This window comes from Pituophis catenifer, unplaced genomic scaffold, assembly GCF_029215685.1.
Source record: "Pituophis catenifer annectens isolate HBS135680 unplaced genomic scaffold, rPitCat1.0.hap2 SCAF_3, whole genome shotgun sequence".
Taxonomy (NCBI): Eukaryota; Metazoa; Chordata; class Lepidosauria; order Squamata; family Colubridae; genus Pituophis; species Pituophis catenifer.
Genome location: NW_027256883.1, coordinates 170,587,489 through 170,706,671, shown reverse-complemented (window position 1 = coordinate 170,706,671; position 119,183 = coordinate 170,587,489). Strand labels below are relative to the sequence as shown.

Genomic DNA, 119,183 nt, shown 5'->3' with positions numbered 1-119,183 from the left:
CACCTTCCGCGCCAACCTAAAGACATGGCTCTTTCAGCAAATCCCCTGATCTAATGTGCATTTTAATTTGGGGGATTTGGGATTTTTAAATCGGATTTTAACATTTTAATTCTATTTATTGTTGGGTTGTTTTTATTCTGTGAGCCGCCCTGAGTCCCTCGGGAGAAGGGCGGCATATAAATATGACAATAAATAAATAAAATAAATAAATTCATTCCTAGGCCTCAATAAATGCACCATATGATAATCAGAAGCATATATTCGTTTGCTGGTAATCCTATCTCAACCTTTCCCAATCTGATGCCCTCTAATTATGGCATCATGATAACATCCAATTGAGTGGGAAATCTAGTTAATGTAATTCTAACCCTTCTGGGAAGGCATCAAGTTCCATTCACTTCAAAACTTAACTTCTACAGGTGAAGCAATGGCTGGATTCATTGTTTAGCCAAAGGTATAATATAATTTGTTTATCTTGTTCATGATATTAGTAGAATCTAGCCAATTGTTCTTTAGTCAGGAAATATGATCATAAAAGCCCAGTCCAACACAATACCACTGAAAAAGAAAAACAAGGAATCCAAGAAGAAACCAGCATGGCTGCACAAAGATCTCTCTGACAAATTGAAAGACAAAAAGGACAAGTACAAAAAATGAAAAGAGTGACACACAACTAAGGCAGAATATCAGCAGATAGCCAGAATCTGCAAAGATGAAGTTACGAAAACAAAGGCTCAGAATGAACAAAGACTTGCAAGAAAAGTCAAAGATAACAAAAAAAGTTTCTTCCAACTTATAAATAACAAGAAAAAAATAAAGAAAACAGTCAGTCCACTAAAGAGAGAAGACGGCAAAGAAGTAACAGGCAGCAGAGAGAAAGCAGAGAAATATTGATTAAGTAAACCATAGCATAATGAGATATTTGAATCCAATCAATCAAAATTGCTTTGGATAGATCCCTGCACTGCACTGAACTGAACTGCACACAGTACATAACTGAACTTTGGAATTCTCTAATCTAAGATATAGTGATGGTCCCATCAACTTAAATGCCTTTTAAAAGAAAACAAGACCAATTAATAAAGGCATTAATGACAACCAATAATGAAGGCTGTATCTACCCTCCAGAATAATATGACCTGTATCTCTAAATATTAATGGCAAAGGAACATTATTGGAAAACTGCTATTACTTTTAAATCATGCTTGTGAGCTTCCTGCTGCTATTTCATTCTAGAGACAGGCTTTAGACTAAATGGATTGTTCTTTTTTTGTATCAAAATATATCATGTGTGCAAGTAGTTTTTCTCACTGCAAATTAATTTAGTAGAAGAGATATCAGGATTCCTGGGGAAAAAATGTCACTGACAAGTGTAAATTCTATAACCACCAAATATTTTCTATATTCTACAATTCTGAAATAGCAATTTCCATATAAAAATTGGGTTATGGAATTGAAAAAAGGAATGGAAAACTGAAGAATGGAATTTTCTGGGGATTGGCTTCTTTATGTCCATGTTATATTTGATATTAAATGCAGCTTGGAGAAATTCTTTAGCTTTTGTAATAGTAATCATGAAGAGTCTGCAATCTTAATCAAGGAAAGGGGAAATTTCTATTGTGTGCCCAATGAAAATAGTTTCCTCTCCAATGCTATTAGCACCAGAAAAAAAATTCATTCCCACTGAAAATAATAAAGCATTGTTCTTTTATTTGATATTACCGGTATATCCAAAGGAGTGATTTTTGTATATGTTCAAGACAAAAAAACAACAACCTTGCTTTCCCCACATTCCACGGTTTCAATTGTGTCCTCCAAAAATGTGGGCTTTTTTTTTTTAAAAAAAGCAAGAAATTGACAACTTCCTAATGACATTTACTATCTTTACTTTAGCTTCCAATGCTTAGTTCATTAAAGATGGGGAAAGCAATTAATTATCATCCTTTTTTACCCTTAGAGAAACGTTGGAGTCCATTATAACTGCAGGACTGTTTTTTCTTCTTTTAAAAGCTCAGCTTGCAAAGAATAATTATAATCATATGCCTCATGAAGAACAGGATCTTCTCAAAACTGACTTTAAATAGGGAAAACAAAGCTGTTTGTATGGAATTCTGAAATTGTATGGACTGTGATGAAATTATATTGTCTTTTACTCCACAAAATAAAATAAAGGATGCACTTACATCAGCATTTTTTGACAGCTGAAAAAACAAAAGTCTTCAATCACAACCTTACTGCAGAAAGGGAATACTATGGAATACAATGAAAGAAAAAGATATGAGACTATAATTTACTACTTATTCACTTGGTAAAGTAACATTTATAGAAAGAAAAATATATATGTAGCTGCAGCAGCATGACTAAGCCTGTGAGGTAAGAAACTGGAAGTCTCAAACTTCCTCTTCCAGATGCCTTCAGGGTCTATTCATTTTAGTTTTAACCTCCTATCTTGGTGCAATGGCTTTAAAGTTCTTGCGGCCACTGTACATCTCCAGGGAATAGTTTATATGGGATCTAAAGCATATGATACAGAAGGGGCTTTTGCAACCTGTATCATTTCTCTGGGAAATTCAAAAGGGGCAAAATAGAAAGAAATTAAATAAATTCTATAGTTGGCCCCATGGCACTGAGATACATAGCTAGGGGGGGGAAATCCTCCACTTCAGGAGCTAGACCAAACTCACAAGAACTAAATAGAATCCATGTAGCAACCATAATATTGCAATTACAATTTTTTTAAAATAGCAACAGTACAGTAGAAAAATATTCCTGGCAGATGCAATGCTATTTGAAAAACAAGAATATGTCACTATACCTAGGAGAAAAACATTGTCAAAACTCATTTTTATCAGTAAGAACTTGGCAGAGTTCCAATAGTTAGGAACTAATTTTCCACAGAATTTTTAAATCCTATCACAATAAATGATTGGCTGTGTATTCCAAATTTCCTTACTATTCTTCTTAAATAATTATGCTGACTTCATAATCACCATCCTTCCAACTCGTCCCAGGCAGAATCCCAGCCAGGGCTTTTTCCAAGTCTACAGCCCTGATAAGAAGCTTGCTTATAACCAGATGACCATTTCTCTACTTGAAAAAAGCAAACATGCAACACTGAACTCTTATTTTTCCATCCGTGAAAATGCTATAGAATAGATTCTTCACTATTCCTAATGCTTCAGCAGAACTTTTAACGCCTGAAAGCTATACAATAAGAGGGACTGAACTCCACTCTGCAGATTCTCTACAATAACCCTTTTGGTAATAGGGGGAAAAATAGCTGGGATGTAGGTGAGAGTGGAACTGTTCACAGGATGCTGGAATACAAATAATATGTAGCTAAATATGAATGCCCGGGTTCAACCTATATGCCAAGGTGCATGGAGTGCTGTTATCTTTCCACCAGAGTGGTACCTATTTACCTACTTACACTTGCATGCTTTCAAACTGCTAGGTTGGCAGGAGCTGGGGCCAGAACAGGAACTCATCCCGTTATGCGGTACTTGGGTCTCGAATTGCCAACTTTCTGGTCAACAGCCCAGCATCTTAACTGCAAGGTCACTGTGTCCCTTTTCTGTTTTTGTAAATGGCCAGCCAAATGCACACAATGTGTACTGAAAATATGCACTGCTGGGGAGTTTCCTTTTGGGATTGAGGGAAAAAGAGAGGGGTTTTTTGCTACTTTCAAAGCTAGGCAGTGGCTTGAGTAGAGTACCAACTGAATGCATTTTTCTCAAATTCCTACTGGTCACCTAGAGGGGGCAGCATAGCTAAACTCATTGTATTCTGCTGTTCTGGAGTGAGCAGTTGGAGGAATTTAGGGATAGAAGCAATGCTGTGAGGAAATACTATACAATGCTACAATCAAGACAAATAAGAGTGGGGTAGACATAATTGCAAGCATTTACACTAGGTGGAGCCAGAGCAATCTTCAAAGGTGAAAGCTGCACATCACAACAGAAAACTTATCTCCAAAAGAATCCCATTTCACAGAAATGTGAATGAAGACTAAAAGGCAAATTGTACAGGAAGCAGAACATGGTGGATCGAATGTCCACACACAAAACTTCAAAATATCTTCATTTGTGCTGCAATAATAAGTATTTTATTGATTGTAATTAAATTCTACTCCCAGGCTTTTTAAATATCTTTAAAATGCAGCAGTTTGGCATTCTAATAAAATAGCAAAATAGGTGTTTTGATGGACCATCAGATATAAAATAGTATACACAATTACTGGGAATATAACATCTTTTGTATCCATCCACACTTTCTGCTTCCTCTCCCATTTACCACTTTTTCCTTTTTTATTCTTAAGGTTACAATTCTAGCATACAAATATAGGATAAGGATAAGGTCCATTGAAATAGGCAGAATTACAGTGCTGATAAATGAACCTACACAAGCTTTCTCTACATACCGGTATCTTTTACGTCTCACAAAAATATACACTCTGCATACCACACTCTCTAACTCTAATCCAGTTACTCTTTGTACCTTCTCTATAGCAATTGTGGATGAGGGAAGAAAACAAACAGAACCTAAAAAGCATTAAAAAAATATAAAAGAAACATAAAGCAAAGGGAAAAAGAAAAGAAAATGATGGGAAAATAAAGAAAGAAGACGTAGTAAATGGAAGTAAAATGAAACTAATACCAATAGCTTTTCATTTATCTTCAAAACCAAAAGGTGGCAGAAAATTTTAAAGTTACAAAATAACATACTGTCTATTCTCTCTAATTTACCCTCAGATTATTATCTTCAGGCCTCCTCTCTTTTCCAGTGGCTCCGTAAACACATCACAGATTCTCTGGTTTTCAAGGAAGAATTGAGCAAGCAATGTGATTCACTAGGGACACCTTTAAAGAATATCCCAGCAAGACAATAACAGCTGCATTCAATCAATTTAGGGAACCAATTACAGTACAACTAAAGTAAAAAGCAGAATGTCTTTTTAGTTGAGTAAATTGGCCTTACTTTACAATAGCTACAATACAGTAACTGTATTATTGGGAGAAGGAGCCTTGACTTAAACTGTTTATATTTTTATGGTAGATTTAAGCCTTGTCTGTTGATATTGATGCTACAGGGTTGCTACGCACCTGGAAATTCATATTAGACAATGGGGAAAGTCACTCTTTCCTTTATCAACTATAAAACTAGGTTTATGTCCTATTTTCTCTTCCATCTTGTTTCCAGGTTTGGGGGGGGGAATCAAAATGGTGACCCAATTGGGGTCAAAGCCATTGCATATGGAGGGTGTTAGCAACTTTGCCTCCTTCTGCCTCCATTTTGTTACCTACATGGATTAAAAAAAGGAAATGAATTGATGCTCTAGCTTCTTGTCTCCATATTCATAGCTGGAAAGGGGATTCATTTCACTTTAAACACCATTCCAGGTTCACAAAACAAAAGCTAGCTGAGTTAAAATAAAACCTAACAATCCGAATATTTTGATTTTAATTGGGGACTCAATTCTGAATTGAGCCTTTTGGAGATCTGCACCTCAAAATTACATGAGATTTCTCCCCAAACCATACAATTATTTGTTTGTTTATTAAATTTGTGTGCAAACCATCTTGTGTGGAGGTGACTTGGGTAACTTCCCTTATCTTCAGATCCCTTTTACTTCAAATTCTGTCATCCCTCCCAGTTTCCATATGCAGAGATGGAAACTTATAATAGTTTCAGACTGAAACTGATCCAGCCACTCTGCATAATATTATGTTTTATTGCATTCCTTCCTTCTCCCCCACTCCCAACCACAAGAATATAGAAGATCAGAATAGTAGCACACTTTTATGATGTCTAAAAATCCAATTAAGCCAACATGTTTTTTTCAATATTTATTTGAATTGTTAGGCAGAAAATAATGATAACAAAGATGATGGGAATACCAACCAAGTACTATCTATATATAGAATAACTAGAAGAGCCCCTCATTTATCAATTGTCTGGAAGAGAAGGAACAGAGTCCTGACAAGTTTGAGTGGCTGCAGATATCTGAATTCCCCAGTTCTGGAGATCTTCCATCTTTAATCTTCAATGAGCATATAATTCCCATTCAACATTGGCATGCAATTAGGGATCTTCTAAGACTCACAGCTTATGGCTATCTGTTGAATGAACTCAGATAATTTTGATTGTTCAGTAAATCATGATTAAACAAACCATAGTTCATAGCTGAACTCAAGGTGGGAGTCACAAAAACATTTTAAAGTTTGTCAGGCTTGCTTAGGCAAAGCAAACAGAAGCAGAAACTGACATAAACTGTCTACCTCAACCAGGAAGCAAAGCCCTGGTTGAGGTAGACAGATACAGTACTGAAACCCATTGGTCTATCTTTTATAAGTTATAGCATTTCTTATTTATTTGTTACCTTGAAATTTTTATGAAGCGGTTCCACAAATTCAGCTCTCATTTTGGGGCATCATGTGCTGCAAATTTGAGAATCCTGGCTAAAGGAGTTTTGAAAAGAAAAACATTTTTTCTTCTTTTCAGGGAAAATAGCATTCCATTTTTTTGTCATAGTATCTATTTACATACTATATCTGCATGAAAGTTATTCTATTTTCTTTTTGAACCACTAGTATTTCATATACTGTGATTCACATAATATTTTCAACACATCACAACTGAAATTTCCTTGCGTTTTTCTGAATACTAACAATGCTACGCTTGCAACTTTCCAATTCCTAGGAAATATAAAACAGAGTGAAATTCACTAAATAACATTCTCTACAATTTTACACTATCTGATAAACATATTGTGGCCTTGGTTCCTTCTGATGCCTTTAGTGCTGTCTGCTTTTTATTGGACTCTTAAATTTCTTTTACTCAAATTTCTTTTCTTTATTGTAAACCCCTCTATAACCATGGGATGAAGAGCAGTATATAAATTTCATAGTGTTAATGTTAAAATTATGCATATACTTGTTCTGGGAGTATAATGCTTCCTTAGAAGAGACACTTTTTTCATCTCATTTAATCCTATCAGAAGAGATTAATACATCTGGCTGATCTGCTCACTAATTGCTACATTTCAACAAGTTATATATTAGGTGCATCTTATTCAAATGTGTCCTTACATTTAAAAAAAATCCATAGTTTTGTTGGCTGTAAAAATAACTGTAAAAAGACTACAACTGTTCTGAAAAACATGAGTAGAATTAACATTTTAAAAAAATATGGTGGACAAATACATCAAAAACTTGCCAAGATGCCAAGTATGAGACACCATTGAAAAATATTTTTTTATGTTCTCATCAGTAGTGTTTTTATTAAAAAAAAAACATAACCCAGGGTCAACAAAACCCAACAGAAATGTTTAAAAATCAAAGTTACAAGTATGCATTGGTGTGGACCTAATGATTTGTGATAATTTAATAAATAAATATTCTCATACGGAGACCATTTAAATGGAAGTGGGGATGAAGAAATCTTAAATGGGATGGGAGCTGAAGAATTATAGAACAGTGATGGAGTGGGTATTATCTGGTGTTCTGTTCATCTTAGACAGTAGAAAAAAATATAGTTTATACATTTTAACTTATTTTGTTCTATTTCTATCCCTAGTTTTCAACCAATAAAACCCAGAACAGCTGGAGAATGGGATTATTATAAAATGTCTGCAGAAATTTCATTATCTTTCAAGACGTAATAAACAAGGTACCACAGAGACAACACAAAAATGTACCAACTCACATCTTGGGCAAATATAAACACCAAGTAAAATAATTAATGTACAGTTATACCATTTTTGCAAAAGTGTCTACAGTAATTACCGACCCATCTGAGTCCTGTACCTCAGGGCTAACCCCCTACCCGCAGCACTGACATACCCAGGTATTCCATTTTGTATATGCCACATCTTCACTGGTTTCACTCTGACTCACTTCTAGTAGTCTAATGTTATCTTCAGCTGTTCAATATTTAAAACATGTTCTCCCTCTTTTCGACACAATTTTTGCTGGGGATACTTTTTAACACACTTAATGAACCATATGATTAATAATGTGGTATGGGCTGGGGATCAGTTCAATTCCTATTGGCCAATTTACACTGCTAGAGGCATACCCCCCCATACCACCATACCAGTGGTGGGATTCAGCCAGTTCGCACCATTTCAGGAGAACTGGTTGTTAACTTTCTGAGCAGTTTGGCAAACTGGTTGTTGGAAGAAATAATTAGGGCAGAGAACCGGTTGTTAAATTACTTGAATCCTACCACTGCCCCTATTCCTCTAGATGCTAAGCATTACCCTTTGTGGTCATTTTCAAGTGAGTTGGAGAAGATATCAGATTCCTCAGAGGGACCTTCCATGTAATGTCTGAGAGACACTTTCATCTGACTTCATTATTGTGTACAGATTCAGTGCTCTTTTGAAAGAGAATTAGATCTGTGTCGACAGGATTAGCGATCTTTTAACAGAGTGTAATCCTATGTTTCACTAAAGGTCGATTTAAACTGTGAAAAAGAGACAGATGCTGTCCATTGCATATTGCTGTCTTGTCCTTATTTTCTGCGGGTTTCCAGCAGTGCCATTTTGACCATTCTACAGGTTATTTCTGAGTTCTGTCACCAATAACCTTCCCTTGTATCACTAGCTGAGAATGGAAGTTGCTTGTTTATTCATTGTTCCTCGTCTTGCTTCACCTGATACCATCTTATCCGTTACAGATCACAGGCACCAGAAGGCCTGAGGTAATGTGGAAGATAAAGAAAGCCATGATAGTCCTCAAAAGCTTTCTTCTACATCAAGCAACCTGTCACTCAGGCAATTTGAAATATGGCTAAACTTTTCATCCTAGGCATCTTCTACACTTGCCCAACCCTAATCTACCATAAATTAAGAAGAGTGATTAGCAATGATTCTCCACCTCATCTGTGGAAATGATGCTCAGCGGAAGGGGAAAAGTAGTTAGGGGAATCCAGCAATCATTTTCCTTAACCTATCCTGCAATAAAAATTTTAATGTTGGCATCACTAATTAGCTCTTTCCTGAGACAGGATAAGGTTCAGGGCAGCACAATTTATGCTGGCATAGTTTTCTGCTGATTCAGGAATAATATCATAATGCAGCCATCTGGTTCTGCCCTGAAACAGTCATTTATGGCTCATTAAAATCTAAAAGAAAAGCAACAGGAATGCTCTTTTAACTTATAAAAGGTTTTATGCCTGGTTACTTGAAGAGGAATTTTATTGTTACAAATGAGTCAACAAACTTGCAACAGGACTCGATATGTAACCTATAACTTTTATATTCAAACCAGTTTACTGAATAGGTTAACAAACAGTACTTAGTCTGGTTTTAAAATAATTCACTGTTAATGATAAGGAACTGTCTGGGAAATTCTTTTGGGAACATCTTAAACTCCAGAGTAATAAATAATCCATACAGATATCACTATCACACAATCATTAATGTAAACCATTGTTAGGAGAAGTTATATTGTATATTATGTGGGAATAAGATTATAGTTTATAATTTGAGTATATTTTGCAGTTCTACAGATAAATTATACCAAGTTCATTAAATCATACTTCACAATAAAGAAAAATAATCATACCTACACTTGGTCACTTCCACTGACTCATTTATATTCATTATCCTATTATAACAATATCTATTGTTAAGATCAACATCTTTTGATAGTCACTGATGTCTAACAAACTGAGGATGAAATTGCATAATTTTGGCAAATAGCTGTCTAAATTTTCATTAAATTTCATTCATTAAATTGGTGTTACTTTATTAAATTTTACATAGTAACTTGTATTTACTCTTTACACACAGTAAATAACAGTCAAGGAATTACTAGATAAAATTTAGAACTAGCAATACAACTCTATAACAGTGTCTGTTTAAAATATAGGTCCCAATGGGCTCACTGGGGTTTATTTTCAGGTATAGAACTACAGCCTAAAGATATAATAGGTAAAAATGAGGTGTGAAATATCAACTTAAAATGTCATTGAATATGATCAAATCAGATTCCCAAACCACTGTACATATTCTATATACTATAGAATATATTTTATTTATATTATGTTGCAAAGGTGACAAACTGAATGAAGTCTGTTATTTAACAATGAACATATCTGATCACAAGAAAACTCAGCACTGGGAACTTGTCATGCAAGCTGGATAGTACAATGATTGCCTTGACTGGTGCACCTTTAAAAATAAGTATATGCGAATGTAGCACCTGTCACATTTTTGCACTTGTCAATAATTTATACACCTCCTGGTTGGGGGTTCCGGCTGTAGTCCAGCCAAATACATTTTTAAAAAGCATTTTAAAAATACCTTTAAATCAGGAGGTTTGCTCCGGGTAACAGGATGGGGAGCTGGGTTTGGATTGGAGACACACAAATCCACCGGAGCAGCAGCTGAGTCCCCAAGCTTGGCATCCATGGCTGGCAGAAGGAGAGCATCTTCTGTCCCAGCAGAGTCTCCGTCTAACTGCTGCAGCTCATCTGACTTGCACCTCTTCATTCTGGGTGAGACGTCAGCCTCTGGTTCTTGCTTTTCCAAAGCATTGCAGATAGGAAACAGGAAGGAAGGGAAACCGGGGTGGGTGGGGGTGAGGTGGGGGAGCGAAGGACCAAGTCAAATCATCCGAGAAAGCTGAAGTTCATTTTCACCTGTGATCCGGAGGGAGGTAAGCAGATTACAGGGAGGAGCTGTGAAGAAAAACATGTCCATCCAACTCAATGCGCTGAGGATGGCAGGAGAGGACCCGCTCCCACCACCCAACTTTGACTGCCTGAGTTAAAAACTGCAACTGGGAAAGAGCTGGCTGGCTGGGATTTGACTGGGAGGATGACGCGCGAGTAAACAGTATGCATTTGCTAGCGCTCCCCTCCCTTCTTTCACAGGCTACTCACTGCTTAGGGAAACGAAAGAGCGATCTTGATCTGAGCTTCCTGCACGGGTGGCAATTCTCTCCCGCCGAGGGCATCTCTTCCTCTTTTCTTTTGACGCGACGGCCAGTCGCTGCTTGCTTACTTCCCCCACGCATGCAAAAAAAGAGAACCCACTTTCCGCCGTTCCTGCGAGGCTGAAGAGCAAATCCCTCAGCCTAACCCACCCATTTAGCTAGCCGGCTGGCTAGCCTGATTGATAGCCGGGCCTAGCCAATCCGAGTCGTAGCTCGATCTGGAGAGCGGGAGGAGGGTATAAGCCTCGAGCGCTTTCCAGGTTTGGTTGGCCGGTTGGCTCTCGTCCTCCCCCGCCCGCCGTCCGCCCCTTCTCGCTATCAGGAGCTGTCAATAGGGGAATGGTGCTGCACTGGGCTGCGGCTTTGCAGTGCGGGCGGGAGTTCGCTTCGCAGCGTTGCGGGGACGGGAGGAGGACATTGGCGTGGTCTCCTCGCGTGAACCCCTCCATTGGGTCCCGCTTAGCCTGTTTTGGGGGACGCGGCTGATATCAGTCATGCCAACTCTTTTCTATTGCCATGGGAACTCCTCCCACCAGCAAGCCACTCACCAAGGGCTGGTTTTGCTTTGAATTTATTCGCAGCTTCACCAGAGGGATAGGTTTCAGCTGTAAACATTTGGTTGCTTTTCGGTTAGAATTCTGGCTGTGCATTTTCAGGTGTGCATGTCAGCGTCGACAGGACGTACAGAATTCGTACTTCTATTAGTACACTTCGTTACCAGTTCCATTGAAAGGAGGGGAGAGGTGTTCGATGATCCTGCATATGCAGGCAGCAAAAAGAATCCACCACAGCACCCATCAGCCCCAGCCTGCAAATGCTCCTGTGCAAACTTATTTCAAATTTGTTCTTATTCAATTTATTCAATCGTATTTATTAATCTATGTGCCAACATTTCACCACATGGCATTAATGTATTTGAAGCCTATGATGTGTCATATACCATTTTGTTTTCTTCCCCTTATCTTACATATAACTCACAACTGATATTGCTGTGTGTTATATAAAATTAGAATTACCATATGGCTTTTAAATTTTCCTTGACCTAGAAGATTTGTCTGCTGTTTTTCCCACATGCAGGTTAGTATCATATTTATGGTGGAGAATCCCCATGGCACCCCAGGCCCAACACACCCCATTTTAGTCTCAATCAGTCCCACAATAAATATTGGCTTTATTTCTAGTTGTTTTTAGAAGACCTTCTCAGCATGGGTTCACCAAATGGGTTGGTCTACAATTCATTCCTCAAGCATCAGGATACAATAAATGGGCAGGTTAGCTGGACACTAATGCCTTAGACCAAAATACTTCAATGATGCCAGTGGTTCAAGAAGATTAGATCATTGAGTTCTACCCTACCTTACCTAGGGTAGTTTTATCTTAAGATCCATTATAGTAAAAATGACATACACTGTACTAGATTCATTGAAGCTTATTAAGACTTTGAAGAGGAGGAGGAGGGAGACAAAGGAAGTTATTAGTCCAGCTATTAAATTGAAAGAAATTTTTTTAGCCAACCCAGGGATCTTCAAAATTTTCACTGAAGGATATTTTTAAAAATTAAATTACTAATCCTGGATGATTCAGTGCATATGATTTCCCTTTGAAATTATCCATGATATGTAAAGGAGGCCAACAATAAAAAACCACTGTCAATTGCTACTAAAAGCTACATAACTTGTGTCTGTAGCAATCTATAATTAACTACTGTCAACTGCTATTAAAAGTTATTTGATTTATCTCCATAACAATCTCCTCAAATCATATTTCCCTTTTGGTCAGCTGTTTGTCAGCTCTGAGTCATCTGACTTACTGTAGTGTGGTAATATTTTTTGTGGGTGCATTTATATTTCCAATAGTTTTGATACTGTATTTATGTAATATATTGCCTGAATAGAGGCTTTTGCTACTTCAACAATGAAGTCTTTGAACATCAATTTTGTTCCAATTTCTAACTCCTACAGAAAAAGATGACCCACATTTTATAGATTGCTTTGAGTCTTGTTTAAAATATTCACTTTGAGCTTTGTGGTCCAAGCAGAACTTGAACAACATACAACACATAGTAACTTCAAGACTAAATACTCAGTCGTATGACTTCAACACATAAGAACAGTATTGTATTTTTGCCCTGTCTTTTCCTATGTCCTATCAAATGAGTCACTCTGACTGCAGTTCCAAAATAAAATAATCCAGAAAAGTAACAGTAGTCTTTTTTGAGTGTATATATACACCTTGCAATTAGGCTTTACTCTTGGTGACTACATGGACTAATCTATAGTAAGCAGTTTTCTTGGTCATATTTTCAGCAATAGTTCTTCCTAGGGCTGAGAGGTAATGGCTGGCACAAAGTCTGAACCACAACAATGCCCCTCTAAGCAGGGGGATGGGATTTTTATCAAGTGATAGTAATTCTTGCCCTGTTGCAATCTAGTGATCCATCTTGGTGTTTAACTGGCACAATGAATTATTCAAGTCATACATCTTCTGCGACAGATCAAAATAGCTATTTTGACCAAATATAATGTACTGTCATTTTAATCACAACAGAACTATCTATGTACTTAAAATTTGGATTGGGAGGACCATTTATTATGAGATTCATTTGACAGAAAACATAGCAGAATGAACTTCCCCACATGTACATTTCCTATGATTAATTGGTCCCACAAAAGCTGCAAAAACTAATTAACCTATGTATAACAATCCATGTAATATAACTTCATCAGGTGACATGGTATTTCATAGGAATATGATGAAATAGCCTGTTTCAGATAATGAAAAGGACAGATAATGGTAGGAATGAATGTCTGAACAAGACTTTGTATAATGTAACTCTGAAATCTTTACTCTTAGATGAATCCCAATGACTTTAATTAGATTACTTCCAAGAACGTACATTTAGAATTGTAGTCTTATCCAACAATTCTATGTTGAGATCCCTTTGGGATCCAATAGAGTTTACTCCACAGAAGTAGGGGATGGATTACTATCTTAAAGTATTTGACCAAGTAAGAGGTTGTGCAACCATTGTATTGAACTAACATTAGTTTTTAAATGGTAGCCAAATTTTAGCTTTCAAGTTTCTAAGATTCACACATATTCGCCTTGCTTTTTTTCACCTCATACTTTCTATTAGAAGAGCTATTTAAAGTTCTAAAAACTGACCACAAATCTCTCAACACAAAATATGTTCATTCTTTAACTGTAGTTCAATTTCAATTGAACTGTTGCAAAATATTTTAACTTAATAAATGGCAGTTAACTTTTAAAAACTAGAATGCAAAATAGTTAAGATAGAAATGTTTTTCTTGTATAATACAGACAAGAAAACTTACCTGAATATTTTAAAAATAATTATTTTAAATGCATCCTAAAAATCATGATGTTTTTCAAGCAACTTAAATATTCTGAACAGTCAGCTCAGATCAACTTTACAGAGCCAATTATGAACAACCCATAATTGAAAGGTAAGATTGTCTGGTTTCATTGACACTATTTTCAAGCAAAAGTCTCAGTCCTATGAAGATGTTCAGAATATAGTTCTGTGACCATAAGATCAGTTTCAGTCCTTTCAAATAAACTGATTACCTCATAGAGATAAATGTTTCAACAGACTATGGATGACTAGTTTTTTTCCCAAAGGAAAAAGTTAAATAGAACATGAAATATGGATATATAAAATTCCTTTATCTTATTAAAACTTTGCCCATTTCTGATTTATGAAATTTTGTTAGCAAGAGGTTGAATTCTTCCTCTATTTTTTAAAGACATGGCTGTGGTACAGTTTTCAAAGATATTCATTAGACAGCATGAGGGCCAAAATCAGAATGTGCCTGGTGCATAATTCACTAAGTCAGCAGGATATGCATAAGCTTCACAAAGATAATTTCCTATGGAAGTCCTTACAGGGGGTTATTCATTAGTACAAATGTCTCAGTTGGAGCCCTTTTTGCGACATATGAAAATGATCTTGGTAGCTTCTCTCAATGTATATTAAGATATATTGGGAGTGCAAATTCTAAAATTTCCATCCTGGTAGACCAAGCACACCTAGAATCAACAGTTGGATAAGGTATCAACAGACAGCTTAATACATGTTTAAGAACTGCCTATAGGAATGGGAGACCTGAGGAAATTGTACAAACAGAAGGTTCCCACAAAGTAAGATACCACGGACTGAGTTTCCATGAAAACTAATGACCTTGCTCTTACTGTGGCATATTCCTCACCAGAGATCACCACCTGCATGGGTTTTCCCACAGGAAAATGTCACTATCCTCTACATCAGGCCTATTTTAGGTACTCTGTGTAGCTCTACCACTTCTCCTGGTTTTCTGGAGTCAGTCCCCATACTTGTATTTGATTGCCCACTTTCTATTAAAACATCAGTAGCAGTAATATGAAGAGGTTATCAACTGAATAATTTCCAATATAATCTTCCAAAGAACTTTAAATGTCATAGCTATCTGCAGAAGAGCTTATGAATAATGCTATATTAATTATCACATATTTCCGATCACTTTACTGGGGTCTGCCATCAAGAAGAAAGGTAAAAAATAAATACTTTAAATAAATAAATAGTCTCACATATCATAACACTGATCAAGGGAAACTAAGGATTACATTAAAATATTATAGATAATTTAGAATACTAAAGTAAACAAGGTGAGCCTTCAAAATATTTATAGTCTGAAGCTTATTGTTAAAAGAAAGAAACCATTATCTGCTTTGGAATAGTTGTAACAAAGTTGGAGAGTTACCATCGATTTGAAACATTATGTATGATTTAAAAGCATTTTGTCTTTGAAGATGTATACATTTTTTCTTTAGACCCATTATCAACTTGTTCAAATCTGTTTTGGAGGTTTTTGAAATATAAAAACCTGCAAATCCTATTTCAGCAGAGCCAAAATAGGATGGATATATGATTGAATAGCATAAATCATATTTTTAAACTGTCTCCAATTATTGACCTTGTCCAGCCTGTTTGATCAATTATGTGGAAGGAATTGCATGAGTGTGAATGAAATAAAATGTTCCCCAAGGACCATTAAAAGCCCTTTGTTCCTGCACTTCTGTTCCCAGATTCTTTACCACTCAATCAAATTTTTCTTATTTCCTGCATTTCTCTTACTCCAAACTATGAGTGCTGCCCAAGCTGGGGAGGGGCAGGGGAGAAGAGGGTGCAAGGTGTGTGTAAGTACAGAAAGGCTGGGGAAAGAAGGTGTGTGGGCAGAAAATGAGGGAAGAAGGGTGTGATGCTAGCAAGCAAAGAAAGACCAGGGGTGGAATTTTCCTATCCCACTGCTTCTAGGTAGTTGTGGGATTACCATATCTTGTGAGTATCAGACGGGAGAATGCTGATGTAGAACTGTTTTATTTATGTTGAGAAATCTTAAAGGATTTCTGGTTGGAAGATAAGATAATTGATTAAGGTCTAGGCTGTGATGGAAGAGATGACCAAAAGACTAGATTTACCAGTTCCCAAGACAACCAATTATCTTGGCCTAGCAAACACTGATTTTTTTTAGTATCTTGAATTTTAAAATCTTTATGCAGAGAATTACTGTAGTTTAAGCGAGTAAAAGAAAACTCACAGATTCTAGCAAGATCAGGGCTGTCTGTTTTATGGTACCTCATCTACGATTAGGCAAACACCTACCTCAGGAACAGTTTATCCCTGGGGAGTGCAGGGCAGTGGTCAATTCTACAGTCCATAAAGAAACACAAAGCCTAAAACAGTCCAGTGAATTCCATGAGGGTGTAGTCAGGGATTATTGTCCCTGAATGACAACCCTGAAATAATTCTGAGATAACCATTGAAACTTTGTAATGTAAACAAACCTTCAGAGATTAAGAAGAAACCTGAATGGATCCTGACTGCAAACTGGGTGTATTGCACCATGAGTTATCATATTGTTTAAAAAGAATGTAAGATTCCATATGGGTTCTAGCCTTCCTCAATGCAAAGGAAGACTAAAGCAAAAAAAAAAAAAAAAAAAAAAAAAAGGGGGGGGGGGAGAGAGAAAAAAAGGACTTCTCACCCACCACCTTTGCTTATACAGTGACATTTTGGAATGATCTAGTAAGCAAATGTAAGAGCCTTAATGGGTATAGAATTTATGCCTTGATTTAATGCAAGTTGTTAGGCGATATATTTATACAGTCCATTTTAATTCCATTTATATCTCTGCTGATTCCACAAAACATTTTAACCCAGGATTTAGAACAGAAGTATTCAAGCATTCAAAAATTCAGTGTTAAGGCCCAGCAATAATATTTATATTGATTATAAGGGAACCTAATGTTGGCGAATACAGCAGAATGGGATATGATGCTTATACAGTTAACAAAATTCTGTGGAACAACTTATACAAAACATTATGTTATTATCTCAATTACTAGAGTTTTTTACATGACCACTATGAACCACTATTGGGTTCAATAGTCAGAATCTTTACACATGTAATAAGAGGATAAGAAGACAGTAACCTAATTTCTTAAGAATAAACACTTTTCATAACTTATTGATACATGTTTAAAACAATTTGTCTGACAACTGTGAATAAGAGACAATGGTGAGAATGAATACAATCCTGTGTACATTCATTTAAAATTTATTAAGCACTGTGCTCAATTATGAGATTTGGCTCTGGTTTTGTGTGCATTGATAGCAACATTCAAGCCAATCAGTTAAGCAGATATGACTATTTTAATATTGGGAGAAATTAAATGTTATGTCCTAATAGCATTTTCTTTAGTAAAAAAGAAAACAGAATGATCCACAAAAATGGAATATTATGGTACAAGAATTTTTGCACAAATAATCCTTTCAGCTCAGCTGAGTTCATAGTGGCCAAGGGGTATTGAAGGTCATTCAAAATGAAGTAGGAATAAAGGATTCCTTTTTTATTTTATGGGAATTATCCAGAGTTACATCTGCCAGCAGGAGGATGGGTAATGAATTCAGGCAAATAATTTTGTTGTTATAATTAAGTTATTCTGTATGTATGTCCATCGAAATCAGAACTCAACCTTTTGGATCCTAAAAATATCACGTGATAGTAACATTGCATTGGCAGCAACTACTCAAAATATTACTTGCATAACTGCTTAAAAAAAAGAGTACTACTTTAGGAGATAATCTAGGCTTAGACAGCTTTGAGGAGACAATGTAATTCAAATGTAAGAAAAGTAATATATCTTATTACTATTTATTTGATTTTTAACTTGCCTTTATTATTGTTTACTACAACTTTGTTGTGCAACCACTATTCCGCTTCTCCTAATATTAATTTTCTATTAAAAGGTAGCTTGAATGATCTGTTAGTTTTCTTCAGTCACTTCACTTACTCTCCTAAACTGTCATTTCTATATTTAGACAAATGAATGCAAAAAGAACCTAAGTTTTTTCTTAACCTGCCTCTCACCTGATCTTATTCCTTAAAGGCTTACTAAACTTTAGACCAGTGTTTCTCAACTTTGGTAGCTTGAAGATGGGTGGACTTCAACTCCCAGAATCCCCCAGCCAGCAGCACTGGCTGGGGGATTCTGGGGGTTGAAGTCCACCCATCTTCAAGCTTCCAAGGTTGAGAAACACTGCTTTAGAAGAATGATCTTCCAAAGTTTTATAGAAGGATATGTTCAGCAAAATAGTGTGACTTGCTAGGGTTTACTTATTTGATTTCTGTATGATGATATATGGGCTTTAATTACTCATTTAATTAAATAATGCCTTCATAAGGTATACTATATATTCCTAGTCTTTGCAATTGGAGAAAAGTTTAAATCATGTTGAAATTTGACCCATCAATCATTTCATTTAACTACACTAAAATCCCTTCCCAGCTTGATTCTTGTGACTACCTGAACACATATATGTTGTATTATTGGCAACAATACAGATTACCGTACCATTGCTTCATCCTTAGTTCGACCCAGAGAATGAACCCTTTTCTATTTTCCAAGGAAAGAAAGTTTGAAATAATATTCACAAAAGCGAGTCAACTTCATAACCTCCTACCGATCATACTCTTACACTTAAAATTTTTATATTATTTTAAAGTTCCCATTCACTGCTTTCCCCCTCCATTTCCCCTATTTATACTTAAGTCTATAGCCTCTCGTAACCAGCTACCGAATTTCAGCAAGTGAGCCCTGGAAGAGAACGGAAAATATTTCAGTGTTTAGCTTGAAAACTACAAGACCCAGGATACAGTTCGGGAAAAGCGCCTGTTTTCAGAGGCCCCTTATAAAGGAACTCCTACAATATGGAAGTTCTCCCAAATATGACTACATCCCCCATAGTTCAAGGCGACCAAAATATCCGTATGGGGTCCGCCCCTGGCCACCTCCCTCTCTCCGGCAGAGCGCCCGGATAAAGGTTCCGTTCCGTGCGCAGTGCGACTTGATGCGTCGCTGCTGACAGGGGAGCAGGAGGTTAAGGCTGGGGAAAAGGCGGCAGCGACAGCCTGGCATCGTCCGACTCCCCACCGTGGTGGGAAGAGGACTCTGGAGTTGAAGCCCCGGCGGAGGAAATGTCGGAGGGATGGGGAGGCCCCACCGTCCGCGGCTCCGGCGGAGGGGTTGGATTAAACCGCGAGCTGTGCCGCACGTTCGGCCACTACAACCGGCACTTAACGCGATTGCAGCACAACTTGCGCGAAACGAAGAAGTTCTTCCGCGACATCAAATACTTCCAAGGGCCCGCTGTTTTCCCCGTTGCTAATGCTGGGCCTGTCGGGGAGGAGCCGCCTGAACAACACCCCGCCCCTTTGGCCGTTGATAGCGCCCCTGCTGGTGGGGGTGCCTTCCTGCAGACCGGTAAGTGTGAGGGGCGTAACAGAGACGACGGCGTGGAGAAGAAAAAGCAGGTGGGAGACGTGAAAGGCAGCCGCGGAGTGGATGGAAACTGACGAGGGTTTTCGGAGGTGCCTTGAAAGCACGTCGGACAACTCCGTGCTTAATGAAAGCCTGTCTACCTCTGAGCGGAGGGTCTGCTGTGGATGCACAAATGACAGCTGTGTTAGGGCAGAGGTCTTCAAACTTGGCAGTTTTAAGACTTGTGGACTTCAACTCCCAGAATTCTCCAGCCAGCTTTGCTGGCTGGAGAATTCTGGGAGTTGAAGTCCACAAGTCTTAAAGCTGCCAAGTTTGAAGACCTCTAGTTTAGGGCATCTGACCCAACAGGAGAGCTTCTGGTGTTGGTCCATGGCTAGTTGTTACTGTGGGCAGTGTGATTCTCAACAGACCAGATTTTTTTTTTAAAAAAAAGAAAAAGCTCTATATTTTTTTAAAAAATTGTGTTTTAGCTTGGAGATTTCACCTGGTTCCTGATTCTTTGGTTGCAAGTCCTTCCTTTATATCTTGGATTAATAAAGGAGAATATTTTGTAGGTCCGGGTTGAAATGAGGGGTCCTTGGTGTTCTCCGAAGCTGGCTCGTTTTTCTTGCAGACGTTTCATTACCCAAACTAGGTAATTTCATCGGTGCTGGATTGTAGATCAGTTTTCAATAATGTCTTCAATCGAACTTCGTGTAAACCATCTTTCTCTACTCCAGCGAAACAAAAGTCTGGGAACTTAAACTTGGAGAATGTGCGGCAATGGCCAAATTAACGACATTTATTCATTAACAGACCTGCCCTAAACCAGAGATCTTCACGGAAAGAATGGCTTCCTTATTTATTACATATTATGCAGCAAAGCAAATTTTAAGCATTTAAAGTTTGGTTTATTAGGGAAAAAAGAATTAACCAAATCAGAAATACATGAACATTTTAAATGTTTGCAAAAAGGATGGAAGATGCCATCATCTTTTTGAAGCAAATGTACTAATGATCTATATAGGCAGGAAACTTGGATACTATACTCCTCTCTTAAATGGAGATTAAAAGATAACTATAAATATCAGGATAGAACAGGGTGTAGGGTGAAGCTATTTGTTTTTCACTTCCTTTTTCCCTCCTTTGATTCCCCCAAAATATGTGAATCTGGCTTCTTCTGGATGCTTTGGTAAACAGAGCATCCATTTGTTAATATTGGAAAGAGTAGAATTTCTTGAAGTTATTAATGAAGTAATAAATATTTTTGAAGAAATGTGTGAATAAGTGGATATATCCAAAGCCTAGGTGCACTCTGTAGGACTTAATAGAATAATGTTTCTTTGTATAAATTGGAACAAGATTCTGAAGAAATGTGTAAGTTGAGTATAAATTGACCTGTATCTTTGAAAAATTTGATGAATTTATGGTTAGTAAGTAAGTAGTCAAAATATGTGTCTTCTGATAATAAAAATATCTATCTATCTATCTATCTATCTATCTATCTATCTATCAATCAAATTTTTATACCGATTAGTTTCCACCCATTGCTTCTTGTTTTATCCTCAGGTGCTTTGAAGAATAGTTTGACTCCCTCTTCTTTGTGGCAACCCCTGAGATATTGGAACACTGCTATCATGTCTCCCCTAGTCCTTCTCTTCATTAAACTAGACATACCCAGTTCCTGCAACTGTTCTTTATATGTTTTAGCCTCCAGTCCTTCATATGTTTAGCCACCATTGGAGGGTGGGGGTTGTCCTTTAGTAAGCAGCACAGATTTGATATTGATATGTAGTTGAATTTTGAGTAGCTTACTCCCTTCGTTGCATGCTATGAAATCCTCAATGGTAATAATGGATATATTGATAAATTCGCTTGTCACATGCAAAAGGAAGAAACGTGTGCAATACCCATGGTTTGATTGAGAGCTGCTTCATATAGTACAATCTTTGGCATGAATACAGAGTAAAAGTTGTTTATGATGTTAATAAATCATCTACATATTTTGAAATTAAGTCGTAAGAAAATCATAATTGCATTAAAGCAACTTTTCTAGATAGTTGGAAGTTCTGATAATATTTTCTCATCTGGTATAAAACGATTTCACCTTCAAATTGGTTTAGTCTAATTATTACTAATTATTCTTGTTTATACATCAATAATTCTTTTCCTGCAGGAAAGGTATTGCAGGATTGATAGCTCTTCAATTCAGTTATTTTGTACTCTTTAACCTGCTAGAATGTAAGTGAAAAAGAAAAGCAATTATATCTGCAAACATATTGATTGCACTGTGAAGTATTTTCTGCATACCTTAATAGCCTTCTCCATGAGGCAACGGATATGTGATAGGAAGTTAAAATATTCATGAAGGATATTAATTAATTGCAGTGAACCACCTGCCTAGAGACCTATTTAGAGACTTAGAGCCAGTGCTCTCTCTCCCTTTATAAATCTATTCAAAGCAAAGATGGTTGCCCAGTACTATGCAGGCAAATTTAATCACTGGATTGCTTTTTGCTGCTTTGCTGTCTGTACACACTACAACCATTTCAACCAATACCTGTGAACCCTTTGTCTCCTGAGTTATATGATACTGGCATAGTAAACTGCTTCAACAGTAAGAATTCTGATTAGAATTGGATAGTCAAATATTTATCCAGTATGCAGGTAATCCTTGCTTACTGACCACTTATTCAGTGATAAATTGAAGCTGCAGAGGTGCTGAATAATATGTAATATGCACTTACTGTGGTCCTGTAATATGGATGTTTGTACGTATGTGTATGTGTATGTGTGTGTATACATAACACACACATAACATACCTCTAGCAGTTCGAAAGCATGTAAATGCAAGTAGATAAATAGCTATCACTTTGGTGGGATGGTAACAACATTCCATGTGCCTCAGCGTATAGTCATGCTGGCCATATGACCACAGAAATATCCTCAGACAATGCTGGCACCTTGTGCGAAAAAATGAAGATGAGCACCATCCCCTAGAGCCGTGATGGCGAACCTATGGCACGGGTGCCACAGGTGGCACGCGGAGCCGTATCTGTGGGCACGCGAGCGTTGCCCTAGCTTAGCTCCAGAACGCATGCACGCACCAGCCACCTGATTTTCAGCCCTTCCGGGCCCACCGGAAGTCAGGAAACGGGCTGTTTCTGGCCTCTGGAGGGCCTCCGGGGGGGTGTTGGAAGGCAGTTTTCACCCTCCCCAGGCTCCTAGAAAGCCTCTGGAGCCTGGGGAGGGCAAAAAATGAGTCTTCCGGGCCCACCGTGCCATTGCATGCCAAAAACAGGGGGAGCACAGGGGGCTACACGCGCATGTGCTGGGCGCATTGAATTATGGGTGTGGGCACGCACGTATGCAAACCCCCCGCACTCCCCCCACTTTTGGCACACGACGGCAAAAAGGTTAGCCATCACTGCCCTAGAGCCTGATACGACTGAACAGGGGAAATATGTTTGTCCTGTCCTGTCCTGTCCTGTCCTGTCCTGTCCTGTCCTGTCCTGTCCTGTCCTGTCCTGTCCTGTCCTGTCCTGTCCTGTCCTGTCCTTCCATCCATCCATCCATCCATCCATCCATCCATCCATCCATCCATCCATCTATCTATCTATCTATCTATCTATCTATCTATCTATCTATCTATCTATCACCTTTATTTTACAAATAACTCCAGGTGGGGAATATATCCAACACACCTTCCTCCTCCTATTTTCTCTACAACAACAACAAACCTGTGAGTTGAGTTAGGCCGAGAGAGTGACAGGCCCAAGCTCACCAACTGGCTTTCATGGCTAAGGCAGGACTTGAACTCGCGGTCACTAGCTTTCTAGCCTAGTGCCTTAACCATAGACCAAGCTGGCTCCTACGGTACTTACAGCTTGAGGTTCTAGCTGTCACAGTGCCTCCACAGTCACATGATCATGATTAGGGGTTTTGGTACTTATGACAGTTGCGGTTACATTATCACTATTTATGATCTTCCCTGCTGGCTTCTCACAAGGAAAACCAATGGGGAAGCCAGCAGGGAAGGTTGCAAGTCTCTGGGACATCAGTTCCCCTCTGCATTCCTGAGCTCATGCCCCAGTGGGTCATCCTGCCTATAGCCTTCTTGTGCTCATATTCTATGGCGTCATCCTTGCGTTGGCTTTCTTGCATTCACACACAGCCTTCACTAGGCTTCCTAAGCCTTCCCTCAGCCTCCCCCAACACATACAGCCTGCGCCAGCCCCCTCCCCTAAGGTTTCCCCCAATTCTCCATGGTACATCCCCATGTTCTTTTCCTGAGACTCCCACCACTTTCTGCTTAATGACTCACATATCTCGGAGTTACAAGGGCACTAGGACTGCTGGGAGTATCACTTAGCAACAACAATTCCAAATTCAAGTTCTGTCATAACTGAAGGACAACCTGTAGTTGTATTAGGAAAGGAACAGTCATGTTAATCTTAAAAACAATCTGATTACAATGGATTTTAATAAATAAAAACAAATCATTGCATAGCTCTTTTTCAAAAACTTTTAGCATGAGGGTTTTTTTTTAAAAAAAATGACCTGATTTCTGAAACAAAAATTTCAAAAAACAATAAAAATGTTTTTTTAAAGTAACCTACTAATTTGATCTTCATTGATTAATTCACTTCCAGTTGTATAATCATGATTTCCAAATTTCTGGGCCTAAGGACAATAACACTTGGTATTATGTCCCACATTAGTTAAAAATAAGAAATTCTTCTTTCTGCAGTTATATTTTTGGCTTCAGAAAATATTTGAAATGCTACTTTATTACCAAAACAATAGAAGTGAGCAAAACTTGGTCACTTGGCCAATAAACAATCTTAGATTGGTGGAAAAAAATTAAGTCAAGAAAATGTGCACTACCTGTGGTTTTAGAGATGAACTGCCTAGGGAAAAAACGCTCACAAACCTGTTCAGCATACAGTGGGCTTATAGTTATATTTCAACATACCTTCCATCTTCAAGTTGAATGTTGGCTTTCAGGTTTTGCAGAAAAGAGCTTTCTCCTTTTATTATGGGTGTTACAGCAATCCCATTTTAATTTCAGCACAGCACTTTCTGCTTTTATGTGCTTTCTATTGCATTGATCTATGTACAAAATACTATTGCATTTTAGTATTTATATTTGATAAACAGAATATAGAAAGAGTTCTGTTTTCTATATAATTAGATATTTACATAACTGAAAGTACTATGCTTCAATGACAAATGTGAATATTAATGTGCCTGTTTTTCTCATTGTTAGTGGAACTAAGCATAGTAGTAGCTGCAGTACTGCACTCTAACCACTGCACCACCGAGGCTCATTAATACATAGAATTGCACTTAATATTTCTATGTTGAAGACATATGGCAAACCTTTTAAGCTGTGTCTAATTTGGTCTAATGCTTTTAATGTTAAAGACCCTCTTCGCTTCAGCTTGACCCCTGTTAACTACAGGGAGCTGTAGTTCTTTTGGCAGCCATAAAGAAGTAGCTTGCTATGGCCTTCCTCAGCCTAATCAGTAGTCCTGGAATTTCCTAATTAATTCCTGTCCAACTGTTAAAAAAGTCTGCCTTTGCTTAGATTTTGGGGTTAAGGATAATTTTATTTGGGAAACGGTGGGAAATTTTATGAAGGAGGAAATAAACTTCACAATTATGGTTTGAATATAGGAGTGTTCAAAGAATGGGACCCCTCTCTGAAAAGCTGGCAATATGGTCAAGCAAAATAACTTCTGTTTTATCTTATTTACATTTTATATCCTGTGTAAAATTATGTATCATTGATAGGATTTGTATTTCTGAATTTATTATTAGCCTATGTATTATGATAATGTGGTGGAACATAAAACATTTTGGGGGAAAGAAATTATTGAACACATAACTCCTTACTTTTTCATATTAACTGTCTTTAGATAGAGTGGCTTGAAGGTTTATTGTTTTGCAAAATCCACCCAGGCTATAATTTAATAGGACATGGAGGCAGCCAGCCTGGGCACAACGGAGTGGATGGACCAGCAGCCTTGGAAATAACAACTTCTGGGAATAGAAGGGGAGTGGGGGGACAGTATCATGGATGGAGCCTTCTTGCTGCTGCCTCTCATCAACTAAAAATATTAAGATAAATTCAATTTTAGTATTGTATTAAAACTTGAAGAGACCCATGCTTATTCAATTTCCTGCCATTATGTAAATTAAAAGCACAAGATTCTGGATTGCTGCTTTTTATCCTCCTCACTGCCTGAAATGTGTATTTGCTGGTATTGGGAAGGAAGAAGAGACTGAATAGGTGGGAGCTCCTAAACCATATCCAGTCCTCTTAGGGCTATAATACATTTGTCAAAATGGACAGTGATCCATGAATGCTTACACTGTAATCAAGAAAAAACCTTGGAATGTCACAAGAATGTCTTGTTCTTACTTTAGAATTGATGTGCCTAGGATACTTTATGGACATCATCCTCCAGATATATTGGGAATGTAAGGTACAGGGGCTGCGCTTGCTGGTTAATTCTGGGAATTGCATTCTCAATAGATATAGAAGGCACTTGGATGGGAAGGTTAATCTTGGGGAAATCTGTGCTGAGAACCTTGCAGGATAAAAATCCTAATAAGATTTATATGCTTTTTTTTTTAGGACAGCTAAGTTCAATTGCCTTTCCCCGACATGAGGAGGAATACCTCCAGCTGACAGTAAGCTGTCACCCATGCTTATTAATCTTTGGTCAAAACTGTAATGCCAAATGCCAATTACTCAACATGCTCTTGGGAAGGAGACTGCTACCTACCACCAAAATTAGCAGCGAGGAGCATTGTAAGAGGCGTCGAATTCATTTCACACATGGAAGACAGACACGGATCAGTTTAGCTCTACCAGGACAGTATGAATTGGTGCATAATTTGGCAGCTCATCAAAGTAGTTGGGAAACAATACCTGAGGAGGACTTAGAAATCCATGATGACGATGAGGATCTGGCACATCAGATTGCAGAGTTGGAGGTTACACTGAATCATACTTTATTACAGGTACCATATGAGAACAAATATCTTTGTACACACCATTTCGTGTTTAAACAGGTTTATATAAGAAAGTAGTTTTGCTATGAATTTTTCATTAATGTTACATTTTTTTATTTTGAACATAGATGAAGAAATTCTACAGCTAGAACAAACAACAACTTTAAAAATATAAGAGTTTGAGTTCATCGCTAAGTTTAATTTCAACATTTGTCTCTGAATTTAAGACTACTGTTTCTATAGAGCGTGAAATATGGTGGATGCAATTTGAAGTAAAGAAACTCTGGTTGGAAAGGAAACGTTGAAATCTTCCCCTGATTGGCATACTTGGCCAACCCTTGGCTTATCCCCAATTAAGATTATGAATTTACATTTATAAAATATAAATGTTCTTTTCCATATCCTTTATTGTACTTAAATACTGTATCCCTTAATTGAATATTAGTGCATTGTAGATAATATTAAGTAAAGTTTCTTTTGATTTGGGCTGCCTATCTTTTACATGAGAATCGCGTTATATTCCTACTAGCCTTAGAAAGTTTGCCTGCAAGTCTATTTTTTTTTACTATATCTTCACATGGGAATGTTGATAATATGGAATGAATTGGAATGTGAGGGAGAGAACCATTGCTTTTGATGTCATTCACTTCATATACCAGTCTAGTTTTATTTATGTAACTTAACTTATGGAAGACAACTCAAAGGTGTTCTGTGACCTTCTTGAATCAATGAAAAATATACCTTTGTTAGATTCAGGATATATAATTAGGACAAATTCAGTATTTGCATCATAAGGAATAGTAAATTGAGATTTTTTTTTTAATTCAACCTCCTCCCTCCAAAGGACCCCCCAAATTGTTAGATTTCCCATTTATGGAATTTTAAATAAAAGAAATTAATTGAAATATCAATTAAATTAAATAGGTGGAAATAACTAGTGCCAAGTTTGTCATTTTTACACAGAATTCTATCAGAGAAAAGTCAAGGAACAGAAGATGTAGTATTGTAAAATACAGATTTATTTAACCAGGTTTTAAAATGTTTGGCTTGAATAAAATTGTTTTGGTTTCCAACTGTTAGAGATACTGTTAATCTAATTCAAAGAGTTGAAGACAGTTCTTACTAGGTGCTTTTTATGCCTTATGTAGCTCTGACTAAATCATTATTTTTCATTCAAACATTGTAAAAAAATATGTTGCTAGGCTTTTCTTTTTTTAAATAGATTCTTAAAGATATTAATTCTTTGTATGCAAATTGAGATCAGATGCAAGAAGATTCTGAATTACATTGTTCTTAACCCCTGTTAAGAATTGAGCATTTATATAATCATACATTGTCAGTTGAGAGGATGGGAAAAAAATTGTGGAGAAATAGATTGAGACTGCTTAACTGACTGATACAAAGTTCCAGCCTTTTCTTCCAACTGCATTAGACTTTAATTCCCACAAGGCTATAAATTTTAGAAGTTGTACTTCACATTTTTAGGGCAAAATGCCCTTAAAGAAGAAAAATAGAACAGTAGAAAATATGTTTACTATGCTGTAACTTGGAAAAAAATGAGGGTTGATTTCAAATTGGATTTTAATCAATTAAATTATTAATTAAATTCAGATAAAAATTAAATACATAGTGCTACTTATATTATTCAAATCTTTAAAAAAACATTCTTCTGTAATTAAGGAGGTTTTTTTGCAAAATTCATAAATTTCTAAGCAGTAACACTGAATATTTTAACTCATTTCACAGTATGTAAGAATATAGTTTGATTCTACCTTACTTTCCAATAAAGTGTTCAAATTTATTGCAAATTTGTTTTCCTTTATCTGTGCCAAAAAAATTGTACATTGCTTTTTATTAAAACTTTTCACTGTCTGTAGCTAGTGTTGCAATTTCTACTTTGCTGCTACGTTTATTCAAACTATTAAGTTAAAGTTTTGTTTATTTTATATGGAAATCTTTCTCTCAGGCAGGTGTGATATATTATTGTAGGTTTATAGGAAATACTGTTTTGTGGTCTGGCTGTTTCTCTTTCTTCAAATTGTTTCATATGTAGTTTTCTGATCTTCCTTCCTGATTGAAGATTTAAATTATAGTTTTTGCAGCATGTTATCTAAAGTTCTGTCTACATTTTGGGGAGAATATGTCCTGGTGCAACAGGAAGCAGTTTTCTATTCATGTAACAGGCCTTTTTTTTTTTACAGTTCTCAGTCCCAGTAACAGCACCTGAATTTATCATGTTTATCATACTATTTCAATAAACTTCAACTCCATATTCATTAAAAAAATTCCATAATTCAAAACTATCCACCTTAGGTAGTCCTCGACGTACAGCCATTTGTTTAGCGACCATATGAATTTACAGCAGGACTAATTTATGACTGGTTTTTATACCTACTACCGTTGTAGCATCCCAATGATCACGTGACCAAAATTCAGACACTTGGCAACTGGCATGTATTTATGACAGTTGCACTGTCCTGGGGTCATTTGATCACAATTTGTAACCTTCCCAGCTGGCTTCCAACAAGCAAAGTCAATTGGGGAAGCCAGATTCACGTAATAACTGCATGATTCACGTAACAACTGCAACAATTTGCTTAACAAATGTGGCAAAAAAGGTAAAATGGGGCAAAACTCACTCTGCCTTGCTTAGCAACAGAAGTGTTGGGCTCAGTTATGGTTGTAGATAGAGGACTCTGTATGCTTGCTTGCTTTTTCTTATCCTAAATTTCTTAGTGACATGCTCACTTCCAGCTTACCCATGCCTGCCTGTCATAAAGCTGTACTGTACTTCCCAAGTTTTGTTTTATAATCCTTTGTACTCTCTCTTTATAGCTATCTCACTATATTTACCCCTTTTAGAATAAGTAATGATAGGGTTACTAGCCATATGCAGCATTACCTAATAAAGTGATAACAGTACTGGTCAGTTCTGGCACATTTTGGGAAAAAGGTGCAGTGTGGGAGAACATCAGTGGATTCTCTCAGGATGGAATGGATAAAATATAAGTTTCTCTCTTCCTGTTTTTTTTTTTTTTATTTTATTATTATTATTATTATTATTATTATTATTATTATTATTATTATTATTATTTATATGCTGCCTTTCTCCGGAGACTCGGGGCTTACAATGCATTTAAAAAAAACCATTATAAAAACATTTAAAAATTAAAACATTAAAAAATTAAAACTGTGTTTCCCCAAAAATAAGGGCTTGGCCTTATTATCGGGGGGGGTCTTATTATTTTGGGGCTGCAGGAGGCAGCGAGCGGGGGTGTTGTGACCTAGGTTTACTGAGTCATTACAGTACACAATTAGTCCCAAAAAAAACTATTTTATTGTTACAGCTGAGAATTACTTTCATTCCCAGTTGAGTCCCAATTAATTGCAAAAAACGTCCTTCAGAAGAAGTCCTTCGGGATAATCACCAACCTTTATCTTCTATGACACCCTGCCAAAGGCCTTACTTGGCAAAGCCCTACGGAGTTCAGAAACAAACAAGAGATGCCGACTGGAAACAGAGTTAGCAACATTGCTTTCCTGCAAAAGGCCCAAGTCCCTTTGTTTCTCTTTTAAGCCTTATGGGAGGGGCCAATCATTTGGCCTTACTCCTGAGTCGTCCCTTTTGCTTTAGCTGCTCTTGTCTTCTGGCAGCTCTGTGCATGCGTACACTAGGAACAGGCTCCTCCAGTTCCTCTGCATCTCTGCTGTCCGACTCAGGGAGCTATGGAGCCCGCGCATCACTCCCAGATGGCCCTGGCCCCATCTCTGCCTCCAATGCAGAGCCCTCATTCGGGCCTTCCCCACACTCCAGGACTGGCCCATGTTCCTTCCCAGCCTCCTCACTGTCCAACTCTACTGCCAGCTCCGCAGGCTGCTGGCGGACCACAACAGTGGGACTGAATGTCCCGTCGCTGCTGTCACCTCCCCTCCCTGTTCTTCGCACCGGCCGAGCAGCCAAACACATCCCACCCCACCCCAATGGCAACAGCAGCCTGGCTGCTTCCCTTCCCTGCCGTCTCTTTATTGAGAGGGGTGGTGGGGCGGGGGAGAAGCGAGACATGTCTCGCATGGAGCGAGACATGGCTCCCCTTGCCGACTCTTTCCCCTCCTTTTTGCGAGTTCCAGAAGTTTGATTGAACTCGTGAGATTTTCTTTTACAGCGTGTTTCCCTGGACCCAACGACGAGCAGAGTGACGGAGCTTGAAAGATAAGACCTGTATCCCACTTCTCGCCCGTCCCACTTGCCACCCCCAAATTGCATCCCTAAAGGGGGTGGGTGGCTAAGCAAAGGGCAGGAGCCCTGTCATGCCTGGCGAGGGGGGGAGAAGAGACGTCAAGGGGAGCCATGTCTCGCTCCATGCGTCTTGCTTCTCCCCCGCCCCACCACCCCTCTCGATAAAGACGGCAGGGAAGAGAAGCAACCAGGCTGCTGTTACCATTGGGGTGGGTCGTGTTGGGCAGCTTGGCTAGCATGAAGAACAGGGAGGGGAGGGCATGTCTCTGCCTCCCCCCCCCTGTCTGGCCCCACCTCCTCAACTCATTTTGGTTGTGCGGCAAGCAACCAGAGGAAATGGCAGGACTGGCTGTGCATGCGTGTAAGTAGTTTTTTTTTAAATTTAATTTATATGCCACCCTTGTCCGGAGACTCAGGGCGGCTTACAATGCGTTAAGCAATAGCCTTCATACTTTTGTATATTTTTATACAAAGTCAGCTTATTGCCCCACAATCCGGGTCCTCATTTTACCTACCTTAGAAAAGATGGAAGGCTGAGTCAACCTTGAGCCTGGTGAGATTTGAATTTGCAGTAATTGCAGGCAGCTGATGTTAATAACTGTTAATAACAGTGCTTTAGTCTGCTGCGCCATCAAGCTCACTAGTTGGTGGGGGAGCTTATTTTGCGGGGGTGGTTTATTGCATGCGCTGAAAAGCCCGATTGAGCTTATTATCCGGACATGTCTTATTTTCGAGGAAACACGGTACAAATACTGCTGATTCTTATTTGTAGGTAATTGTATTCAGGTTGCTTTTTATCTTATTATATATATTTTTAAAAAGACAGCATACCAAAAAGCAAAACTGGCTATTTAAAAAAAAAGATGTGAACAGGATTTCAGCTAATGATTAAAATGTATTAATTATGTTAACCATGTTCCCTCTTTTAAAAGAAAAATACTATTTTAAGATGTACTTGCTATAAATTTCCTTTATTTATAATTCTAATATCTATTTAATTTAATTAGGATAATTCTTTTCTACCAAATTATTTTATTCAGTTGCAGCAATGAGTGGATCTCCTGAAGTTGTTAAGTCATCACTTAACTTTTTTTTTCAAAGTTAATTTGGTTGACAATGGTTTAAGCTCTGTAAATTTACTTTCCAGATATTAAATCCAATTGCAGAAATAAGTTCCACTGTGGTTTATACTTAGCAGTTCTGTTATCCTGTGTGAGAAGAGGCAAATGCTAAAAGAAAACCACTGATAAGAGCTAGCAAGAATACTCACTTTAGCTTCTGTTCATCAAATAAGATTAGTTTTCATATTGAGATGTCTAACTCTTTACACTTCGTTGACTTTGTTTATTGTGATCAATGTGAATCATCTCTCATGGCAAATGTTGATTTGTACATCTTTATCTTAACTTTCACTTTTGCCTAGCAACACCAGTTTCTGTATTCTATGCTCTGAAATCCCATGACAGTCAGGCAAACGGCAATTAACAGTTTATTTTGAGAGTTGCAGGAAAAGAATTTTGGAAAACCTAGTGATGTATTGAAGTGGCTAAAATTTGCTACATTTAATTGTTTAGTAATAGCTTTATATGTTATCATGCATGTTATGCTCAATTTTGGCTTGTTCAGAGTGGGAACAGTTGAACAGTTTGAAAAAATTTGTGTCACAGACAGCATGAAAATTTGTTTGATATTTGTTCAAAGAAAACACCTTCTTTCTTGAATTTACTTTGATCTTTTTTATATTATTAATTCTAGGCTTATATAATGTTTTAAGAGTAATATGACTCTGAAACAACCAAAATGATACTATTGATGCTTGAAATTCTCTTAAACCTAGCTCTTCATTTTTCATAACACATTTGCATTGGGGGAGGGTGGAATTGTGATTTAATGTAATATAGTATTTGGCATGGTTCTGATTCTGCTGAAAATGTGATTAAAATGTGCAACAAATTATTTTTGTGAAAAAATTAAGCAAATTATATCAGTTCAGAGAATGTTTGCCAGAATCTATTACAATTCTGCTATTCATATTTGCAAACGTACAGTATATCAAAGGAACATCAAGCAATGAGCTGAATTAAACTGGCATGTCAGAATAGATTTCAAAACATGCAGAGGCCATAAATATAGAGATATAGTGCTTCTGAAGTTTTACATGAATGCTATATAGATTTTTAAAAACAAAAGTTCTTACAGCCAGTGTAATTTAACACACACATATAAAGTTATTACAGGCCAACCTAAGTCAGTTTAGTAACTAGTGCAGTTACTGGTGATGTAGCAGTTATAAGGTTTTATGAAGAACACGGATAATCTGGCAGAAAGACTAAGCAATTTATCTATAAAACACCTACAAAATAATAATAGCCTTAATTATGGTTCTGTTTTCTTGTTGTGAAAAACAAGTAATACAAGTAATGTATCATGTTTTCTAAAGTGTATCATTTATTTAAGCTAACCACTTCACTGAAAACTAAATAAATTTATCTGCTTTGCACTGAAGAGTTGCACTGGATTATCTACAATTTTTAGAAGCCATCTCTTATGTCATACTGTTAGAACATGTTCTGTATCTAAATGAGGAAGGATTAGTATCATTAATACAAGTTTTTTAATATATATATTCTGAGTTAAAGGAAAAACTGAGGAACCATCTTCGCTTATACAAAATTGGGACTTTCATTGTACTTAGAGTGTTATTATGTTTAATTTTCTCAGATTCTCCTTGAAAGCAGGAAAGATACAAGTCTTGCTATGGATGTGGAAGGGAGGGAGTGCTGGATGCAAAGCTCAAATCAACCCTGAATGTTAAATTTTTAATGCTTTGCTATCTTCAGGAAATGGATATTGTGATAGCTCCATGTCGGGGATTCCAGTCAGCTGAAGACACTTTGGGAGAATACATCAACAGCGTTCTTCCAGTCATCACTTTTGCCATCAGTGAGGCTGAACTTTCAACACTGGACATGAATGAGTTGCAAGAGATTAAAGAGAAGTTCGCTTTACCCATCTTCTTTTTCAAAGTATTAAATTTGGGATCTGAATTAATATCTCCCCAAAATGCAGAAACTGAAAAGTCATCTCTTTTTCGGCAACTGCTAGATTTAGATTATCTTAGTAGCAACCATTGTAGTTGTGGAGCTCCTAGCACTGATGCCAAAGCCCAAAGCATGCTGGTAGAACAGTCTAATAAGATTCGTCTGCTTAGCACTTTCTCCAAACAAGTGCTACAACAGCGCTTGGTAGATGCTGCCACCATTTTGAACATTGTACACTACCGTTGCTTAGACATTTTCATCAACCAAGCCTTTGACATGCAACGAGACCTGCAAATCACTCCAAAGCGTTTAGAGTATACGCGGAAGAAAGAGAATGAGCTGTATGAATCTCTGATGAGTATAGCCAACCGCAAACAAGAAGAAATGAAAGATATGATAATTGAAACTCTCAATAACATGAAAGAAGAGCTGCTGGAAGATGCTGCTAATATGGAATTCAAAGGTAAAGCAAGTCATACCATAAAAAATAATGACCCGCAAAGAGAATTCTATTTTGCATTTTATATTGATTCTGGAAACCACCTATTTAGAGATTCCCATGTTGGCCCACGTAAAAATGTTCATATATTTTGCTTTTAAATGCTTACCTATCAAGTGAATATGCCATCAGGATTGAAACACAATTGGTGGAAATTGGGTCAATATGAGTAATTTATTAATGTAATTTTCTCCAGCTGGATACTCTCCAGGTAGCCCCTTTCTGGGAGCTGAACCCTACATGTCTGAAGTGTGATACATTGGGGAATGACTAGCTTGATGGCTGTCTGTGACTGAAAGAGATACAGCTTTCCAGTTAAGATAACAGTTTTCTGTAAAAGTATTTTATGAAATTTTGTACATTTCTCTACTGAATGTTATACAGACTTCATAATGGTCCTTCTTCCTGCATGTGTGTGTGCAAGTAATACCCTCCTAGGACAATAAATTAAATTAAAGGATAATTAGGACCAGTCTTGATCTATATAAATCTCACAAACTTTGGCTCTTTCCCGGACAGTAGAGACATGTTATATCCTTTTCAGAATATATTTCTGAAAAACATTATAAAATAGGAATTGATGTGTCTCAACCAAGAAACTGATTTTGAAATTTCTTCAAACCACAAGTCTCAAGGAACCACAGAATAACATTCTTTAGACATGGCAAAAAAAAAATCATAATTCCATCATCAGAAAATATAGGTTGAAAATAAAAGTTGGATTCAGGGGAAAATAGAATAATAGTGGTCATTAAGAACATCAATAGTTATCTAAAGTTTGCCTAAAAATATCCAGATGACACATCAGATTCTTTTAGAGAGGGCAGCAGAAGGAATGCCCTCAGGATTTGATGACATGCCAACTTTGAAGGAAGAATGAATTCTGCTTTGTATCAGAATTAAACCAGAGAATATCAGCCCAGCTGTCTGTCAGCTGAGGTTGTCGGTTATGTAACAAAAACAGTAATAAACATACAAGCAGATTTATGAGAGAATGGATAAACAATAAATTCAGAGTTTTGAAATGGCCAAATCAAAGTTTAGTCTAAACACCAAGGAAATGTTGTGTTAGGACCTGAAATGACTAGTTGATTTAATATTTATTTATCGGATAAATTTATATAGCTGCTCGTCTCACATAAAGGTAAAAATACAAAAATGACACTACAAAATAACCCAAACCATAACAAATGTAATAAAAAAAACCAATAAAACTTATTAAAAACAGAATCTGCAAGGGAGTGCACTCAGTTTGCACTTTGCAGGTTCCATACCAACATTACAGGATGCCCAGGCCAGGTGGCAAAGCTACATATTTTCATGCCCTTCTGGAAGGCCAGCAAGATCAAGACCGATCTGTTTTTGGGGAAATGGTCCAAAGATGCTTTTCTTTGGTTCGTTACATGACATTCCTTTGTGGATGAGACCTGTAATATGTCTTTCTTTACCAAACCTGATGGGATGAGTAGATATGAATCAGGAGATAGAGTCCCTCAAATAACCTGGCCCCATGCTAAGTTTTTCTAGTTCATACTAGAAAAGCCTTAATTGTTAACTAAGCTGAAGCAGTTTACAAAGGAGGAATGGGTCAGAATTCATATACCGATATATGAGAGACTTTTCACTTATATAAAGCATTTAGTTGCAGTTATTGCAATAAGGGGCATTATCTAAGGGGCACATCACGTTTGTTGATGTTATGAAATAATGACAATATTTCATTGTGGTCAGACTCCTTTTCTATATTGGTAAGATCGACAGGAAGCTCTAATAACATTGAGTAGCAAAATATGCAAGAACTGAGAAGATCCAAAAGATGGTGGGCAGTTTTTCCCCAGGAATTACATTCTGTTCATTTGTCAAATCTGCTATTTGGGATGGAGTAACAACTAAAGAACCAGATATATGTTTATCTGTGCTTCTTAAACTCCATTACAAGGTTCTTTTACATAAATATAATTTTAACTATATGAAAATCAACATGCTATAGAGAGAAGTAATATTTTCATGCAGTGATTGAAATAATCTATGCAGAATACAATTGCTTAGGAGTAAAACTGCAAATTAAATGTGGTCTGTCTTCTTTAGTTTTGAAAAACTCAAAGATAAAACTGTCTTTGCTTTCAGGAGAACAGCAGTAAAAAATTAACCGACTTTTAAAAATAGAAAATGTATATGTATAGCAGTATGGTTACATGTTAACTTCTGAAAATTTAATTATAAAAGTTAACTTATAAAAACAATTTGCAGAATGATTCTAACGTATTTAATGTTTAATTCAGAACAAAGCACTTTTTGATAGATGCACTTAGGGCTGCAGTCTGAAGTGATTTATCACTTTTGAAGGGGCTCTCCTATGATTACATGTTTTTATTTATTGAAAAAGCAAATTTCATGTGTAAAGTTGGAATCATTAGTAGTTGATCGTAAAATTCATTGATGCATTTGTTTTAACTCCAATCTCCTTCTAATGATTATCAGTATATACATAAATACCGCCAGCCAGCGTTATTCAAATAGTATTCAGCAGCAAATATACTAAAATTTGAATTCATTGGCATATTGTGAAAAATTGAATATGTTTAGATGTGATAAACCTCAGTGAATAATAAATTAGTCAGTTTTGTAAGTAACAAACAACTTTTAAAGAGTTAAGAGCTATGAACCATTTGGGGAAAGGGTGTGTTCATTCTTCCTGAATGACTGTTAAATCATAAAAGTATATCATTGCAATGATATACTGCATAACATCATACAAATGATGAATACCACCACAAATAAGTGTGTGAGTGTGTGTTTTAAATTTATCATCTTCTTAATTTTGAATATTATTGAGGGATATCTGGATGGAAATCTTGTTTCTTGTTTGTTGCATTCAAAGTTCATGAAATCAGGGTTGCTAAATTGAAATTTCACTATCTAGTATTGGAATAATCTGAAACGGTCCAATTAATCTGAACAGTTTAGAGTGCAGATTTGAAAATTTCTACTCCATAAGAAAGCTTAATAGGGCTTAATTTTAGGTGAGTTTGATTTTACAGTATCTAAACTAGTCCTACCATCATTAAGAGAGTTAAATAAATCCTTAACTCTCCTACTAACTTCAAGGGACAAAATGCTTAATTTGTGGGATGGGGGTTAGATAGAAGAATATGTTACTAAAACCCAATTTAGCTAGCATTTATATTTAATTGCACTCAAGCACAAAATCTAACTTTACATTTATTTTGAGTAGTTGCTTATACTTCTTTTAATATTTTTTCCCTCTATCTCTTCTAGATATAATTATTCCTGAGAATGGGGAGCCTATAAGTTCTAAAGACATTAAGTGCTGTATTAAGCAAATCCAGGAATTGATAATCTCAAGGTTAAACCAAGCAGTAGCTAATAAACTGATAAGTTCTGTGGACTACTTGCGAGAGAGTTTTGTAGGGACTCTGGAAAGATGTCTGAAGAGTCTGGAAAAATCTCAGCAGGATGTTTCAGTACATATTACAAGCAATTATTTAAAACAGGTAAAGTAATACAAAACACTGAGATCATTTTACAGAACTGTTTCTAAGAACGTTGCTGATTGAGAGGCAGTGTGATGCAAAAACAATTTGATTTGGATTGGGGAAACTTGGGTTGAACTTAACAACCCTTTGGGTATGACTGGGTCAACCACTATCCCAATATCTGCCTCACAAGTTTGTTGGGAGAGTAAAAGTGCATGTGTTGAAAAAAGAAAGCCTCTTTGATCACCTAGAGAAAAGGTGGAATATAAATTTAGTAAACAAAGAGTGTGTACACACAAAGAAAATTAGAGTTTTTCTCCTAATAACCACCTATTAATTGGGAGACTTTGTCCTGTGTTTGCTGAGAAAATGCTATTGGAACATTATGCTGTTGAAAATGAATAAATTGGCGAAAGATGGCAAGGGGATGAGTTGTTCCTTCAAGGGAAAAAGAAACTATTGTGGAACTGCCTTGATTGTTCATGTGTGGCACCTGTTTCCCATAGAAACCCCCAGGTTCCTTGTACCTGGGGGTTTGTAATACAATAAGGACTCTTGGTAATAGGATCCTCACTCTGCAGATAACCTCCATAGATAAGAGATTTCTCAGTACAGATATTTGGCCTCAGCATCTGGAATGGAATGACAGTGATTGAGCAGGAATGAAGTCCTACGTGTGTTTACTTGGGAGTATCAACCATTGAAATAAACAAAACTTAATGTAGAGTAAGCATGCAGAGGTTTCTTTATGCTTTAAGCCCAGCACAAAGGCTGTATTGATTTATTATCTCTTTGTAAAAAAATGAGGGGAAAACTCCATATTCTAAGTATTTTTCCTCAATTTTCACCCCATTGTATGTGAAATAAACTGAGTGATAAAAGTCATTCTATCAGCATATATTATGCTTATGTAAGTATGCATAGACTTAGATAATAGTAAGTCTATGCATACTTACCTGGGGATATGAGCCACTAGACTTAATGGAATCTAACGCAGAATAAGTATGCATAGATGATGCTTATCAAATACAGATTTCTTCAAACTTTCTCTGTGTGAATGTTTGTGTATGAGAGAATTATGCATGTGTGTGTAGATTGTGACCAATTAATTTTACATATGGGTGTATCATATTTTATGAACAATTAGTTAATATTGATTAAAATCAATCATTGATTTTTTTAAGTGCGACCTCTTGCCATCGTATTTGTATGCATCCTATGTTTCCAGCATAATAGTTGGATGAGCAGTTCATCTGCAGAATTGATTTCAATTGGAGTAAGCAATTCTAATTGACATATTAAGGAAGTTGGGCAATGTACAAGATTGTGTATATATATATTGTTTTGATCTATATGTCCTCTAGGAAATGGGTTGCCTTAAATTCAGGCTGTTCTGACCCTTGGTAAATTGGGAACGGACTGAATTCATACACAGACTAAAACAGTTTGCTTTTTGGCACAGAGTTGATTTATTGGAATTTATTTATGAAGCTCTTTCCAAGCTATTCAGTTCTTTAAATATAGTGGACAGTTCTTTCAATTTGCAGATATATAATTAATCTATTTTCTGTTTGCAGATATTGAATGCAGCCTATCACGTAGAAGTTACTTTTCACTCTGGTTCAACAGTATCACGGATGCTGTGGGAACAGATCAAGCAGGTATTAAATATTTTAATAGCATTGATTCATTGTAATGAAATTTATCTTCAGTACATTGTCTTCTATTAATTCATATCACCATCTGCATAGTTGGAAAATAGCTACTTCTATTATGCATTAAGATTCAGAGGCATTTTATGTTGGAATAAAAGATAATTGATTTTAAAAATGCAGGGAATATGGCAAGTGTGTTGGATATAACAACAACAATAATATTTATCTAGTCTCATCCATTATCCTAATTTATTTGTGCTTGCCAGATCCAAGTTAATGTTGGCTAAGATGAAAGCAGCACTTTAATACTTGAGTTCCAACAATAAGATACATGTATTTTTTCTTCTTTAGATAATACAACGGATCTCTTGGGTGAGCCCACCTGCTATCACCAGGGAGTGGAAAAGGAAGATAGCTCAGGATGCCATTGAGAGTCTTAGCGCATCCAGATTGGCAAAGAGCATCTGCAGCCAGTTCCGAACAAGGCTAAATAGCTCTCATGAAGCTTTTGCTGCTTCTTTGCGACAGGTCAGTTTGATGTAAAAGGAGCTGCAAAGAACATAAATTAGCAAATTGAATCTCAAATTTTCAAAAAACATGAAAGATAGCTATTGCTCATCTCTTTACTCTTTGGCAATGTAAAGAACATTTGGATACCATTTTATCTCCCATGGTCCTTTTAACAATTGGAGATACAGCTATAAAAACACAACTGTGCTAATTCCATTGAACTGGAGGACTGCATTGTGTTACAGCTATTCTAACCATTAAAATGTGTGAAATGGAAGTGATGATAGCATAGTGATCATTTGCCAACTCTTAAAAATTACTGGGGAATAAACATTGTTGCATTTGATATCATGGATTGTATCTAGAGCTACATTAAAAGAGTAGATAAACTAGCTACAACTGTTAGACATGGGCAGAAGCTGGAAATCAAACCAAAAACAGCAGAAGATGCTGCTGCTTATCTGCTGCTCAAGGGATAATTATAGATAGTCCTCGAGTTACAAACATTCTTTCAGTGACTGAAGTTACAGTGGCATTGAGTAAAAGGATTTTTGACTGGTCTTATTTGATTTTTTAATATGGAAGGAAGTAGAATATTGTATGAGTAATCTATCTGGATATTATCCAAAGGATGGCACAGATGTACTTATATTTGATCAATTTTGTATTAGCTAGAGGCTGGCCATTCAGGTAGGCTTGAAAAAACAGAAGATCTTTGGCTGAAGGTGAGGAAAGACCATGCCCCTCGCCTTGCCCGTCTGTCGCTGGAAAGCAGGTCCTTGCAAGATGTTTTGTTACATGGTGAGCATTGCCACATCTTTTCTTATTTATCAATGGCTTGGCTTCATTTTCTCCTGCAATATTTTCAATTTTATAAGTAGAGAGTGCTTTAGTTATATTATGTACGCACAGTGACTGGAATGATTGGAAAAGTTAGAGGTCACCATAATTTAGAAGGCTAATGTTTTAATTCTAACTCTAGATAGTAATAGCAATAGCACTTCAACTTATATACTGCTTCACAGTGCTTTACAGCCTGTAAGCGGTTAACAGAGTCAGCATATTGCTCCCAACAATCTGGGTCCGCATTTTATTTACATCGTAAAGATGGAAGGCTGAGTCAACCTTGAGCCGGTCAGAATCGAGCTGATGAATTGCAGTCAGCCTGCAGTCAGCAGAAGTAGCCTGCAGTACTGCATTCTAATCACTGCGCCACCATGACTCATGATAATAGCATTCATGCAATTAGTAATCATACGTTTTAAATAAACCACATCCCAAATTGTCATCTAAGTTGAGCCCATGGCTTGAATAGTTGCTTTAATCTATGTTTGCCAGTGGTAGCTATTTGTGTTGAGCAACTAAGTCCCTTAATAAAGGGACTCAAGTTACAACTGTAATGGAGCCTGTCCATCATGGTTGTAACTCGTGATGGTTATAAAATAGGTCAGTCATATGAAAGACCGAATTTTACTATCTTTTGGGCAGTCATTAAGTGAAGCAATGATTCACTATGGTCATGGGTTTGCCAAAAACTAGAAGGAAAATACGGTTGTAAAATATGGTTACATGATTGTAGGACATTGCAAATAGCCATAAATGCAGCCTGGTTGATGAGTGCCTGAAGTGTGATTATGAGACTGCATTGGACCCTGAACAGAATTTTGAATCCAGGTTATACGTACTCCCCAGGTAGGTCCATCAGTAGTTCAAATGGTGGCTAAGCGACCATTCATAAGTTGAGGACAGGATACAGCATTCAGATGAGCTATACAATTGGAGTTAAAGACAGTGTCAAAACTTCAGCATAATTCAGTAGACATAGTACGAAGCAACATTAACAGAACACAATTCTTTAATGTTTGAAAGATTGAAGAAAAATAAATCAATTGTATGATTAGGTGAAAGTTGCTGGTAGAATAAGTTATGTAGCTGTAGCTTATTCTTATGACAACAATTCCACCCAAATCAAGCGATCAGAAAATAAGGTTTTAAATGTTTTACATTTTTAATAATCCTATAAATTAAAATTGATTGATTTGAAATTAAAATTAGGAATTTACTTTTAAATACAAACTTCATTTAATTTACATTAAGAAACATAGGTAGAACAAGCAGCAAATAAAATGCTTACTTTTGAATATAGAGTGCTTATTAATGAAACTTTACTCTTAGGTTTCTTTCTACAGGATTGGGGAGATTGTGTTTTTTCTGCAGTCTACTGTTTCATCTGAAAATAAATCCTGGAAGGGTACTGGCAGAAATCAGAAACATCACTTAATCTCTCTTCCTTTAGTAGGCTGCATTGTGCAACCAAAAGATCCCTTTAGTTTGTAAAAGAATAACTCTAGACTTAATACTAGTACTTTACTGTCCTAAGACCTGAAAATAATAGTGAAAGCAAAGTAGAAAAAGAGCTGAAATATTGTACATATATCTTGATATAGTTTTACTAAGTTTCAGAGCAGCTACAGAAAATGTAATAAATCTAAAAACACAGCCTTGACTTAATAAAACAGGAGATACATTTAAAATTCAAAGCAAATAATATTGTAGCTGCCAGGAAGCAAATATCGTTTACATTACATTAATATAATATTTGACTAAATCTGATTCAGTATGGTATTATCAATTGTATACATTATACAATGAAGAAGTACATTGTATTAATGAATTTATACAATTAATTAGTAGCATAGTGTAGTATTAAAGTTAATAGAGTTAATAAAATTTGAAAAATACATACTATCAGAAAGAACTATAGAAAATACTTTACTCTGATAAAGTTAATATTTGTTTCAGGCAAACCAAAACTAGGCCGTGAATTGGGCCGAGGGCAATATGGAGTGGTGTACCTATGTAATGCCTGGGGGGGACACTTCCCATGTGCACTCAAATCTGTCGTTCCACCAGATGAGAAGCATTGGAATGATCTTGCACTGGAATTTCACTATATGAGGTGGGTACAATTACATTTTGTTGTTAATGAACAGGAAGTCTGCCAAACTACAGGTAGTCCTTGAGATACGAAAGGTGACTTAATGGCTATTTGAAGTTATGACAGACCCCCTACATGCAACCTAGTTTCGAAGTTATGGCCACTGCAATGCCCTGGACTAATTCGCCCTTACCATTGATCGCAGGTATACTCCAGCAACCCCCTGCCTCTCCTCCCCATCCCAACTGTACAGACGGTGTGCATTAAGGCAGCAAAACAGAGCAGTTTATCCATTGGCTGCATAGCATGATTCTGGAAGTGGCAGTGGTACCAGAATGCTCCAGAGGTTTCCAAAAAGCAGGACACATTAGTGAAGGTCATTTTGTCCCTCCACTGCATGATTCAGGAGGTGGCCACCATATTTCCAGTAGCCGAATTACACTTTGGTAGCGGTAAATATTGTTGCTGCTTCCAGAATCATGTCACAATGCCACATGGCTGCACAATGAAGCAATCCATTCCAGTCTCTGAAAGGCCTTGGAGCTCTTCAAAAGGTAAGTGATGAGGAAAGTGTTTGTCCTGGAAGGGTAGGAATTAGGCCTAAGGCCTGTGGGGTCCCAATGGGTGTGAAATGGAGCACGAGGTGCCTCAGGAGGATGGGGGAGACTTTGGGAGGCCTGGGGTAAGTGGACCTTGGCATGCACTAGGCCTACAAAAGCCTCCCTCACCCACCCTATGCTCCATGTAATGATCTGGTTGTTCATTTAATGGTCACATCAAGAAGAGCAGGGAGTGAGGGTCATTAGCTGAGCCCATTTCATTTAACGTCTGTCATGACATGTGACTGTAATGAACAAGCCTCATTATGGTCTCATCTCGAGGACTATTTATATCAAATCAATAGAACTTGGCAAAAAGAGGCATCACATCTTCTAGCAGATTTGCTGTAGTTTGCATATTTTCATAGTTAGAATATTTATCTGTAATCTTTTCATCTTAACACTTTTTAAAAACAGTATTTTAAACTAAGTGCATATTTCTGGAAGTATAGGTTAAAGAAAAATAATCTTGAAATGTTCTAGGTTAGAAAAGCTGCTTTTCCTTCTTTTGATGGTAATTGTCTTTTCTTAAGAAACCGAATAGGCAGAATGACCACTTGGGTCTTATTTTGACACACCATCTAGGTCACTGCCAAAGCATGAGCGGTTGGTAGACCTTCATGGATCCGTGATAGATTACAGTTATGGAGGAGGTTCCAGCATTGCTGTTTTACTGATAATGGAACAGCTACACAGAGACCTCTATACTGGATTAAAGGTAAGGAGAAACTGTTTTAAAACAGGAAAACCTGTTTTAAAGAAAATGAAATGCCTATGTGACTAGCGGCCCTGTGTGGTAGCTCTTTGTAACCCTTTCCACTCAAAAGTGTGATTCTGATGGTATGATTTGGTTTAATTTAGATTAGATTACATCACATTAGGCTAGCATCTCCATGTTTTCTGTTTATGTCCAGCCAATAAGGAAATGGACATTTAATAATGCTATTTAGGTCTCATGTGAGGAATGAAAAAGCAGTATTTTTATTTGCTAGTTCCTATATTTTTCCACCCCATTTTGCTAAATAGATATTATTATTATATTGAGAAATGGAACAGAGAGGAAAAAAATGCCCTTTTTTCTTTCTTATCTCTGGAATCTTCTGCTAAGTGCAAGGAGGAGACCTTAATTTTCCCCACACTATTGTCTTAGGGATTCCAAAAGAACAATGAACTCTAACTTATTCAGTTGCCATGCTCAATATTCAATTGCTTCAGATGTTGTTGAGAATGCTGAGTTCTTTGAAAGCCCTTTGAAACTTTTTCCTTCCTCCTTTTATTACAAATATAGACTTCCGTGTGTGTGTCTCTCTGTGTGTGTATTCCAGTTAGCATTCTCATATTCAGCCTAGCAGAATGAAATAGAATTGAACAAGCAGAACTGTGCGTGACCTTTTCAATTATTCTTCTGAGAGGAACCATTTCTCCTAAGGAACTTTTTCCTGAGAAAACCTCTTGACATATACAAGACTCCCTTCTTAATAGTTGGAACTACTAATCACATTAAAAGATTGATAAAATAAAGTTTTCTTTTCACTTAGGCTGGCTTGACACTGGAGACAAGATTACAGATTGCACTGGATGTAGTTGAAGGGATCCGTTTTCTTCATAGCCAGGGGCTTGTTCATAGAGACATCAAACTTAAAAATGTACTGGTAAGGGATAACTTTGTGGCTGTAATTTTATATCCTTTGCTGAAGTGAAATTAAACATCAATAGGTAAAATAAGGGCTTTATTTAAGTCATTCTCTAAAAAGATGCCTCTGCTTTTACAAATACACAAATAGAAATAATTGTGATTGTAAAATGGAGGAAGGTCATCTTGTTCTGTTGAAGCAAAAACGTAAGTTTTCTATATATAGAAAATTAAAGAACAAGAGGTAATTTCCTAACACTGTTGACCCTCATGTTAAACAGAAAATCTCTGATTTTCAAGTGATTAAAACAATACAATAGTTATTAATTGAATATAATATGAAAATGGTTAATGGTTAAAATCTGGTGGAAGAAATTAACTTTTACAGATTTTATAAAAGCTGAGAGAGTGAGAGCTAAATATAATTTCTAAGGGAATGCATTTTATAATGGGAATACCCTCTACTCTTTTCAGATAAAAGAGCCCCGTGATGGTGGACCTTTCCCATAGATCTTAGACAAAGTCATAACTGGAGATATAACTTATAGATAGATAGATAGATAGATAGATAGATAGATAGATAGATAGATAGATAGATAGACTAATTTTTTAAAAGGTTAATACCAACATTTTGTGACCAATTTATTATTTATTTATTATTAATTCAATTTATATGCCGCCTTTCTCCGGAGACTCAGGGCGGCTGGTTGGTATAAGCAGTTGGTAACCTTTTCAGATTTGTGATATCTGTATTTTGCATTGGCTAACTGCAATTATAGTTTGTAATATAATCATTAAGAGAAACTATGTTGTTGCAATAACCAATATGTGATATAACTAAGTAATGAATAAACTATCACTATATCCAGTTTCTCCAGGAAGAGTAACAGCCCATAATCCCTTTCATGCAAAATAAAAACAATTGTATCAAATTTACCTGATGTTTTTATTTATTAGTTTGTTATTTATATTCTCCCTTTTCTCCCAAGGAAAACCCACAGGGGTCCTTCCTTCTCCCCCCACCCCCAAATAATAACACTCTTTGGTAGATTGAGTACGGAGACTGTGACTAGGCTAACGTCACCCAGTAAATTTCCATGGTTCAGTGTAGATTTAAATGTTGGTATTCATGGATCTCCAATATCTAAATCAATTTATCTTTTTGGTTGTACTAGTAGTAAAACTGAATGCATTTGAAATAATATTTGTTTTGTTTCATAAGGAAGTTCTATCTAGTCAATGGTTAAGATTATAACTGTATATCACCTTGTGTTGAAATTTTTTTGAAGAACTTAATGAGGTACGAGACTCTATGTAGTTAATAAAAGCAGAAGCTCCAGTATCAAATCTGATCTGATCTAGAGTAATAATAGGAACAACAAGGATGGCTACTTTTTTAAAATATCCTAGCTAATTATTTCTAGGACTATGTATCTGGTGCCGCTGGACAAAGTATAAGACTTTATTAACTTTGTTCAGCAAAGACACTTTTGAAAATAGGAATTGTTTGTAGAAGGTACTGCTTGATAAAGAGATTTGATAGCAGGACATTTTTGATAATCATTGTATTGTGTGTTGTACAGTCATTGTATATTACATTTTATATTCTTTATAGCTTGATAAAAATAATAGAGCTAAAATCACTGACCTGGGATTTTGTAAACCTGAAGCAATGATGTCTGGAAGTATTGTTGGGACACCTATACATATGGCTCCTGAACTCTTCACAGGTGAATTTATCTTGAAAATCTTACTGTTAGTGATGAAGTCAAATCTTAGTAAAATAAGTCTGTGTCCAAGAAAACCAGAAAAAGTACTGTTTCTTTCGGGAAAGTTTATGTGTTTATGATAAGGAGAAGTCAAACACATTGAACTTTCTGTTACATAGATCTCAGTCTTGCAAAACTTTAAAAAAGGAATTAATTTCAAGAACGACAAAATTTCATAATTTGGGGCCACTAGAGAGATTCTCTCCTTTGGTCTCTAAAACTACCAAACAAATGAAATAATTGAAAGAACTTGGGGTAATCCTTGGTACAAATATGAAACAGTTTAATGTTAGCAGTGTATCAGAATGTGAAAATATAATCCCTGAATAGTATTGTTAATCTAATTTTCATTGTGTTCCGACTAGCTGCTTGTGAATACTGTGGGTATAAGGAGATGGGGGAAGGGAAAGTTAAAAGCCCTTAACCCAAATGCAGTTCTCCCAGGGAAAACACTGACTCAGTTAACCATTGGCATTGAAGTAGGTAACTATCTCATTTCACTTTCTTAGGAAACTTTCTTAGGAAACTACACTGCTTAGTCAGACACCATTTAAAAGGCTAAGGAATGCAGAATGCTAGGAAAGCAAAGTAACTCCTTAGAAATAAACTGTTCACAAAATACTTCTCTTTGTACTTTCAGGCTACCACCCACCTCCATCTTTGTAGTCTTCTCCCATTATCTTATAGTTATACTTTAATAGTCTTCTTCACTTTACTGGGCACATGATTGGTTATATTCAGTGAAATACCTGATCCAATCCCATATAAATTCTAATTTGCAAAAGTTTATAAATATGGTCTATAGCTCCATCTCTCTTTAGGCTTGTCTTTGCTTCCAGCACTGTAAATAAATCAATCTGCACTTCAATGTAACATTTCCTGGTTCTGGTTCAACTGAACCTTTTTGAGGGAAATGTTTCCTCCTTTATAGCCAGAATATTATAAGCTTTATATCTCTGAATATGGTATGTAGATTCTCAGTATACAAATCCATGAAATCACATGATCAGTGAAGTCAGTGCTTCACGCTCTAAAAAAGAACATTTCTGATTGGCTGATTATTACTTGATCCAAGAGAGCGATATAAAAATACTTAAATGTGTGTGTGGCCCAAGTTGTCACATTTGTGGTACAATGGTTTGTGCCAGCCTCCATTCTTTTTGCTGCTCTTGCCCTACTAGAGTATCTAGTGGAGGATGGATACATGTAAGTAGATTTCAACCAATATTTCTTGTTCATATTTCACAGGGAAATATGATAACTCTGTGGATGTGTATGCATTTGGCATCCTATTCTGGTACATCTGTTCAGGACATGTGAAATTACCAGAGGCTTTCGAGAGATGTGCAAGCAAGGATCATCTTTGGAACAATGTACGAAGAGGTAAGCATAGTTGCAACACAAATAGATTATATCAAATTATGAAATGATGATGAATACATAGAAATTCCTAAAGTGGAGGTCTGCTGGCCAGATTCAGCCCTCATATTTCCGAATGTGAGTGAAGTCCAAACCAGAAAAAGATTAGTGGGTAAATATTTTTAAGTATTGGATCTCTTTCCTTACATCAAATTATGCTAAAGTTATCTTAATGGAAGCCTATTTTAACAAACCCAAAGGGAACAGAAGGCTCCATAGCAGTATGATGGCAACTTTCAATATGTCATATAATATTGTATACTTCATTTTAGTGTCTTGATGTTTATAGGAACAAACCATGTAGATTGTTTTATCATTCTTCTAGAAATTTGTACCAACTACAATTTGTAAAAAGTTTAAAACAATGCTGCAGTAATAGAATGTTCTTGCATTTCTTGGTAATGCTGCCTGTTGGTCTTTCAACCTTCCATCAGGACCCTAAATCTGGGAATGATTCAGACAAGCCACATAAATTTCTCTTTAGAAAATGAGGGAAATGTCATTCAAACCTCATTGTATCTTACTGACATCCAATTCCTCGGGAACTTTGAATCTGAAGCATTCTGAAGTGTTGGGAAATGTCAACCAGGCAGGGAGGAGGAATCAAGCAGGGAATTTAGCCTTGAGTTGAGATCTAGGACTAACCTCCGCCCCTCCGCCCCCCCCAAGCTCCAGGGAATATCATTTATTTGTTCCCAAGGGAAACAAGCAGTCTGGAGAAATTCCTGTGTTACAGGCAGAATACAATAAAACAGTTAGCTTGAACCCTACACATTTGGATCTGGTTGCTTGTACCTGACATTAAATACGGTTTAAATTGCCATTCCTAAACACTATCCTGTGTATCTGTACAATGGCCAGAGAGATTTGCTTCTGTTGCATGTTCAGGATGGGAGCTGTGTCATGTTTCTGAAGACAGAGATATAGATAGGGATACATGTGCTAAATATGAATATATTTAGTATAAAATATTTAATATTGAATATAAAATATATTAAAAATGAATCACAGTAATATTTACTCATGTAAATGGTCCACTAATATGTACAATATAACACTGAAAAAGGCTACTTAATCAGAGCATCAGCAGCTGTATGTATAAATCTATGTATAAATTTCTATGCACTAGGAAAATTCTGTTTCCTTTTGCATTCTGTCTATACAAATTGTTACTGTAATTTTAAGTAGACTACTTGTGTAAGTCTTTATTCATACATATTTGAGAATATTCATAATATTTCTTTATGTTTTTCTCTTTCTCCCAATTTTTATGGTTAGTTACTTGTCAAACAAATCTGGGATGCTAATAGAGGATTAAAAACATCAAAATACAAGTAAGAATCAATAAAAACTGACACCACTGGGGTAAATAGATGACATGAGTAGCACACAAATCTAATAAATAAATATAAAAACACCTCACATAGCATACACTAAATTGGGCATGTAAAATACTGCCTCAATGCCTGGGAAAAAAAAAATTAAAGCCTGATAGGATCAGGGCCACCTGAATCTTGGCAGCAGGGAAATGTTATTCACAAGACAGTCAAACATTGTGCCATGCAGGGCTTTATAGATAACCACCAACAATTTGGATTGTACCCAGAAATGCAAGTCAAAGGTAGCAGTGTTACACAGGCCAACTAAACTGTATCCGTAACAACTTGTATTGCTGCAGTTTCGGCTAACTGAAGCTTCCTAGAGGTCTTCAAGGGCAATCCCATGTAGAGCACTTTGTCATAGGCAAGGTGAGAGGTGACTGAGAAATTAGTGACTGAGAGTAAGGCCTCCTAATCCGGAAATAGGCAGAGTTGGTACATAAGATGAATTTGCACAAAGGCCCTACTAACCATGGCTGCCACTTGCTCTCTGCACAGGAGCCACAAGAGTAGAGGAGTTTGACATTCTGCAATAGTTTTCTGAGGAAGTGCAACCCAGTCTAGGATTAACAGAAGCTCTCTAGAACACAGTAGCTCCCAAATCCACAGCCACTCAGTTTTGTTAGCGTTGAACAAACTTCAGTCTTTTATTCCCCATCCAGATTTCATAAATTCTAAATAATGCATTATCTCAAAGCCTTTTATTATAAAACTTTGGATGAAATTTATTTCCAGAAATAACAACAAAACTGTTGCAATTTTTTACCATTATAATGAAAATTGATATAGATCAAAGGATTAATTTTGCACCTTCATTACATTACCACATTCTTTATTCTCTTTTAGGTGTTCGCCCTGAACGTCTTCCCATTTTTGATGAAGAATGTTGGCAGTTGATGGAAGCCTGTTGGGATGGGGACTCTTCTCAGCGCCCTCTCTTGGGCATAGTCCAACCTATGTTGCAGGGAATAATGGATAGACTTTGCAAATTGTACTCTGAGCAGTTAAACAAAGGACTTGATGATTCTACTTGACATAGTGAATTTGTTCAGTTATGTAAGAACCTGGGTCCCCACTTTGCCACTGACAACTCAGTGGCTCTCTGGAACAAACCAGCCAAAAATTGAGGGTTCAGGTGAGATAATTGAAATTCCACCTTTATATAGTAGCCAGAGACTTCTGTTTTCCATACACACTACTAATGTAGCTTGACAGTGCTTCCTTCTTTCTTAAAAATAAATTAGGAGACTGGGACCTTAGATCCCAGTCTGCAAGGGGTTTTACTTATCTGTTCAGGTCAGGTCAAGGCAGAAAGCACTGTTAAGCTCGGAAGTCTGGCGGTCAACACAACTGCATCTTAAGCTACAGTTCCTGCTAACTAGATGCATGTACATCAGCCTTTCTGAATGTCACACATATGAATGTGGATGATTGGAAGAAATAAGATGGTGTCCCTTCCAAAGGGAGGGCAATCTTCTAATTTTTGCAGTTCAGAGAGCTGTGAACTAATTTGAACTTTTGATAATATCTGGTATTGTTTGCACAATGGGATCAAAGCTCATAATGGGAAAGTCTCACTGCAAGAATATCCCAAAGTATAAGCTCACTGTCATTTATGAACCAAATTGTTTGGGGAAATTGACAAATAGGTGACAATGGCCTGATTTTATTATTAACCTTTACTTTACAAACTTTAAGACAATACTTCACCCAAAGGTTGTTGATATATTGAAATAAAAAGACAAGTAACAACTATTGTCAGTACCCAATGGACAACCAAATGTTTTTAATCATGGCAGATTTTGCTTTTCTTTTTTCCCTTTGAATCTAAAGAAAGGCAATGACTGTTTTAAACTCTTAATGTTGACTGGCTATTTTAAAAGATTTTGTCAGCTTTGTATTTTTAAGTCATTCCTTTGAAGACTATTTAAGAGAAACCTGTCGCTTTTCTATGGCTGTATCTGACCATCATTTTCTTTTTTGGGTTTTATCATTTAATATTTCCCATGTAATTTACATGCTCCAACACAAACATTCCTTTTCATTTGTTTATACACAATTTATTTTCATAGCACAATAATATTTTAAGAACGTGTAGGCTGAAATGCAGTTTGTCTGGCACAGATATCGAATGGGACCAACTACCAGTGTTCCTTCAGCTGTTTGGAGAATGAGAAATATCATTTTCCTTCCTCTGTATACCAGGAGACATATGCTGGTCCCAGTGACATAGGACAACCTGTGTGCTGTGCAAACCTAATCATCATTTTTTCTAGGAGGCACCTTCTCTCGTACAAAGCCTCTTAACCCTATTTATGTAAATCACTAAAAACAAAAGTAGCCCCACTGTTACTCAGTACCAAAATAAACCTTTGCATGTGTGCAATAAAATCAGATATCATGCTTTTAAAATGACTGCTTCTTACTTAGTTGCATGTATTGTTCTGTAGCAGTCTGAAGTTGTTTTGGCACTTCTATCCAAAAATTGTAGCATTTGACAAATTTACCAAAATAGGCAGCCATAGCTGTGAACTTTACACAAAAGCACCTTTTCTTGAATAAGAAGTTCTAATATTGCCACAGATGTATTTTTGGACGATCATTCCAGTCACTTGACAGTATTACTTATTTTATATCTTTTGTTTGTGCTATAGTGGCTAGTGACCTTGTTTAGAATTAGGAGCATCTCGGTCAGTATTTTTGGAAGTATAAAAATAGTTTATGTAATATAAAATGAAGCTGTTTTTGAACACATTGTGTATAGCTTTTACCAATCAGTTACTTTTTCACTGTTTATCTTGTGCCTTTAAAAAAATAATAGCCGTCAAACCATGCTCTTGGGGCTGTCTTCCCCATTGGCATAAAATTGGCTGTATCACTTCTCAGTATAAAACATGCATGCACTTTTCTGCTGGGAATTTATTTTTATTTGTGCTGTTATCATCCCCACAAACAGATGTCATATCTGCAAAAACCAGATGAATGTTTTTTTTCCTAAAGATGCTACTAGTAAAATACATTAGGTTTGAATTTAAAAGATACATTCCATTTTTTATTAGAAAGTTTGTGAGTTTTCCTAGTGTTATTACTACTACTGTAGCATGAGAAATGCAGCATATATTGTAAACACTAAATATTTTCAAAGATGAAAGTATAGGAGCAAAATGTGGTATTATCCATAATATTGTGATGGATGATACCAGCTGTCAAACCAAGAGTCAAAGAGATTTGACAAAAGTATAGCATCAGATCTCTCTAAAATCTTCCAGTTATGATTGCCTATAACTACTCTTCCTGCTTCCATTAAAACTTGGTTAATTTTATCCCAATTATTCCATACTCAAATGATACTTTATTTATTGAACTGTACTACGCAAGGTTTACATGTTACTACCGACTGAATGGCTAAAGCAGGTGCTCCAGAAGATTAGCTTGCTATGTATGCAGATCAAAGGAAATCCAGCTAGTTTACAAAACAGATATAACTGCAGAAATTACAGCTGGCAGGATCAAATTATTTACATTGGTGCTAGTAATTGATGTTTCATAGGTGAAACTATCTGAAGTTGTTTCATTGTTTGGATAGTCCGTTTTGATTTGGGAACTGGCCATATAAGTTCTGGACAAACACTACATAGGAGTTACATGAGTTACATTTTAGCTTATAAAGCAAGGCTTGAATTCAGGGTAAGACTGCATTGTTGTAGTGCTGAAGTCCTAGCCTTAGCTTGCTGGTGCTTTGCTACTACCAGTCACATTGCTATTTAAGTGGATTGTGGCAACTGACATTTTTTTTTGTATCACCTCAAACTTTTATTGCTTATGGCTTGATTGTGCAATGCACCATCTAGCTTTTCTAATTAAAAAACAAGCTCTACCATTTAACAGTTTTTATAAGCACTTCCTTTTTGTTAGTTCTTTTTTCTGTTCCTTCCCCTACTGTTACCAGGATTTGGAAAGTCAGGAGAGATACTTGAATCATCATTTTCTTCTTCATATTTCCAGAGTGATAGACTTAAACGAGGAACATCAGCACTGCTTCTTTATTTAATGTGTTTTTAGGTTGAGCTTTCATTTTTAGAGATGTATATAATGCTTTGTCTCTATCCACTATCTTTTAGTCAGAAGATATCCTTTAAAAATTTTTATTATTCGTTTATTTTTCTCCAGAGAGAGAATAAGAGCATATTTGCATATGAAACTCCCTCAGGGGCTTAAACAGCACTGCATTTCTTTAACATTTTCATTTAGGTCTGTTACATTGATGGTCAACTGTCACACTTGATCAGGAGCAGATGAAACATGAGAGATTTGTATAGTTCCAATGTAATGCCTGTAGATTTTGTACTACTTTTTATTTTATTTTTTAAAAAAACTGATGTATTATAGTGTTAAAGGCAAGATAACAAACTTACCAATTATATAGGAAAAGTGCAATAACATGGAAATTCAAGATTTAAGGACAAGTATTTTCCTTGTATTGTGTAATACTAATTACTTTTCCACTGCTATCCTCCTCCATAACATGTATTTTAAAATAACGTGAGAATTGGTTAAGACTTCATTTAATGCGATAATGAAGCTGTGTTTTAATAGGTGATAGAATGCACTGAAGTGCTGTTACATAATAAAGAATTCATTAACATTTTATGTTACTGGTATGGTTTATTCTTTCAATAATTGTTATAGTTTTATCTGTGACATCACCAGCTGTGGTGAGGAGAGAGACAAATTGCAGTAACACTGATGACTAAATTGACATTTTATTTACTTAAGCTTTGTTGCTTCCATTAATAGCATTTTTTCACTTGACTGCTGGTATTGACATATTTTGTTTCTATGCTTATAACTGTAAGAAAGTAGCTACCCTAAATCAATCAATCAATCAATCCTACTTTAAATTCTTTCCATTTTTTTATTGTAAGCTTCTTTACATGATGTCTTCCAGGAAGACAGAGTGAAGTCAACTTAGCAAAGATAAGAGCCTTCATGAGGATTTACCTTGTAGTACTAGGGGGCTAAAGTGCAATTATTTCTTCATCCTTATTGCACCTGCAGATTGGAGAACAAGATCCTGCCTGAGATACCTACAGGCAGCTGTGAGGAATATTTTCAGCAAGAGTTCAAAGCCTAGGTCCCTGCAATGTGAGGTGTCTGAGCTGCCTCTTTTCTTTTTTAACATCTATATGAAACCTTGGGTGAGGTCATTTGCCAGCAGGGGGTATGGTATCATCAATATGGTGATAATACTCACTTATATCTCATCCCTGGTTGGGCAAGTGATGCTATTGAGGTCCTGACTCTGTGTCTGGAGGCTGTGTGGGTCTGGATAGGAAGGACCTTCTTCGGATTTGACTCGGGCAAAATTGAGTGGCTTAGGGTTTCTGGTCCCAGGGTCTGGTAACATGCCACCTTTGATTCTGGACTGGATGACACTTTCTTGGATGGACAGGTTATGCAATCTGGGGATCCTTCTACATCACAACTCCTGCCCAATGAACAGATGACAGCCATTGATAGGAAAATTATTGTGTTCCAGTTACATCTTTGCCTAGATTGGGAGGCCTTGTTCATGGTCACTGATTGCCTTAGTTGCTCCCCATTTGGATTATTGCAACATGGTCTACATGGAGCAGCCCTTGAAGGCAATCCAGAAACTATAACAAGCCCCAAATGCAGCGGCAGCAGCAGCACACAGTTTTGGGCACTCCTAGGTTCATCTATTATACCCCTGTTGCATGAGCTGCACTAGCTCCCAGTTTCTTTCTGAATGCAATTCAAGGTGCTGGTTATCTATTAAAACTGTTGTGTCTGTTTGATACTCTGTAACCTTCAATTGGGTGAAATGGTGCATCATAGAGCAACAATTTTTGAATTGACATACTTCAAGTGGGCTAATTTACAGAATGTGTCCAAAATCTGTCCAATCTATTTCTGCTTCCTTCTGTCAGTTCCCTGTGCAGTTGGATGGCAGCAAGGCCCAACAGATGAGTGGTCATTAATTGCTTTGGAACCAAGATGCAAAATTGAAATCTCTTAACAGTGATGGCAGTCAAGTGAGAGAAGAATGACTAAATGATTTGGATGCCTGCTGGCAAAGTAGAGATGACTGGGGCAGGTGGGTGGGTGGTGGTTGACAGGTGAGCCCTTTTCCTTGGGGACACATTGGAATGGGAAGTGGGTGTCCAGCTTTTCCTTGGTTTGTTCCTCCTCCCTCCAGTAAAATGGCAGGCAGTTCCCTGGAAGACTAAGCAGAGGAGGATGAGGCTGCTTCACTGCTGCTCTCCTGAGAATTATGAGAAGAGAAAGAGTACAAGCCTATATGTGGAATGAGGAATATATGGAATCATATATGGAATGAAGAAAGACAAAGGAGCAACTTGGATGGCTGACCAAAGGGTGGCAACAACACATCAGCTCTCTTCTTCCCTGGAGGCAGGGGCCCTTGGAGAGACACCGTAATGGGAAGTGGGGGTGCAGTGGTCTATTCTTTGTTGTCCCCCCCCCCCGCCAGCAAGGTGGCAGGAAGTTCTATAGGCCAGAGGAAGAGGAGGAGTAGGAGGCTTCACTATATGCCACCCATCTCACTATCCAGGGAGATTCTGGGTGTCTTACAAAGGCATAAAAACATAAATATAAAAGCATTAAAATTAATGACAAAGGTTTAATATCAATAACATAGTGAGGCAATATGGGGTGGACTTTTGTTAATAGATTGGATAACCATTTGACTAGGATGGTCTAATGTCTCCTGTTGGACTAATGTCTGAGGTCCCTTCCAGCCTTAGGATCAGGGGTGAAATCCAGCAGGTTCTGACAGGTTCTGGAGAACCAGTAGTGGAAATTTTGAGTAGTTCGGAGAACCGGCAAATATCACCTCTGGCTGGTCCCAGAGTGGGATGGAATAGAGATTTTCCAATATCCTTCCCCCGGGAGTGGGGAGGGAATGGGAATTTTGCAGTGTCCTTCCCCTGGAGGTGGGTGGAAATGGAGGTTTTGCAGTATCCTTCCCCTGTCACTCTCACCACTCCCCGCCCACATAACGGGTAGTAAAAAAATTTGAATTTCACCACTGCTTAGGATTCTATGTTCCAGGACTCTCCTGAGGAATGTGAGGGGAAATGGCATAAGCCTAAGATCCGATGAAACACTTCCCTTAGACTACCTTAAGCATATGGTCCAATTTTTTAAAAAGCTAACTTTTTTGCGAGACTTGAATGAATTTGCAAATATTAAGAAAAATACAAACTTGGCTGGGAAAGGGGATCATATAACCCATAAAGTTTCCACTTGTGGAATGTTATCTAAGATCAAGGGTTTCTATTGTCTTATGCTCATATGTAATGTCTTCTATTGTTTGATTTGTTGCTTTCTGCTGCATCACATATATCAAATGTATGTATTACTTCAAAATATAATTATTCAAAAATGTGAAATTAAATAAATAAATTCTGTATGCTTTTTTGCTTTGATTGAATTACTTGTGATGTGTGCTGTTGATAAGGGCAGAAAAATCATTTTACAACATTAGTCTCTCAAATTTAGGGATTGGGATTTTATCAGTTCTACACCAAACTCAAATTGCCTGAGTTTCTAGGCAGCAGGTCCTCCTGGATTTGTACTTTGTTTGGTCATAGGTGAAAATCATAACGAAAGGGATCTTTGACCAGCTTTGGCTAGTACACAATTATGGCATTACCTAGGCTAAGAGGACATGGCTATAATGACTCATATCTTGTCCCAAATCAGACTATTGCGTTTTTATTCCCCACACATTCATACTTGACCCCATCTAACCTTGGTCTACCACACAACGTATATATCCCATTCACACCAAATTCGACTTACTATTTTACTACAGCATAACATGCAATTATCAACAATCATAAGCTTCCACAACAATGCCTATTCAGTGTTGTTCTTTCACAACGGTATTTCTTTGCATTTATCAAATTTATCAAATCCCATCTCAGAATTAATATTTTAAATATTAAATTAATATTAAATATTAATATTTAAGCCAAATATTAGGTCCATAAATAAATACTGGCTGCCACTGCTTAGTAAGGCCTTGTTCAATGAAACTTGCTTATAGCGCTTTTCATTCATAAACCAGAGGTCTTCAAGCTTGGCAGCTTTAAGACTTGTGGACTTCAACTCCCAGAATTCTCCAGCATAGCATAGCTGTCTGGAGAATTCTGGGAGTTGAAGTCCATAAGTCTTAAAAGCTGCCAAGTTTGAAGACCTCTGCATTAAACAATAGACCAGGTTTTCAGCATTGTCTGTAGCAGTGTCGCATGTAGCATTCCTTGCTAAGTCTACATTATTGGCCCGTTTGGGCAGTAAACCACAAGAGTGGCACAACCCCACGTTTAACCAAAGCATACTCAGCATTGTTCTGCACAAACTAAGATTTCTACGGTAATATTGTATAGAGATTTACTTGCAAACCGACCTTCCCTCCGGCTCTTGCGAACCTGCACAACCGGAACTCCTCTCACCTCGCTTTGTTTCAACCCGGTTTATATTATTGGAATTTTTTTTTTTTTGCGGACGCCGGTCTGTCCACGGCGCTGCCTGTTTTCCCCGGTCATCCCAAATGGTTTCTTGCCACGTTGGTCTCCGTTTTTAGGAACATTTTGGATATGAAAACGACGACCAATTATTTTGTGCGACGCAGCGAGGGATCCAAGCCGTTAGGAAACAGAAAACGTTTTCATCAGGCAGAGTTAGGGCGGCCACCCCTTCGGGTGGGGGCCTTTGGGGCTTTGCGTCCGAAGCGGGATCGGACGGAAGAAGAGTGTGAGCAAGATGAACCTGGAGCTGCTCGGTGCGTGGGGAGGTGGGGGGGGGGGGGAGGGAAGGCGCTTCGATCGCTGCTTTTTCCTTAGGGCTGCGGGTGCGTGGACGGGGCAAGCGGGGGACGATGAGAAGACGGGCCCGTGGGATAAACCGTTTGTGGGTGGTCAAGCAAAGCGGTGTTGGAAGTGGCTCGGGGGGTGGAAGGGCCGCTGGGTTGCTTCTTGGACTGGAACGCGGGAAGTTTCGGGGTTTTCGGGGGAGGGGGGCGTGCATTTTCCCTCGTCCCGTTTGCAAAAGCTGCCCAGCGATGCGAAAACGGCGGGAGGCTGCCTCCCCGTCGCTCCAAAGGGGGAAAAAAAAAACCATTTGTTTTGATTGAAATGCAAGAGAGTCCAGGCAGATTTATGCCGCCGGCGCCTACATCGGACCCCGACCGACCCGGTTTTCATTGGTTGTGAATTTTGGGATTGTTGTGGATGGGCCGGGCGATTTCATCTTTTCCCCTTTTGCTGCTTACACACCCACCCAGAAAAATCCATTATGGGTAGGAGGACACCCACCCTTGAATATAATGTCAGATTACTTCATTGAAGTAATGAATGAATTACTATGAATGTAAAGGGGGCGTGCAGAAGCGCACCGTCGTGCCTACCGTCCCTGTCCTACCGTCCCCGTTTACTTGTACTCATTCCTAGTTCATGTCCGTGTTTATACGTATACCTGTTAACTGGTACATGTTCGACAAATTAAATAAATAAATAAACTTTCGAAGTATTGTGTGCATGAGTTAAGAAATGATTTGAATAGTATAAATTTTGGTCACCACGATGTAAAAAAGATGTTGAGACTCTAGAAAGAGTGCAGAAAAGAGCAACAAAGATGATTAGGGGACTGGAGGCTAAAACATATGAAGAACAGTTGCAGGAACTTGGTATGTCTAGTTTAATGAAGAGAAGGACTAGGGGAGACATGATAGCAGTGTTCCAATATCTTAGGGGTTGCCACAAAGAAGAGGGAGTCAAGCTATTCTCCAAAGCACCTGAGGGTAGGACAAGAAGCAATGGGTGGAAACTAATCAAGGAGAGAAGCAACTTAGAACTAAGGAGAAATTTCCTGACAGTTAGAACAATTAATCAGTGGAACAACTTGCCTCCAGAAGTTGTGAATGCTCCAACACTGGAAGTTTTTAAGATTGGACAGCCCTTTGTCTGAAATAGTATAAGATAGTGGTGACTAATCTTTTCTGGAACGAGTGCCCAAAGCGCACGCACGAACCCCCCAAATGCAATGCACACGCACTCTCCCCCCCTGCAAGCACCCTGCGCATGCCCAGCAAAGACCCAAAGACCAGGTCTTCGGGTCTTTGGCCGGCGGGAGGCACACATGCATGTATGGTGGAGCTGAGCTGGGGCGATGGTTCGCGTGCCCACATCGAGGGTGCTGTGTGCCACCTCTGGCAGGCGTGCCATAGGTTCTCCATCACTGGTATAAGGTTTCGTGCCTAAGCAGGGGGTTGGACTAAAAGACCTCCGAGGTCCCTTCCAACTCTGTTATTCTATTCTATTCTATTCTATTCTATTCTATTCTAAAGTATGTGATAAAGGAATATCTGGTAAAAGCCTCGGCTTCCTAACATTTTGAAACAGACAGTACATCTTTTTCTAGACTAGTTAAAGCAGTCCTACTGTACATGCCCATTTCAACTGAGATGAAGTTACAGCTAACGGATTTGGACGATAAATTAGAATTAATGGACTTTACTGGATAATTATTTCCAAAATGGTCTGTCAAAAAAAAATATTTGTATGTTTCTAGATTTTTTAAAAAAAATATATTATTAATTGCTCCCCCTTAAGGCATAACAACATCTCTACTGCAATGCTCTCTACATGGGGCTCCCCTTGAGGGGCACCCGGAGGCTCCAGCTGGTCCAGAACGCAGCAGCGCGGGTAGTGATGGGAGCAGCATGGCGCTCCCATGTAACACCACTCCTGCGCGAGCTGCACTGCTCCCGGTGGTCTTCCGGGTGCGCTTCAAGGTGTTGGTTATCACCTTTAAAGCGCTCCATGGCATAGGGCCTAGCTATCTTCAAGACCGCCTGCTGCTACCGACGACCTCCCAGCGACCCGTGCGCTCCCACAGAGAGGGCCTCCTCAGGGTGCCATCAGCCAAACAAGGGGGAGAGCCTTCTCTGTGGGGGCACCTACCCTCTGGAATCAGGTGCCCCCAGAGATAAGGAGAATCCAAGACCTCAGTGCCTTCCGCCGTGCCCTTAAAACCCACTTTTTCCAGCAAGCCGGGCTGGCTTAGGAAGAAATTTTTTAAAATTTTTAAATGTTTAATTGGTTTGTGGTTTTTAAATTTTGGGCCAAATTTATATAGATTTTAATTGTTTTTAATATTTGTATTTCATGTTTTTAATTCTGGCTATGCACCGCCCTGAGTCCTCAGGGAGAAGGGCGGTATATAAATTGAAAAATAAAATAAAATAAAATAAATAAATCTCATTTTTGAAGATTTCTAACTTTAAGAAGTACTTTAATTTTGATGATGATATGGTTATTGGAATCCAAAGAGTAATTTTGAATATAGTTTTGAGATTCCTGCAGCAAGGAATTTATACTTTGCTCTTTCAAAAATAGTAAATATTGTTTAATTTTACCAGTATAAGATTTTAAGATTTTCAATTCAAAATATATTAAGTTACTTGAACCTCATTGCTAAAACTACCTTCAGTTTCTGGATAGCATATATAATATTGTAATGCATGCTACTGATTCATAGGTCAGATTTATTATTTCAGCACATGCCCCTATCATTAGATCTTCAGTAATGCAGCATGCAACAAAAAGGAGGATAGCATTTTTGAATTTCCTTCATAATTTCTTCTTCTTTTTTTCAGAATCCTTTGGGCAGAACTATCCAGAGGTATATATGTATATGCATTTACCCTTGTATAAATATTTTGTACTCTTGTTTGTGACTATTTTACTGGGCTAGAAAGGAGAATTTTTGGTATATGCTCATACACATGAAATAGACTGTCTTAAATCTTCAACTTATTACATGAACATTGCGACAAGTTATTTATTTGCATGAGACATTTCATGGAGTGAAGTAACATGGTTATGTAACCTATACATGAAGCCTCTCTTTTTTTTTTTTATCCCTTTTTTGTTTTCAGGAAGCTGATGGCACGTTGGACTGTATTAGTATGGCTCTTACATGTACTTTTAACAGATGGGGCACTCTTCTAGCAGTGGGTTGTAATGATGGCCGAATTGTCATTTGGGATTTCTTGACAAGGGGCATTGCAAAAATAATAAGTGCCCATATTCACCCAGTTTGTTCATTATGGTAAGGAATTATCCTAATACAAATTTAATTTGCTTTGTGGATGATACGCCTGCAGTTGAGCTCAGAACTCTGCATGCATTTATTATTCAATGTTCATGCATTTCAACTTTTATTACTGGAAGCTACCATTCAGGGATGTGCATAGTTGACAGTTAGGCAACTCAAAACTTTGTGTGAAGCTTACATCAGCAGCTGCACCAGAAAAATGAATTGGAATGAAGTGTCCAGTATTTTGGGTAATGAAAGTTGTTCCAATAAAAATGTCAGTGACCGCTTCAGCTGCAATTTGATTCTCAAACACATATGCAGTAGTTTGTTTTGATACCAGCTAATAGGTGATACATAAAGATGTGTTAAGGCTGTAGTGTGTGATTTTTCCATTGAACTTACAAGGCATTTGGTTCTTTAAATGTTTTTGGAAATCAAATTTAAAGTTGGAGTGCTGCAGAAAGCTTGTCAACATGAGGGGACAATGAGGTCTGTATTGAGAGGCTATTTAGATCTTTCTCTTTCAGTTGGAGTCGAGATGGTCACAAGTTAGTGAGCGCATCAACTGATAATATGGTGTCTCAGTGGGATGTTTTGACTGGTGATTGTGATCAGAGGTTTCGTTTTCCTTCTCCTATTCTGAAAGTCCAGTATCATCCCCGTGATCAGTAAGTAATATTAACACCTTTTTTAAAACAGTAGTAATCTAGGTAATTTCTTTGAAGTATATTCAAATTATAATACTTTTTCGTGGGTTGTAGTAGTCAAACCTTTTTTTTTTTTTTTTTTACTATGCAGCTTAACAACTGAACAAAAACAAAAAATGGCTAGGTTGGGCGTACAGTGTTATCACCACTGTAGATATATTGGCTCCAGAAATAAAGTTTATCTGAAAAACTGTGGGTCAGTGCATCAACAGGGTGATAACATTGAGATCTAAGGTTCTCAGAATTCAGTATTGTTTAGATGATAAAGATCTTGCTTTTCATTCCCACTATCAATATCTGTGTTTCTCTTGGTAGTGAGTCTAGATATTGTTCTAAACTTTGTGCAGAATTTTCCTAGGATTTTTTTTTCAATATACATTTTTCTTAAATACATATGGAAATACAAATATACAAAATTTCTGAATCTGGCACTTTGAGGAGATATGAGTTTCCCTGCAAAGTTCACATTGCCCCCATTTTGCTGTTGTTTATAATAGCCGTGAAAGCCTGGGTCTTCATCTAGGCCTTTGATGAGAGAAAGTGAGACCCATTGCTTCATTCCAGTTGGTCTGTTTGCTTGTCATCTTTTATCTTTATCGTTCATTACATTTTTTGTATTTTCTCTGATTGTAGTGAGCCATCTGGAGTTGAGAGTCAGGCAGCATACATTTAAAAATTATTAAATATACTAAATAGCTGTCCACCTGTTTATTATATTTAATACATACATTATTAATTATAATAATTATTTCCTGTGCTGGCATGCCAATCTACCAGGAGGCAAATTAGCAGGCATGGAGTCTTCTTTAGGCCTGAGATAAATAGGCTCAGACTCTATAACAGCAAACTGTAATAATACAGCCTTTGAAAAAAATCCTTTTGCTGCATCTTTGAGGTCAGACCAGGGGTGAAATGCTCCCATTTCGGACCTGATCGCCTGATCCGGTAGCGATGGCGGCGGGTGGTTCGGAGAACCGGTAGCAAAAATCCCTGTGGCCCCCCCCCCCCATCATGCCCAGCTGAGCCGCACAATCATCAGAGGCTTTTTTTTTTTTTACTTTTAAAAGCATTTTTTCTACAACCTCTTCCAACGAAAAATTACTTTTAAAAGTAAAAAAAAAAAGCCTCTGATGATCGTGCGGCTCAGCTGGGATTGTCAGGCTTTTTAAAGCATTTTTTTCTGCAATCTCTTGGCCGAAAAGGTGGTAAAAAAAATGCTTTGAAAAGTCTCTGACGATCCAAGCTGAGTTGCCTTATCATCAGAGGCTTTTCAAAGCATTAGAAAAAATGCTTTGAAAAGTTAAAAAAAAAAAAGTTTGCCACGCCCAGCCAGTCACATTACCCCCCCCCCCCACACACACACACACCAAGCCACGATCACTAGTTTCAATATTATTAGAATCATGAGTGATAGTATTCCTTACTATCACTTAATTGTTTCTGGCTCCATTTCTCCTCATTCTTTTCATTCCCTAGCCAGATCATATCAAATATCTTTACTGGGTCACTATTCTGCTGAATAATCACTGTTACATTTCATGGGGGTCTAACCAGAAACTTTCCTCATTAGAGAATGTCATCTTTGTCCTTTTGTTTTATTGGTTTCTTAGATGACAGGTGGAATAAAAGTGAAATGAATGAATAACTGTGTATGGGGAAACGAAAACAAATTTACCAAATATAAGAATTGTATTAACTGTTTAGAATATGAATGATACTGAATTAATTTATTAATCCTGCTTACACTTGTTTATGAGTACAAAATATGATTCTTTTTTTTTTCCAGAGGTAAAAACATACTTCCCTTGTTGTGTTTTTCATGTTTTTGAAGATGCATTGCTTGGTGTTTGAAAATTTATTTGTTTCTTGTTTTTCTATTTCTTTAGAAACAAGGTGTTAGTATGTCCGATGAAATCTGCGCCTGTAATGCTAACATTGTCTGATTCGAAGCATGTTGTCCTACCGGTAGATGATGATTCTGATCTCAATGTGGTAGCTTCTTTTGATCGACGAGGAGAATATATCTACACGGGGAATGCTAAAGGAAAGGTAAGAAATAATTATATTGTATTGTTTGTTCTATAACCTAAACCTGTCTCAAAGGTAAACCCCATGGAAGTAAATGGAATTTTTATCTGGTAAATAAAACATAGTTCTGCAGCAGGGATATAGTCCTTGCTCACTTTTCTCGAATTAAATCCCATTGAATTCAGTGGAGCTTTTCATTAATCACAGAGGATTTTGTTTCAATGATGAGACATAATGTGTACTTTGGACACATTATGCATAGACTTAACCCTCTGGAGAAGTCTATAATGCTGGGAAAGATGGAAGGAGAGAAAAGAAAGGGATCACAACAGTGGTGGGTTTCAAATTTTTTTACTACCGGTTCTGTGGGTGTGGCTTGGTGGGCGTGGCATGGCTTGGTGGGCGTGGCTTGGTGGGTGTGCCAGGGGAAGGATACTGTAAAATCTCCATTCCCTCCATTCCCTCCTGATCAGCTGGGACTTGGGAATAGACTTGAGACTTGAGAATAGATGGGGCCAGTCAGAATTTTTACTACCGGTTCTCTGAACTACTCAAAATTTTCGCTACTGGTTCTCCAGAACTGTTCAGAACCTGCTGAAACCCACCTCTGGATCACAAGCAATAAACCATTGGAAAAGTTGGGGACAGATCTATCTGTCAGTAAAAGTCAGCATTGAGTTGATGAACCATAATCATTCCATATCTTTAGCCACACTAGTCACCAGTTTGTTTGAAGGTGTGTTGAATTTGCAATATGTCCACTAGCTGTCACTCAATTAATATTTTATTGCTCAAAGAGATATCACACATTCATGAACAATAGATCACATGCAGAACACATATACTACCCTACTGCATTGATCAAAGATTCTGCATGACTACTGTCTCAAATGTTTAGGTTGGGCTATGTCTTGTTCCAGAGAATTCACAAAACAGTTAATCTGTCTGTTACTTGAGGCCTCTATAGTAGAATTATTAGATGAAGGTCTGCCCCAAAACAGATATGTATATCAACAGTTCAAGGGTTTAAGGGTAGTGAATATGGTGACATAGGATAACAGTCAAGCTTTGCATAAAGTCAAGTATGGCTTAGGGCAGACTATTAGTTGAAGTATTTTTAGCACTTTACACAGAGACTATTATACTTTTAAGTTGATAGTGGGAGCTATTTTAATCAGGTACAATAGCCTAATCCCAAAATTGACCATTACACTCAGTTTGCTTTTTGAGACAACCTGGAAATCCTTTGCCTTTTGGTTCTTTGATTCTTGATCTGTTGTCAACACATATTCTCACTGTCATAGTCTGGACAGTCGATTATATGTTTAGGATCAGAGCTAGGAGTTATTTTGGTCTTAGGATATAGCTTTTACGTTTCAGTTTGTATTGTCTAATTGTCTGCTCCTTTTTACCACAGGCACGGAGCCCGAGAACTCTTGCTTTTACAATCTTCAGGTTTTCACAGGAAAATACATACATTGGTTATATTTAAAAGGGAGGGAGAGAGGGAGGAAAGGCTAGTAATATTGAGAAAAGATACAGTGTCACATTGTGATAAAATATCCATTGTGATCAGTTCCAAGGAAGATTCATCTTCACTTGGTAATATATTAGATCAAGGTATCTTGTACTTTTTAACCGGATATTGACCAGTATTCTTAAACTGATTTGAGGATCAACTATATATGAAATGTTACTACAATTGAGAGTTGTTGCCAAACTAGCAAATGGTGTTATTTACTGGTTTTGACACAAAATACTGATTATCCAATGATGGGGTTCCTCCCACCTACCCTCATTTTCCTTATCAGAGGAACAGGAAATATTAAATTGGTATAAAATAAGCAGATTTGAAAGTAGGTTGCATAATCTATTCCAGGGGTGTCAAACTGGATTTCTTTGAGGGCTGAATCAATATTGTCCTCTGCGGGCCGGCCGGGGGAGTGTGTGGAGATGGGACAAACACCTCCTTCAGCACTCTGCCGGCAAAAACGGAGCGCAGGGGGGCCATGCACCCCACCCAACCCGTGCCCCATTTTGGCCGGTAGAATGCTGCAGAGGCTGTCCATGCCGAAAACAGGGCATGGGGAGGGGCATACACAGCCTTTCTGTGTCCCATTTTCACCAGCAGAGGCACCGTGGGCCCATCCGTTGCTATTTCCAGGCCAGCCCCACAGGCCAGATCTAAGCACCCTGCGGGCCGAATGCGCCCGTGGGCCTTGAGTTTGACACCCTGATCTATTTAACTTTTTCAGGTATGCTTTTAATATTGAATTGCATCCTGTGGATGATAGGATAGGAGAGAATATAGAGATACATAAGTATGTATAAATAGTGTCTCATAAAATGTTTTATTGTTATTTTGGTATCACCCCACTTCCTCTGGATTTAAGGCATATTAAATTCCATGCTTCTAAGCAACATTTATTTCAGTCTGATGATGCTTGAACTTTTAACAATTGAGTTTTATGATATAAAATGTAATATATCATGCAGAAAAAATTCTAGCTTATTCAGAAGTGAGGATGCTTGTTGACATTGACTGGTAAAGATAACTGACATTGGACTACATGAAGGTCATTTTATCATTCCTTGTGGACTTGTAAAAAAGCCAGAAAATTTTGGGTTCAAAAACATACAATGATACAAAGAACGTTTAGATCAATATTCAATTGAAATTTCATATAGTAGTTGTAAAATGTTTCTGAATGAAGCTGTTCTCATTTGAAAAGATATGAAGATACAAAATGAAATCTATACTGTTGGCAGCATACGTTGAGTTTTAACACCTACTGTAATATTGCAATGTTAAATGTAAAGCTTTCTCTCATTTTTAATTGATAACATACATGTTTTAAGACTCTTGCTTACAGTTTCATAAGTAATGGAGTAAAATATAATTGGGTGAACTGTATGCCCTTACAATTCATTGATTTTTCTTACAAGTTTTAGATAGAAAGATTGTACCCAGAAAGACATTTTTTCTTACTTTTTTAGATCTTGGTGTTAAAAACAGACACTCAGGATCTTGTTGCTTCCTTCAGAGTGACAACAGGAACCAGCAACACTACTGCTATTAAATCTATAGAATTTGCTCGAAAAGGAAGGTGAGTTGAAGTCAGTCAGAGCTTCAGAATTTATTCACTGAAAGCATAATGGTGAAAAGCTTCCCCCCACCCCAGTACCATTTGTGTAGACAATTTTAAATTCTTCCCACCTGTGATTTGGAGTGGAGTTACTGAATATAATCCTGTTCCTCTCAACACACATTCTGTGAGTGTTCTTCAATGATAACAATTATTCATTTCAAAAGGAGATTAAATGATGAGAGTATCTGGGTTTATCAGAAAAGTGTAGGAAACTGCCCGACATGCCAGATCTCGTTTTCTAGGCTATTATTGTTTGTTCTAGTCAAGCTCATGCAGTAGTCCTTCTATCACTTAGTTCCTTATCTTTTAACAGGAGCTTGACTTTGAAAGCTTCTTTACACAAAGCATATATTGTAGAACAGAGCTATGCGCCTTCCCTAATTAATTACGTTAGTTCCCCGGATGTCCTGATTGGTACCACATGCAGCTAAAGTGCACTATTTAAATTCATTTTTATCAATGGATTAATATTTGGGCTTATTTTTCAGAATGACTTTCTTTTACCTTTGGAAATGTTTTGAGATGTTCTTTTAGATAAGGGCAATTTTAGAATTTTGAGTTTGCATTAGATTGTATGATCATCAGCCAAGTTTGTTCATACTAGGCTAATTGGGAGTTTGGCTTATTGACTGTTGCTTTTGACAGTGATTTTTTAAAAATCAAGTATTTGAAATTAGGCAGATACTTCAACATTAGCTGATTTAAGGAGCAACTGTCATGATAAAAAGAATTCTTGGTTAAATACTATGATTAAAAGCTAAGCAAATAAAACATCTAAATGTAATTGCACATGCCTAAAGAAGGTTTAGTATAGTTCTCGTGTTCACATGATAATTTACTTTTGAAACCGAAGAAGTTTTGAAAAAGCAGCTTACATCCTGACATAAAAAGCAGCCTTCAAAAACAAAATATATTCTGCTGTACTTGAATCTTCGGGTGCATCTAAAGGAAGTCTTTCTGACTTCCATATTATTGTTTAACAGTGGTAATTGGGACCTGCAATTCTGTTCTAAACGGCACAGATGTAAATCAGAAAATCACATGATCAAGTGAATTTACAGCATTAGTCCCTTTTATTAAATTTATATACCACCCATCTCATTATTTGCCATCATTAAGCAAATTGCACACAGTCATTAAGTGTGATGCAGTTGCAACTTCCTGCTGGATTCCCTGTTCACTTTGCCTGTGGGAGGCCAGCACTGAAGGTTGCAAATTGTGATCATATGACCACAGGATGCTGGAACCAGTATAGTTGTGTGCTGGTCCACAAGCACTCGAATTGTGATCATATGGTTGTAGATACGCTGCAAATGGCCAGAACTTCAAGGACTGGTTATAAGTCTTATACATTCAGTGCTGTCATAATTTTGAATGGTCACTGAATGAGTGGTCATTAAGCAATGACTACCTGTATTATAAAACAGTGGATCAGCAATGCATTCGAGAAAGTTAGTATCATCGTAGCATGTTAATATATTTCCATCTTCCAGTTGCTTTCTCATAAATACTGCTGATCGCATAATCAGAGTTTATGATGGCCGAGAAATCTTGACCTGCGGTAGAGATGGGGAACCAGAACCAATGCAAAAACTACAGGATTTGGTGAACAGGTAAACTATGTTATGTAAAGTAACTAAGTATTGTAAGGCATCAGAATATGCTTTCTTTGCAAAATTCACTTACTTTTGAGTAATCTTCATAGGATCAAGTTGTAAATTTATAAATGTAAGTTCCCTTTAAGTCAGGCTCAGCTCCTAGTAATTACATGGATCTATCCATGTTGTTTTCTTAACAATAAAATGAAATGGTTTTGTCTTTTTTTCAACTTCCTGGTTTGGTTTATAGCCCTAGAATTTGCTGCTGGTCTCCCATCCTAGTCCTAACTAGGTGAATTTCTGCTTAGGCATTTTGAGATCGGTCAGTCACCTGGATCATCCTATTAGCCATTGCTTTATTTGAAACATTTATAGAGTGCCCATCTTGCAGCAAGTTCTGGGCAGCTCTCAATCAAAAAAAGCTCTTGAGTAATTTTGTACAATATATTCCCTAATATAGCATCCTATCGTTTAAAGTGTATTTGAAAAGTATTGCTATTACATTGGCCAGATTATGTATTTCTTTGTGATCTCTCTCTCTCTCTCTCTCTCTCTATATATATATATATATATATATCAAAAAACACACATAGCCCCTACGAAGAAGTAAGAAAATTGATACTATGCCTTTACAGGGAGGAGATGGGTGTGGCCTACTGACGAAAGCTAACGAGCTAGAAATGGATCTATTTAGGTCTCCCTCCTAGCAGTGAGAGCTTGCTAGGTGTTAGAAAAGAAAAAAAGCCCAGAACCGAGTAGATGAGATTCTACTGAGCTGGAGCTGCAGAAAAACCTTGGCTACGTAGGGAAAACCTGGCTAGAAGAAAAACACACATAGCCCCTACGAAGAAGTAAGAAAATTGATACTATGCCTTTACAGGGAGGAGATGGGTGTGGCCTACTGACGAAAGCTAACGAGCTAGAAATGGATCTATTTAGGTCTCCCTCCTAGCAGTGAGAGCTTGCTAGGTGTTAGAAAAGAAAAAAGCCCAGAACCGAGTAGATGAGATTCTACTGAGCTGGAGCTGCAGAAAAACCTTGGCTACGTAGGGAAAACCTGGCTAGAAGAAAAACACACATAGCCCCTACGAAGAAGTAAGAAAATTGATACTATGCCTTTACAGGGAGGAGATGGGTGTGGCCTACTGACGAAAGCTAACGAGCTAGAAATGGATCTATTTAGGTCTCCCTCCTAGCAGTGAGAGCTTGCTAGGTGTTAGAAAAGAAAAAAGCCCAGAACCGAGTAGATGAGATTCTACTGAGCTGGAGCTGCAGAAAAACCTTGGCTACGTAGGGAAAACCTGGCTAGAAGAAAAACATATATATATATATATATACATATATATAGTACCTTCCTACCGGAGTCTTTAAAATGGGATCATAAATTAAAATTATGTGATACAAAAACTGAACAGACTAAAATAAATGGAAAATGATATACCAGGCACCTATACAAGACCCTTCTGTAAGGAGCAATGCTAAGAGACAGATGATCCCATCTTGGTTGAGAAGATAATTTTCTAGCTGCACCTGCCTATTTAATGTTGATAAATTATTGATGCAGACAATTCTGGGACAAGATGAGCCAACATATGATTTTAGCCAGATTTGCGAGAGTTGTTCGCTTTCCTGTCTATTTTCATTCATATATTTTTAAAGGCATCCCTTTGTAGAAATAGAATCTTCCTTCTGTTATGCTCGTGCAAGCCAAGATCTGTCCTGAGCAGAATGTTAAGAGTCTGGAAAAGTACAGTTGAAAGGCTAGTGTTGTGCTGCACTTTATTTTTAAATTTTCTATTACGTTTTGCAATAGCTATTCTAAATAATCACCCAAGGATCAATGGTCCGGTTAATCAATTTGGGAAATATAGCTTGGCTTGAATAGTTACATTTATATTGCGGAATTTGCAATTTGCATTTTTGGAATAATATGTCCTTCTCTCCAGATAAAGTATTTTTAGATAAAGTATTTGGGGTTGTTGGGGGGTGGGGGTTGTTTCTTTTTAAAACCTTTTTATTTTCCCTGCCCTTGAAAAAGTCTGTTAACTTTTTCTGCTAATACCTTTCCTGTAGGACACCTTGGAAGAAATGCTGTTTCTCTGGTGATGGGGAGTATATTGTTGCAGGGTCAGCCCGTCAGCATGCTCTCTACATATGGGAGAAAAGTATTGGCAACCTTGTGAAAATCCTGCATGGCACCAGGGGAGAGCTGTTGCTGGATGTGGCAGTAAGTGCTCCATCTTTCTCTCCGTTCTATTTTGTCAGAATAATGGGCTTGATTTGTTTTTATATATCTGCTACTTTTGTCCCTCTTCCTGCTGCAATTCTAGTGGCATCCTGTCCGACCAATCATTGCTTCTATTTCCAGTGGAGTGGTATCTATATGGGCACAGAATCAAGTGGTAGGTAGAATTCAGCTGCATTTTATTAGCCTTCTACATTTTGATTTTGAGTGGCGGCTCTTGTTTTCATCTATTCTGAATATTTTACAGTATTTGCATAAACTTCATTAGGGGTTGTATTCTAAATAAATACAGAATATAGAATAATAGAAAAGAATGCACGAACCATCCAAATGTTTTTAAATCCTAATATGGAAAGCAATTTGACACTAGAAGCAATAACACACAGAGGTGATAGACTCCCTTTCATTGGATGTGCTTAGGTGAAAGCTTGAGAGCTATTTGTATTGTTGCTTTCATTTTGATTTTTCCACTGAAGGGGAACTTAGCCATGATGACTTAGATGACCTCTCCTGTTCCAGATCAATCAGGGGCACCCAGAGAAGTTGAGATGCTAGACTTTCATTTCATATTTAAGCAAAAACAAGCACCAGCAGGCAGGGTTTTGTGCAAGCGTACAAAAGTTTAATCAAACAAATTCAAATTACAAGAGTCCAAAGCAGCAGGCGAAGACATTATTAGGTTATGGGAGAATGACAGTTTTAGGAAGCAGGAGGTTCCAGACTTTTGATGCAAAGACCAGGATAGAACGGTTGTCCCCAAACTGGCTTTCAAGGAGAACCCCTTTATGAAGAGGTCACAATCAACATTAGAAACACTCTTGTTGGGCGAGGCGGAACATAGAGTGAGTTTGCTGCTCAATATATAGCATGGTGTGATTGAAAAGCTGTTGCTCATTGCTTACATGGTGCTTCTCTGCTACATGGCGTCACAAGTTTGAAATGTTTTTGGGTGGGGGGGGATTTATGGTTTAGGAAAACTGGAGTGCCTTTGCACCTGATTTTAAAGAGCTGGATGAAAATGTAGAATATGAAGAACGGGAGTCTGAATTTGACATAGAAGATGAAGATAAAAGTGAGCCAGAACAGACAGGTAATGAATGTATTATTTTAAACTTATTTTAAAACAAGAACAACCCTGCTGGAGATGTCAATGCCCATTTGAATCCAGCATATATTTTTTTTTCTTATCATGGCAAATTGGATACCTTTGTGGCAGGAGATTAAAACATACTGCTTTCTTTGAATCGTCCAATCAACAGATGATGGTTGTCTTCACCTGCTGACAGCCAGTTGCCAGCAGTATGACTGGAGGCCAGCTACCATAAGAAAGCCATGTGAAGCTTCAGAACTGGGGTCCATGCTAAGTAAACGTATGTGACCTAACCTAATCTTTAAAATAGTAAAGTTAGTGTAAAATTAAAGAGATCCTTTTGAAGCTCTGCACTGCTGTGCTTTAAAGAATGTGTGGTATGAGTCATCTCACATTTATAAGTAGTGCAGTTTAATGTATTTTTGTTAATATGTTACAATTGACAGAATTTATATTTTATAAAATACTTTATAAGAATTTATACTTTATAAAATACAACATATCTTTGCCCATACAGGATATAGCAAATCCCAATTATATCTTATAATCATAACTATATTATAATTATATATTATATTAATTATATTTATACACACACACACATTGTGTTTCCCCGAAAATGCGACATTCAAAAATTAAGGTCTAGCCCAATTTTTGGGGGGTACGCCTAATAAAAGCTGTACCCCAAACATAAGCCCTATTGAAGTGGGTGGGCATGGCCAGCCTTGCAATTTTCCTGCCGATCGGTGAAAAGGCTACCCCCCACCCCCCGCCCAAGCCTTCAGTGTATCCCAGGATTGCAACTCTGAAGGCTTGGCAGGAAAATTGCGATGGGGATTTTCCTGTCTGTACTCCTTTTCCTGCCTGTACTCCTGAAGCCTCCCCACCACTTGGTTTGGGGTGGACACCTGCGCGGCTTGCTCGAGTTGCAAAAAAGGCTCTATCCTGAGCCTTCAGCATTGCAATCCTGGGTTACCCTCAGCTTCTCAGCGCTACTCCAGGGCTTGCACAGTGCCGGAGGTGGGCAGGCCCTCGGAGGAGCTTCCTGAGGTCCCCACCTGCTTCTGCTTCTTCGCCTTTGCCAGGGCGGCAGGCCCTAGAAGGGTGCTGTCCTCGGCTGGGCAATCCCAAGTGTCATCCCAAAGCCTCCCTGCTGCTTGGCTTGGGGTAGATGGCTGTGCGGCTCACTCGAGTTGCAAACAACCCGTGGATTTGGGCGGCCTTTTAGTGGCCAGTATACCTGCAAGATCCCTGGTTTCCGAGGCTGGCGAGGGTCAGGATTTGGGCTCCGGTGCACTCTTCTCCACCTGAGCGGTGGCTGTGCATGTGCGGCGCCTCCAGGTCATCGAGTGTGGCCTGCTGATCTCGGCTGGTGGCGGCTCTGACCTGATCCTGGCTGCCAACTGCGGGAAAAATCAGCCATGCCGATCCCACTTCATGGCTGCGCAGATGGAGCCCGCATCAGCCACTACTTCACGTGGGATAGGAGACACTACAAGGGAGTGCCCACACAGATGCCAGGCCTCAGGGTGCCACCCTGAGCAGGTGCCGAGCTGGAGGCAGGGGAGGGTCAGTCCCCTTACCTGGTTGCCTGCCCTCCACCATTTCTCAACAAATGTCTGTGTGTATGTGTGTGTGAGAGAAAAAGAGAAATGGCGGATAGGAAACCCTTTCAAACAGCGTTGCCTGAAATTCCTCCATTGTTTCTCTTCTCTCTCTGTCTCTCTCACACACACACAGACATTTAATTGCTTGAAAGGGACAGGCTGCGCTTTGCTTCTACTGTAAGGCTCCCCGCCTCAAGCCCCCCTCACTGGAAGGCCAGCGCGAAGTGCGGGGGGCGCATTGCTTGTCCTGCTTTTGTGGCCACCATTGATGGCAAAAGTGGCCATGCTTGCTGGAGGTGGCGGCCTGAACAGCAGCTGCAAATCAGCTGTTTCGTGAATGGTGGGATGGCCTGCTGCAGCCCTTTGGGAAGCTGGCACAAGGGGCCGCTCTCCCCCCCCACCGCCTCATACTGGTACATGGAAAAAAAAAATAAGCCAGTTTTTCGGGGGTCAAAAGAAAATAAAACCCAGTCTTATTTTCAGGGAAACACTGTGTGTGTATAGTATGCTTGCATTAAGATGATTAAAAAAAAAAAATCCCTCTATAAAGCATGGCATTTACGTGTCTGCTTTGTTTGTTGTTTTCTTTCATTATATAAGTTTACTAATATAGAACTAACACTAGACTTAAAACTTGAATGGCCTAATGTCTTTAACATGTTTTTCTGACTATCTGATATCCCTCATTGAAATCAGAAATATAGAGTACAGCCTTGTTACTCAGCTGATCCAATATCTATGATTACAATATGTAATACTAACTATCTTAGTATTAATTATTGTAATCCCTGCAGAATAATTTTTTCTTGAGTATATTCGAACACACATTTAAATATCATCCTGTAAACTGCATATTAGGATGGTTTATCTGTAACAATCTTTTCTGGGAAACCAGAAACATTGATGGGACTTATTTTTGATAATACTCAGGACTTCATCCTTCTAACTGAAAACATATATACCTTATCCCAGGGCTTTCTCTTTCTTTCTTTCTTTCTTTCTTTCTTTCTTTCTTTCTTTCTTTCTTTCTTTCTTTCTTTCTTTCTTTCTTTCTTTCTTTCTTTCTTTCCTTTTGCTTTCTCTGTTGTTTATAATTTCTGAGCCTACAGTCTACAGGATTGTTTTAAGCTGAACAATTAAGTGTCTACTTTACTTTGGAATAATGAACATTACAACTTTGTTGTGATTGTTTCATTGCATTTTATTGTTTCATTTAATTTCATTTTTTAAAAAAATGATTCAAGAAACGTTTAATGTTTAAAAGTTTATTATTTTATTAGACATAAAAAGTACGATGCACGTACAAATATGGAATTAATGATCAATATCATTCTGTTAATGATATTGTACTGGAACAAACCACATTACATGAAACTTCTATTAAAAGCATAATAAAGTTGAGTGTATTACTTAAAAATACAGCTGTTGTTTAAGTAATCTAATAAATCTCTCAAGTAGATTGCTAGAGGATAACAAACATTGCCAATGCTTATTTTTATCATAAGTTTTATTTAAGGCTTTTATACCCAAAAAGAGCCCAAAGCAGTATACGGGAAAAATAATAAAGAATGATTTTTAAAAATCCAGTAATAAATTTCCATAAACAAAAGAGTAAAAACAATTTGAATGCTCTAATTTAAAAGAGAGTTCAATTAAATAACATTTAATTCTGGACTCCTTGTTACCTTGCAGATGTTTATATGAGCGAGTCAATGTTAATGATATTTGAAACAGAACAGCATCTGAATTAATGGTGCATCCCTTAGGAGGGCATTCTATTAACTAGAAGTAAGAATAGTATGTATTTATTATTATGGTTTACTATCATTTTATCTCCATTAATTTGCTAGTGCAGAACAGCACTTATCAAGTAAATGCTAATGGTCTCCTAATTTTTTATTCTGACTTTCGTTACTTGACAGGTGCTGATGCTGCAGAAGATGAGGAAGTGGATGTAACTAGTGTAGACCCTATTGCAGCTTTTTGTAGCAGGTAATTTGGTAATAGCCCAGCTATTACAAGGCTATAAATAAATTTTAGTTGATTCAAATGATGAGTAGGAATTATTTGTGTGCGTATATTTCAGAATCAAGTCCTGCCCATTCAATAATGTTTACTGTTTGTTAAATCAGATTTATCTTGGGGCTTTAAAATATCTGTGATGTGAGTAGGATGCTAGTTCTGATCAAAAATACCCTAGCGCAAGAGTCTGTTATAAATAGCATCTCATTTTAAACCAAGAAATTTAAATATCCCTCTTCCAAATTTTTGAAGAATGCTTTTCTCTTATAACAGTTGTGTGGTTAATGTGATTTGTGGTGAAACTTATTAGGAAACCAGACTGTTGTTGAGAAATTTTATTTATTTATTTTTTTTTGCCATATGTGAGATGCCTTCACAGCATGCCTTTGAATGGTTAATGTAGGGGTCATGATAATACTCCAGGAGAGGCAAGAGTACAGAATCAAATGAAGGAACATTCTTTCCTTCCCTCAGGAGCTGTGTGTTGCTAATGAAAAAAATAAATGATTTCTCTGACAGTGATGAAGAACTGGAAGACTCTAAAGCTTTACTCTACTTGCCTATTGCTCCTGAGGTGGAAGACCCAGAGGAAAATCCATATGGGCCTCCACCAGATGCAGTTCAGACCGCTTTACCCGATGATGGAATAGGCTCTGAGAAGAAGCGGCCATCTTTGTCCGATGGACCTCAGCCTCCAAAGAAGAAACCTAAAACAACCAACATAGAACTGCAGGGAGTACCTAATGATGGTGGGTAGGGATTCCTTTCCTTTCCTTTCCTTTCCTTTCCTTTCCTTTCCTTTCCTTTCCTTTCCTTTCCTTTCCTTTCCTTTCCTTTCCTTTCCTTTCCTTTCCTTTCCTTTCCTTTCCTTTCCTTTCCTTTCCTTTCCTTTCCTTTCCTTTCCTTTTCTTTTTTCTTTTCTTTTCTTTTTTTAATTTCTTTTATTAATTTTCAACAATTAATTCTTATGTACCTTTTGTGCACAACTGTGACCATTTACATATTTTAACACTACGATTCACCTATACTCGATACATTTTTACTAAAACTACTACTACTTTATCTGGTTTTCCTCCGGGTAGGGATTCCTTTTCATTCCTGTATAGTTAGTTAAACTTATTAAAGAATCATGATCTGCCCTTTAGTCCATACTGCCAACATGATTAATTTTCAGTACTCTGCAGAATAAATGGGGATATACAGCTATGTTCACATTTTTTTCTGAACTACTTGACATTATGATTCAAAGGTAGGTTAAATGAGGACCCAGTTTGTGGGGGCAATAAGCTGACTTTGTATAAATATACAAAAGTATGAAGGCTATTGCTGAGCACATTGTAAGCCGCCCTGAGTCTCCGGAGAAGGGCGGCATATAAATCAAATTAAAAAAAAAAAAAAAAAAAAATTTAAGAAATCAAGTGGACTATATATTTACTTTTAAAGACAGTAATTCTGACATTTGTTATAGTGCTACTTATTTTCTATGGGACCAGCTCATCACCCAGAAAAGAATGCTTTTGAATTGGACATCTTCCCTACCTTTTACTTTATTACATAAATTTTAAAGTTCTTCCATACGTTACTTCTCTTTACTCTGTTTTACACAGCCTTTAGCAAGCATTGTGGGAGCACTCTGTTTGCCTTCTCCAGATTGTTCACCAAAAGCTCCCTAAATATCCCTAAATATCATCTCCCTAAATATTGACCAATGAAGGCATATAATGCCTCCTCTGGATTGCCAAAAGGTTGCAGGAGTGCTTCAGTGGATGAAAATGGCTTATCCTCCACAGCACTCACTAAATCTGAGAGAAATTTTCAGCACATGGCGCAGTCCATGCATTGCAAGAATATAGTGCTTTGGAGGGTATGCCATTTAATTCATCAGGTCTTGCCAGAAAATAATTATATTCAGAATTCCCTTGCCAAATTCCAAAGAAATGGCTGAAGTGACTAGAGGGGATGGACAAACCTTTTTTTTTTTTTTTAATCACATTGCATTGTCTCTTTGCTTCAGTGAAGAAAATTCGGTCATCTCAACTTAAGGTGGTGATGAAGTTGATGAAATGCCTAACTTCTTTTCAGGGATAGATTAGGTGCAGGGGAAAGGAAGAATGGCTTCAATTAAAATCATCATATCCTAAAAGCTAATGTTCCACAATCAGGTAAAAAAAATGAAGCTGAAAAGAGGTTGCCTGTTTCAGCAAGACAGTGATCTCAAATCAAATATAGTTTTAATTCACCTGAGAAGTACTTACAAGAAAGAAAGATAAAGGCTTTGGAGTGGTCTTCAGAGCCTCCAGACTGAATATTGTTGCAGATTTGTGGGGAGAATTTAAACATGCAGTGCATACAAGGAGACTTGTGAATGTTCCTGCAAGGATAATTGACAGAAAAAAAATCAAAAAGCAAGAAGGAAACCCTCTTAGCTGACTACAAGAAACATTTGGAGGCTATTAATTCAGCCAATGAAAGTATTACCGACACTGTCCAGAGTTTTGCCACTGGCGCATTCACTGTTTACTTAATTTGAATCTATAAAGAACCATGCATAAATTATATGTAAGTATGTTTGCGGAAACGTGTGCTTGACTTTGTACCATGGTGCCAGTTTTTGCTCCTTTAGTTCAATTCATTGAAATGTGACCAGAGATGCCTAAACTTTAACATACAACTGTGTGCCTTGATTTGCACAGATTTGGAAAATAAACAACAGAGTGAATATATGAATGAGCCTTAGTGGTGCAGCAGACTAAAGTGCTGTTAAGTAGCACTTAGCTGCGAGCTGCCTGCAATTACTGCAAGTTTAATTCTCACCAGCTCAAGGTTGACTCAGCCTTCCATCCTTCCGAGGTAGGTAAAATGAGGACCCGGATTGTGGGGGCAATAAGGTGACTTTGTATAAAAAAGAACACTGCTTAGGGAAGGCCGAAAGCCCTACTAAGCAGGTATATACAAAAAGTATGAAGGCTATTGCTTAACGTATTGTAAGCTGCCCTGAGTCTCCGGAGAAGGGCGGCATATAAATCGAACAAACAAACAAACAAATAAATAAATAAATAAATAAATAAATAAATAAATAAATAAATAAATAAATATTAGTTTCCTCTTTTTAAAAAAAAGAAAGAAAGAAAGAAAGAAAATACACACTTTCTGTTCTAAATTTTTACAGAAGTCCATCCACTGCTGGGTGTAAAAGGAGATGGTAAATCCAAGAAGAAGCAAGCAGGGAGACCTAAAGGATCAAAAGGTAAAGAGAAAGATTCTCCATTTAAACCGAAACTCTACAAAGGGGACAGAGGTTCTTTACCTCTGGAAGGAGCAGCGAAGGGTAAAGTGCAGGCGGAGCTGGGACAGCCTTTGCCAGGTAAGGACCCACCGTGAGCATCTGCTTGCTTGGTGACCTTGCTTTGTACAGAAATGGCCTAATCTGAGCATTTGAACTTCTCAAACACTACCTGCTTGCTAAATGTTTAGTTGCTGCGCTCTCAAGGATAGACAGAATTGTACTTTTTGAATTGTAACATTTACTCTTCGTCACAAATATTAGTAAGTTCTGTAACACACATTCTTCAAGAATGTAAACCCTAATAGAAGAATGTAATTTTACCACAAGGAGAAGCAAGCTGTTGATGTTGATTCTCTTCAGTTTATGCCATTATAATTTCACAATCTAAATTAGCTGTTACAGAAAATCCCAGAAGCTGAAAATAAAGCGATAGAAATAGTGGAAACTAAAATTCTTTTCGGAATGCAGCTGCTATCTTTTTTTAAAAAATGTCATACCCTTTGCAGATGCTAGGAATTAAGAATATTTTAAAAGGCTGAGGGGATAATATACCTTTCTTTATGTGTCTACTTTGCCTATAGTTGAGGAAGGCATTCTGAAAAACCTGTTTGCTCCTCTCTTTGCTCGAATAAAAAAATTGGCAGGAATAGGCAGGAATAAAAAAATTGCAACAGCTGCTGGAGTAGGGAGGAGCATCCCTTCCACTTTACCTATGTTCCTGTCTAACTCCATTTTCAGCAGTTTGCTAAGAACTTCGTTGAGAACTTGTCTCACTTGTCTCACTTGTAATCTGTGGGCAGCTCAACATTCTTTATTAGACACTTTGAAGCATCTTTCGAACATTTCTTGCACTCAGCTTCCAGCTGTGAGCTACAGCAATGGAAGTAGAGGCTTTGATTGCAACTTGCATGCCATCAAGTACTGCTATTATGTGGGCCAAAACATGCAGGATCCACCATTTAGTCTTAACAAAAAGATGTTTGCATAAGCAAGTATAATGCAAATACACTTTTTGTCTACCTCTCCTTTCTCACTGTGGAATTGTTGTTGCTCTGGCATTGCTAGAAGCAGCAGACTGCCGTTGCTATTAGTAGCACCAGGGTGGAGTGTTATTATTTATTTTTATTTCTTTTATATTGTGCTTTTACATCCTTGTAAGCCTTGAATCACCGTGTGTGAGTAGGTGGCAATGTAAATTTTCCTAATAAAATAAAATAAATAAAATAAATACCTACGTCATTTTTGTGACAAATGGAGCCAGTTTCCTTTTTTCCCTCCTATGACTCCCTATATATAAAGTTACCGCATGGGCATTTATTATGCCTCCAGAAGTTGTGAGTGCTCCAACACTGGAAGTTTTTAAGAAGAGATTGGACAACCATTTGTCTGAAATGGTATAGGGTTTCCTGCTGAGCAGGGTATTAGATCTCCAAGGTCCCTTCCAACTCTGTTATTACTTCCTTTGTTAAGGGAATTCCTGAAGTTCTTATAACATCCTCTTAGCAATTATTTTTGTATGTCCCAGTTTTCAAGATTCTTTTCTCCAGTGTTGAAAATTGGAGCATTGGATTTGCCATGAAAGATCTCCTTTTTCGTGGCTAGAAGGCAGTCGTCCTTCCCTGATGAGATAATGGCTCTGTAGTGGACTTTTCATTCTTTCTGATCTTTTTCCCTAGAATTTGCTTTGGTGTCCCTGTTGTTTTTCAGTGATATTACTGGGAGGGAGGAAATGCTTTCCCTCATGCTGGGGATTGTTGGAAATATTCCTACAAATACTGGAGCAAGTGGGAGGAGCAGCCCATTATTCCTGTGGAAAACCTTAATGTTCCACTCTAAACTCTTAGGGAGGAAATCATCTTTGAGCTACTGTGCTACTTAGCAGAGAATGTCAGTGCGAAGATGTTTGCTTTTATCAAGTTCTGTGATATTAATTGACAAGGGGCAAGGTTGCAACTTGATTCCATGACACTGAGTTTTTTAGAATTCTGTACAGGCAGTCCTCAACCCACGACCAAAATTGAGCCCGAAATTTCTACTGCTAAGTGAAACATTTGTTGCCCCATTTTATGACCTTTCTTCCCACCGTGAATCCCTGCAGTTGTTCAGTTAGTAACAGGGTTGTTAAGTGAATCTGGCTTCCCCGTTGACTTTGCTTGTCAGAAGGTTACAAAAAGTGAACCCAGGACACTGCAGCCGACAGAAATAGTTGCCAAAGCATCTGAATGTTGATCACATGAGCATGGAGATGCTGCAATGGTTGTAAGAGTGAACAAGGGTCACAAATCACTTTTGTCAGCACCGTTGTAACTTTGAATGGTCACTAAATGAACTGCTGTAAGTGGAGAACTACCTGTAATTCAGACTGAGTAAAACCATTTTCCTCTTTCCAATCGGTATACAGATGACAAGACTATTTTCTGCTCAATTGCTTGATGAGGCTGGATGATAAAAGAAATGGGTATAGGTGAAACATTAAGTGATTTTTTTTGTAGTAGCTGTTAAGTAGATATTCACAGGTAACTCAGCCTAAAATATTTTGTGTGTCCTTGAAGCTCAGTAGCTACTGCTGTGAATTTTATAATATCCAGAACCCTTATTTTCCTCATTGCTGGCCCACTGTTAACCAGCTTGCTCATTGTCCTTCCTGCTCTGCTCCTGTTTTGTTGCTTTTATGATGATATTATTCCCTGAATTGTTGCTTACAAACGAGTATTAGGAAGCTTGGCAGCTTTCCAAATCATAAACTTGTGTCCATATTTTTTTTCCCGAGAGCTAATTTTATTTTTTAACTGTTCAACGTTTGTTTAGCAATAATCAGAAACTGTATGTGTGTGTATTTGTGTGTCTGTATAAAAGCTATCCTATTCCTATGCAGAAATAAAAGTGCAATTAAATGACATTAAATTTTCTACTGGTCTCTATGGGATTATTAATCCCTGAGTTTCATTGGAACCAGCCCAGAGATCAGCTCCAGAAGGTTGGAAAGGGATCCTGCAGGGTACCAGGGTAATCAATAAATCAACAGGGTCCTCAGCTCATGTAGGTACTCAGCCCATGTCTTCAGGGTACATTTCCTGGTTTTAGGTAAAGTATTTCTCATTATCAAAGTCATCCCGATTCCCAGCTTCAGGATATTTAAGCAGCTGATAAGGACCGGGCAGATCTCCAAAAAGACTACAACATTGCCCTTGCTCAGCCATGTCTTAGTAATATGCCAGTTCTGCCAGATTCCATATAGAATTCATGCTTCATTGTCTAGGACGGGTGTCAAACTCAAGGCCCACAGGCCAGGTCCGGCCCACAAGGTGCTTAGAGTTGGCCTGTGGGGTTGCCCTGGAAATAGCGAAGGATCGGCCGCATTGCCTCTGCCAGAAAAAACGGAGCTCAGGAGGGCCGCATGCCAGGGTGCAGCTCCCCCGGACTCCATTTTTGGCTGCAACAGCATCCTGCAGCCCTCTGCCAGCTCCATTTTCATTGGCAGAGGGCTGCAGGAGGCCATTGCAGCTAAAAATGGAGCCTGGGGGAGCCGCACCCTGGCAGAGAGCTGTAGGAGTGATGATGAGCTGGCCATGCCCATCCCAGCCACACCCACCCAGCCCTCCGAGGTCAAACATAACCATGATGCAGCCCTCAATGAAATCTAGTTTGACGCTCCTGGCCTAGAACATCTTGCCTTCTTGAACTTGGTATTTTCCACTATTTCTATCAGCTTGGCCAAAATTGGCTGTGGGTTATGGAAGATCCACTATTTTATAATACCAGATTGGGGAGGCTTAATTAATTTCAGATTTGGGAAGCTAAATTGTTGGCTGGCTTGCCGATATTCTAGCTATAGTTCATTCCAACCTCTGAACTTGATTTTAAGATACAGTGGTCACAATTTAGGAAAATATATGGTTGGCTCCCTGTATGCCAGACCCATATAAAAGGTACGAGAAAAAGAGCCACATTCATAAATTAGAAATAATTGCAAAGGGATATCTGGTGTACTTTTCAAGTATTTAGTGGTTGGCAGAGTGACAGCAGTGATCGAACTGGCAGTCGTGCTTGGTAAATTAACTTTAAAAAATACCAGTGGTCCACACAGACTTTGTGTTGGGCCACATGTGTCCTGCGTGCCATATGTTATACAAGCCTGCTCTGTACTATTATAAATTAGTTTATGAGGCCATAATTGTGTGAACTATTTTTGAAATTGTGAAAACATCCTGGCAAATTGAATCTCGTGGGAAAGAATACTGCTTCCTTGTCAGACAAACAAGAACTGTGTGTCCTGTGTAGAGCTTAATTAATAAGCTGATCTTAGGATAAGGTTGCCATATAGCTCCTGCGTTTGTTACTTGAGGTTCAGATCCTCAATTTCCTTATTACAGAGTACTCTGATAGTGTAGATTAGATTAACAGAGTTGGAAGAGACTTTGTAGGTCATCTAGTCCAACACCCCCCCCCCCCCGCCCAAGCAGGAGATCCTACACCCGTGATGGTGAACCTATGGCACAGGTGCCACAGGTGCCACGCAGAGCCATTATCGGTGGGCACGCGAGCCAGCTGATTTTCGGGCCTTCTGGGCCCACTGGAAATCAGGAAAAAGGCTGTTTCTGGCCTCCGGGGGGGGTGGGGAAGGCCCATTTTTTGCTCTCCCCAGGCTCCAGAGCTTTTCTAGGAATCTGGGGAGGGCAAAAACAGCCTTCCCCACCCCTCAAAAGGGCCTCCGGAGGCTGGAAACGGCCCATTTGCTGACTTCCGGTGGGACCGGAAGGCCTGTTTTTCATGGCTCCAGAGCCTTTCTAAGAGTCTGGAGAGGGCGAAAAAGGGCTCCCCCCCCCCTTGAGGCCCTCTGGAGGCCAGAAATGGCCCATTTGCTAACTTCCTGTGGGACCGGAAGGCCCGGTTTTCACTCTCCATTTTTCAGGCTCCAGGGCCCACACCCATAATTCTATGCACCCCGCCCCCTGCGCATGCACGTGCAACCCCCCCCAACGCAACCCCCACTTTTGGCACGCGGTGGCATGGTGGGCCTGGTAGGTCCATTTTTCGCTCTCCCCAGGCTCCTGAGCCTTTCTAGGAGTCTGGTGACGGCAAAAATGGCCTTCCCCACCTCCTGGAGGCCTTCCAGAGTCTGGAAACGGCCAGTTTGCCGACTTATGGTGGGATCGGAAGTTGGCAAATGGGCCAATTTCAGCCTCCGGAAGGGCTGGGAAAGGCTGTTTTCGCCCTCCCCAGACTCCTGGAAAGGCTCTGGAGCCTGGGGAAAGCGAAAAATGGACCTTCCAGAAGTCGGCAAGCTGGCCATTTCCAGCCTCTGGAGGGCCTCTGGAGGGGTGGGGAATCCCGTTTTTGCCCCCCAGATTCCTAGAAAGGCTCTGGAACCTGGGGAGAGCAAAAAACGGGCCTAACGGGCCCACCAGGCCATTGCGTGCCAAAAGCGGGGGGAGGGAGGGTTACGTGCGCATGTGCAGGGGGGCAAGGTGCATAGAATTATGGGTGTGGGCATGCATGCGCATGACCCCCCTGCACTCCACCCGCTTTTGGCACACGATGGCAAAAAGGTTAGCCATCACTGCCCTACACCATTTCTGACAAATGGCAGTCCAGTAGCAGTGAGAGGAAGTCCTGAAGTTTTCTGAAATGTACTTACTTTTGCAACAGTTTGAAAAAAAGCTAAAAGCGGGAAGCATATAGTATTAACTGTTGACGAAGAACCTCCCTTTACTTCTACACCAGGTGTGGATGATTTTTGTAGTGTTTATAATTTCTGCAAACTATCTGAATTCTAATGGGAATATCAGTAATACTTGATTTTTCTTTTCTTTTGGTTTTGATTTTTAGCAGGTGGTGGAATCTCGGAGTTGTTATGAAAGCTTCCCTCCTCATTCTTTTTTCTTACTTTGACGTCATTACATGGAATAAGGACAAATGTTAAGTCAGATAAAGGACTGCCTTCATGTGGGAAACAAAATCTGACTGCACTGCCTGCATCTCCAGGGAACAATTTATGCAAATTATGGAAGAGGAACATTTTTGTCCCTAGACATTTATTTTTACTAATAGTAAATGGACAAGGAAAGATTGATATAAAATCTGATGGGAAAGAGCTGGTTTTTGCCCATAATCTTCTAGATTATTGTTCCCTAGAGTACAAAGTATGGAACAAGATAAGAAGCATGTACATTGAGTCCTGGGTTACTTTATGTTACATGGCTTTATTCTTGAGAGAGAAAAATGCTGGAATCTCATTGAATTCCTCCAACAGGCTTGTGACAGGCTAAAGCAAATTACTCTGAGCCTTGTTGTTTATTTCTCAACTACATTGAATTGTAAATGCAGTTAGTGCTTAGCTTACTATCCTACAGCTATGAGATATTGTAAATTGATCTCGTTTTCAAACGGGCTGTTGAAATCCAGATGTCCAGATGTCTCTGATGTATAAGAACAAAAACTATTTTTCCGAGGGAGAAAAGCATATAAAAAAACAAGCAGAGAGAGCAAAAAGCATGAGAGACCCTTGTTTCTTCTCACCATTTTTTAACCACATCCAGAGATGCCTGTTTCCCAAACCCTTCAGGTTTGTTCTAGGGAGAGCAAACTTTCCTTAGACTCCATAGAGGAAGTGTGTAAAAATGGAAAACATGGACTTATATTAAATGGATGCGTTTTGTTCATATGCTCTGAAAACAATTTGGGGATGTGAATGTTGGTCCTGGGTCTATTTTACAAAACAGGCTTTTCATTCAGGAGATATTTAAAATGATGACAGTGATGTCTTCAAAGTACAACTAAAGGATATACAGGTGATTTACATACTTGTACCTATCTATAGCAGGGCTGTCAAACTCCCTGCCCATGGGCCGGATGCGTCATGCGCTGTCCACGCCCACACCCGATTTAGTGAAGGGGGGGAAAGTCCCGATACGTCACGTGATGCCGCCGTGACGGTGTGAGTTTGACACTCCTGATCTATAGAATGGATAAAGGTGTTTTAAATATGCCTTTTAGTTTGTTTTGTTTTCTGCATAATGTCCTGTGGTATGTTTCTTCTAAATATATCCTGAGTTGAAATCTCATATTTTGTATATTATTATTTATGCCATCCTCACTTCTAGAATTTTATGCAACATTCTCTTATATAATCTGGTCACCTACAGAGCTTTCCAGTGCATATGAAGAATAATAGAAAAGCTGGTTGGATAATGACTGTTGTATTGTTTATGTGGTATTGTGAATTCAAATCAGATCTGTTTTCTACAGTTTAGTGTGCTTTATTTTTCAGTTTTCTATTATTATTTTTTGTTACTATTGTAGTTTGTACATAACCTGAAAAATAATTGCTTTGTAGCTACTGTAAAGTACTGTTGTGATGTTAGCGTCTCTATTTGTAAATAAAGAGGTACGTTTTATTTCTTAAATGTTGTAATCTGCTTTTTTTTGTACTAGCTTTATTTAAACAAGTTGTAGAATATTTTCTTCAATCTAGCTCTTAATTGATAGATCGATCGATCAATTATGTGCCATCAAGTCACGTTCAGCTTCTAACAAGTACATGCTATTATGGTAATTTGTGATGTACTCTGGTCATTTTAATTGAAGTGCAAACATTATTCTGAAGAAACCAGTGGATTGTAACTGTCCTCTTCAGAACAAACAGTAGGAATTATCATAAGAAGCTTATTATATAAGGCTATTGAATGTAATATAAAATTCTAATAAGAACAAAGAGGAGTAATGAAGGACAGCTTTCGTGATACATGTACTTCTATAACTTTTAATTTGAACAAGATGTTTGTCATGCACATGATGGGCCACTTCACGCCACATCAGAATCATGCAGTGATTAGTAAAACAGTTTTTTAACATCCAGGGATGATAAAAGAATGACTCCCAATCCACAATTACCATAGCAATCTTCCATCATGAGCTTCATTCTGAAGACCATTCACACAAAGCATCAATTATTATGGAGCAGTAATATGATCTAAAGTCTGGCAGTGTTCAAGCAGTGCTCCCTTGTTCCCAGCATTTTATAAAAGATCAGTCAGAAAAGCTAATCCTCTGTTTCCTGATATTTTTTTTCTAGCTTTGATGCTATAATTCAGTAACTCCCAAAAGTGTTATGAGGAATTCAAGTGCACAATCTCTATTTCTGTAACTTGGGTCCCTTCATGGTATTGCTCTATATATACACTGCCAGTATTTTCAGTATAATATGTAAGTCTTGTTTTAATGAGTTCATCTTATTACCATCATTTCCATTCATCTTACTGTATTTCTACTATAATTCCTTTTTATTTGGGTTTTAAGTATACACACACAGTACACAGTACCACACAATTGCCATTGCAGTCCAAATGTACTAAGTCTGCAACTAATTCCTAACTAGGTATGTTGTTGAATTACAGTTAAAGCATTTCTACTTACCCATCCCCATCTCTTTTTTTAGATCAAGCCCACAGCAGTCACGCTGCTGAAATTCGGAAGAAAAAAGAATACAGTACTGCGACCAGCAGCAGGCTTGTTAGACTTTTAAACAATTTTATAAAAGCTCCATGTACTCAAGAAAAAATAGGTTAAAATGATTTCCCTATACCATAACATTATTGCTTCACTGCCATATTATTTGCAGCTATTGAAGGACAAAACTGTTGTTGAAATTGCCATTCCTGAGTGAGAGCACTGCTGTGATTGGGAAAACATGTCGGAAACTCATAAAATCCTCTTGATATTTTGGAGAACCAAGATGGGAAAGGGAACAATAAGACAAGATCCTAGAAAGGCCAATTCTGGGTTTAAACCATTTCAGGCATTCAATTCCTTGGATATCTTGCTCCAAACCTCCTTGGAGAATCACAATGAATATTCAGTTTCTGCCTTGATAATTATGTAATTGTGATTCTTTTAATATATATTTTAGGTACACATCAGATAAGTTTTGATTACTCATAATACCTTTCTGTAATTACTATTCGAACAATGACATGAGTGTAATGCTTTGGCTTTTCAGATATGTAGTTTTATTATAGAATGGTTCTTTGTGACATCACAATTTTAAAACTGACTGCATTCTGCAATGGCATAAGTTGTTGAATGAGCACCGTGAAGAAAGGAGCCAGACAAATTTCTTTATTAATAGTTTATGCTTACCATAGAGAATAATAACAGCCCAATTTACATGTTTCTAATACCCTTAATATAGGGTCATCACAAATATTTACAAAGTTTTATGATTCCAAATGCTTGGAATTGGTTTAAATTTGAATATATAATGTGGATTTCAGCTTTACGTGAGTATTGCTTCTGCTCTGCCCCTTGTTTGTATACAATATTTTCTAAATTAGCGGATTTTGGAAGAAAATTGCTTTTATGGGAAGGGCGGCCATTTCTTCATGAAAGAATTGGGGTAAATGCATGTCAGTTATCCAACCCCATCATTCTCTGAATGCCTTAAATCAGTAGTAGGTTTGTTTCCTTTTTCTCGCTTTTGCGAACTCGTATACCTGCTGACTTGCTCTACTAAGCAGAACACTGCAGGTAGAGAATGTTAATTACATACCAAGGTTCCTAGTTTCAATCCCTCAATATTTTTTAAAATGCTTGAAATGGGAACTTTTATATCAATATTTAAATAAAATTATTCCCTTAGTAAAGAGGAATGTAATAAGCTTCTACATAAATATTGGTATTTTTCAAAAAGATTTGACAAGCCATTGAAATGGTCTGTCTCAATTTAAGGCAACCTCATTTGTTCACCGAATTGAGAAAACACATAATTATAGCATAAATTGGCCTTATCAGTTTCATTATTTCTAGGCCAAACCAGAGAACTTTGAAGAAACAAAGGATTTTGGCAGCCTATTGTTGGAACTCACTAGTTCATAGGATACTGATGCTAAGACTGGTATTAGCATTAAAGCTGAGACATTGGTACAGAGCAGTGCTTTCATGGCAATTTTTTTTTATCATGACTAAAAACATGTTAAATGGTCCATTGTCTCCAGCTGAGACAGAAAAGATGTACTGTATTTTTTGGAGTATAAGACACCTTTTTCCCCCCTAAAAGAGGGTGAAAATTTGGGTGCATCTTATACACCGAATGTAGCCCCGCCCAGCCTCTGAAACCTCTGTTTGAGAGGCTGAAAAAAAAGCCTCTGAAACCTCTGTTTGAGAGGCTGAAAAAAAAGCCTCTGAAACCTCTGTTTGAGAGGCTGAAAAAAAAGCCTCTGAAACAGAGGTTTGAGAGGCTGAAAAAAAAGCAAGGCGCAGAGCTCACAGCAAACAAACCTATTGCTAAAGTTCACCTCTGGGAACAGCTGATTGGGGGTATTCCGGGAGGCCAATCCATCCCCAATCAGCCTTTTTCTTATTTTCTTCCCCAAAAACTAAAGTGTGTCTTATACTCCGGTGTGTCTTATAATCTGAAAAATACAGTACTTGCTGATAAAGATGGTTGTAACTAATTTTCCTGGTTTGGCTGCTTCAGATATCACATCAATTAAGAACCAATATAAATGTTTGAAAATATGAAAAATGCCAATATTTATGTGGAAGCTTATTACATTTCTACATTTTACTAAGGGAATTATTCTATTTAAATATTTATATAAAACTTTCCATTTCAAGCATTTTTTTAAAAATTCATAATAAATTGATTTTTAATATACAATAGCAGTTGTACTTTATCTGTATCACCTGCAGACTGGTTTTTTTTATAAAAACACCTTTTACCATGTTAATAAGCTTCTTTCTTTTGGCAGTATGTCAAAGAGCAGTCTTTGTGGATTCCTCATGTCCAGGGACTTCATTGATATTTTAAACGAATGACAATTAGGTCATTTGATCAGACAATGGAATGGATCCTAAAAGGACTCTTTAGATATCATGATGGCAGAAGCCTATTTTATTGTTAAATTGTTAGCATTTGCTTTCTGACTACCTGTTTCCATGGCTGCTATTGGAACAATTACCATTCCTGTCAAAATGAGAACTGCTACTGCCAGAGTTTCAATCAGTTCCACCAGCTGCAGCGTGACCTGTGGCATGGGTTACAAGGTTGAAGAAACATGCCAGATTGGGCCTAATGGTGAAAAGAGGTACTGCGATATTCAGAAAGTGGAGTGCTTGACCAACTGGCTCTGTGGGATGCTCCATTTCACTATTCTTGTTGGTAAGCCTTTTGAATTCCAGTGCTTGTCTCCTACAGAAATTGGCCCAGAAATCAAGAGCTTCAGTTATTCATGGAGGATAGCCAGAGGTATCATTACCACTGATGATGTTCTCTTTAAGCCATTCAAGACTACTGGCTTTGTCATTAAGCTTTCCCCAGCCAAGGAATATGATGCAGGGACATACAGGTGTGATGTGCAGTTCATGAGAACCTATAAGATTGTCAAAAGAATCTACTTTGGAATTCGTGTGATCCCTGGTCACTTGGTGGATCTGAACTTTGACAAATCCTTGACTCTGGAACAGCACTTGGAAAGTGAGAAGGAAAAAAACCAGCAGAATGCCACCAGTGTCCCTGTCCAGAAGCAGCAGCACCTTTGGCGCCAAAGAACTGTGTTTGTATTTTTAATAGGCATTGGAAGTGGTGTGGTAGGAGGAATCTTATTGCACAACATTTTCTACTATTTAATAAAAGTTCCCAATAATTATGGATATGTGGAGGAATAAAAATGTTTGTTCTTGTAGTCTTGCTGTATGCTGATTGCTGTATTTAATCATTTTGCTGTATTGTTTATGGTTATTAAGATTAGGTTGTGAAATCACATGGATTCACTTAATTTCTTTAGAAAGCAATAATATATTTTGTTCCTTAATTATATTTCATAAAACTATAAAGACAATACAAAACATGTAAATCAGTACATCTTTGGATGTGAGTTCAGTACATGCTTTCTATATAGAAAATCCTAAATTCAATTTTCAGGGCCAGAAAGAATCCCTACAACACTGGAATATCTTCCAAGTCAACATAGATCAAGAATTTTTTAATAAACTGATACTCTCTCAATATCTTGAGACCACAAATCTCAGAATCCCTAGCAGATTAGCCAACAACTAGGCTCAGTAGGAATGGTAATCTCACCCAGTTTAGGAGGAGCAATGTAAGCTAGAGATGAGCATTGAAGATGAGATTCAAACAACCCATTTTACATTCTAATGCAGCATTTCTCAGATTTGGCAATTTAAGACACGTGGACTTCAATTCCCAGAATTCTCCAGCAGATGAAGGGAGGAGAGAGGTACATCTACACAGGCAAGATTCTGTAACTTTATTCGCATAATAAACATAGTACTCATAACTTCGGTTTCCGAACCTGATTTACCACAAAGGCCTGACATCAATTTTACAAGTCCCTCCAGTTATTTTCTAGAGAGCTAGGAAGAGTCAAATCCAAAATCCTTTCTCTAATTACATTTGTCTTGAGCTCGTTTCATTAATTTGACCATTGTCATGGTTGTAGCTCTTCCTACGGTTCCTCAAGGTTATTCTTACTGTCCTCAATGTTGCTTTCATTATTCATTTACTGAATCCGTGCCTTTTCCTTGCCTGCCTGAATTTTCCTAATGACAGGAGAGCACCTGTGGCCTTCAAGCATAAAATACTGTTTAATGGTAATGTTATGTCTCGAGCATCAATCAACGAGTCCAATTAACCTTAAACATATACATATATACATGCACATACATATATACATATATGTGTGTGTGTGCATATATGTATACATATATAAAATATTGAAAGTTTTAACTACAATAAGTAAAACTATGGTAGAACAAAAAGAAAAATAAAAAGTGCAAAAAGAAAAAAATAGAAAAGTAGAGAAAGAGAAATAAGATACAAAGTATAAAAAAGAGCTTCCAATCTTCTCAGCAGTTATAAGTACAATTATATTTTAACCTTACATCATGACTTTTCCTTCTATAATCTAAACTAATGATTGAAAATTTTTCCAATGATTTCTTCATTTTTAAAAATGTCTTGACACTGCATTTTTTATTTGCAATCATAAGAATGAAAACTGGGGAATGTGAACTAAGAGTTACCTGACATCCAAAGTGAAACAAGCACTCTTTATTTTCCTGTCAATTTTTGGATTTGTAAGATGCACACAGCCAACCATGAGCTTCAAACTGAAGGCTTTTTAAAGGCTTGATTAAGTAAGAATAGAATAGCAGAGTATTACTTTCAACCCCCCACATTAATGTATATATAAGTTCATATATCATTTCAAAATGGGCACAGAGATAGGAAACATCTGGCAATTTAAACCCTGAGATTAGAAAGAAGGAAGGGAAATAGGTAACTGCCCCATTTAATACTTGAGAAGGTGGGCAATTGGAGTCAAGGTTATTCCAGTTCCATCATCTATGCAAATTGTGCTTCTATTTCTTTAAAATAAAAATCATATTTGGAGAAACTTGCTAGAGTGTTTGTAGAAATTTATTTAAGATTGGGTGAGAAATGAAACCATCCTGGAGGACATATATGAGATCCTCCTAACCAATTTGCTCAGACTGAAGAAGCTACTTAGATAAGCAATGAAACATTTCAAACCAAAAAATAAAAAATAAAAATCCAATTGCCATTATTCAACTTCCAGACAATTCTATCTAGATGACTGAGAATCTTCATTGAAATAAGTGTTGTGGTACATAAACATGACCAAAAGTAAAAAAAAAAAAAAAAAAATCACACAAAACAATGCTTGATAAATTTAGTAACCTTAACCTGTTCATCAATTTCATACTGGTGACAAAAATGAAGTGGATGAGATTATAATGGAATGAGATTGCCATATTTTCTTCTTCTCTTAAATACACATTTCTGATATTCAAAATCAGTCTTATCTGATTAGAGTATGTTCATGTCTTTCAAAAAGGGATCTTAGCCTTGGCCATAATCATGTGGGGCGTCACTGTGGCTCAGTGATTAAGATGCTGGGCTTGTCAGCTGTAATGTTGGCAGCCCAGTTTCGAAATCTGAGCGCCATGCAATGGGGTTTGCTCCTGTCCTCATCCCAGCTCCTGCCAACCTAGCAGTTTGAAAGCATGCAAATGTGAGTTGATAAATAGGTACCACTTCTGTGGGAAGGTAATAGTGCTCTGTGATGTCATGTTGTCCACATGACCGCAGAAATGTCTTCGGACAGTGCTGACTCAATGGCCTTGAAACAAGAGATGAGTACCGCTCCCTATAATTAACAACTAGCAGAGTTAAATCCACAGGGACTCGTTTTCCTTTTACAATCATATAATTGAAGGTTACATTTAGGACCATGGTTAGGACAGTTTGGATCTTCTCCTGAGGATGGGAGAGAGGTCTCTCTTGTCTTATATAGTCCCATTCTTGAATTCCTTCTGATCATTCCTCTGGAAATCTTTTCCAACATGGCATATTTGAAAAGATGGAGCGCAGGATAAGATTTCAAGTGTAGCCTTATACCATGAATGGATATGTATATGCCAACCTTCCTCAAGATTGGTGCCTTCTAGGTATGTAGTTGTTACTTTTAGAAACTGCCGAGTAACCATAGCCATTGCTGAGAATTACAGGAATCAAAGACCATACCTTTGGAGATGATCCATATTGGGAAAAATTGATATATTTATTTATTTAGTAAATATATATATGAAACCCATCTCACTGCTGAAGTGCCTCAGGGTGGCTTACAAAATGATTCCCCCCCCCCACCATTCTTGCAATAGAATAAAAATTGTTCAAATGGTATGGGATAGTGAGGTGCCAAGATAAGAATGGAGGAAAAATCATTCAAGATGCCTTTGAATAGAGAAATTAGTCTACCATTTTCTTGCTACTTATAGTCAAATTTATAAGACAAAACAAAAGAAAAAAAACTGTAATGACCCTTATAAATCTGCTAATATCTAAGAATGTATGAAAGGCCTACTTGTCTTTGGCTTAAAATACTGATACAGCTTAAAATCTGAATACAAATTGCATTTTTATTTATATGTGAAAAGCTGTGGTGTGGATGTAAATGAAACAGAACTAATGTATTTTAATGAATGAGGCAAAACAATACAAATTACAAAACAAATGTACATATAAATATATACAAACATACACACAAAGTAATTACATAGGGCCATAATAACACATAGTATAACTTTATATTGCAAAATGCTGTTCATTTTTTAATTATATTAGACTGTATGAAATCGTGAGTGACACTCATGGAAAATGTCAACTGAAATATGCTTTCCATTCAATGTGTCACTTAAATTTTGCCAGTACATGTAGTCCTTGACTTAAAACAGTTCATTTAATGACCATTCGAAGTTACAAAGGCACTGGAAAAAATGACTTGTGACCGTTTTTCACACTGATGATTGTTGCAGTAGCCCCATGGGCAATGGTGGGTTGCCCCCGGTTTGCACCGGTTCTATTGAACTGGTAGTAAAACCGGCGGGAGACCCTGCCCACTGACCCTAATGTCATGAAAATGCTTCTGTACATGCGCAGAAGAGCACACGCACATGAAAGAGAAGTGAGCATGTGCGCGCGGCCTCGTTGCAAACCGGTAGTAAAGGTAAGTAGACGCCTGGCAATTGACTCGTATTTATGAAGGTTGCAGAGTCCTGGGGTCATGTGATCATCTTTTGCGAACTTCTGACAAGCAAAATCAATGGGGAAGCCAGATTCACTTAATAACTATGTCACTAATTTAGCAACTGCAGAAATTCACCTAACAACGGTGGCAAGAAAGGTCATAAAATGGGGCAAAATTCATTTAGCAACTGTGTCGCTCACCAACAGAAATTTTGCGTTCAATTGTGGTTGTAAGTCAAGGACTACCTGTAGCATTCAATAGAAACAGTTGAGAGCTGGGGCAAGAAGTATGGGAAATATATAGATTTATTCGTCTTTCACCCCAAGGAAATGCTAACATTTGTAAATGTTTTTTTAAAAAAGCGATGATTTTTGTTTATCCAATTTTTATCTCATCTGTATGTTGCTTAGGTGTTAACAATCTATTTTATGAATGTAGCCACGGTTATAAGCAAAAGGTTTGACGCAAAGTTGGTTTCTTTAAATCCAAGCACAAGCAAAATATTCTGGCTTGAATGTTAGAATACAAAAAAGACTGCTTTGCTACCTGGAGAAATTCTTTTGGAGCTGTTTACAACAGTCTTAAAATACATTCTACCATGACATATTTACACACCACACAACTGTCCATCTTCCACATGCTTTTAAATAAGAGCATGAAAGACCCCCACCCAAACTGTTCTAGGGATATAATTTGCCTTTCTCATTGTTATCTGAACACCCCAGATAACCCATTTTTTCCAACTTTTCTTTTTACACTGATTCAGTTCTCTTCCTGCTATCCAAAATGTTTTTTCAGATCAACACAAATGGGAAAGTAAACTGCAGTAAAACAATATAAGTAAATGGGAAATCTACCATGGTTTTATAGTACTTTTCAGACTTCAGGGCTCCTCAGACAATGTCTTGGAATTCATAAGTAACCCTATATTGCAAGTCAGCATTGTTATGATCTCCCTCATACAGGTGAGGCTCTGGAGTCAAGAGGCTATGATTTGTCTAAAGCTACCTGCAATGTCTGTGACATAGATAAGAATGCATGGTTCACAGGTCAAATCTCTGGGTCATTCATTATACTCCATTAGCTCTCAAGGAGGAAGCTTCTAAATGGAGAATACTATCTTATTTATATCAGAATAAGTTGATGTAAAAATTTTATTGATCCCTTATGTGGAAGAGAGAAGAGACCATCCCATATATTCTCATAAGACAATAAGCGAAGGAACATGATACAAATATCTGAAAACTTAGCATTTTTAAAGCCAGGATTAGGGCACATATCTTCCTATTATTCATATGTACATACATTCATATGTATCTCCTCTCCAAGCAAGGAAAAACTTTTTCATGTTTTTGAAAAGTGGCAACATGCTACTGCACCAAACACAATAGAGTTGGATGACAACAGGATTTCTTGAACAAAATACAAGTAGAAAAACATTGGGAAAATGCTAATACACAACACTAGATACCTTATTCTGCTTTCTTTTTTAGTTTTCATGTTATCCAAAACAGAAAGAAAAATGAGATGAAAATAAACAATCATTAACAATATGCATTATTAGGAATTAGACTATTTTGCATTTCCCCTTTTTAAAAATTTAATGCCCAGGGAAGACAGATGTAAACTCCTTGCAATAAAGCATCTGCTTTCTTATAAAACAATGAATGGCCTATCATTTCACAGTGTTACACATTTTATTGTAAAGGGGGAGAACTTCTGAATTCTGCCACCTCTGCTTAATTTATGAGATTTGCCCCTTTTTTCTTTGCATTTATGCCTCCGGACTCCAATCTATAACTATATGGCAGAGATATTAATGCATTTCACAGGTTCAAGACATGACTGTTTGGTTAAAAACATTTAAATTCCCAGACTGAATTTTGTCTAAAGTCATTTTAATCTTGGTTTCTTAATCTGCAGGGCAGAGTTATTGATGATGGCTCTGAAGGGATCATATTTTGTGCACCTGCATGAAATCTCAAATTAATTCTCAGATGTTTCGAATTTATAAAAACTTTTTAAATTGAAGGACTAGCAGAATGCTTCACATCACCAGTGAGTTGTTGCTAGTCAGAATAGACAATCTCCGTAAAGTGTGATGATGACAACTATTTTGGATCGCCTTTAAAAAGTATTGCATACATTCAAATGCCCCATCTGAAAGGTAACATTGAGGTTTTTTTTTATAATTAAGAGCGATTGAAAGATCTGTCCATGAATTCTGGGGAAACAACTCTAGGAGAAGGGCATCTCATATCTGCTATTTATGAGTAACTATCTTACAAGTATCTAGCTGGCCACCATGAAAACAAAATATTGAATTAAGATGGACCTTGACCTGAATCAACAAGCTGTTTCTTATATGTTAATACTACGGGTATGGAACAGTGAATTGAAGTGTTTCTTACATATGGCAGTGTTTTACATAAATTGATAGCCTCATAACTACACCCTAAATATAACACCTGTATTATCTTATAATGCATGATTGATTGATAGATTTAGAATTTCTGAAGATTAATAGGCAGGAGAAGCAAATTCCAATTCTGGAAAATTTCTGAAATGTCAAAACAATATATGTATAAGTTACCATGTTGGCAAGTTAACCAGGGGCAAGGTTCTTTGCTAAACTCTCTTTCAGAGTTTCGTGTCAAAATAAATGATTTCTCTAACGTTTTTGAAAAAAGCTCAATATATGTGGGTGGGGTTATTTTAGATTTAACGATTTTTCCCCAAAATACGGTGAGTTTGTAGTAAAATGGGAATAACTCTTAATTTTTATAAAATGCACAAACTATAAGGTTGAAGAAAGTATAGCTATTGAAATGGTGTTCAGAGGAGCATTAGGTATCAAATTGGTACTCTCGTCAATGTGCAATTAATGTCGGGCTTGTCATTATGGGACCTAGTACTATACTCTGGAAGGCACCAGCCTGGAGGTGAAACAAAGGATATATCTTTAGAGGTTAGATTGCTGGCAAAAACTAAGAACCTGAATAAATATGAGGCCAGTGAGCCATGATCAATATTTTTCCCTTCCTTTCTTGAAGTGCTTGTATCTTTTTTCTCTCCCTCAAACAGAAGGAAATATTTCCTAAATTCTTAGGTACTGGAAATGCACATGCAGGCACATATGAAGCATCTCATTCTAGGTATGAAGAACTGCACACCACCACTTCATATCTTATAACTTTTTAAAGGAAGCAAGCCTACGTTGAAAAAATAGGTGTCCCACATTCATGGTTCAGTAACAGTAGCTGAATGATTGTGGTCTTAGCTAGCAGGGCCAAAGTCAATATTTTAGAAAGTGGGGCATGAGTAGGCTTTCTAATGGAGCTAAATGTTCTCCTTGAAATTGAAAGCCAGAACTTGGCAAAATAGCACAAGCTATTATAATTATGTTTAAGATATTCCTAATTGAATGAGTTGCTGCCCTCATGTTGCCAGCACAATGTGTAAGATAACAAGATATATAATGGCATAGATATGTAATACTCCCCAAGCACATCAAAATCCAAAACTAAGGCAGGATTTTCACCAACTGCCCTTTAAACCCTCAGTTTAGCGAGGTATTAGAATATTATTAGAAACAAGGAAATAATAGTTTGCTGCTTTATAATCTGAACAATATCAGTTTTGGTCATGAGGAATTCTACTTGGATTGCCCTTTGGGGTATCTTATGAATTCTAGTTTTTAATAACAGAAAACAAAAGATGCTCCCAGGGAAAGAAGAGAGGAATGGAAAATGTGTATCTGGAAAACTACTGAACATGGCCAAAAGATCCATTTGCATTCCAATACCATACAAGGGAGATTTAACAAAGAGTGCATACTATCGTACAATATCTTTAATTTCACATGCTAATAAAATAGTGCTTAGGATCATTCATTGCAGATTCGAGCCCTACACTGAAAAAGATGTCCAAGCTTGTTTTAGAAAGACCAAGGAACATTATTGCTGATTCATGCTGCAGAAGTGAGAAAGCCAAAGAATACCAAAAAGAAGTCACAATGTGCTTCATAGAAAATCTTTGATGGTGTTGATCACAGCAAGTTGTAGTAAATGCTAAGAAAAATGGGACCCTCAGAACATCTTATTCTCATGAGAAACTTATGGAAAGATCAGGAAGCCACAATACAGCCAGAATATAGTGGAACAGACTGGCTCCAGGTTGACAACTAAATGCAACAAGGCTGTATATACCTCCTTCTTTATTCAACCTATAAGCCAAGTATATATTAAGCAGCTAGATAGGAAGAAGATTAACATTCAGAACTGGAGGAAGAAACATCAATAACCAGTGCTATGCTAATAATATTGCCCTAATAGCCAAAATGCAAAGGATTTGCAAGCCCTAGTAATAAAAGTCAAGGAGAACAGTGAAAAATGAGACTACAATAAAATATAAATGAACCCAATCAAATACAATAAATAAACCAGTTAGTCTTATAATTGACAATGAAGATATCAAAGTGGTAGATAATTTCTGCTTTTTAAGATCAACCATCAAAATAAAGAAACAGTCCAGAAATATGCCACAGACTAGCACTTTGCAGAGCATTCATAGCAGATTTGAAAAGGTATTCAAATGCTTGATATGTCTATATCTACAAAGATCAAAATCATGCAAGCTATGATTCTCTGAAGAAGGCCCTAATACTGGGAAAGGAGGAAGGAAAGAGAAGAAGAAAATGAGGAGAGCAAGGTGGAGTGCACTGTTGGAAAAGCTGAAGGACCAGGTTAGGACAAGTTCCTCCTGGAGAAAATTGTTGTAAGAGTTGATAACGGCCAGATGGCACATAATCTTCATCATCCGTAGAATGCATGTTTTATGTTAATGCTGGGTAATTTTCTAGTGACAAGAAGCTGCATAGGGGCGGGATGAAAGTGCAGAAGGGATGTGCTCAAAGTTCAAACTTCTACTTTTTCTCGATCTTTCTCTGCATAACATTTTTTGCATATAATTTAGAGAATTATATTTTAAAAATCTTTTCTAAGGTTGACCCTACATTTTCCATTGCTCCACATTTAAAAATGATGGGCAACACCACACTGAGCCTTGGCTATTATTAATTATGGGTGTTCTGAGGGCCAAACAGTCCTTGGAAATGTAGTTATGAATATATAATAGGACCTTATCCTAAATATAAATGTGGAAAATTAAGCCTTCAGTTCCTTTTCTACATGTAAGATTTGATAAGGGAAAAGACAAAGGAAGCTTCTTTGTACAGTAAAACCTCGATTTAATGGATTTAACAAACTTTAAATCTGCATCCAAACATCTCTCCAAAGCAGGAGATTAAATCCATTGTATCTGAAGTAGTCTGCTAAATTCACTTACATTTATAACTACTGTCAGTTTATGTCATTCTATCAATTTATTCCCGTTACTTAACACATACCATATTTTTCAGAGTATAAGACGCACCGGAGTATAAGATGCACTTAGTTTTTGGGGAGGAAAATAGGAAAAAAAAATCTGCCTACCTATTCATCTGGCTAGCGTCCTTAGTCTGGTCAGCTTCAGCTGATTAGTTTGCTGATTATTTATCCCCTGCTTGGCACAGGCAAAGCACGGAGGGAGATCGCTTCACTCGGCACCTAGTTAGGGCTGGAAAAAAAAGCTTCACTCGCTAGCACCTTGTTAAAGCACAGGGAGAGTTGAGGGAGCAAAGCTGGGAAGATCACTCGCTAGTGCCTCGTTAGTGCCTCATTAAGGCTGAAAAAAAGCTTCGAAAAAGCTACATTTGGAGTATAAGACGCACCCAAATTTTCAGCCTCTTTGGGGGAAAAAGGTGAGCCTTATACTCTGAAAAATACGGTAATTATGAAATATTATAAACTGTCATAAATTGATTCAAATAATGTACATTCAGATTTAACAAACATTCATGGGTAAAGGACACTCCTGCCTTGCCAAATGGTTTGCTACATCAAGGTTTTGCTGTAGTTGGAAAATTTCCATTCAGAAAAAAATTCAGCAGTTTATTCTGCTGAGTTCAGGAAAGCAGGATGGTGTTTTAGAAAAGTGTAGCAGTATTTCAAGACTGATATTGGGAAGCTCCCCTTCCTTATTGTTTATATAAAAACAGCTAAGCAAATAAATACGTTGCTAGCAAAATTAAATTTTCAAAGAACAATCTGAAAAATTAATACTGTTGTTTGGCAAAATTGAACACAAGTTAAAATGTTAATTATTGTTTTTAACTATCATGTCAACTCAATTTTTTTTCACCTTCAAATTGGGTTGAGGAACTTTGGATAAATGATACCGTGTATCTCCTGACAAGGGGGAGTAAGAGTTCTGTAGTAACTTTCTTGTTCAAATGTCTTTATGACCCATTTCCAAAGCTTTCCTTCCTGCCATAAAACTCCCACTACTGAGGAACCATAAGAAAATGCAATAACCAATGAACTATTTTTGAGTTTGAATGCATAAATAATGTACCTCTTCAAGAAACACAGATGATCACAGGAGATGCAAAGTAAAAGCCAAAGTACAAGGCAAATTATTATTACTTTTTGGTTTCACCAGCGAGCCGTCAATATCCCACTTTCAGCAAACTACATTTAACATTGTTTTGTTCATCAAAAGTCTGTGCAGTGTGAGATATCTGACAGATTCTATTGGCTTGTCTCCTCCAGCCAGATGCCTTGAAAAAAGTTGATTGGAACAATATTGCCCTTCAATAAGTTCCATTTTAACATTAAATATCGGAATCCTTGGCACGATACTGGCTGCAGTTGGGAATGATACAGAACATGCTCATCCTTTGAGACAACTTCTCTTGGAAGATATGCATTTATTCTCGTTTGTCTTTTGTTTCTTGTACTTTAAAAAAAGATCAAGTTTTAAGTGTCATTACTTTTTCACATGGCTTTGTAAGGCAGAAAAATCTACTGAATACAGTAATATGAAAGACACATCCAGTTTCCAGAAATCACCTCTTGTTTTGTTAGTTTTAAAAAATCTGATTGATCAAAGACTCATGTCTTGTATGAAATGTTATACATTCTTTAAAAAAGAAAGAAAAAGGTATATTTTCTTCTCAAGTTCTTTTCCACTAAGTACTGTCTATAATTAGATAGTTGTGGTAGAAATTTGTAGTCCAAATGGTGAACTGTGGATTTGCTATATTACGAAAAATCTTATCTAATAGCTTTCCATTTTAGTGGTTAATATCAGAGCTCTGAGGAACCAAGCAGGGCAAGCATTATTAATGCATGAGTTAGGGCAACCATTGTATGAAGCACTTGGTGACCTGAAGAATTTTCCACCATCATACTTGTGCCTGCAAAAAAAAAAGTAGTTGTGCAGTTTTATTTTTTTTAAAAAAATCAATAACACCCTTTTCTAACAAACAGGAGATTTTTCAAATGTGGTATTGAATTCATATTTTACATTTTCTGGTAGATGTATTAAATTCATAAACTAGTTATATTTATCTCAAATATTAGCTGAAAACTGCAACCCCATAATTCTTCTCCATCTTAAATTTTAATTTAAAGAGAGAAGAATTCAACCCTACCATTATTTAGTTCCAAGGAACAAGAAATTCTTGATACATAACCAGATGTTCATGAGATGGTTTCTCTATCTAATTTCCCTGAATGTACAATGACCTCAACACTTTTTCCTACCAACCATGATATTCTTGAGATGCAGACATGTACAGTAAATTGGATTATGTTCAGACGTCATGGAAGTGTGGAAATTGTGCTATTATTGATTCAATATAGAAAGGGGGAAAACTGGGATTGGTCATCCCTGAAATGTTATTTTTTTCCTGAATCATTTATTCTTAGTTTTCCTAATATCATACCAGGTAGGAAATTAAGGAAAATAGAATCAAGAAAGGGAAAATGAATGTGCTTGCCCTGGAAGACAACAACTTGAGTTTTTAGAAATCTGGTGAAATGCTGACTCTACTGGAAAAACAAAATAATGCAAGCAGTTCAAGATTTTTTTTCTCTGGAAAGCAGTATGCAAATGTTCTAAATAAATGAATAAAATACAAAATTGTATTCAGGAAAGGGCAGACGCACCACTGTGTCTCAGAATGCGTACATCTGCTGGATCACCATCTCCACCTGGGCCTGTTGTCCTAATTTGCACCAACGTGTGAGTTGAATCTTCTCGGATTGGGATCTGAATCCAATTATTGTTGGCTATGTATAGAACAGGAGCTGAGTGTGTATCAGGACGATACAGCATCTGTGGATGAAAGCACTTTGAGTTTACTGTTGGCCTCTCCTATGCTTTCAATTTTTTCCTCTTCCTTTAGAAATCAGAATCCAGAAAATCTGCACATATTCTTCAATGAAATATGCCCATCTTCATCCTATGCAAATTTAAGAGTACTTACAATATATAATCTTAGGTCTATAGACAGTAGCCTGCAGGTTGAAAACACATTCTAAGGAACTGCAAAATTGCCAACAAACAAAGAACCAAGACTTTGGTTGCAGGACCTGATTTTCAGTGATTAATGCAGCAATCCTACCATTCCATGAGCTATTTGTAATGCTAACATGCTGCACTGATTTATTATACTGCTCTTTAAAAATTAAGAACCACTCGCTCATGGGGAAAATGCTACAGATTATAAATACCTTGTAGCCAGTGACAACAGATTCATCTGCTTTGGCAATCACAGGATCCCACGTAATGTTTACTCTGGAGCTGGAAAATGTCCAAGTAATGTTGCCAGGTAGCATTTTTGGTGCTAGAAAATGTAAAAAGTAGATATTTAAAGGGAGTGAACAGAAGGCAAGCTGTAGCCTGAATACCGCAGCCAACCATTTCATCTCTCTAAAAACTATTAATGTTTTATTTTAGTGACTCACAGATGCACCAAATTTCTTTTCCTGGTTCATTTGGAAAATGGAAGAATTTAAACATCTCCATTGTATTGTATTGATCTTTATTCCTAGATACTTCACAAATGAGGGTTTTTTTCAGAAAAGCTTTTACACCTGAGTATAAATTGTGATTTTTCACACTGAAAACAGCCACTGCCATACCCGATCTTCACCTCTCCTTTTCCTTTGGAAATATCAAAAAGGCTAAATCCCACATATTTACTGAGACTTTTGTAAACAGCAAAAACGTAGTGGGTAACCTGCAATGGGCTTGGGCTGCCATACATTCTATTTTATCCATCTTTTCTCAGAAGGCAAAATGCCATATTTTCTATAGAGCCGATAAAAACAATGGCTGTATAATTCGTGATTTTGACATTTCTGCCTGGCATGCATTACCCTCTCTTTGAATAGATTCATCTTCTTCTTGACATCCTTTCCTGAGGATGTTCTTGCCATGTGTTTCTGGTTCCAAATGCTCCCTTGTTTTACATTCAAGGGAAGGACCCTGATATTGTTTGCATGCTCTAAGAAGCACTCAAAAGTAGCCCCACCAACATGAAACAACAGAGAAATAATATATATTAAAAACAGATCTCCACTGGAAAATGATAGGTCTAGAAAATAATACCCACGAATATTACTTGCAGCCAAAGTACATGAAAAACAGAGAAGTAATTGCTATTTAATCAAATGTTCACTTACGTGGCTTTTTTGTCCAGAAACTCGTGGGGGAGCTTGCTGGCCCAGTTCCTGCCCCATTGTATGCTCTGACTGACACATGGTAATTTGTGTTGGGATGGAGGTCAGTCACATGTGCCAAGTTGACAAGACCTGCTGTTCTTACTCTGTCAGCAGCTTCTTCTTTGTCACCATGTTTCCAGTATCGGATCTGAAGACAGTAATATACATTTCTGTACAGAGGAAGGTTCAGTTGATCCTAAGTAACAATCCTGGCTTCTTAGGCACTGAATAATTTCTGTTGATTTAGCATTACATGAATATAACTGAATAGCCCATGTGTTGTGGCCCGCCAGCAGCCAGCGGAGCTGGCAACAGAGTCAGACAGTGAGAGGTTGGGGAGGAACATGGGCCAGTCCTGGGGGCTGGGGAAAGCTCAGACAAGGGCTCTGTGTCAGAGGCAGAGAGGGAGATAGACATCAGTGAGGCAGAGGAACATCTGGAGCCCATTCCCAGTGTGCGCATGCGCAGAGCTGCCGGAAGACAAGAACAACTCAGAAAGCAGGGTCGACTTGGGAGTAAAGCCACACCTTGGGGATGATTGGCTTCTCCGATAGGAAACAAAAGAGGAACAAATGGGGAGGAGCTTTTGCAGGAAACAATTCGTTCGTTCGGTAGTTTCAAGAGTGGAAAGTTCTGTTCGTGACTCTAAGAAACTCTGTGCCAAGTTTTGCCTTTCTCTACGTTTGGAAACAAGTTACGTGGCAGCTTGCCAGGGAGATAAGGTGTGTTGAGAAATATTCCTTTGAAAAACTGGACAAACCTTGCTGACTGTGAATGAAAGTAATTCACAGTCGTGTAAATAAAAGAGGTTTTGCCGGGACCAATTCCTGCTTCCTGCTTCTTAAGGGAGCCTAGGTCAGAGCACCATGTTACCATTCCATAAGACAATTCATATTTGCTGATTCAGTGGAGTGGCTTCATCAGGAGTTGAGACTTCAAAGCACATGATCTGTTTCTTATTCTTATAGGTAATATTTTACAAGGTTCTGCCTTGTTCTAGATTCAGTCCCATCTCTTACCTCATAACCTAAGAGGACTCCATTCATATCATGATGTTCCACAGAATTCCAGGAAACATCCATTTCTGTGGCCATTACTGCCTTGACTGTAACATTAGAGGGAGCCACTCTTGGTTCTGTCAAAGTAAAACAATTCAGTAGGAAAAATTCCTTTACATGTGTGGCAAATTTAATCCAGCTTTAAAGATCAAGATCAGAAGCCAGATGCTTGACCAAAATGTAAAAGACCAAGCAGTAGACATCTCATAAAAAATGCTATTGATTAATTTTGTTAATGTGCTTTTAGGAGAAAGAGAAGAAAATTAAACTGATTCTAAGCTAGAATTTGTAGAAGAAATTATAGCTGGCTATATATTATTACTTAGAATTTTACTTTTATAACTATTAGAGGAAATTCATATACTTTCCCAGACTCTTTAGCTTGTGGTATCTAGGAAACTGCCAAATAGCAGTATATCTGGAAATCAAGAACTTCTGCTACAGATCTTTTAAAATATTTTTAATCCCAGTTTACCTTCTTCTGCAGAATGCACAATAGATACTAGGCTCTCTGGCCCTTCTCCTTTCCTGTTGAAGGCCTTGATCTTCACTTCAAATGGTGTATAGGGAGCAATGCTCTCATTGCGGTAAACATAATGTAGGGATTCTGCATGAGACACATTTGCAATCTTCCAGGACTGGGTACCTTCTTTCCGGAAATAAAGCCTATATCCAAAGTCATCTCCATTTTGGTATTCTCGTTGCATTGGCTGAGATGAAAGTTGTGACATGAAAAAAGGAGGGGGTAGGTCAGCAAGAAACAACCAGTGAACAAAACAGAAATACTGAAAAATACTTATGCAGTTAAGGTTTTATAATGCCATTATATTACAGGCTAATGTATGCAATAATAATAATAATAATAATAATAATAATAATAATAATAATAATAATAATACAAAACATCCAAATGAGCAAAAAGAAACCAAAAACAAAACCATAGCAGGTAAAAATCTGTACCCAGTAACAGTATGTGAAATTATGTTTCATGTATATACAGCATATACAGTACATATGCTATTCCTCTGCTCATTTTATGAATTCACTACAACAATATTTTCAACATATCTCTCTCAATCTAGATAGACTCCATTGTACTATTTTCTGAGATAATCTAGTCCACTGTTGAATAACTCTCTGGGAATTGTACTGGGAATTATCTTTTATTTTTAATATCCAACTATTCTATTTTCTTGTAATTTAAATCCATTTTTTTCTTGTTCAGTCTTCTGGGACAGCTCTGAAAAATTTTCCTCTGCCCTTTCATGACACCTTTCAGATTGTTGAAGACTGCTATCACGTGTCCCTCCAGTTTGCCCTTTTTCTCGTTAGGTATATTCAGTACTTCAAATCATGCCTCAAATAACGGGTCATTCTTCTAGGCCCTTAATAAATTTGGTTTTTGTCTTCTTGACATGTTTATCTTTGTCCTCTCTAAAATTTGATGCTCAAATCTGGCCCCCATATTTTTAGAATGGTCTCACCAATGTCAATCAGGAAGGAATTATTTTATTTATTTATATTTCATGTTTCTAGACCTCCCACCTCCCATAGGAATTATTCTCTAGGTATAGTACTGACATTGACATTATATTGCAGCTCCTTCACATTGTTGTCTCACACTCAATTTGGAATCCACCAAGACAATCATAGCACATTATCCTATCCAGTATGATCTGCCACATCCTACATTTTAATGGAATTTAATGCATCCATGTATTTTAATCCCATTTCTATAAAGTTTTACAGGTGGATGAAAGTCTATTGTGTACAGTAGCTTTAATGTAATAGTCAATATCCATTAAACAATGTTTGAATTTTTATAAAGTTATTCATGCAAAGTTTATAAAGAAAAGGTTGGCACACAAAAAATGATTTCTCCATGACAACACAAGAAAATACAGGAAATATAATACCAGGTAATATATTTTTTACTGCTTGACTATTTCACTACCACATAGGAGTCAAACCTACTTGAAGCAATACCAACATTCATGTGTTTTGAATAGCTGCTTTACTTTCATGTTCCTAAACATTCCTGCTAAACAGAAATTGTACTACATTAATTATGAAAATGTATGCTTGTGTGGCCAACTTACTGTCCAATTGATAATGAGTTCCCCTGGCGCTCCTCCTCCTCCACTGAGTCCTGATGGTGCAACAGTAGGGGCTGTTCCCAGTAAAGAAGACAGTGTACAAGTCAAATTAGGGGGGGAAAGCCAAATAACAGTGAAAATACCCCATAATTTAATAAAGATATAGCAATATAGACAGCTGATCTGCACTGAATCAGATCATTTGTTCGGTATCATGTTGTATGTTGTGGCTCAATACTATAAATACTGATTGGTAATTGATAGCCATGGTTTTAGAGACCATTTCAATTGTTCAGATCTCTGGTTGGAACTTTCTATATTCAAAATATCTGCCCTATCACTGAACCATTTCCTCTTCCTTTCACTCTACCAAGTGAAAGATAAAATATCATAAATGAGATTTGGATTGACTGGTCTTTTGCTTTATGACTTGTTTAACATGATTATTATTTTTGAATACTTCAGGAAAAGATTCTCAAACTATAGACTGGGAACTCCTGGGGCTCATGAGCAACTTAGATGAAGGTCCCCTCTTTTTAATGACACCCAAGGCATGGCATTTGAGCTTAGACTTCTCAACGTTGCTAAGCTTACTGCAATAATTAGTTAACGATTGGGCTCACACAAAGTGTGATTCATAATTTTAGGCTGTTGTGGAGTCACAATTTGTGAACCACTCTTTTAAAGATCTAGGCAAGGAAGCCAAAATACCATGCACTAAAAAAGATTTTAACTAATATGCATTTTTCAAAAAGAGAATTTTGGTCCCCAGAAAGTATGAAAACCATACAAATTATGATTATAAAACTTAACACAAGGTGGCTGCCGAATCCAATGGAAGAAGATAATGCATATGGGCCATTACTTTGCTATGACAATGCTAATAACATTATGCAGCTGAATGAGCTGATCCCACATTTCATTATTTTATGTTTTATATATACGCACCAGCTTCTTTGGTTCGAATTTTAATAGATGGCACACTGGGCTCTCCACTACCAAGGATGTTGCTAGCCTGGACACGGAATTCATAATCCATCCATGGTATAAGGTTGACAACTTGGGCTGTTTCTGCATTGCCTTCGATATTTGTGGGATCTATAACCCAAAAGCACAAAGACAGAATAAATAGAACAACCAGCACTAAAAGGGAGAAAAGGTTAACTCTATATTGAAACCTACTTAGTGCAGGCCACTGCTCTCAAGAAACTTACTGGTACGCATTTGCTTCCATTGTGGAAAGAGTGGGGTGCGAGCCTGGATGACATATTTAGCTATGGGGCTATGGTTAGCAGAACCTTGACTCCAATTTAGCTGTATTGTGGTGTCCTTGATATCCCTCACCACCAATCCCCCGGGAGGGCCTGGAGGACCTACGAAAAAGAAACAACAGAAATTGCATTTAAAAAATCCGGCTCAAGAAATCCATAGGCTTGCTGGAGGAAGGAGAAAATGGGAAGATCACTAGTACATTGTCTTTTCCTACCATAATGGCAATCCTATTCTGAATTCAAATGATAATGTTCAAATCGTCCTTTAGCATACAATTTTCAAAGCTACAACAACAATAACAACAACAACAACAACAAGAGAACACAATACATGTTATACTTTGACCAGAGTGGATAGGTGCAGATTTCATAGAAAAATAAATAATCACAGATGGAAAATAGCACCTATGACTTTGTATATGATGGATTATAATTAGTGCATGACTTAGACTACACAAATACAAACTGACCATCAACCATACCTGCCAAAAATTGGAATAAATCTTATAACCAGAGCATGTAACAATGTAAACTGCAGCCATCGAAAAAAGGATAAAAACAAGGTAAAAAGAAAAGAGAAAATAAACACCAACATATGGAAACTGATAGCAACAAAGAAGCATGAAACTGAACTGGAATGGATAACATGCCAGCCACCTCTGATTTGCTACACAATGTAATGCTCTCCAAAAAAAGTGTATCGCAATTCTCTGCATGCACTAAATATATGAAATAAATTAAAAAGTAGGAAGATATATCATAGATTTATAACTTATAAGCACAGACAATATGATTTTAACAGGAAAAAAGCAAAGGGCATAGGTTGTCACAATCCATCAATGTCCTCCCAATTGACAAAACAAACACAGCACAGAGTATCCAAAAAGCAAAATAAATACTCAGTAATAACAAAACAATCTTATAAACTTAAACCAGGGGTGAAATGCTCCCGGTTCGGACTGGCTCGGGCGAGTAGGTAGCGATGGTGGCGGGCAGTTTGGAGAACCTGTAGCAAAAATCCCTGCCCCTGTCCCCCATGCCCAGCTGAGCCGCGCGATCATCAGAGCCTTTTTTTCTTTTAAATGGCTCTGACCAGCCAAGCTCTGACGATCCCAGCTGAGTTGCCTGCTAATCAGGCAACTCAGCTTGGATCGCCAGAGCCATGTAAAAGAAAAAAACTTTTTTCCTTTTAAATGGCTCTGCCTGCTAATCTGTAGAAAAAATCCCTCCCCCTCCTCCCCTCAGCTTGCTTACCTTAGCTGCTGGTCACAACGCCTTGTTGTAATCCCGCAATCAATTGCATCAGCAAGCAACTGAATCTCCCTGCCTGCAATCAAGCAGGCAGGGAATTGTGGACTTCAACTCCCAGAATTCCTCAGCCAGCAAAGCAAAGCTGGCTGAGGAATTCTGGGAGTTGAAATCTACAAGTCTTAAAGTTGCCAAGATTGGAGACCCCTGTTCAATTGGGTAAGTTTTTTTCCCCTTTGGGAGCTTTAAAAAATTGGGTTTTTTTTTAATTGTTCTTTTTTTAGACCTAGCCATTTAAAGTTTAGAAAGTTTTAAATTTAACTGCTTTTATAGAAAAATAAAAATAAATTGAAATAAAATAATATTTGTGCAGCTTTCTGAGATTTAGTGTGTTTCTGTAGTGTTTCACTCTAACTACACAATCACACAAAATCTCACAAAGCTGTATGTGGAATTTTGTATGTGTAAAGTGTAAAAGTTGGTTTTTTTAGGCTTTTTGTGGTTGTGTGAGGTTCCTGCTTGTTGCAGGGGCCATTTTGGGTCTAGCACAGCTGCTTTTACATTGTGGGTGAGCCAGTTGTGTTGTGTGTGTGTAAAGTGTGAAAGTTGGTTTTTTGGGCTTTTTGTGGCTGTGTGAGGTTCCTGCTTGTTGCAGGGGCCATTTTGGGTCTAGCACAGCTGCTTTTATATTGTGGGTGAGCCAGTTGTGTTGTGTTGTGTTTTGTAGGTTAAAAAAGGGCAAAGAAGTGACATTGACTTGGCCACGCCCACCTTACCAACAAGCCATGTCCTCTAATTAAGCCACGCCCACAGAACCGGTAGCAAAAATTTTTAGATTTCACCCCTGACTTAAACTCTATTAAAAGCCCAACATTAGTACACCAGTTCCACGTAAATTTCATTTACCAGCTCTTCACAAATTTGAGGTAGAGCAAAACTATTTCAAAACTTATGATTGTAGATAATATTCATAGGAATTAAAAAAAAACATTCACATTGTAAGAAAGAATCTCCACATGCCTCTCATTTTACGTACATTTAAATGACTATATTTACCTCAAGTGCTGTGCTGGTGTGCTCATAAGACTGAAGCCTTTAATACTAAAGCATAGTAATTTATATTATGTTGGGTGAATTTTTATACATGTAACAAAATATACTTATATCTCTTGTACTGATGCATGCAGAAATAAGAGGCACTTTCAAATCACAGAAGTCAGCTATCTCTCAGGCAGACAAAGCAGAAGCAATTAAAAATGGAAACCGTTATTTCAAGAAAAAGGAATCAAGAGAAGAAAATACCTCTTACAACTAGCACAGCTGATTCAGAGGCACTGTCCACCACTGTCTGGGCGGTGCAAGTATATCGGCCAGCATGTTTCAGTTGAGCATTCAAGACTACAAGATCTCCAATATTCTCTTTCTGTCCATGGGAGAAGCAAACCATCAGCAACAGTGTCAGAATCAAAAAGGAAGTTTGCAATGCATACATTTAAAAGGATGTTTTAAAAAACAGTGCATTATCTTGGAAATAGACATAACTGATAAAAAGACTTAAGACCATCCCCTTATAATCTATTTGCTGGGAGGGGGGAAGGAGAAGTAGCATAAAGGTACTCACTCTACTAGCTCGTTTATAATGGCCTTCAGACTTGCCGAAGTCAATTAAAGTCTCATCCAGGGACCAAGTAAAAGTGAGGTCCATTGTTGGGTCATGGGAGGCATGGCATTGGAGGGTAATATTTTCACCTAAGTTGATGTCAGCACTGGATGGTGCAAGAGTGATTTTAGTAGCATCTGCAAAAGGGTAAGCAAAACAATGATTCACAATGGAAAGCCATTTGTATGCATATGAAGATTTAAAAAAACACTTTGGGAACATGCATAGGAGCTGAGGTTTCTGATACCACCTTCTGCTCTTAGAGGGGAAAAGGAATTTTAAAAATCCCATGACTCCTGGGAGGTCTTTATAGGTTCCACAGGACTGTGTGAATAGTAAATTAATGACGTGTTCTTCTCTTCCAGGGAAGAATTTTTATTGACAAAATGAACTACTATCCTTTCCATTGTTGTTGCATTTGTCCCCGTAGAAATAAAACATTTATCCTTACCACGGACTGACAGAATTCCTGTGCTGTTTGCTTTGCCCATGAAATTCTCAGCAAAGCAAGTGTATTTCCCTTCATCAGGTTTGCTAATATTTCGAATGATCAAGGTGCCATCTGGAGTAATAATTATGCTGCAACGAAAAGAGACCAACAGTAAACACATAGATATGACAGTCACAGAAGTCTGGGTTAAAGAACTGGAGACAAAACATCAAGACACGGTTGAGTTTTGCCCTGTAGAATAAGGAAGGTGTCAGCAAAAATATTTCATATAAAATAGAACTTCGATGAAATGGATGGAGTCACTGATGGCTTGCATCTTCTCGTCAGTAAGACTGCAATACTATTGTGGTTAGGATGTCATTTTTAAGAGACAAAAAGAAAGAAAAGAGGATAACTAGAGGATGGCAGGCCAATTAAACTAAATCCTTAAAATATCCTCTGCTCAATGGCTTACTTTAAAGTGATCTGGAAGGGTAGAGCCAGTATACATTTCAGTTACAGTGCTATATTAAGTCTCAGGGGACTCAAGTCCACCCAACCACAGAGCTGACTTTGCTTATTCTTTCTCTCCCTGTCTTTCTGTGTCTGTCTCTCTCTCCCTCTCCTTCCCTCCGTGTGTGTGTGTGTGTGTGTGTGTGTGTGCATGCACGCATGTGTGTGTGTGTGCGTGTATGTCTGTCACAAAAAGGTGTGAACTTAGTTCAAACGGTCTGGCACAGCCAACCAAAAACAAACTATCAGTATCCTATCCTATCCTATCCTATCCTATCCTATCCTATCCTATCCTATCCTATCCTACTCTACTCTATTCTCTATTCTATTATAATAGAACATGCTGCCATCTGGATATCACTGCACATTTGAATCAATTAATGGGCTTTAAGCAAAGCCACACAGACTATATGTCTTTTCACAATCATCCTTAACTGGAAGTAAGGCCAACAGAAGACAATTTCAAGGAAGCATGAATGGGATCAGACCAAACTTGCATTAAAACCAGTCCCACATTTAGAGTAACTACTAGAGCTTGAATTAACTAGAATATTTGTAAAGCTATTGACACTAAGCTAAAAAAAGAAATGGGTTTCTCCTACCTGGAACTGTTTCTCAGAAGTTCAGTGCCTTTGGTCCAAAGTATTAGAGCCTTTGGGGCAGCTCTGGGCTGACAGTGAATAATAATTTCTCCACCTCGAGCTGCTGGTATCAATTGTCTGACAGGGTTTAATCGAAAATCTGGAGCAAAGGCTAAAGAGAAAAGGCAATTAATGAGCTTCTACCAAAAAAGAGTCACAAAAGCAATTATTTCTTGGTCATTAAAAATAATTTGTAGTAAAATGGCCTAATGTACCATGCAAGAACAACCACTTTAAATTCATTGCTTCTGGTTAATTGAATAATTGTAAATATTATAATAGTGTAAAAGTCAATGTGGTTAGCATGAAGATCCTGAAAAGCTGCCCAATTCTTCCCAAACTTTCACCAATACCTTTCTGCCTTTTGCAAGTGATTTCTAAACATGCTTTTCTATACATATAAATCTACAGCATCTATTAAGCAATTTAGCTAAGTGCTAAGGCACTACTCTATCCAGCTTTTTAAGCAGAACAACCTGCAGTTTTCAAAATCACACTGTTGACCAGGAATCTAATGTTTCTATTGACAGTCTTGAGGAAGCATATGTGCTGATGTCACCATTGCCTCTGCAGGCCTTCAAGGTCATGGAAAGTTCCTCAGGAAACACCTGAGGTGAGGTGACACCCAATGTCTTTGGAGAACCTCCAAGGGAGGTAGATGGCTATTTCTGTACCTCTTTATCTTATCTAGAGTGTGCCAACTTGTCTGGGTGGGGTGTGCTGGTCCAGTCCTTCTGGATGAAGAAGTGGACAATGTAGCAAACATATAAATTTGAGTGTAAACATGTGTTCAGGGTTCCCTCTTGCTATGAGGGCCCATCTTTATTCAGCTGAATAAACACGTAAAGCTTATCAACGCAAACACCTGAACTCTGTTTTTATTTACACCAAGCCACACGTGAAACCAGCAAAACAAAACAATACTATGTTCAATTCAGAACAACCGATTAAACAGACTTAGTACTGAGGGCTGGGAAAATTAACTTCCCTACCTTATTGATATAGCAACTCTCATTTAATTCTTGGAAAGCCAGAAATTACCTTGGACATACAATTCTGCACTTGCATAGATTTTGCCATGTTTGTTCTCTCCTATACACTGGTACATCCCTGAGTCTTCCACTGTTAACTTTGATATCTTTAAATTCCCACCATTCACTTCAATACGATTCTGTTTAGACAAGGGAATGTCAAAAATAACATTATTATCAAGAATAATGTTATTAAAAAGTTTTGAATAGAGCAATAAAAGAATGCAAACTATAAGAAAAAATAGAAGAATTGCAAGAATTTTTTTTTAAAAAAAGATAAAAATTATCCCTAGTCCCCCAAAAGCCATTTCTCACCCTCATCATGGCAATGAAAAACAATTTCAGAATCTCTTTACCTTTTTTTATGTAACAAATATACAACTTTTTGTCCCATAAGCCATCTGTTAATAATGAGCAAATCAAATAAGTAATGTCATTCTTCAATCCAGTTATCAGCAAAAGATCCAAACAAATCTCTAAGATTTTAACATGAATGTTACATATATGAATGTATACAAACTCAAAATTCCATACCTTAACTTAAGTACAAAAAAACCCCCATATAAATATCCTCAATATCCTAATGTAAATGGACTAAAAGAATACTTCACTTTAATGTGACAGACTCTTTCACCTTTACAAAAGACAAGCTGGAAAACAGAATTCTGAATAGCAACTTATTTCTTTCAAATATGCATTTCATGTCTCCACTGTAACCCATTAGTAAAGTCACATTTCAGAAATATATAGTAATCCCAGTATTCCAATATAAACCAGAAACTAAAATTTAACATAAAAAAAGAGAAATAATTCCTCCTTTAAAAAAACAAGTTCTCCAAGTAAGGAGTTGAACTTGAAATTCCTGACTTCGAAGGAATAAAAAGAAACAGTTAAATGCAAAACCATTTTAAATACTCTAAAGTTATAATTAAGGAAAGTAATTATAGAAGAAAAGACTTTTGTATCATATTAAATGTAAGCAACTCCACTACATCACTGAAGAAGAAAGCTGAAATAAAATTGTAAGCACAGAAACAGTCATGTGATTTTCCACTTAGTAACCAAGTTGTTGGTCCCAATAGTGGTCACTATATGAGGATTACTTGTACAGATAAAAAAAAAACTACTACTGGGTTTTGTTGAATGGAGGAAAAAATCTAAGACACCCAGATATATTAAATAGTCTTCATATGTAACATAAAATTACATGTTACATAGTCTTCAGGATGTTGACACCAAGATCAATGATACAGATAGAACTTGTTCATTGGTCATATGTACCTGGGAAGTTAATGGTTGCCCATTCCGTAGCCACTTTAATGTAGGCCTTGGCTTGCCAGCTGCAGCACAGCTCCAGTGGATATTTGATCCAATATCAGCTTCTTTGTCTGTGATGACTTTTAGCCATTCTGGCTGAGCTAAAAAAAAGAGTAAAAAAGGAGGGGGTTTCATGCATTTCAAGCAGTGCAAGATGATAATGGTGATGATGATAATGATGATGATCTAGTGAAGATTTGCTACAACTCCATTGTTGTACCTTTCATTTTAAAAAACCCGAATGACAGCACCTGTGCATAAACATGTGTCCCTCCACTGAGAAAGGATAGATTTCTTCTCCACATGATTCACTTACCAAGCAAACAGCTTAGGTGTTATCACAACAATAAAATGGCTGTTTTTACCAATACAATAAAAGGAGAGAGGGACCCTTCACCAATGTGAAAATCAGATGGATTATTTTCTCAATTCATTACTGGGATTGAGAGTACATTCCAAAACTCAGATTATGTTCACAGGCATACTGTCATTCCTTTAAGTAAAGTCGATCTGAAACAAGCCAGAAAATGTTTTTTTCTATTTCATGATGCAGTTTCTGTTAAAGCTAGACAAATATGGATGTTATGAATGTGTTAATAAATAAATATAAGGGAGCTCCAATAAGTTCAAAAAATATAATAAACTAAAAGTTGTGACTTGTAAATGAATCTGCTCGGGTTCTTTACCTTGGATAATGAGGCGGCCCTTGAAAGTATCTTTTCCTTGGCCATTCTCAGCTTCACACTCATAAGTGCCTTCATCGTCAAAGCCAGCCTCTTGAAACTGCAGGACAGGTTCAGTTGAGATCCATCTGGAAGACTGGCTACCATCCACCTTTCGCCATTTTATTTGAGGGACAGGGCTAGATTGTGAAAAAAACATCTGTCAAAGGGCACTCAAGCAGGGTCCCATTCTGCTCAAGCATCGGGGCAATGCAATATGTGGCACATTGATATTTTTTCCTTTCCTTGTTATGTGTAGCATTTTGTACGTTACTTTTATATAGGGCTATCCTATGTGTGACAAAGAGATGCACTTACTGTATAGAAGGAAATCACATGATGCTAGGAAAATATAACACTTGTTTAAGGAATCACTAACAGTACTATGTAAGTGTCCCTGCACTTTCTGAAGTATATTCCAAACCACTGCATGATGTACTTTCAACCTTCTCAACCTTCATTCCTTCTCTTATTAATACATAAAAATATACAGCAGACTGGCTGGCAAATTGTCACATCTTCTGCTATTCCCGCTCTTGTTTGTGTGGATTTTGTACTTGCTTCAAAAACATCCTTATTACATCACCCAGTCCAGGGCCAAATGAGTACCATTAATAGAATAAAACAAACCTTTGTGAGCTCTAACTCAATCCAGTTGACATTTATTGTTTTAATAGCCAAATGATAAGAATAGAGTAAATAGTATTCAAATTATTAAAACTCTAGTTTGTTAAATAGGCAAACAGAGCACAAAACTCTGCATTAATCAGGTGCTCTATGCCAAAAAGAGAATGGGCTCCATTAAATGTGGCATTGTTCAGAAGAGTTAATAGCTTCAGCTCTCCGTACTTTACCTATGATAGGTTATCTGTTCCTTAAAAGTGATAGCTCATACTTCCCTTCCCTTCTATAAACCTATACATTCTTTTAAATAGGCGCCATAATATGTAACCAGTGACAATGGGGGTTGGCAATTTTTATATTGTAAACAACATGGAATTAAATGCACTGATACAGCTACTCACTTCCCAAAGGCAAAACACTCCAAAGCCACCACTTGCCCAGTCAAAGCGTAGGTATCAGAAGAAAACTTGGCTTTAATGATTGGAGCATGAGGCCTGGAATCTGAGGAGAGAAAGAGAGGTGACTGCAAAGATGTTAATCATGAAAAAGAGGTCACTATAAAGCAGAGATTAATAGTTATTCATCTTCAACTTCAAACTCAAAGGAGTACAATAATTGCAAAACTTTGCATGGCTGTTGCAGCATTCAATATGTTACTGGAGCTACCGTATTGTCCAAGCCTCCTCTTCTGGTTTGAAAAATGTTTTAAATCTCAAAATTTTTCAACCAAAAAGTCTTGATTCAGCCGTGCTATCAAGTTGTTCACAATATAGCAATCTACTTTCAGCCGAACCAACCCTGGTATTCTAGTTCAACATTATCTACACTATGTAAGCACAAACTCTCTAAAATTTCTAAAGCAAGCTTTTGCCAGCCTTATTGGAAGGTACCAAGGATTGAATTAGGCTTTTTGGTGTGCCCAACAGGTAAACTGCGGCCCTTTCCTAATCTCAGCTCTACTGCCATCTTCAGTAAAAAGGTAATAAGACAAACATAGGTAATGGGAATTTTGTAAAATTTAAGCTAATTGATGTTAAGAGACATAAACTGAAGAAGTGAAGAACCTAAAGTTAGGTTGACAGACATTTAGTTTCGTGTTTCTGTAGAAGTATGGCTTTTACTTGATGATTTTAGAGTAGACTCTAACGTCTTATAAGAAGAATGCTTTGAGAAACAATGAGATATAAATATAATAATAATAAATAAAAGCAAATCAATTCTACATTCTTAATTACTTGCTCTTATAGTCTGCTAAACAAAATATTTGCTGGTTGGATTGGTCTATGTCATTCTTGGGCTGGGCCCAACAGGTGGCAATTGAGAGGTATCCATCTAAAGCAGCCATGAGTCTTGACTGATCTCAGAAAGATAAGCAGAATTGGATCTTGTCAATATTTGGATGGAAGACCAACAGAAATGCCAGACCTGTAGACTACTCTGTCTCCTTGCAAAAACATTCCAGAAGCAAATGAGAAGCCATTTCCATACTGCTGTCAAATAAACTACAGCAATGTGTTTATATGAATAACAAGAGTCAAGTATCACTCAACA

At 37.5% G+C, this 119,183-nt stretch overlaps 4 protein-coding genes and 1 long non-coding RNA gene across 11 annotated transcripts in view; 3 read left to right on the top strand and 2 right to left on the bottom strand.

Moving 5' to 3' along the window:
* The first annotated feature begins 19,335 nt into the window (after nucleotides 1-19,335).
* Nucleotides 19,336-54,612, top strand: DSTYK (dual serine/threonine and tyrosine protein kinase). Its single transcript, XM_070941541.1, has 13 exons — nucleotides 19,336-19,766; nucleotides 26,407-26,795; nucleotides 33,864-34,527; nucleotides 37,843-38,078; nucleotides 39,638-39,721; nucleotides 40,067-40,243; nucleotides 40,897-41,026; nucleotides 43,028-43,184; nucleotides 44,348-44,480; nucleotides 45,301-45,414; nucleotides 47,011-47,125; nucleotides 48,413-48,547; nucleotides 50,809-54,612. Exons 1-13 carry the CDS (start codon nucleotides 19,481-19,483, stop codon nucleotides 50,994-50,996), a joined length of 2,808 nt encoding a protein of 935 aa, XP_070797642.1. The 5' UTR covers nucleotides 19,336-19,480; the 3' UTR covers nucleotides 50,997-54,612.
* On the bottom strand, nucleotides 39,563-58,459 carry LOC139315343 (uncharacterized). Its single transcript, XR_011600262.1, has 5 exons — nucleotides 58,418-58,459; nucleotides 50,773-50,916; nucleotides 41,911-41,993; nucleotides 40,098-40,264; nucleotides 39,563-39,700 (listed from the first exon to the last, which is right to left on the bottom strand). It is a non-coding gene; the product is annotated as an uncharacterized lncRNA (long non-coding RNA).
* Nucleotides 58,460-58,747: 288 nt separating this feature from the next.
* Nucleotides 58,748-88,409, top strand: RBBP5 (RB binding protein 5, histone lysine methyltransferase complex subunit). Of its 7 annotated transcripts, none has more exons than XM_070939772.1 (15): nucleotides 58,748-58,792; nucleotides 61,667-61,692; nucleotides 61,949-62,121; nucleotides 62,637-62,777; nucleotides 64,703-64,865; nucleotides 67,842-67,951; nucleotides 69,487-69,606; nucleotides 71,665-71,818; nucleotides 71,922-71,993; nucleotides 72,809-72,926; nucleotides 73,096-73,206; nucleotides 76,456-76,525; nucleotides 77,075-77,304; nucleotides 79,725-79,919; nucleotides 88,279-88,409. In XM_070939772.1, the coding sequence occupies exons 1-15, from the start codon at nucleotides 58,774-58,776 to the stop codon at nucleotides 88,407-88,409; spliced, it is 1,833 nt and encodes a 610-aa protein (XP_070795873.1). In that variant the 5' UTR covers nucleotides 58,748-58,773. The 7 variants fall into 7 exon arrangements, with proteins under 7 accessions (XP_070795873.1, XP_070795877.1, XP_070795875.1 ...); XM_070939776.1 differs by lacking the exon at nucleotides 88,279-88,409 and adding an exon at nucleotides 85,671-87,206 and having other exon boundaries at nucleotides 79,725-79,802; XM_070939774.1 differs by lacking the exon at nucleotides 88,279-88,409 and adding an exon at nucleotides 85,674-87,206.
* A 2,317-nt stretch (nucleotides 88,410-90,726) lies between these two features.
* Nucleotides 90,727-91,505, top strand: TMEM81 (transmembrane protein 81). Its single transcript, XM_070939771.1, has one exon. The coding sequence runs from the start codon at nucleotides 90,777-90,779 to the stop codon at nucleotides 91,503-91,505; it is 729 nt and encodes a 242-aa protein (XP_070795872.1). The 5' UTR covers nucleotides 90,727-90,776.
* Nucleotides 91,506-102,597: 11,092 nt separating this feature from the next.
* The window catches only part of CNTN2 (contactin 2), a 25,792-nt gene continuing 9,206 nt past the window's right edge, over nucleotides 102,598-119,183 (bottom strand). The window contains exons 6-22 of the mRNA XM_070939769.1: nucleotides 118,034-118,133; nucleotides 116,973-117,148; nucleotides 116,251-116,387; nucleotides 114,980-115,109; nucleotides 113,900-114,050; nucleotides 112,806-112,933; nucleotides 112,316-112,491; nucleotides 111,997-112,117; nucleotides 109,390-109,548; nucleotides 109,124-109,273; nucleotides 108,179-108,249; nucleotides 106,555-106,789; nucleotides 106,041-106,156; nucleotides 104,983-105,169; nucleotides 104,029-104,141; nucleotides 103,462-103,630; nucleotides 102,598-102,707 (exon numbers count right to left, since the gene is read on the bottom strand). Of these exons, the coding sequence (XP_070795870.1) occupies nucleotides 102,598-102,707; nucleotides 103,462-103,630; nucleotides 104,029-104,141; nucleotides 104,983-105,169; nucleotides 106,041-106,156; nucleotides 106,555-106,789; nucleotides 108,179-108,249; nucleotides 109,124-109,273; nucleotides 109,390-109,548; nucleotides 111,997-112,117; nucleotides 112,316-112,491; nucleotides 112,806-112,933; nucleotides 113,900-114,050; nucleotides 114,980-115,109; nucleotides 116,251-116,387; nucleotides 116,973-117,148; nucleotides 118,034-118,133 (2,429 nt within the window). The remainder of the gene's footprint in view (nucleotides 102,708-103,461; nucleotides 103,631-104,028; nucleotides 104,142-104,982; nucleotides 105,170-106,040; nucleotides 106,157-106,554; nucleotides 106,790-108,178; nucleotides 108,250-109,123; nucleotides 109,274-109,389; nucleotides 109,549-111,996; nucleotides 112,118-112,315; nucleotides 112,492-112,805; nucleotides 112,934-113,899; nucleotides 114,051-114,979; nucleotides 115,110-116,250; nucleotides 116,388-116,972; nucleotides 117,149-118,033; nucleotides 118,134-119,183) is intronic.

Coding starts and splice junctions, on each gene's coding strand:
- DSTYK (XM_070941541.1), top strand. CDS start 19,481: ATGTCGGAGGGATGGGGAGGCCCCACCGTCCGCGGCTCCGGCGGAGGG. Junction 38,079..39,637: donor CAAGCAATTATTTAAAACAG/GTAAAGTAATAC, acceptor TTCTGTTTGCAG/ATATTGAATGCAGCCTATCA. Junction 39,722..40,066: donor TGTGGGAACAGATCAAGCAG/GTATTAAATATT, acceptor TTTCTTCTTTAG/ATAATACAACGGATCTCTTG.
- RBBP5 (XM_070939772.1), top strand. Junction 62,122..62,636: donor CACCCAGTTTGTTCATTATG/GTAAGGAATTAT, acceptor TTTCTCTTTCAG/TTGGAGTCGAGATGGTCACA. Junction 73,207..76,455: donor GGGGTCCATGCTAAGTAAAC/GTATGTGACCTA, acceptor GTTACTTGACAG/GTGCTGATGCTGCAGAAGAT.
- TMEM81 (XM_070939771.1), top strand. CDS start 90,777: ATGGCTGCTATTGGAACAATTACCATTCCTGTCAAAATGAGAACTGCT.